The sequence below is a fragment of the Siphateles boraxobius genome, unplaced genomic scaffold (genome assembly GCF_051911475.1).
Source record: "Siphateles boraxobius isolate OS27281-9 unplaced genomic scaffold, OSU_SipBor_1 29, whole genome shotgun sequence".
In the NCBI taxonomy this organism is placed as follows: domain Eukaryota; kingdom Metazoa; phylum Chordata; class Actinopteri; order Cypriniformes; family Leuciscidae; genus Siphateles; species Siphateles boraxobius.
The window spans coordinates 3436725-3550000 of NW_027508908.1; the positions used below are offsets into that span (position 1 = coordinate 3436725).

The window sequence follows — 113276 nt, forward strand, 5'->3', positions numbered from 1 at the left end:
GACATGTTCAAACACACTGTTGATCCAGCACTTGCATGGAAAACTTTTGAATACATTCTCATAATATATTCTACAGTATATTTATAAAATTTGTATTTCTGTTCACTGAAAGAAATGCAATTAAATGCAGGGTCAATGTCTACACGATGTCTAAAGATCATGCCTTACTATTAATATTGACAGATATTTTACAAGTTTCATATACTGCAAGACAGACCCTGAGTAAGGTCAGAGTAAGCTCAAAATTAAACTTTTCCAGAAACACATTGAAATTTCCATATTTCTGTTTAATTTTTTTTTAAATTATTTATTTAGTGGGTAAGACCAATCAAATCTTCATAAAATGAAATTAGTAAATAAATAAAAATACATTCTAAGGTCAACACACAATGTAACATTTCTTATAATGCATAATATGATCCAATCTAAGATTTACTAATTAAATCAGTTTAATCTGAATATTTAATCTGTAAATTAACAACCATCAGTCACATCATCAGCATGTCAAATATGTAATGACAGATATGAGCGACTGATAAAATGACTCCATGGTGAATCACTGAGGTGTGTTGATTCATTCCTTCACACCTGTTCGAGAGAGAGAGAGAGAGAGAGAGAGAGAGAGAGAGAGAGAGAGAGAGAGAGAGAGAGAGAGAGAGAGAGAGAGAGAGAGAGAGAGAGAGAGAGAGAGAGAGAGAGACCCTCAGGGACAAGTTCAATATGTCTAATGCTGAACATCTTCTCCAGCATCAACATCCAATTGACCATCTAGTATCCGGCCAAAAATCATTTAAGCCACATATTCTTTTATGGTTTGACATATTTACTCCAGGTTTGAATTCCAGCTGCAGTGCAAATGGTCATCATTACTGCCAAGCGGTTGGATGCTCAGTGAGGAATTTGTAGGGACTTCATGATTTTACTATTGCAAGGGATAATTCCCATGACCCCAGCCAATACACTGTACACATCTCATATTCAGTGAAGTACCAATAGCTATGGAAAACAGTGGAAGCAAGACTCATATGGAAAAGGTTGCGATCTATCCTCAAGCCATAACTTTACCATCAAAATTCCACTTAAATAACTTTTTCCCATTTTTCTAATGATTTTGTTTTCTGTTTTTACAAATAAAAGTGCCTCAGGGGTCTCACGATGTGACAGCCCCCCTCGTCTTGTCAAAACTCGCCTGTAAGTGGCTGTAGGCCAGAAAAACTGATACAGTGGATTTAAAGGGGTAAAAAGCATGCATGCTGGGTTCTGGATTACTCATCACATCTGAACGTGCCAGCTCGTAAATATAATCGCTTTTTGGAGCACATCTTTACACAGAAGAACGGGCACAACAAGAACATTCCACTCATTTCTCCTAAATGAGAGTCAAGGTGAGTTTTAACATGTTTTTTTAAATGAAATGTTGTTGTTATGCTATTAAAGGGATGCCAGATCTGCATTGTTTAGATTTATAACTGAACCTGAATTGTTTTGAAGTGCAAGTTTAAAGTTATGTGTTCACGGATGGGAAAAGTCTGTCAGGTTGGTGTTCAGAGTTATTCAGCTGTTCTAGGAACAGACAAGCTGCTCAATCATTAATGCAAATCACTGGCAATGAAGGGGTGAAATCTTTGGCACATTGTCAGGCTTAAGACAGAAATATTCAAAGAGGAAAAATAAAATTATTATATAATCCATTTATAAGAATCTATTTCTAAGGTTTTATCTGTTTGTTTTGTATAAGAATGACTTATTTTCAGCTCAAATGAATCCTCTCAGAACCAAGTACTGTATGTAAATACTTTATTGGCGTCTTTAGTTCCATGAAGAACCAAAGATGGAACCATGGAATCTTTCCATTTCACAAAAGGTTCTTTATAGTGAAAGGGGTTCTTTAGATTATTAAAATGTCCTTTACACTAAAAAAAAGTTTACTTTAAGAACTTTTAGTTTTCACCGAAAGGTTCTTTCTGGAACCCAAAATCGTTCTTCTATGGCATCGTTGCGAAAACACCTTTTTGCAAACGTTATTTTTAAGAGTGTAGCATACTGTACATCATTAAACAAACACACAAAGTATCTTATCTGTAAAGAAAAAAAGCTCTTGTGTATTCATTCATGAGGTTATTGTGTTTAGATGTATAAATTTGATCAAACCATGACAGAAAAATATGTCAGGCAACCACAAATGCATTATAGAACAAACATAGACACACACATACACTAATTAACACAAGTTTATGTATGCAGCATGGGTTTAGTAGCTGTAATTTGGTTGTACAACAGATTTATAACTGCAGCTCAGTGTGTCTTTCACTGCCATTTATAAATGACTCATTGAAGTATCAGGATGTAGAGCAAATCATTACTGTTTCGCAGTTGTAATGATGACTATTACCATGGTGGTGATAAACATGGATGGATGGATGAACATATCAATGGATGGAATGGTATAGTATATGCTCACTTCCGGAAAATATGTCTTTCACATTCAAAATATTTATTTTGTATTTAATTCAAAGGTTTTAATTTTTATATTAGTACTTATATTATTTATATAATTATAATATTTTATTTATTTATCCATACAAACTAAAATATGCTGTTTGTTATGTGGTCTCATTTAACATGGCCATGTAGTCTGGATTCACCTATGAGTGATATATCATGGTATATGGTGTGGTGCGGGCGGAAGAACACAAAGAGTCAGAAGTTCCAATACAAACTTTTTTTTTTACAATATAAATCACTACGGTACACAGCAGACGGGCAGAAGACTGATTGGACAGAAGGGAACTAAATACAAACACAAATGAACATTAATTGACAGAACACAGGTGAAACAGATGAAGATGATGATTAACTAAACACAGGTGCTACAGATGAACTGATAATGATGACACTTGACATGAATATATATATATATATATATATATATATATATATATATATATATATATATACATATATACACCATACATCTATTTAATGTATTTTTTGTTCAATGAATCAATGAGTTTTATAATCCATCATTTTCATTATTTACTTTTTATTGAATAATAATATTTAAAAACGTACAAAAATGTCAATTTAAACTCACTTTACTAACAAAAAACGAACTGACTCTAAATTAATTCTCATTTTTTGTTGTTGCTGTTATTGAAAAGTTATTGGTATGCTCCAAAAGCTCTAAGCTAGAACTTAAGAAAACTGACTTTGTAACTTTGAAATATCCTCAAGACTTCTAATCTATTTAAGAAATTAAAGAGCTGATCATGAAGGTGACCTTTCACAGAAAATGCAGAAATAATTGAATTCAAACCCTACATACAGTATGCTATTATGTGTCAGATGTACATACAGTATAGCTGCTGCCTTCAGGAAAACTTCAGGTTTAAACTTGTTGGCTCCAGATGTTTTAAGAAGGCTTGAAATCCAAGCTGAGGGGTGCTGTGATTGAACTTGAACTGAAAATCATCAGTGTGTTGCTAGACTATTTGACATGAGATGGTAAATTATAACAATTGGTAAGTGTCATTTTGTTCTGAGCAGAAGTCTGATGTTTTCTGATTATTTTTTTGGTTTCACAAATGTGCTTTTGTACTATGTGTTATTTCAATACCAATTTGTGCATTTGAAGAGCAGCTTCGGTTCAACAAAAAACGTTGTGGCTGTAGGGTTGAGTTGAGTTGTTTGGTTTTTCTCTGGTTACCTTATAGGTTGTTAAATCAGTGTATAAGTGTCTGTGTTCTATTTCTTAAAGCCTAGAAGATAAAAGAAAAATAAATAATAGGCATTAAACTCTTTGTGGTTCTGAAGTGAAAGTGTTGCTTGTAAAAAGCCAGACCAGAACTTTAAAGGTTTAAATAAAGATATTTACTGGGAGGTAATATTATACTTGAATGGGATGTAAATCAATTTCCAAGGATATGCTTATGTCTGAAATCTTGATGAGTTGCATTTGGAATAACAGTCCTTCGTTGTTCATTTTTTTCTTTTACTTGTATTTTTCTTTTACTTTATATTTTTTGTGTTAGTAATGCAATAGCACCAACATGCTTAAAAAGTGAAAATCAAATGAAAAGATAGTAAGATATTAAAAGATAGTATAAAGCTAAATAAAAAATGTCTTATTTTATTGATAAGAGTCACTTTGCTTTACAGTAGTTAACATGGCATGGACAAGCTAACCACAACCAAGATTGTCAAAGTAGAGGGGGGATCTGGAGGATCTGCAAAAGGTAAGTGCATGGAAAACACTTTTATCATTCATAGGGCCCTATTTTAACGATCTAAGCGCATGGTCTAAAGCGCACGCCGCAAGTGCACTTAGGGTTGGTCCGAATCCACTTTTGCTAGTTTAACGACAGGATAAATGGTCGGCGTGCCCGGCGCATGGTCTAAAAGGGTTGTCCGTATTCTTTTAATGAGTAATGGGTGTGTTTTGGAAGTAACGTGCAATAAACCAATCAGAGTCTCATCTCCCATTCCCTGTAAAAGCCAGTTGCGCTCGCGCCATGGCGGATTCGCTATTTACATGGCAGAATTTTCAAGCAGAAAAACTGGAATTCCTCTCCAGAGAGGAAACGGATCTGCTTGTGCGCGAGGTGAAAGCGCACAAGCAGAACATCTATGGGAAAAGCCGGATTGCACCATATCTTTATGTTCACAATAATAATCTTTTTCATTGTAATAATTATATTTTTAATGTTTGACATGTTTGAGTGCTGCTGCGCGTCCCTGTGTGTGTAATAAGCAGAGTGTACGTGTGTTGTGTACCCGCCTATAGGCGCACATTACTAATACGCCCTTTAAATAACAAAAAAAAAACTGGCACAGTCTATTTCGCAACACGATAACAATGCGCCTGAACACACCTCATTTTCAGACCAGCACGCCCATGGGCGCACAAATGGGGTGATTAGGGGTGGGGTCAGGTAACGACTTCAACAAGGTGGGTAATAACTTGGCAGGCTGTTGAAATTTGGTAAAACACCGGCTCTGTTTCAATAAAAAAAATAAACATCGAAAATGACAGCAGTGAGAAAACTGCAGTTAAGAAAGCATCTAATCATAGCGATGTGGATATGTTTGCACCAGCTCTGCAATTCACCGTCATTATGTCGATAGATGAGGTAATTAAAATTTCACTGTTATAAAACTAAATATGAGTCTGTAGATTTTATAGATCTGGCTATGTGAGACTGAACAGTTTGAATGAATCCCTTTTCTTTGCATGACTCATTGACATTACAGAACAGAATGGCTCTCTTAATGGAAGTGGCTCTCGGGAGTGTAAACGTCACAAACTTGATTTTTCTCTGCAAAAACGTCCCGAGTCCTTCACATGAAAATCAGTGTACAGACTTTCATAGACAACCTAGGAAGTTGGGGAATGTCTAGTTTTTTTAAATTTCGTGATAAGCCCTTCACACATTGGCAATAAAATGCAATTAATACATGAAAATTCAGTATCGCTTTATTTTAAGGTGACGTAGTTACACTACATGTACTTACTCCAGTAATAACAGTAAAATATGCATAATTACAAGTAACTAAACCTAACCGCAACTAAGTACATGTAGTTAATTAATATTACTTAATTATGTTACCTTTAAATAAAGTGTAACCGAAAATTCTTACATATAGCATTCTTACATATAACATAAAGTAATTTGGCACAACCATTAAACTGGGAATATGATATACTGGCTATAATTTAAATTCAATTGTCCCTTAACTTGAATGATGTTAAACATTACAGAAATCCAGAAACATACCGAAACTGTGACAACCACAAGACTGACATCTCTACCCCCAAGTATGTTTTAACTGCAATTTGAAATTACGTCATATTAAAAACCATTGATTGCGCCGTTTTCTATATACTGTATTGTAGAACAGTTCAATCTCCTTCCCTGCTGAATGTTATTTGGTGTCTCTCTAACTAGAGGGAAACAGCAGCTCCCTGAGTAGCCAACAGCTAGTGCCCTCCATAGGGAACAGCTCCGGCTCTGGAGGAGCTTCCGGAGGAGCAGTTCTGCTGGAGAAGAAGATCATCTCCCAGACCAGTGCTGAAGGGGGCGCTTCCAGAAGTTATGTCATATCCTGTGAGTCCAGAAATCATCTACTTTCTACCATCTAGGCAGGAAATGTAAAGGAAATTGGTTAAATTAACACTAATTTTCAACAATAATTACTCAAAATTCTTGAAAGAAACATTAAAACAATACTTTTTTTATTATTCATTCACAAGGCTTCTAAAATATTTTGGGACTGACATATCAGTCACAATATTCTCCATTATTTGGTTTCTCCTCATATATATGAAATATCTGTGGTATTTATTAAGTTGTTCTTTCTTCTCTCCAGCCTCTTCGTCTGGAAGTTCAGCCAGTAGCAGTTCAAGAGCTGGGTCTGTGATTGGTGGATTTGACGGATTATCTCGTGAAATCAGTGTAACCGGTCCGATTAGTAGCTCAATGGTTAAAAGCTCTAGTTCTGTGGTTAAAAGCTCTAGCGGCGTCTCTACCTCCATCACAAGAGTTGGCAGTTCCTCAGCAACGGGTGGAGATCTTTCTTCTGGATTCGGGTCCACCTCGTCCTCTGAGTTTGTGTCTGGTTCTTCAGGCGGTTCTCTTAGTGCTTCTGGAGGCAGTATGAACATATCCAGAGGTGGAGGAGGTGGTGCTGGCTCCTCTGCAGTCATGTCTGCCGGAGGAGCTTCCAGCTCCATGACTGTCACCAAGTTCAGCTCCTCATCCCCTAGTGGAACAAGGAAAGGTTTGAGTTACAGCACAGTTCCTACTGAGAGGAAGACCAGTTTGCACCTTCACACTGGAGGATATGAGGGTAAGGGGGAGACCATGACCTCTGACCTTTGTGGGATATATTGATTTAAAATGAGAGGACCCTCACACAGTATGTTTAATTGTTGATATTAGTTGATATTGATATTAGTAAATATTATGGTCAACAGAATTAAAATGTTTTATGTACTGTATGTTATATTTACTCAGGGGGCTCCAGTGGCAATTCCTCCCCTGAATACACAAAGAAAGAGTACGGTACGTCCATTAAATATTTTGTTTTTGGGACTGGTGTGAATTTCAAGAGAAAAAAAAACATAATTTGTAATTTAAAATACAATATGAAAGAAATTCATGATTAATCAGCACAATAGGCTACCCCTAGACATTTTTTTTAAATCAAGCAAAACAAATGTTGATATGAATACTTAGATGTAAAAATCTACTTTTGAGACCATGCTACCATATCCGTTCGCCAAGTGTATACTGTTGTTTGTTTGTGTTTAGTTGTGTGTGTGCGTGCGTGTGTGTGTGTGTGTGTGTGTGTGTGTGTGTGTGTGTGTGTGTGTGTGTGTGTGTGTGTGTGTGTGTGTGTGTGTGTGTGTGTGTGTGTGTGTGTGTGTGTGTGTGTGTGTGTGTGAGTGTGTGTGTGTTTTAGTTCTTATCCATTGGGGTCTGAACCCTCCGAAATAATAAGAATCATATTATTATTATTAATTAATCTATGAAACTTGCGTTTCTCAACATTCTGCTTAAGTGTTTTGTTTGTTCCCCTTCGTCAGATCAATACAACGTGAGACAGAAGTGATTCTGACGAATGGGGATCGCTTGCGAGAGCCTATCTACTTCGAGTGAAATAAAATGAGTCAATGCATATTGTCATGCGATAATTGCAAGGTGCGTTCGCATCCTTGTCTTTCACTTGAAAGCCAGATGGTGTATGCTGTTCCTGTCTCCTGCAAAGATCTACTGAGTGTCTTCGAGTCTCTGTCAAGAAGAATCTCTGGTTCGTGGTGTTGGTGTGACGGCACTGACAGCGAGGGTTGCGATCTCTCTGCGTCTTCTCTTCAAAGCATAAACAGCTGTTTTCACAGCTTTGTTTCTTTTGGAGCTCCACCGGATGATCAAATGTCGGTCACTGCTTTGGAGGGTGAGCTAATTTCCTCTGGGGATGAAGACTCGGCTGCGCTGCCTCCTTCGGGTGCGCCAGCGTTGTCCGAGTCGGACCCAGAGCTCACGGCTATGCTTTCCTGGACCGTCGCAAGTGTCGGGCTCGAGTGGAACCCTCCACCGTGTGGTTCTCAGCGCCCCGCCCCAGTGCCTTTCTTTCTGGAAGTGCATGAAGAGGTTACCAAAACATGGACGGCACCTTTTTCTGCTCGAAACCGTTCTGGTGCCTCTTCCTCCCTCACTACGCTCCTGCAGGTCTACCAGGCCAAGGCGCTCAAGGAACTGCACGAGGGTAGTTCCGACCCAGGGGTTATGCAGGGACTGCGTACAGTGACGGACCTTGCCCTCCGGGCGACGAAAGTCACTGCACGCTCCCTGGGTCATGCAATGTCCACCTTAGTGGTCCAGGAGCGACACCTGTGGCTGAACCTGGCAGACATGCGTGTCCCCTGTCTGCCTGGAGCTCCCTGGAGTCCAGCGGTACCCACATTTTCTATAAAAGAGCAATTTCTTCCATCTCTGGGTCACAAGAGGGCGCGGATTGCAGTGAGCGATGCTTCCATGCCTTGCCACTCTTTTCCCCCTCTTCCATTGCCAGCGGGCAGCAGTGTGCGGTTCGAGGACGCCACCAAGCCTTCCCATGCACCCTCTGCCCCACCCTGGAACCAGGTAAGTGTGGCACAGCCGAGTCCCTGTGTTCCACCTCGCTGCCCCACCTCGCTGGTACGTCTGTGGTCCTGTTGGTTCCGCTTGCACGGTGTCTGGGAGCCTGGCTAGCGCTTCCCAACCTGTCTTGCTGGCTCATCCATACCATCAGACTTGGCTATGCGATTCAGTTTGCCCGGCATCCTCCCAAGTTCAGGGGCATCCATTTCACCTCTGTGCGGAGTTGCGATGCCCCTGTCTTGTGGGCAGAGATCGATGTCCTACTGGCGAAGGACGCGGTCGAGCCGGTTCCTCCAGCCGATATGAAGACAGGGTTCTACAGCCCCTACTTTATTGTACCCAAGAAAGGCAGTGGGTTACGGACGATCTTGGACCTGCGAACCTTGAATCGGGCCCTGCACAAGCTCCCGTTCAAAATGCTCACGCAGAAACACATTTTCGAATGCATCCATCCCCAAGCTTGGTTTGCAGTGATCGACCTGGAGGACGCGTACTTTCATGTCTCAATTCTTCCTCGACACAGACCGTTCCCTCGGTTTGTGTTCAAGGGACAGGCATATCAGTACAAAGTCCTGCCATTCGGGCTGTCCCTGTCACCCCGCGTCTTCACGAAAGTCACGGAGGCAGCCATTGTTCCACTCCGAGAACACGGCGTTCATATTCTCAACTATCTCGATGACTGGGTGATTCTGGCTCAGCCAGCTCCGTCACCTCAGCCTGTTGGGCCTGCGGGTCAACTGGGACAAGAGCGAACTCTCCCCTGTGCAGAGGATCTCTTATCTCGGTATGGAGTTGGACTCGGTCAACCAGACAGCGTGACTCACAGAGGAGCGCGTCTGGTCACTGTTGAACTGCTTGAGTACAATCAAGAGCAGGCTCCTGGGGCATATGGCATCCGCAGCTGCAGTAACGACGCTCGGGTTGCTTCATATGAGACCGTTCAGTACAGGCTTCACGGACGAGTCCCAAGATGGGCGTGGCAGTGCGGCACGTACCGGGCTCACGTCACCCCGCACTGCCTCCAAACCTTCAGCCCCTGGTCGGACCCTTTGTTTCTACGTGCAGGTGTTCCCCTAGAACATGTGTCCAGGCATGCTGTGGTCTTCATGGATGCCTCTGTTACCGGCTGGGGGGCCACGTACAACGGGCATGCAGTTTCAGGTCTGTGGACGGGGCCTCAACTGCATTGGCACATCAATTGCACGTACTGGTCCGTACGGACAACATTGCGACCGTTGCGTACATCAACTGTCAAGGTGGTCTATGCTCCCACCGCATTTCGCAACTCACCCGCCATCTCCTCCTATGGAGTCAGAAGCATCTGAAGTCACTTCATGCCATTCACATCCCTGGCGTGCTCAATCGTGCAGCCGACGAGCTCTCACGACAGTCTATGCCTATGGTAGAGTGGCGTCTCCATTCTCAGGTGGTCCAGCTGATATGGAACTTACTTGGAGCCGCTCAGATAGATCTGTTTGCTTCTCCGGACTCGACCCATTGCCAGATGTTTTATTCCCTGACCCTCGGCACGGATGCACTGGCGCACAGCTGGCCCCGGGGCCTACGCAAGTATGCGTTTCCCCCAGTGAGCCTTCTTGCACAGACACTGTGCCAAGTCAGGGAGGACGAGGAGCAGGTCTTGTAAGTTGCGCCGTGTTGGCCCAACCGGACCTGGTTCCCAGAACTCATGCTCCTCGTGACAGCTCCTCCTTGGCCCATTCCTCTGAAGAAGGACCTGCTTTCTCAGAGACGGGGCACTCTATGGCACCCACGTCCAGACCTGTGAAAACTCCATGTCTTGTCCCTGGATGGGACGCGGAGGTTCTAGGTGACCTACCCCAGGCGGTAGTAGACACCATCACTTCTGCTAGAGCCCCCTCAAAGAGGTGCGTCTATACTCTGAAGTGGAACCTGTTCGTTGAATGATGTTCTTCCCACAGGGAAGACCCGCGAAGATGTCCAATTAGAGTCATGCATTCTTTCGTGCAAGATGGGTTAGAGCGAAGGCTCCAGAACGTTGTCCTGAGACCCCGGCTTGGATATGTGCCCAAGGTTCTTACCACTCCCTTCAGGGACCAGGTAATGAACCTGCAAGCGCTGCCTTCTGAGGAGGCAGACCCAGCCCTGGCTTTTCTCTGTCCCGTCCGCTCCTTGCGGTTTTACGTGTACAGGACGCAAAGCTTTAGGACCTCAGATCAGCTCTTCGTCTGTTATGGAGGCCAGCAGAAGGGAAAGGCTGTCTCCAAGCAGAGGATGGCCCACTGGATAGTGGATGCCATCGCCTTGGCTTATGAAGCCCAAGGCGTGCCAACACTTGTATGCGTTGTAGAACCTCTGTTAGGCTGGGTGTCCATATGAAGCGGTCCCTGCGGCGACCCTATATGTGTATTCCTCCACGATCAGCTCCTCTGCGGGCAAGCCGGTGTCTTTCCCTCTACAGAGCCCACTCTGTCGTCTCTGCTGGTGTTCTCTCCCCCCTATAATTAAGCTTGAACCACCCCAGAGATTGCCATATGCTGTACTACCCTGCTTGGCTAGTCCATATGTGTATCCGTCACAGTGCCTCCCTCTGCTGTAGGATGTGGCATCCGCAGCTTTCCTTTCCCCAAGGGCACGGTTTCCCAGCGTTATCCAATTAGTCACACTGAGTGGGTTTTGTGGAACAGCAGTGACTGACCTTATCGTGCTTAGAGCTCCTCCTTCTGCCCAACACTGCGGTCAGGCCAGGTGGCTCAAGCAGAGCGCTGGAAGCGCCAGCAGCCGTGGCGTTTTGGTAGATATCCCCATTCGACAGAATCACTTCTGACTCACGTTGTAGTGATCTGATGAAGGGAAACGTCTCGGTTACATATGGTAACCCTCGTTCCCTGAAGAGGGAACTGAGACATGAGTTCCCTCGCCACAGTTGCTGAGCTTCCGCTGTACGGCCGAGTCACAGGTCCGGCTCCTCAGCGGAAAAACAAGGATGCGAACGCACCTGCTGCTTATTATATGCTCGCGCCGCGATGCACAGCAGCTAGTGCAATTATCACATGCCAATATGCATTGGCTCATTTTATTTCACTCGAAGTAGATAGGCTCTCGCAAGCGATCCCCATTTGTCAGAATCACTTTTGACTCACGTCTCCGTTCCCTCCTCGGGGAACGAGGGTTACCATACGTAACCGAGACATTTTTATTTGCAGTTTCGTCAAGCGTTGCCACCAGAGGGCGCACTCAGACACGAGGTATTTATGAAATAAAGCGTAGTTTCGTAAACTTCCCAATTCTTAAACGTGAACTTCAAATGTAAAACAAATAACTTATCTCGTAATGTAAGTCTCATTTTCTAAATCTTAATGTTATTGTTGTGATGCTGTCTTTTCCAGAGAGTGAGATAAGAGCAAGATTGCAGAGTGCTTCACCCTCCACTAGATGTCAGTATTGCTAATGTTCAATAGTGTACACAGGATCTGCTTCACAATGCAAATGCAAAATGTTTTCAGTTGCACCACATATGTACTGTACAATATATATTTTGAATTTCATCTTTCTTTTAAATTATATATTGATTATATATGAAAATATCATTAAACGTTCAATAGTTTGTGTTGCCTTAAGTTTCAGAAAATGAATGATAGTTTCATGTATTTAGGGACAGAGCTGGATGATGTAAAGAGATTACTGAAGGGAAGTCGGTCCGGGAGCATCAGTCCACCTCGTTCTCCCACCAACACTCTGCCTATCCCGAAAAAAGCCAGCGTGGACATGCGCCATGACAGCCAGTCAGGTAACACACTCACTCACACGCACAGATATTCATGTGATACACACACAGCACAGCCAGTCCTTTGAGACGAATACTTGACTTTCAGGTTTTGACGGCTCAGTCCTGGATGCTGGATTCAGCGGATATTACACCAGCCCAAACAATCTCAGTTACACCACACTGCAACAACCATCACCCACAGGTTAACGCAGAGAAACAAGAGTGTCTGTGTGCATGTATTTCTGTGTTAAAGTTGAAAGGATCAGTTCAATTAAAAGATAAATGAAAAACAATAGGAGGAAGAAAGAGAGAGATTGCCACTGTGTTGTTTGTTTCAGGTGGCATGCAGAATAATCTGACGCACGGCTCATCTGCCCTTGGTAGTGCAGGTCATTACATTAATCAATTCATGTACTAAAAACAAACTCCTATTTTGAGCTCTGGTTAAATGCACAAAAGCCTCATGAAAATGAAAAAGTACCTGACCCCGATGGCTTCCCTCTGTGTTTCTGTTCTTCTCAGTGTATGGGATGCAGAATAACCTGTCAACATCTGGCTGTGCTTTCATGGCTAATGGAATGAGTGTTGGCCATGGTAAACGAACCTTTCTAGCTGTTATGCACTGACGTAATGCATGCATACAAAATAACTACAGTAAGAGATTTATTATGCCTGTTTGTACTTCCAGTGTATGGGTCACCGAAGAATGTTGGCAGCACTGGATTGGCCACCAGTTTTACTGGTAATAATGATTTTAACAATGACTTAACAATGTTGAAGATTAAAACAATACAGTATTACCAAATTAAAATTCTTCTTTTTTTATATCACATTTACAGCTGTTCCCAGCAGCCCTATCACCTCTGATGATGTGTTTGTGAAAGATGGCAAGTTTATTGCGATTGGGAAAGAAAATGTTGCGGCTAAGAAAGAGCCTGAGAGACTGATCATGTCCAAAAATACTGGCAAACAGTTCGTCACTTCCACCACCAGTGCTGGAGCAGGTAGACAGCTCAGACTAGAAACAGTATTTTAACTCAGCTTAATTATAGTTATTAGATTAAATCAGTCATTTAATTAGTAAAAAGTGTAATTGTTCCAGTTGGATTGGGTAAAATAGTTAAATATATTATATATACAACCCTTCAAACATTTTTGAAAGAAATACTTTTAATCAGCAAGGACACATTACATTTACCAAAAGTGACTTAAAGACATTTATTATGTTACAAAATACATTATACTTACAAATGTCTCATGGTTTCCACAAAAATATTAAGCAGCACAACTAATTAACTTTTTTTTCGGTTGAAATTTATAACAAATGACAATAAATGTTTTTTTTTATATTTCAGATACATTTTCTGAAGATTCACTCAAGAGGGAGAAAAAGATGATCTCGAGCGCCATGGAAACCACCACTGGTACATTCAGATAAACTCCCATTCTGGATAATATTTAATTAATAAATGAATCCTCACTTAAATTACATCCAATAAAACCGACATCTATGTGCTTCCAGCTTCCAAAGCCTCAACAAAAGACAAGGCAACCTATGCAGGTTCAATAAAAAATCAATACTGTCACAAACACCGGCTCATTCAGCAATGAATAAGCAAACATTATGGATCTGGTTTTTGATCACAGACACATATTCTAATGTCACAACAGAGATCCGCAAAGATGATTCGGACGACACAGGACTGGGATTCTGTTCCTGCTGCTCGTGGTGGAAGTGGCTTCTGGCGTTGATTATTGGTCTTCTCCTTCTGCTGGGACTCCTCTGTGGTCTCATTGCACTGGGTGTGTTATGTCTCAAGACGTCTAGACCAACTGATTTAGCTTGTACTTGTAGATTTCCTTCATCATGAATGTTTCTCTGTGTAGGTGAGGAGGTCAGGAAGCTGAAGGCTCGTGTGGACGCTCTTGATGGTGGACAAAGCGTAGGCTCTGCTCGAACCAGTCGCTTGTCCTCCTCCTCGGCTGTCAATATCGTGGATCCACTGGAATCTTCATTCGTCGAGCGCACCTCCAGTGTCCGTGCCGATAACACTATAAACCTGGATTCAGCATCTGCTGCACAAGACCCTGTGGTCCTGCAGAGGACCATTCAACAGATCCTCAGATCTGAACTTCAGTCAGACACCGTTCGAGGTGTTTACCATACATCCACTCTGAACATATACAAAAGACGTACATTCAATCAGTTAACATTTATTAATCATTCATTTGTTTGCTATTCATTTTTAATGGTTTCATTATAGCTTCACTGGCAACTTCACTTAGGGGGGAGAGAGGAGAAACTGGCCCTAAAGGTAATTTTTACAGATTAATACATAGATAGTATACAGTGAAAAGTGAGAATGCAGATTTACTAATACGTATATTTAATGTACATTTAATTCTAGGAGACCAAGGACCTCCTGGAGTTAAAGGTATTCAAAACAAACAAAAAAACACACCAAACTGTCATTGTGACATTCTGAAGTAAAATTTCATAATTGCACATGCACACTATCACATGTATATCATAATAATATCATAAATGTATCACAGATATATAACAATAATGCCACATTATCACAACAGTATCACATAAAATCACAAATATATAACATATGACAAATATATCATATCAAAATATAAGAAATGTATCTTTCTGATTAAATATTTACGTCACACATTCTCACAACAGTTTCACATAACATCACAAATGTATCACAATTATAGCAAGATTATCAAAACAGCATCACAAAAAATATAAATATATAAATATCACAATTACATTACAATGTCATACATCACAACAATATCACATAACATCTTAAATGTATCACAGTTATATCACAATAATGACACATGACGTAGAATCAAGTATATCACCATATTATCACAACAATATCACATATCACACATATATCACATCAAATGTGTCACTCATTATCTCAAGTTTTATATAATATCAAAAAAAGCACAATTATATATCACATATTACAAATATAACAAGATTATTAAAACAGTATCACAAAAATATAACGAATATATCAATATCACAAATGTATCACAATTATATCACATCACAACAGTATCCCAGTAATTTCACATATTATCACAACAGTGTCACGTAATATCACAAATGTATCACAAATATAAATTACAGTTATATCACTTAATATTATGAAAATATCTAAATTATATCAAATAATTTTACAGGTGAAACAGGATTTCCCGGAATTCCAGGTAAGGTTTTTTTAAATACTTTTTTATATGACAAACATCACATCCTTTGCACTTTAACTTTAAAGTCTACAACTATGATATTTGATACACTTTAGGAAACAATATTTCTACTAGAAAAACAAATAAACAAGCCAAAAAGCTAAGAAACTGACTGTCTGGTCGTGGATCAGTTTCTCACATTTTAAACGTATTAAATAAATGTATATTGAAATATTGATTTGATAAGTACTTACCAGAAGAGCCTAAATAAATAAACTGAATTAATGAATGGTGCCCTTTCAGGTCCTCCTGGTCTCATTGGTCACCCCGGACAGGAAGGTCCTCGAGGGCCCAAAGGAAGTTCAGGTATGATGCAGAGCCAGAGACACTAATCCAGAAGGAACTTTTTCCAGTCAATCATTGCCATTACAACTTAAGAGTGATTTTGTGATGCTCACATGTGAAAAAGGTGATACGGACCTAAAACATCTCTTTTTACTGTTTACAGGTGAATCAGGAACTGATGGTTTACCAGGGCCGAGGGGACGGGAGGGGCCGGCGGGTCCCAGAGGAGAACCGGGACCTCCAGGAATTGGACAGAAAGGAGAGAAAGGTGATACCACTGACATTATTGCTACTGTTGTATTATAATCAATTAAACACGTTCTGCACAACCAGCTTAAAAAAATGACTTGGTAATTGTTTTGTGTTTGCTCCTATAAGGCTCTTCTGGCGATGTTGGTGCACCTGGGCTAGCAGGACCAGGAGGTCCCGTGGGACCCAAAGGTAAGACCATCTGTTCACAGACAAAGTGAGAAACAAGCAGAGAAATGGCAGTCCAGTACCAATGATTCCGGTTCAGCAGGCAGACAAATAATTCCTTCATATTAATCCTGCCTTTGCTAGACCTACATTTTGAGGGGAAAAACTTGTTTTGTCACTGCAGGGGATGCAGGTGCTCAAGGCATACCAGGCCTGACAGGAGCTCCTGGACCCCAAGGCTTCCGTGGAGATTCTGGTGATCCTGGACCCAAGGGTAAATCTACCTTTTCTTAACAGTTTCTCATTCAAGAATTTCATGTGAACAATTTGTTGTCATCATCTTTTATATTTATTAGGTGATAAAGGACCTGCTGGGCCATCTGGGGTCAAAGGTTGGTAGAAGCCAGAGATACGTATTGCAAATAGTAAAGCTCTGTTTAATATACTTATCAAGTTTTTATGCTGCAAATTATATTGAAATTATTTTTCTATTACTAAATTAGGTGATCAAGGAGAGAGAGGGCCACGTGGCACCACTGGTAAGTTCCAGTATCTTACAACATACAATTATATATATATTTGTTATTATTAGTATCTCAAAAAAAATGATAATATTTTTGACAGGTGAGCCAGGTCTGGTCGGACCAGCAGGGCCTCCTGGTGAGAAAGGTCTTAAAGGATCAGCAGGTTGGTCTCATCACAGAAAGAGAAACTTGAATAAAAGAAAACCTGTTTTACATGTAGAATATATGCAATTAAGATGTATTCTATTCTATAAGAAATAAAATATACATTAGGCTACTGTTCAAAAGTTAGTAATTTAAAAAAATAGAAATTAATACTTTTATTCAGCAAGGAAGCATTCACTTGATCAAAAGTGACAGTAAAGACATTTATAATGTACAAAAGATTTCTATTTCAAATATATGCTGAACGTTCTACTCATTGAAAAATCCTGAAAAGAATCCTAAATGTTTCATGGTTTCCACAAACATATTAAGCAGCACAGCTGTTTTCTACAGTGATAATAATCAGAAATGGTACTTGAGCAGCAAATCATCATTTTAGAATGATTTCTGAAGGATCATGTGACACTGAAGACTGGAGTAATGATGCTGAGAATTCAGCTTTACATCACAGGAATAAATGACATTTTACATAGAAATCAGCTATTTTAAGTTGTAAAAATATTTCACAATATTACTGTATTTTACTGTACGTTTTCATCAAATAAATGCGGCCTTGGTGAGCAGAAGAGACTTCTTTCAAAAACACTGAAAAATCGTACTGACCCTAAACTTTTGGATGGTAGTGTACAAGAACATCTGGATTGAAAATGACTGTACAGTATGTGATGTATCATATCAAGTCATTATTTTATATCATATCATATATCATATTTCATTTTCCACAGGTGCTCCTGGGCCAGATGGTGTCAAAGGAATTCGAGGTAATTTTGAAACTAAGCCTTGTTAAAACATTAGCATGTGTCTACAAAATACAAGCATGTTTTTTGTTTTTTTTATTTCTCTTTCCTTTAAATTCAAGGGGACCAAGGTCCGATTGGGATGCCTGGAGCTCGGGGACCACAGGGGCCTCCTGGAGACGCAGGAATACCAGGTATAAATGAAGAGAAAATCACACCACGGCTGAATAGATAATGCTTTTCATACTTTTTTAACACACGTCAATAATGCAAACCATGTAAAGGAGACGTTTTTCTGGTTTCCTGCACAGGTACACCAGGACTTCAAGGCCCACCAGGTTTGATTTCACTTTTTCTTTGCTGAATATATTAAACACAACAAATCTATTAGTATTTCTGAAAACACTGTCAAAAGTAATTGCAGACCCAAAACAGACATTTGTTTCTTAATGATATTTATTTTTATCTTATGTAAGGTTTGCCAGGTATCTCAGGTCAGCCAGGGCCCAAAGGTAATATTTATTGTGAGATGTTTTTAATTCAATTCTAACGGCCCATTCACACCAAGAATGATAACTAAAACGATATAGCTCTAAAATTAATGTAAAAAATCATTAATAATAGTCAATATAAAATAAATATAAAATAATAGCAGGTCCACACCACAACTATAATGGAAAAGAGAAGTGACATAGTTGGAATCACTTTCAGAACGATTTTTTTCGAGATGCTGAAGAATAACAACATTGACAGCCAATCAGAATCCGTCCTGCTTTAAAGAGCTCGAGCATTTAAAGCGGCAGAGGACAAAACTGCATTCTACATAGAATGATTCCCTCTGCTGAACGCTAATATATAGTTATCTTTATAGTAATCGTTCTTGGTGTGAACGGGCCTTAATACCATAATATTAATGACATTATGTATATACATTGTTCTACTTTTTAAAAATATATACACAGTAATACTTACCACATCTTACGTGCTGTTCTCTCTTTAGGTGAGCCGGGTGACCCTGGAAGAGTCATTTCTGCAGGTAATGGAACACATATGAAAATTAGTTAGTGGTGCTTGCTTAGTTAGCTTCTGGTCTATTAATCTGGCTCATTTGATGGTGACATCATCATCATCTGGTCACTCCTCGTAGGCGCTAATACGAACACTGTGGGTATACCTGGACCTCCTGGAACTCCTGGATCTCCAGGTCCTGCTGGACCACCTGGACTATCAGGTATCATGAAGTTCATCACGGATTATCTCAGATGCATTTAATACGAAATTAAAAGAATCAGTTAAACAGCGGTATGTTTGTGCTAATATTCAGTTGTTGTTGTTTTTATTTAAGGTCCTATTGGTCCTGCTGGTCTTCCTGGTTCACCTGGTAAGAGGACTTTTTTTCTATAAAACAAAAAAAGATTGAAATCAGAGACATTTTTTTTACTGACATTTGAGTCTCTACAGGTTCAAAGGGAGATAAAGGAGACAAAGGAGATGATGGGAAGCCTGGAGTCTCCGAGAGAGCAGGGAGTAAGTGTGCTCACTTTGAAAATGTACATTGTAAGTGCTTTTATATCATTCATTTGCTCTTAATCTAAATTGAACAGAGGAAGCTGCTGCTGAACCTGGTCCTCCTGGCCCACCTGGACCTCCTGGTAACGATGGGAAACCAGGTACATAGTCCCTAATTCAGTTTTGTTACATTTCTGTTATGTTACTATATAAATGTTTAATTTTGTTTTCCCACAGGTGTTGGTCAACCTGGTCCTCCTGGTGAAAAAGGTGAACCAGGAAGTTTCGTACCCACTTCAGGTATGCTAAGTTAATTTACACTTGGTTCTTTGAGACTTTGGGTCTCATTCACTAACAGCGCGTACACACAAATTTGTGTGTGCGTTGTGTGTATGTATAGAAGTTCTCGTGTGCATATACAGTAAATAAATCCACACAATTATTAGGATTATTAGTGAATGAGACTATTAAATTATGTTTTTAAAATGATCTGATTGTGGTTTTTGTGGTCAATCAGAAACATTCTTTGCTGGACCGCCTGGGCCTCCTGGACCTATTGGACCAAAGGGATCACAAGGTAGATTAAATGGACAAAGAGGCAATATACAACATCGGGTTTTCCTTAAGAACCTATGAATTTTAATGTTTGATTTTGTTTAGGTGACATTGGCCCTCAAGGATTCCCTGGTAAGGTTGACACATTCCCTCACACATATATAAATATGAAATTTTGACGTTTGTGGATTACGTGCATACTTCTGTTTCATCTTTTTTTTTCTAAAGGCCAACCTGGATTACCTGGAGAACCTGGAATCGGTTAGTGATTCAGATTTGTATAATACAGAACATACACGTTTCTAGATTCTACAATAGCTGCACAGTTCACATTATTTTACCACAAATCTAGGTTTTCCAGGACAGCCAGGGTCACCAGGACCACGTGGAGAACAAGGTATAGAGGGTCCACAAGGACCACAGGGACCTCAAGGACCAATGGGTTCCATGGGGCTAGAAGGTCCAAAAGGTACAATGGAACAAAATATTTCTATGTTAGGGCTTTTTAAACAGTTTTTACATAAAACATACACATACACAGGGCAGTTGTGGCTTAATGGTTAGAGAGGACACATTTTAAATGCAGAGGACATGCAATTAAATGCATTTTAGTATGGGTTGCCATATTTGGCCTTCAGTTCATATATCTATGTGAAAAAAAAGCCTCCAGTTACAGTAAAACCATTACAATGGATGTAAATATGTTTTTTTTTTTTTACATCTTTGCACCAACATTTTTATTTATTATTTAAATATAGGTGATGCTGGAGTCCCAGGGGCCCCTGGCATTCCAGGTTATTCCTACGGTAGGCAAATTGGTGTATTGCTCTAATATTTGCGTTGACGTGAAACGTTTTAAACCACATACCATGTTTCATACCGAGTTTCATGTGATTGTTTTTATAAGGTGGAGGATCCAGAAGCGCTCCAGGACCACCAGGTTCACCTGGACCCCCAGGGCCTCCTGGAGCACCTGGTTCCCCTAGTGGCGGCTCACCAGATGTTGCTCAGCAGATTTCGGACTACCTCAGAAGTATGTTTAAAAAGATATGAAAAACTTTTATGCAACATAGCAACTCCCTTAAAACTACCCCGAACTCCTTAAAGGGATTGTTGACCCAAGAATTTTTATAATTTAGAAAGAAAGACATTGACATGAAAGTTCATGTTGTTCCAAACCTGAATGACTTTCTTTCACAGAAGATATTATGAAGAATGTCGGTGTCCAAACAGTTTTGGTTCCCATTTACTTCCATTTAATTTTTTGTCCACACTATATATCTTGGTCAGGTTAGATGGCATATTATATTTAAAGCAGATAGAAATGAGGCTGATGAGACATTTACAGTATTTACAATGGCTTGCTAATGGTCCTAGATCAAATAGTTTTCACAACTGTTTTGCAGATTCTTTCTCTTCTGAAATTTTTTGTAAAGACGTTTCATCAGCTGAACAATCATTATTTTGATAAATAACAGCACAATCCATTGAACGGACTGTACTTCTATCCCTCACAGCCTAGTTTTCATTCCTGTCAAAAATGAAGTATCTGCCCTGACTAATGTCTATGGAAGTCAATGGGAACCTAAATAGTTTGGTTATATCACAATTCTTTAAAATATCTTCTCTTGTGTCCCACATAAGAAAGAAAGTGATACAGGTTTGGAATGAAATGAGGGTGAATAAATGATGACTGAATTTTAATTTTTGTTTGAACTATCCCTTTAACTACTGCATAGCAGCTACCAACATGCTAGCATTGTGAGGGCAACTTTTGGCAGGAAAAGCATCTTTAGAAGTCCCAGTTCGGATTGAAGCCACTACAAATTACACATTTAACTAATTATAGAGATACATGGGGAAATAAGCTCCATGACAGTAATATTTAATGTGTCTTTGGTAGGTGAACCCATCAGAGAATACCTGGCTGGACCTCCAGGCCCGCCTGGACCACCAGGACCTTCCGGATCAGCCTCTGATGATGCGCTGGTTAACCGTGTCATTGATTACCTTCAAAGTAAGTGTGAAATGTTCTACGACACAGGCGACACAACTTTTAAAGGCATTATTTTTTTGTCGCTAACACTTTCTTTCAATGGTCCACTTAAGATATTTTAATAACTATAAGTAACTTTGGCAACTGCATGTCAACTAGGAGTCATTAAATATTAGTAGACTGTCTAATGCTTAATATCTGCTAACACTTTATTTTGATGTCCCCCAGCAGACATTCTACTGAATATAAGTAACTTAGCAGCTACAAGTGAACTTACTCGGACCCTAACACCTAACCTAACAGTCTCCTAATACTCTAATGACTTGTAGTTGACATGAAGTTGCAGTTACTTATAGTTAGTAGAATGTCTAAAGTGGACCATCGAAATAAAGTGCAACCTTTCTGTTTTCTACTTTTCTATTTGTTTTCAATAAACATGTAACTCAAAACTAATGTGCTTTATGACACATTTTGATGGATCCAATCATCCTTTGGTGCATATATAGGAGATGAGGTGAGACAGTACCTGATTGGTCCTCCAGGGCCCCCAGGACCCCCAGGTGTGCCAGGTGGATATGGTTTTAACACTCAGGAAGTTGCTGGACGAGTGCTGAATCTGATCAACGGTAGGAAAAATATGCTGGATGTCCTGGATCATCCGCACCTGTGTCATAGGGCCTAGCCCTAGATCATTTTCAGAGTTACCTGTAATAAATACTACCATTCAAAAGTTTAAAAGATTTTCTACATGTTTTTGAAAGAAGTCTTTTATGCTCACCAAAGCTGCATTTATTTGATAATATTGTGAAACATTATTACAATTATTTTCTTTTCTCTTTTCTTTAAAATTATAATTTTTTCCTGTAATCAAAGCTGAATTTTCAGCATCATTACTCCAGTCTTCAGTGTCACATATGATGCGATGTGAATCAATATGATAATTTGCTGCTGAACAAACATTTCTGATTATCATGTTACGTGGTGCTAATAACAAAAGTCTTTACTTGGAAAATATGCAGGAGAATACAGGAATCAAACACACAAAACCACTTCCAACATAAACAAGACTGAAAATTAACAGAGGAAACGATACTCAGTTACTAAGCTAACCTCGGTTCTCTCTAGAGAGGGAACGAGTATTGCGTAAGTTTAGCTTACGCTACGGGAAAGATTCATCTTCTCGAGAAATTGAAGCCAAAAAATGATCCTTAATTTTGTATTCATTGTCAACGCAGTGCAGCAGCTAGCAGACCTAGAGCAGGCCATCTCGCGTGCTCATTGGCTGCCCTGCGGGCAACTGCTGCAGCCTACCAGTGAGCCCGGCGTGACGTCACGGCCAATGAAGGGCGCCCGCGCCTTCATAGCGTCACAGCCCGCCAGAATGGGCGTGGCTTAGCGTATAGAAGTAGGGGCTGTAGGCTGACTTCCCTGGTTTTTCGTCGACTGAAGCGAAGTCGCTCGTGGCGCGAGCACGGCCGGTTACGCAATACTCGTTCCCTCTCTAGAGAGAACCGAGGTTACGTTAGTAACCGAGTATCGTTCTCTTACGAGAGGTTCTCTCGTATTGCGTAAGTTTAGCTTACGCTACGGGAACACTTTGTCAACGCCGTGCGTGCCAAGCATCCACCATGAGACCCCGAACTTTCAGGGGAACCCCATAAGTGGAAAAAATAAGGTGGCCAGCCACGCGGGCCATCACTTGTGCATAAGCACACATAGGGAATACAGAGCAGCGCGCCGGTCTGTATAGGCACATGGCACATACCCTACTAGTGCAGCTCAACCAGGAGAGCTGAGTCACGTGAGAGTGATCTGAGCAGGAAGATCTGGGCAGAATACACTTCAAACTGACAAAAGTTTAGCATGCAAGGCAGGAACTTCTAGGTTATAAAACCTGACAAAGGTAGACGTAGAGATCCAGCCCGCCCGTACACATATGTCATGGATAGAAATCCCACTGGACCACGCCCACGACGAGGCCGCGCCTCTCGTGGAATGAGCCCTGATGCCCAGAGGGCATTGCAGACCTTTTGACGCGCAAGCAGCTGCTATAGCGTCCACTGTCCTTCTGGACAGGCTCTGTTTCGAGGAGGCGAGACCCTTGGTGCGCCCACCAAACAAAACAAAAAGCTGTTCTGAACGCTTGAAGGAGGCGGAGCGCGTAATGTAAAATCTCAGCACCCTGACAGGGCAGAGGAGATTCACCTCACTTTCGCTGTCAGATGCTGGCAGAGCTGACAGCGAAATAATTTGTGCTCTGAATGGAGTGCCCATCACTTTAGGAACATAGCCATGTCTAGGTCTGAGGATGACTTTAGAGTCATTCGGCCTGAACTCAAGACACGACGCGCTGACAGACAGCGCATGCAGGTCCCCCACACGTTTTACTGACGACAGTGCAGTCAGAAAGACGGTTTCCGGCGATAGATATTTCAACCCCACGGAGTCTAGTGGTTCAAATGGAAAGGCTTTCAGGGCCTCGAGGACCAATGAAAGATCCCACATAGGAACCGACGGGGGCGCGGCGGGTTCATCCTTCTAGCTCCTCTAAGGAAGCGGATGACCAACTCATGTCTTCCCAGTGACTGGCTGTGCGTCGATTCTGCGAACGCTGCCACGGCCGCCACGTATACTTTGAGCGTGGATAGGGACCTCCCCTTATCCAACAGCTCTTGTAGGAAGGTGAGCAGATCCACCACCCCGCATGTCCGTGGGTCCAGACCTCTGTCGGTGCGCCATCCGGAGAACACCGACCATTTAGATGCGTAGAGCCTTCTCGTGGAAGGAGCTCTAGGCTGCATGATCGTGTTCATCACTCCTTCTGGCAGGGCAACGAGTAACCGTTGATCAACCATGCGTGCAGAGACCAGCGCTCTGGATGGGGATGCCAGATCGCGCCGCGAGCCTGAGAGAGGAGATCTGCCCTCACCGGAATCGGCCACGGAGCTGTAAGTGACAGCTGTGCTAGTTCCGGGAACCAAATCTGATTCTCCCAACGCGGGGCTATGAGGAGCACCGAGTGGCGCGTTTCCCTGATTCTCTTGATCACCTGTGGTAACAGAGAGACCGGAGGGAAAGCATATAGCGGGAGGCTGGGCCAAACCTGGGAAGAGAAGAACGTCGGGAAAATAGGTCGACTTCCGCTCTGCCAAATAGGCGCCACAGCTTCTGGACCGTTTGGGGGTGCAGGGACCATTCCCCTGGGGGAACATTGTCCCTGGACAGTTTGTCTGGGCCGTGGTTCAAATGGCCAGGCGCAGGTGCATCTGAGACCAGATAAGGAGGCGTTCCGTCAGATTGTACAGATGTCTGGATCTGACACCGCCCTGACGGTTTACATAGGATACCACAGACATGTTGTCCGAGCGGACAAGAACATGTTGGTCCTGTATGAACGGGAGGAAGCGCTTCAGCGCGTTCTCGACCGCTATCATTTCCAGACAGTTTATGTGAAAACACTTCTCTTGGTCTGACCACTGGCCGAAGACCGGTGTGCCCTCGAACAGCGCGCCCCATCCCGAGTTGGACGCGTCTGTCGAAATGACTTTCCGATAAGAGATGGTTCCTATCATAACTCCCTGCTGGTACCAGTCGGCTACTAACCAGGGCTGCAGAGCCGCTATGCAGGTCTGAGTCACTCTGATTTTCTGGCCGCCAGAAACCCAGGCTCGGCGGGACGCGCGAGCATTCAACCAGCGTTGGAGCGGGTGCATGCGCTGTAGGCCCAGTTGAAGCACCGCTGCAGCTGATGCCATACAGCCCAACATCCTTTGAAATGTTTTCAAAGGGAGAAAGCTGCCCTTCTGGAAAGATGCGGCTGGGTGGCGAACACGGCGCGCGCGCTGTGTCGATAAACGAGCCGACATGGTCACCGAGTCCAGTTCTATTCCTAAAAAGGAAATTGACTGGCTGGGCAGTAATGAGCTCTTGGTCCAGTTGACCGTGAGACCCAAGCTTTCCAAGTGACTGAGAAGCACTGTTCTGTGAGATAGCAGTTCTGTCTCTGACTGTGCCAATATCAACCAATCGTCCAGATAGTTCATTATTCGCAGCCCCTGAGTTCTCAGGGGGGCGAGCGCCGCGTCCATGCACTTCGTAAATGTACAGGGTGCTAGGGACAGGCCGAACGGCAGGACGGTGTATTGATATACCTGACCGTCGAAGGCGAATCTCAAAAATTGCCTGTGACGGGGTATTATCTGAATCTGAAAATAGGCATCCTTCAGATCTAGAGAAATAAACCAGTCCCTTGGGCGAACATGCGCGAGGATTTTCCTGGTCGTAAGCATTTTGAACGGTCTTTTCGCAAGCACTTTGTTCAAATGTCTCAGTTCTAGGATAGGTCTGAAGGCTCCGTCCTTCTTGGGTACGAGAAAATATTGGCTGTAAAAACCTGACTCGCTCAGAGAAGGCGGTACCTTTTCTATAGCCCCTTTGCACAGCAGCTTTGCTATTTCTGCGTGAAGTAGGTGTGCTACTTCCGCATTCACTATCGTCGTGGTCCGGGCTTGGAAGCGCGGGGGACGGCGAATGAATTGAAGTGTATAGCCCTGCTTTATTGTGCTCAGCACCCATTCTGAAATCCCTGGGATAGTTTCTCACGCAGCTATGTGAGCCGCTAGGGGGCGAATGGTCTCCGGGTTCAGATCGCCGCCATTTGCGGTCTTGTGAAACTGAACCGGGGCCGAAAGCGCGGCGCGCGCATTCTCGGTTCTGCGCAATGGCTGCTCGCTGAAAGCCGAAACCGGCTGATTTATGTGAGATGTCCCAATCATAAGGGGTGGGGAACATTCTTTTTTCACTTTTTGACGCGCGAGCAGCGTTCCGGGCGGAAAAGCTTCCAGTAGGCGTGAGCGCGTGTGCACGGGCATGAGACTTACAAGTGTATTTGACGCCCCGATCATAATGGATGGGGAGCGTCTTATTAATGCCCTGCGTTTTGTGATAACACTTAAACGTGCGGGCGGAGCCCGGGGGGAGGTTTGTGTTAGCAAGCGTGAACGCTCTCTGGCGAGCACGAGACTTACATTCATAACCTGCTTTTTTGATCGTGTAACAGAGCGGGCAGATAGTGGGCACAGACCTGTGGACACATTTCTTACATTCAACACTCGAGCGGCTTTTCTGCGCTTTATGAGAGTGTGCTCTGTGAGTGACACGAGATTCGAAGTGCTTGTGTCTAGGGGTGAACACTGGGGCGTGGGCACATTTACTACACTTAAAACACCGATGGCGTGAGCCAGACCAGACATTATACTCTTTATGAGATTTCGCTGGGTCGCCGTGAAAACGGCGTTTGTGTGCAGGCGAGAGGGTGAACAAACCGGCTCGTTGGCTGCTAAATGAACCACCGCAGTAGCCTTATCTAAGGGGACTGACAGGGCGAGACATTTCGACGGCGGCGCACAAGCCCGTCCGGGTCGCGCGAACGGGGACGCGAGGGCTGGGTAATTCTCTTGTAACGTAAAGAGAGCTAGCCGCGTGCTCGTTGGTCGAGCAGAACTGGGAACAGTGTTTGTATGAGGGCGCGCGCACAAGTAGTGGGCACGGGACCTACATGTGACACAGATGATGCCCGTCCGGGTCATGCAGAGAGCTCGAGAGGGCTCTGCATGACGCGCGAACGGGGACACAAGGGCGGGGTAGCTCTCTTGTAACGAAAAGAGAGCTAGCCGCGTGCTCATTGGTCGAGCAGAACTGTATAAAAATTTCTGCTCTTACCACGCATCCAGTACGTCGCGTATGTTGATGCCCGTCCGGGTCATGCAGAGAGCTCGAGAGGGCTCTGCATGACGCGCGAATAGCGACGCGAGGGCAGGGTAGCTCTCTTGTAACGTAAAGAGAGCTAGCCGCGTGCTCGTTAGTCGAGCAGAACTGGGAACAGTGTTTGTATGAGGGCGCGCACACTAGTAGTGGGCACGGGACCTACATGTGACACAGATGATGCCCGTCCGGGTCATGCAGAGAGCTCTGCATGACGCGCGAAACAGGGGCGCGAGGGCGGGGAAACTCTCTTGTAACGTAAAGAGAGCTAGCCGCGCGGCGCTGTGGTTAAAGACTTTGATTCGAGCCCGCAGGGTCGACATCGGAAGTTCCTCGCAGTGCTCGCATCCTCCATCGAGAGGGCGAGGCTGCGTGTTCCTGGCCCAGGCAGAGAGCGCAGATGGGCGGTCTCCAACGCTGAGCGGCTCTGCACGAGCCATAGGAAGTGCGAGACATCTTGAAAAATCTCGTCTCGCTGCTCTTTTAGGAAGTGTAGAACACAGAATACAGAGATAAAAGGATATGTCGCCGAATAGCGTAGCTCGCACGGATGGCTGAAGGTGGCGAAGACGGCCGGCTTCCTCAGCGCTGTCCTAAACTGGCTGTTTCGCTTGTTCGACGGCGGCGGTGGCTTCTCTCAGATCCAGCGATGCGAAGAGCTCGCTGAAGAGACGAAAAATCAGGGAAGTCAGCCTACAGCCCCTACTTCTATACACTAAGCCACGCCCATTCTGGCGGGCTGTGACGCTATGAAGGCGCGGGCGCCCTTCATTGGGCGTGACGTCACGCCGGGCTCACTGGTAGGCTGCAGCAGTTGCCCGCAGGGCAGCCAATGAGCATGTGAGATGGCCTGCTCTAGGTCTGCTAGCTGCTGCACTGCATTGACAATGAATACAAAATTAAGGATAATTTTTTGGCTTCAATATCTCGAGAAGATGAATCTTTCCCGTAGGGTAAGCTAAACTTACGCAATACGAGAGAACCTCTCGTAAGAGAACTAAGGGCTTAAATACACAGAGTTAACAAAATGAAACAGGTGAACGTTTTCCAATCAGAAACCATAGAAACTAACTAGCAAACAAAACTCAGGCAAAGCAGAGCAGGAAACAGATTGAAAACTAAACCAAAACAGAACGAGATTACATATCAATGTTGCTTAATATTTTTGTTGAAACCATGATAAAAAAAAAGTTCAAGGACAGCATTTATTTGCAATAGATTTTTTGTAACAATTTAAATATCTTTACTGTCTCTTTTGATCAATGTAATTCACACACTGTATTCATTTCTTTTAGATTAATTTCTTTCTTTAAGACCCCAAATTTCTTTTCTTTTTAATTTCTTTACTTTAAGACCAAATGTAATAGTTTAGGGATTGGCCATTAAAAATATTTGTCAACTACTATTCTGGGGTACGTTTCCCCAAAAGCATCGTTAGCCAACTATGGTCGCAAGTTCCCTAGAACTCTATTAGTAAGGACAGATTTTGCAACCATAGCTAGCTTTTGGAAACAACTGCACACTGAAATATTATCAAGGCTATTTTTATATAGCTGCACGTATTAAAATTATATTATATCACATTAGCAGACGCTGGTTTCAGAGGTCTGCCAGGACCCCCGGGCCCCCCAGGACCTCAAGGACCACCAGGAAGCTCTGGAGGAATAGTGTCTTACGCGGTGAATGAAAACCAACAGCAAATCCGTGCAGAGCCTCAGGAGTTCATCAAGAGTAAGAACAGTGTTTATTAACTCCATTTCGTATTTAAGTCTTTTTTTTTTAGCAGTTTAATGGTAGTTTGTTTACTTATGCAGTGCACCCAAGTGGTAACGAGAATTTGGATTATCCAGCCATCGCTAAACAGGTTACAGATTACATTAAGTGTAAGTTACGCTACATGTGGCGACCTAAAATGCACTTACACACATACACATATCAAAAAACCTTCTTTGCATTTCTTCTCTTTTCTAGCTTGCTTCCTAATAGTAGTTTAATACATTTTGCATTGTATACTACAAATATTGTTGGCTCTTTGACAAATTGCTTTCGTTTGTCTTTTGTAAGTTGCTTTGTATAACAACGCTTGCTAAATGCATAAAGGTAAATGTGAACTATATTGGTGGTACCTTTTATAGATTTATTTTAGGAATTATTGAGTTTTATTTGTTTGCATTTTTCCACAGCTAATGGCCTGTTAGTTGGTTTGGCAGGGCCGATAGGGGCTCCAGGACCACGAGGAGCATCAGGACGACCTGGGCCTCCTGGACCTCAAGGATACACCCTAGAACTGACCAACATGAATGAAATCATGGACTATATTAGAGGCAAGAAGGAACTTGTTCAAAATAAAAAAAAATTGTATGCATTTAAAGGTACAATATGCAGGATTTTTGCAGTAAAATATCCAAAAATCAGTTGGCCAATGTTATATATTTTGTTTTGTTGATTACTTACAATATCCCAAATGATTCCAACTATTTCTAAATCGTGAGAAAATTGCGATTTTAACCAAGGAAACGGGGCGTGTGAGCAGGGGTGAGGAGTCGCCAGTCAATGGCGTCATATCCGTGTTAGCTTCGGTTTCCGCCAGGTTTGCGCTCGCACTGTGATAGTAACCATGGCGACAGACGTGGACAACCGGGTTATTGCCGTTATGCCTAGCAAGACGCTCACGCTGTTGTTGTTTTGTTTAAACATTATGGACCATGGGAAGCAGACTTTGAGACAAAAAGAGGACTAAAACGAAGATCAACATCTTTCGAGATGCCGAGAGCTCCACGTCCGCGACTAATTTCGACTTGACAGAGACGCGAGTGTTGCACTTGTTGTACTTTATTAGACAGGTGAGCAAATGTACATAAAACTAATCAATGTTATTTAGTTCAACATGATTAAATGTTAGAATGTGATCTGTATTTTATTCTAATGTTGATTTAGCTTAACGTACTTAGTCTCATACAGCCAACAAACAACCTAACTAACAACATTCAACACACTCAAATGCCGTTTAGTGTGATCGTGTAACTGTTAGAGAAAGTGAAACAGCGCTGCGTTACCTCAAGTTTAATTCGTCTAATAAACTGACCTGTGTGAGTATAGTTCAGTAGAATGAAATGTCCTTATTCCTTTATATCCGCGGGACTCGCGTTGCGTGTGGTGCTGGTATACGTCTAGCAATCGCGCTCTGCTTCATACCACAGTCAAGTTAAAAACATTAATGTATTCACTCATCCATAAAAGATCAATCAGCTTGACGACAAGATCCATACTTACGCTTAATGCGGAATACACGTCATCCTTATACGCCTTTGTTATTGTAAGAGGTTAGCGACCCCTGGTGGTGAAAATTCTTGCATATTGTACCTTTAATATGAATAATTAATTTACAAATATAATTACAAATGCATAATTTCTACAGAACACCGTATGATTGGACCACAAGGGCAGAAAGGGGAGATGGGACCTGCAGGTCCTCCAGGTATTAAAACATAATAAAATTTAAAACATATTAAAATTATTTTATGCAGAAAATTTCAAAGGCATCTGGGGACATATACACAATACCATTTTCAACAAAAAAATGGAAAACGTATGCGTTATGCGTTGTGGCTGTTCGTTTACACGACAAAAGTTTGCAAGTGCGTGTCTAAAAGCTGACTAGAACGCCTATATCCAGCCGGGTTCGTTACTTATTGGGGTCCCCTGGAAACATTTCCGTTGTGGTCTGTGCTATTTGCAGCGCGTTTCTGTATTTGTGTTGTGAACTTTTGCAGCGCGTTTCTGTATTTGTGTTGTGAACTTTTGCAGCGCGTTTCTGTATTTGTTTGTGTTGTGAACTTTTGCAGCGTGTTTCTGTATTTGTTTGTGTTGTGAACTTTTGCAGCGCGTTTCTGTATTTGTTTGTGTTGTGAACTTTTGCAGCGCGTTTCTGTATTTGTTTGTGTTGTGAACTTTTGCAGTGTGTTTCTGTACTTGGTTGTGTTGTGAACGATTTGGCCAAAAAACGCAAGCTTTTGAAAATGGGTTTCAAAGTGCAACGAAACTGTTATCATCTGTTTAATCAACAAAAATGTGAATCTGTGAAAACGTTGATGGCATGTGTATTACGTGTTTAGTCTATAGGCGTGCGCGTTTGGCGCAAGTGCTCCATAAAATATTGCGTATGTGTGCAGGCGGTTAGTCTTTCTTTACAAAGTGACATTTTAGCACAAGTAAAAAATCTCCACCTTCATGTCTCCACCTTTTTGCTGTGAAATATTTACTGATTTTTATAAAGTACATAAGAACAACTTTTATAGTGTTAGTAATATTTCAAGATGAACACTTAGTGGACTGAAGCAACCTAGGTTTGCTTGATCATTTTTAGAAAATGTGAGTATCAAATATGGTACATCATTATATCAGATCATTATTGTAATGCATTGCATTATGTTTTGCCCCACCCCAATAAAACCACAGAGCTTTGATAATGTAAATATCTTAAGACATATTAATGGGAGACATAAAGTGACAACTGATATTGATAAGTCGTCCGCTATGCTTTCATAAAGATCTCATTGATTTACTACACAAGCTATCTTTTAGGCCACATTAATATCAGTAAAAGCACCAAATTGCATATTTTTGCTCAGTGTTTTTTCCCCTCCTCTAAGCTCCATATTCTCACTATATCATACTATATGAGCCATAAAGTGCTGATGTACAGTATCAAATGTGATGCTCAACAAAACATATGCATTATATATATATATATATATATATATATATATTATATATATATTTTTTTCTTTTATTGTCAAAAGGGTTCAATTTACCAATCCATTTTTTTTACTCTTATTTAAAACAGTATGTCAGGCTTTACAGGGTTATTATTTTATCCAGAGTATTCTTTGAAATTGCCTGTTTGCATGGACAAGTGTTCAAATATAATTTATCAATATTTGTTTAAACTTGTAATTTTACTATTGTACAATCCAGGTTTTCCAGGCATCCAAGGACTAAACGGTATGAGACAGTTTACAAAATATGTAATTGATCATAAGATACTTTATTTCTTCATGATAATGTCATGACAAACCTTTTTCCCCCACAGGTGAGGCTTCATACGTCACTCTGAGGAGGAGGAGGAGCACAGGAATTTATACAGATGGCAATGTGTTTACCTTTAGCAGCTGAGCTAATGCTTTACATTTTAATTTAGACTTTAATATTTTTTTGACAATGATTTGTTACCAAAATATAAAAATATTCACACTAAATTTACAAGAATTAAAAGAACAAATTCAAATGTATTACTTCAGTTTTTAAAGAAAAAAGACTGTATTTTTTTTTTTTTTTTTTTTTTTTACAATTATTTAATACAGTATGTCAGGCTTTACAGGGTTAATCCAGAGTATTCTTTGAAATTGCCTGTTTGCATGGACAAGTGTTCAAATATCATTTATCAATATTTGTTTCAACTTGTAATTTTACTATTGTACATCCAGGCACCCCAGGCCTCCCAGGAGTTCCAGGCATAAAAGGACAAAAGGGTATGAGACAGTTTACAAAATATATAATTGATCATAAGATATTGTATTTCTTCATGATAATGTCATGACAAACCTTTTTCCCCCACAGGTGAGGCTTCATACGTCACTCGGAGGAGGAGGAGGAGCACAGGAATTTAGACAGATAGCACTGTGTTTACCTTTAGCAGCTAATGCTTTAAAAATTACATGTAAATATTTTAATTTAGACTTTTCTATTTTTTTTGACAATGATTTGTTACCAAAATATAAACATATTCACACTAAATTTACAACAACAAATTAAAATGTACTACTTCAGTTTTTAAAGAAAAAAGATTGTATTTTTTCCCTCGTCATTAATATGTGAGTGCATGACTGCAAAATGGGATTTAACATAATCTGGAGATATGGATGTTTAAAATTAGCTTTTTGTCATTTGATTTGCTAAAAATGTTTTCATTATTACAGACTTTCAATAGCATCAAATATGGCTTGACTTTTAAATTGAGAAATAAAGATTCTGTTTTTGTTTTTAAGCTGAGACTTCTGAAGACCTCATATTTAAGTCCCTTTAAGGCAAGTCATTTCTCTCGGCGGCCATCTTTGAAACATCAAATTTTCCAAAGCTGTTGACTAAACTGGGAAATCACCAAGGAAATCTGAAAACAACCATCTCACAAAACAGCATTTTTTAAGCATATGTGTGAGGTCATAACATGCATCTAAGACTTTCTCAGAGCCGTTTTTCTGAACTGGAGCTTCTAATGGCAGCTGTTACACCAATCAGAGAGTCAAAATGATCTTCTTAGCTCCGCCCACTCCCATGAAGCACTGCGAATGATGTAATCGGATCGATCTCCCTAGGCTCTCAAAATACTGAAATGTTTGTATATATACACATATTTTGGAATAAACTTTAAAAAATACATTATAAATGTAATCTGTAAATGAGTCGTTTTATTTCTCTATTGTTTTAAATTCTATTATGCTGTTTGCAATGCTTCATGGGATAGTTATTTCCTCCCCTAAAGTGCAGTCTTGTACCTTTGTATTTTTGTCAGATTTTCAAAAGCTTCAACACGCTTTAACAAAGACTATTTTAGAATCCCTATGGGAAAAATGAATTGAAAAAATACTTATAGAATCAGCGGCACTTAAAAAGATGTCAGGAACTGTTGCAATTAATTCATACTTTGCAGTCACGTGACTACCATGGATACCTGGCGGGCAACAAACGACAAAATGGCCAATACTACAATCAATTATATAGTAAGGCTATTTTTTGTTTCCATAGCACAATTACTAAATATGAATAATATCACTAAAATGGTATAGGCCTAAAAACAACCTTATGTTCACGAACAGCACGTATGAATTGGCGATAGGTTATATTACTTATTTCGCCATATTGCGCGTTGCACTTTCTCCCATTCATAGTAATGCGAGTGTGCGGTCTTTCTATACCTAAAGTATTTTTCTCATATTCATAAACACAGACACACTTGAATACAGAGACCCACTGAATTAACTATTCACCACAAATGCTTTTAATAACAGTAACTTCCTATAATCACAATGATTTCATATTTGACACAAACACAATACATCTTACAACTGTTATGCTGTGAATTTGACCTCATGAGAAAATGCGTACAAAAACAAAAATTCCAGCAAAAGTACTGATGCGACTACCTGCAGGAATGCCTGTATCTGAAGGCGAACAGCACTCTCTTTACAGTAAAACATGAACAATGCTCTCAGCTTTTATCAATGACAAGAACTTAATGTTTTCGGTCTTTTTTCTCCACAGATTTCACAGTCGTTTTGTGCGGTTTTTACAGACTACACCACAAATATAAATGCAGTAAACACATTTAGAACTGCATGTTGAAAGTGAACTTAGATGAAGAAAAAAATATTTTACTAAAAAATGCTAAAAAAAACAAAAAAAAAACTTATCTAATTAAATTAAATTGGTTTACAGGAAACATCCTCTATACTCTCACCGAAAAGTACACAAATGTAGTGTAGAGATGTCTGGGTGAATCTCCAGTTACGCATGTAATCGGGGGAAAAAATGCCATTTTTTTGGAGAATACACAGTATCGACAATATGAAAAGATTGAGCTCTTTTGCTTTAAAGTAGATGAATTGTAAAGTTGAGATGATTAATGCAGCTGCATGTTCACATTGCATAGCAGAGCAAGTGCAGATGCACTTCTTACCACAGTGATGTCAGAATATTTGCATACAGTGTGGTTGAGATGCTAAAATGCTTAAAAAAATTAATATGGCTGCTACTTAAAGTATAAATCCATTTTATGATAATAAACGCTCGCAAAAAGTGATGCGAGATAATGGAAATTCCAATAAATTTATATCCTGTAATTTTTCCATACAGGAAATAACCAATAAATCACGAATTAACATTTAACATTATGTCCTGAAAATGTATTTCTCTAAATAATGTGCAATTAAACTTCATTAGAATGGCAAAAAATGTTGCTTGGCAGAATCAATGGCTTTATTCTGACTGATTTTGATATTTAAATCATTCGCTTGGTTCTCATAACCACTGACATCAAGCATTGACTCTTTACTCAAAAAAATCAGCCCAAAGTTGAACTGTCATTCCATGTTAGCAAATAAAGTCCTAAAAATACCACAGTAAACCCCGATTAATACTTTGAGACCAAAAAAAAAAAAAGAGGTAAAATTATGACATTTTTTAAATAAATAAAAAGAGAAAATGGAAAAAAAGATTCATTAAGTGACATATAGAATTAAATCACATTATCTTTCATAAATCATCACTAAAATGTTTTGGAAAACCACTGAAAATCCACATTTAAAGCTTAAATAAAACTAAATAAAATGAAAGCAATAGAACAATTGGGCCGTCTGTTCTGACTGACAGCAGCGATCAGAGGGAAGGAGGCAGCAGAGGTTCAGTCACATTGCAGTTCAGCATCTCTGTGCTTTAAAACCCAGTGGAGTGGACGCTCGGGACGGGGTAGAACTTAGAGATTCGGCTCTGGTTGGAGGGGTTAAGGCATGCAGACTCCCCGGTCATTTTGAAGAACACTTCCTGCTCTTGTAGCTTACGGGCAAACTCATCTTCAAGGGCCTGGACAGAGAGATTTCATGTTCTTAGGAAATGCACTAATCAAACATGGTGGAAGTGTTCAATATTAAAGGTGCACTCAGTAATGTTTTGCTGACATCTAGTGGTGCGGATGAAGCATCACACAAAAGCTTTTCATAGACAGCCATGGTCAATTATTTCTGTGTGAGAAAGTCCTGTATGAGTAAATTTGCCTGGTCATGTGATCTCAACATGGCATCTTTAATATGGGAAAAATAAATGAGTGCACCTTTGAAAAGTCTCAGTAATTTACATGGAAAGTTCAAATTTCTTTGAATTATTATGATGAAGTTGAATTGCTTAACATTACAAAATATTGGTTTAATTAAGATAAAAATAACCAATAAATAAGTGAAAATTAAATACACAACTGTTTGGGGTCAGTAATAAATAAATTAATATCTTATTCAGCAAGGACACATTAAATTGCTAAAAAGTGACAGTCAATACATGTAATAATGTAGCAAAAGATTTCTATTTCAAATAAATGCTGTTCCTTTGAACTTTTCATTAACCAAAGATGAAAAAAGGTATTTTTTTTCCACAAAAATATTAAGCAGCACAACTGTTTTCAAAAGTGATAACAAAAAATGTTGTTTCTTCAGCATCAAATCTCCATATTAGAATGATTTCTAAAAAATCATGTGACACTGAAGACTGGAGTGATGATGCTGAAAACTCAGCATTAATCAAAGGAATAAATTACATTTTAAAATATAATAAAATAGATAAGTTATTTCAAATTGTAATAATATTTCAGTTTAGTGACTTCTTTCAAAAACATTTTAAAAAATCTTACCGACCCCAAACTTTCGAATGGTAGTCTACATAAATTAGCATTTCAGGTTTCATGTGCAGCATTGCTAAAAGAGTGATAGGCCCTTCAGAACTACGATCGAGGTTCAATACTAGTGCCGTACCTTCTTGCGGGGTCTGAGTTTCTCTCTCCAGTCCTTGAGCTCTGCGCTGTGCTCCTCATCCAGCTCCTTCAGCTTCTGAGTCTCATGCTCGATCAACAGATGACACTTCTCATTCTACAACACACACACAAGGCACGTTACCGTTCCGTTTTTATGACGGAGTAGCCGTTTTACAGAGCAATAAAACACATGCTGTATTGTTCGTCTGGTAGTGAATGCTCAGTGTACCTGCAGCTGCTGGAGTTCTCTGGCGTTGGCGTCGCACTGCGTCTGCAGGTCTCTCATCTGATTCTCATGTTTCTGGAGTTGATGGAGACGCTCGTTCTTTTGTCTCTTCTCCTCCTGTGCTGCAAACTGTTCCTCGGCCACACAAATATACAAGAATTACTACACAAACACTAACTACAAGAAGAAAAAATGATCTGTGCAATAAGTTTAAATATTTAGGGATGCACAATATATCTGTACCATATTGATATGAATTGGTATTCATCGATATTAGATCCATATCATATCCATATTTATTTAAGCATGCTAATTTCCACTATTTTTTTTTTTTTTTATAGATAACCTTAAAATGTAATTTTAGCACATCTCAAAATTGACAAGAATTTTAACATTGCTGCATGATTCTGCAGAAACAATTAACTTTGTAAGCTCATGTAGACTAGAACAAATGATTCCGTTAAAGGTGCAGTAAGTGATTTCTGAGAAACACCACTGATATTTGAAATCAACACAAAAAACACACCCTTCCCTTCATGTCTCTGCCCCAAAATGCACGAACACACAATGCAAGATACACTTTATGATAGTAGAAGCGGAGCAACATAATGCTTAACGAAAAATTCAGGAAATGAACAAACGACAAAGAAAAAAGACAAAAAGAACAAACGACAGTACACAATACACAATACATACAGTACACAAGAGTATATACAAGCTAGAGTTGGGTTTAGTCGCCAGCAGACAAACAATGACACTCTTGCATATAAAGCATATCTTGATTCTGTGAAACATGGCAAAACCAATGTTACTCGCGTATGGAGCAGAAACAACGCAACCTCTGCGTCCGTTTTCAGGCCTACCCGCTTAACTCTCTCCAACGCTGGAATGCTTTTCTGATATTGACGTGGGTCCTAAAGCTCATGCCTGATCATATTCCTTCTTTTTTCCAGTGTTATTCATCCGAACTTTTCTCTTTTGTAAAGTTGTTCAGCCATCTCTCTTTCAACAGTCTTACTTCAAATCTCACTCTCTTTCCTCCCCATCATGAGTGGACACGCCTCCTACTGCTGATTGGCTACAACCGTGTTGGTCCGATCCACTTTCAACAGCATGAATCAGAAATCGCTTACTGCACCTTTAAGCCTGAACCTGATACGACCTCTGACCTGTTTGACCCTCTCACGTTCCAGTTCCGGCGTGACCCCTGTGGTTGTGATGCGCAGACTCTTTTTGAACATGGCCATGCGGGTCTTAGCATCACTGCGCTGGATCTTAGGCAGTCTGGTTCTCTCTTGAGTCTGTTTGCTCTTCATCTCCTCCATCAGACGCTGGTTATACCTGTGCATCTGCTCCATTTCCTGTAGAAAAACACACTCAAAGTTTAAAATCACAACAATAGCAACCAGAAGTGCACATACTATATAAGGTTGATGTGGGGAGTAACCTTCTCATGTCTTTTGAGCAGCTGGTGTCTTTGCATGAAGTACTGGTCTTTCAGCTGCTGCTTGTGCAGCTGGTGTTTTTCCTGTAGGTGGCGCTCTTCCAGTTCCCACATGGCGGCTTCTCTGGCTGCAAGAATCAGGAAGAACCAAGTTAAATCAACTGAACTTTGTTTTCAAAGTTCAAATGGTACCCTGCGTGACAAAAGCTAGCCCAGTACCAGAGCACATGGTAAGGTAACTATAGCTAAAGTTCAGAGCTAAAGTAAGTAAGCTAAAGTAACTAAAGTTTCCACCCAAAGTTGTGAATTTAACAATGGTCAAAAGTTGATTATCGCATAAAACATTTGCCTCCAATGTGTTCAAGAGAACAAAATCATTCCTGGGAAATTCTAAATATCATAATGTAATAAAAATGGGGCTTTTTTCTAGCCTAGAAATCTAGACGCACCCTAGCGGCAGCAAAAATTATTTTGCAGCAAAGTGTGGTCTAGCAACTCTCCGTTGGCATTCGAGCTGGAAAAACCAAACTCTGGTCAGGCCAATCACATAGTGTATAGAGTTAGTGGGCGGGCTTAACATAATGACGGCAGAGTTGTGCAGTTCTGCGTGATTTCCATAGGTGATTTGAATTCCCTGCTACTTGCAAACAAAGAAGATGCTGCTGGCGAACAGCGGTCTTTCGAATCGGCTTTGGCCGCGACTCTGGTTGATTTGGAGTTAAGAGAATTCTTAACAGGATTCGGCAAAAGTTTAACTTATCAACTAGCTCCTGGTGGAAAAACGCATGGGACTCACTCAGCCACAGCCGTCCGTTGCTCTGGGGTGCGTTTTCCAAAGCCAACTATGGTCGCAAGTTCCGTCGTTACCAATAGAGTTCAATGGAAATTGCAATCATAGTTGGCCAACGATGCTTTTGGGAAACGCACCCCTGGTTGGTTGCAGCGCTAACCTATTGCGTGCAGAGGGAATTTGAAAGACAACTGTTTTTCCCGCCCCTCGGATTGAGGTATGCCAATTGGGAGTTCCCAGACCTAACATCTTGATGTAGGTCTGGCTTGCCAGGCTAGCTTTTTTCTCTATCATAAATTACTTTAAAAGCAACAAATGCTGTCATGATATCTTGCGTTCGGATGCCAGATGTTGGGAACACAATCATTTGAGGAAGTCATACCAAGTTATTTTGATGACAGGCTTTGGCTCAGGGATTTCAGAATAATTAAACCAACATTTGAGATGCTGTGCAATGAAATTGGTCCGTTGGTTAGTCCAGTTACCCAATCACATCCTCTGTTGAGGCAAAGTCACATGATTTATCTGTGGCGCATCAAGGAATTTATTTGGTAAATGTAGTTTATGCTCATGTCTTATCAAATAAAATTATATATCTCCCTCAATTGTACGCACAAGTTGTTTATGCACATCTTGGCAGTTGTATCCAGCATGTTTTTATGTGATATCCGAAAATTTGCATTAAAATAGGTGGATGGAAACAGCTTTTGCCGAGTTGGTATGTGTCAATATTAAAACTAACTACTTTAAATTATCGGATATGAGCCGATCATTATTTTCATGTTATGGCTGATATTAAAATTCTCTGACTGTCTAAAGTAAAAAAATAAATAAAAATAAAAGCAGTGCTTTACTTACTACAAGCGCTACAAATTTATGCATCACAACATTATTGATGAAAATGTAACTGTGTTATATAATAAACTTTAACATTAACTTTATATGAGAGTTCGATGATCTCTAATACTGTCTGACAACAAATATGGTACCGATATATACTAACGTTCAAAAGTTTGGGGTTGGTAAGATGTTTTGATGTTTGTGAAAGAAGACTCTTTTGCTCTCTTTGTCAGCATCATTACACCAGTCTTCAGCGTCACATGATACTTCAGAAATCATTCTAATATGATGATTTGATGCCCAATAAACATTTCTGGTTATTATCAAACAGTTGTGCTTATTAATATTTTTGTTATAGCAGTTATTAATATAGCAGTAATACTTTTTTTTCAGGATATGTTAATGAATAGAAAGTTCAAAAGAACAGAATTAGAAATTTTTTGTAACATTATACATGTATTTAACATCACTTTTGATCAATTTAATTCCTTGCTGAGTGTTGAGTGCAACTGTGTTGTGTTACAGTTTTTTCAAATTGCTTACAATTGCTGAAACTATGTCTCAATTTCTTAAAACTCTACACACAAAACACACACACACACACACACACACACACACACACACACACACACACACACACACACACACACACACACACACACACACACACACACACACACACACACACACACACACACACACAAAACATCAGACATCTCTTGCAAAAGCAAACACATCATTCAAAACTATTTAAAGGGATAGTTCACTCAAAATGAAAATTAGCCCATGATTGAGTAAATCATGGGCTAATTTTCATTTTTGGATGAACTATCCCTTTAACACTTCCAAAAATTGTGTTTTTACGTAGTAACTAGTCTACACACAAACATAAAATGATTAGCCACATACACACCAAACTACACACAAATGTGAAAAATGTAAAACACTACTATCTTGTGTCTTTTGCTTTTTCAGTGTGCAGTGGAGTGTACAGGAGTTTGTCACATATATGTATGTGCACAAATACACGGTATATACAGTATGCATGCACAACTGATGAATGTTACAGTTATTGAACTGAATCAACACTGACGTGACTTGAGCTGAATATTGACACTATTTGCTTCTTAGAGCTGCTTCTCAGGCTATTTTGAATTTGTTACTATTGTGAAGCTGCTGTGAAACAATCTATATTGTAGCTTGTATGTATATTCACACATATACTGAATATGCATACAAGCCAAGTCAGAAAGTCAACTTTATTTCTAAAGTGCTGTGTGTGCGTATATATGTATGTAGTATATACATACACACACATATATATATATATATATATATATACACACACACACACATAAATACATATATGTAAATATGTATACATATATATGTACACTATTAACAAAAATGCAAGGGGGTAAACAATTTCTTTCTCAAAACTTAGTTTTGATTTCTATGTGATCAATTTATGCATAAGTGTTTTCACACATGATCATTGGGTGTAGGCCATCAGTAAATGAGTGTGGCATGAAGAGAACTGTGTTTAAAATTTTGCAAAACGTTTGTTTTTCAATTCAAACTGAGTGTAAAGCGTATGTGCTTGCAGTTTTGCAGACTTGGTCTGAAGATTAGGTAGATGAGTGAATGGTTTCACTGAGTGGGCCTTAAGTTCCACTTTTAGTGTGCAAGCAATTTGAAAAAACTAATTTCTTTCAAAATGAATTAATAAAAAAACGGTAGTGTTCAGTTTATTATATCTCTAATGCTGTGGGCTGTTGTTGCTCACCGCACAAACAGCTGACTAGAGCCCTGTCTGAATATTCTGAACTGCTAACACAGCAAAAGCTGTAAACAATCCATTGGGGAGGATGAGAATGAGACTTAAGGATAATATTGAGTGAGATGTCCAGTCTGACCTCTCAGGAGCTGCTGCTTGTTGTTGAGACAGTCTCTCTCGATCGTGGCCAGCTCATGTTTGTGCTGCTGAATGATCTTCTTCAGAGCGCTGTCCAGATCCTGCTGCTGCTTCTGAAGAAACTCCTGCTCCTTTAAACACAAACAAACACAACATTAACAACTAGCAATAAAACAGCATATATACACATGTTCATTTTGAAAGGGGAGAGGGCACTTTTGACAGTGTATCCTACATAGAAAAAACTGTAATGAACAATTTTAGTCTACAAAAGAATCAAGATCTTCTCTGATGATGTGTTTACTGGTGTGAGGGCAGGGCAACCAGTCACTCACAGGAGATCCACCAATAGCAAACCACAACCATCCAATCAGTTCCCCATGACGAAACTCAAGTCCCGCCCTACATTTTTTCTTTTTTGAGAAGCCGTTTAACTTGGATAAACGTCACAATAGGGAATAAAAGACTATTGCAACTTCCATTCCATGCCGACATTACTGACAGAATGACAGTACTGTTGAAAAGAAGAATGAAACCACTTTAACCACCTGTATGGTTTAATACTGGCCAAACTCCTGCAGGTGAGACTAAACACTGATCGTAAAAAGGAAAGAAAGTAGAGGAAAGCAGATTTCATGATTCACAGCACACATTCAACACGCATGCCGATTACGTCCTGCAGGGCGGCGCTGGTGAGTCTATCATCACATGTGCAACATCCTGTGAGGTACAGTCAGTTCAATCAAAGTGTATAGAAGAACAAGAGGCGAAACTCAATAGAACGTTCCATTGCAACACCAGCGCCCAGCAGCAGCGCTACGCTTCCGCCATTGGGGTGAAAGCGACTCGGCAGTCCACTAGTGTTGATGTGTCGTTCGCGAACGAGCCACTCTAAAAGCCAATTCTTTGAAAAGAGCCGGACTTCCCATCACTATCCACTAGCTTTTTGCTATCGCTATGGCAATATCAGCTGCTTTGTAATTTTTTTTTTTAAAGTAGATTAAAGATCAAATCCAAACTGATGACAACACAGAATACAATCACTAGACTAGTGATCATCAAATCTCTTTTAACAGTTTATTTCACAGACTTAGACAAGTTTTCTACCTTTTCCCCACACAACCTTTAGTATTAGCATTACAAACACTGAATTAATACCAACATATAAAATGAAGTAAAGGACATGCTATATCAGATAATTGTAATGTTGGACAATAAATAGCTTTACAGTCAACAGTTTTTTTTTTCAGTACTATCTTATATTAATGACCGTTAAAGCAAGACTATGTAAACAAAAAACACAGCCACTGTCCATCATGTTCTATAAGATCATCATGTTTGTAGCATGATCCAGGAGATTAAAACGTACAAAATATATTTCAGGCCTAGTGGAGTTGGTAACTAATAATAGTAGTAAATGTGTAAAGTTGCATAAAATGGAAATACTCAATAAAGCAAGGAAAAATTACCTCAAAAAACTGTTATCTGTGCTCTTGACCAGTAACTCCAGTTGGAATTTTCACCCCAAAATGGCGGCCACGCTACCGAAGTGCCACCTAGTGGCTGTTACCAAAAAAGCATCAGAGTTTCACCTCTTGTTCTTCTATACTCTTTGGTTCAATCCCATGTAAACGGATTCATATTTAAACCATAAGAATACTTTAGTAAGTGAAAATAAAAAAATCTCCCAAAAACTTTTTCCCCAGACTGCTTCTTCTGGAAAGCAGGGATCCTAAACTCTTCCATACCTCTTTCTTGCGGTTCTTGAGCGTGCTCTGAAACTTGGAGAGCTCTTTTTCCTGCTCAGCTTTAATGCGCTTGGCTTCGTCTCGAAGGCGATCGGTGTGTTCCTGCTCCAGGCGCTCGATGGTCTGTTTCTGTTGCCGTTCCATATTCTCCACCTCCGTATCATACTGACGCTTCTTACTCTAGTGAGACAAGAAAACACAGAAATTATAAAGCAGATCTACATGAATCGCCTCTATAGACGCATTCAAAATACTGAGATAAATAGACATGCATAACAAATATATATATATATATATATATATATATATATATATATATATATATTAAACACCAGAAATGAAAAATAATTTGGCAAGAAAAAAGCAACAACATGAGAATCTAGAGATCTTTTCCAGATGACAACCAAAGTTTAGTTCAAGTTCATTTAGTTTTATTAACTAGAATAAAAATAATGAACAGGAAATATGATTATTGACCAGGTTAACTGGCACAATCTCAGGTGGTTTAAAATACTGACCTACGCTCAATAGTCAGACACGGATTACACACTCCAAAAATAAAGAAGCTGTTAAGTATGTGATGTAATTTGGTCAGAGTCCTGCCAGTGTTTCTGGGATTGGCATCGCCACTAGTCTCAGGAAAGCAAGGTTTAAGCACCTTACTAAGGCTATTAATGTAAAAACATGTAATAATCACATCAGCAGAGTATCTTGGTAGATTATGTGGTTTCAAGGTGACATTTTAAAGATGATCCCAGTAAAGAGTTGTCTGATTGTATGTATTTGTGCCCTGGAAATCAGGCACTATTTCAGCATGGAAGCAGACGCAGGCACTTTCCTTCTGTATCCTTAATTTGATTTATATTGGACCCTTGATATGATCCAGTTCTATCAATGAAACAGCGATTCTGATCTTTATGTCTTTGTTTGTTCTGGCTCACCGTGACTTCCTGTTCGAAGCGTCTGTAGATCTGCTCCCTCTGCTGCTGGAGTTTGTTGCTGAGCTGAGTTTGAGCTCTCTGCTCCTCTTTCTGCAGAAATCTCAGTTCCCTCAGCTCCTGACGCCTGAAACACACACATTTAACAATCATTTTACACTCCAACAACAAACCCACCTATGGCGTTTAAACAAATGTATGGAACTAAATAAAATGTTTATACAAAATATATATTTATTTACAAAATAATTTGGACTAGAAATTGCTAGAAAATCAAAGCCATATGTCTAAGTTGATTTCCCAAAATTTGAGCCTGCTAAAAAAGTTTTAAAGCACCATCTCTATGGTAAAGCAAAGTCCAATTTCTAAAAGGATTGCGTTCTGTCATAAATGTCGTTCCAAACCCGCAAGACTTTCGTTCATTTTCAGAAACACAAATGAAGATCTTTTTAATGAAATATGAGAGTTTTCTGTCCTTCCATTGACAGTCTACGCAACTACCACCTTCAAGCCAGATTTCTCTCAATTTCATTAAGATCTTCATTCGTGTTCTGAAGATGAACGAAAGGCGAGTAATTGATGACAAAATTTTCATTTTTGGGTGAATTAACCTTTTAATCTTTAAATCCACCAGCAAATGCCAATTTAGAAACATCACGGAGTAAAACGGTATTTTATTACTTATTCCAAAGTCAACATTAAACAGCATTCACAACCCATTTTAATTCTGAAATGTAACATTTTCAAGTATAAACTGGAATCATGCACAAGGATCGTGCATTAAGTAGGTAAATAGGATCGTTTTTATATCATTACTTAAAGACTATGACTGTATTTTAATTGTTTTCTTAGTCCCATTCTTCTTTATAAATGACAATAAGTTTAGGATAACCAAATGATAATAATTTATAAATTGTTTAAAATTTAAATAGAGGAAAAACTGTTTAAGGTTGAAAACTGCTGAGCTTTTCTGAAAAAAAAAAAAAAAAAAAAAAAAAAAATTGGCACAATCCAGTCCATCAGGAAGCTTTCCCAGACAGGAACAGGAAGTATTACTCAGCTTGTTTTCCCTTTCATACATCTGGTGTTGGAATATGGGGCTGTTATCTGTAAAACATACTAATAAACACCGCATGGGAAACTCTTTGTCGCTTTGTGGTATGAAAACAGCCCAACGCCGCTTTTATATCACCCAGCCGTGAAAGATGATTGGACACATAAACTACCAGTCTGTGTGCATTTACCAAAACAGGTGATGTTGCTATAAGAATGAGAAGAGGCAGAAGCTTGCACTAGAAAATTTCTGCCACAACATGAAACAGGCAGAACTAAAGTTTTACCAATGAATGCAAATATGATGCAAACATGAGGCAAACATGAGGCAAACATGCAAAGTGTCTCAGAGCAGTTAAACAGCTGATGGCTCACCGGAGGAATCTCATCTCCTCGCTTTTGGTGTCATTGTCTGTGATGATCTTTGATGTCGTCACGCTGACTTCCACACCATCCACAATGAACTTGCGAGTCTTTTTCAGAGTTTTTTTCTGCCTCTTGTTGTCCTAGAACAAAAACAACAAAACATTCTAGTTTTAATACTGGGGAAATACTGCAAAAAAATTAATAAAATCCTGATGTTTTTTGGCCTTTTAAATATAGCTCAATATTTATGATACTTTGTGGATTAAATGGCCTTCATTAATTTGTTCTTTAGTTAAAATAAGTCAGTCAAGAAAAAATACATATTTTTTTGACCAAACAGCCTCGTTGCCTAAACATTCAAAATGTTTAAATGTTAAAACTTAAACCCAGTAAGTAAATAAATAAAGAAAGAAAGAAAGAAAGAAAATCAAGGCATGTCATTTTTCACAAACTTTTGTTAAAATTAATAATTCACAATATATTTTTATAATTTTATAATTTATTTTAGCCTATAGATTTAAAATGTTTAAACTTAACTTAAATTCTGTATAAATAAATGAATAAATAAAATGAAGACAGGCCATTTTCCCACACAATATTCACTAATAATTCACAATATCTATTTTATTTGTAATATTTAAACATTTGAATTGCTTAATCAATCAATCAATCAATCAATCAATCTCTTTCCCTCATGCTTCCTCTCTCTCAAATAACAGCATAAGTCAACGTAAGTCAGCATATCTAAAATTAAGTTTTGGAATTGGCAACTGAGCCTTGGATGAGATGTGTAAGAAATTAGTCCCAAAGACAAGAGCGTTTTAGGGTGGGTTCACACTTGTAGTTCGGTTTGTTTGGTCCGGACCAAAATGTTTTATTTTAGCCTTTGTCGGTTTAGGGCATTGGCATTTTAACACCAAAAACTAAAGATACCAAACCTAAAGGCATACTAGGGATACATTCACAACCTGATTGGTCAGCTTTTATTAAGCATATTTTGCACAGAATTTGCCAGACATCCAAAACAATGCTGTGTTCTGGGATAAATGCGCTCGCTGTATGTGCGTAGCTACATATGATGGTATTTTGACCAGCTGAGTACAAGTGAAGAGCTCATCAAATGTGTAAAGGAGTCAAAACAGCGGCAGGAATTCCTCTGTCCCTCTCACACACACACACGCTTGTGAGGAGACGTGGTTCTGACACCTGTACTGAACTGTGATGAGAGAAAAAAACAGCTGTGCTTGAACATTCTGTCATGTTTAGAGTCACATCTTGTGACATCATGTCCCGGTTTTGGTTGGTTTACATGTCTTTGGTCCGTGTTGCGTTCATATATTTTTCAAACCGCACCAGAGTTGGTTTGGAGGCGGACAGAGACTCATCTTTTCAGCGTCTCGCATGCCAAGTATGAACACACCCTTAAGGACAAAAACCTGACAAATGTCATGAAATAGAATATCTGAACAATGTTCTGAGGTGTAGCAATCACAGAATAATTGACTCCGGGCCACTAAATTATTAGACACGATGTTTCGATTATTCCTTCCTTTAAAAACTGAACTTTAAATCAGAGACTATACTGACTCTACACTAATTCTGTGATCTTCTATTGTCTGGTGACTAACGAGTATAAAGTAATGGCAGCTTTTAGTAGGTGTATCTCACCTGATGAGAGATGGTTCCTGGCTCCTTGGACTTGCTAATAAAGCTGGAGATGGATAAGTTCAGGTCTATGCTGCTGCTGTCAGCTGTCGAACTTATTCCCGAGTCAGAGTCTTGCTTCTTCACATACCTAGGCTTCACTGGGCTTTGTTTCTCCACCATTGCGAGTTTGTCCTTTTCCTCAGCCTTCTCTACTTCTATCACTGGAGGTACTTCTGTCACTGGCTCCGCTTGTTTAGTGGGCTCAGTTGAAGTCTCCATTGAAGCCGTGTCAGAAGCAGGCACTTCCTTTATGAGCTCACCGTTGCCCACCACCTCCTTTTTCTCCTCCAGTTTCTCTCCATCAGGTTTGGCTGGTTGCTCCACCCTCTGGACTATCGTGTCAGCAGGAGTCTCTGGAAAAACAACCTCTGCTTCTACAGCCTTTTCTTCAGCTTCAGGTTCTTGAGACTCTTCCGCAGCTTGTTCCTTGGATCCAGGTACTGTTACATCCCGGATGTGGTTCTCGTCCACCTTCAGAGGTTCTTCTTCCTTCTTTTTTCCAGCTATAAGATTATCATCTGGTAGCTTAGGTGTGGCGAGGTCCTCGATCTTTTCAGGAACAGACTCCAAGGTGGACGGCGACTGGGGAAGCTTCTCGTCTTCAGAGCTGCCGACGCTAGCGTCAGATGGTGCGCGCTTGTGTCCGCGAAGCTGAGGGTAAGATCATTTTAAACAAGTTAATGGTTGATGATGCAGCAAAGATTTACAACTAATACAATTAATTTAGGTTTAATCTTTCTCTGAAAAGTGTTCTAAATTGGTTGTCAGTCCTTATAATCTCTCACCAGGTTTCCTTCATGATCTTCTTCCTCCTCTTCCTCCTTCAGCTCCTCTACCTCCTCTGTGACCTCCGCCTTGGCCTCGGCGATGAGCTCCCGCAGGGGTCGGCTGTCAGTTACACTACTCACGAACGGGTGCTGCACAGATGAAGATGAACTACTATTACTACAATATACATATTAAAATTACACATGCACATATTATTAAGATACTATTCATTTTAACATTCACAAAAAGCAGTCAGAATACTCTGTTCCAGATAAATTCTTGGAAAATTTAGCATCTTAAATCTGATTTCAGGAAAATAATATATATATATATATATATATATATTAATATTAATATATTAATTTTTATAATGTGTATATATGTATACACACACATACAAAATCATCTTTTGGAAAATGATCTTAATGCCTTAATTTAAAGAAACGAGGAAAAATCCAACCTTTAAGGACACCAATTTTCTTTGTGAATGAATAATGTATCATAAATAAATAAATGTTCTTCCTTAAAATACAGGGTGCATAAGTCAGGACACGGCAAGTCTATATTAAATTCCCATAGAGGCAGGCAGATTTTTATTTTTAAAGGCCAGTTATTTCATGGATCCAGGATACTATGCATCCTGATAAAGTTCCCTTGGCCTTTGGAATTAAAATATCCCCACATCATCACATTCCCTTCACCATACCTAGAGATTGGCATGGGGTATTTTCCATAAGATCATCTCTCAATGCAAATCAAACCAGCTATTAGTCTACATGAAAGTGCCCCATGCCAATCTCTAGGTATGGTGAAGGTTATGTGATGATGTGGGGATTTTTTAATTCCAAAGGCCAAGGTGAACTTTATCAGGATGCATATTATCCTGGATCCATGAAATAACTGGCCTTTAAAAATAAAAAAGCTTTCAAAATACCCTGTATTTTAAGGAAGAACATTTATTTATTTAAGGTTGGATTTTTCGTCATTTTTTTAATTAAGGCATTAAGATCAATTTCCAAAAGATGATTTTTTATTCCTCTTTTTAGTCAACTTTAGCATGGGTGTATTCACTTATGCTGAGCACTGTATACATGTACGTATAAGAAGTGTCTGTGTTATGTTAATGTCCCTCCCCCTAATATATTTTGAATTAGCATATTTCAATTTTGGCCAATACCGATAAGCTGACAACCAATATATGGTTGATATTAAAATTGTACTAATACTGCACTATACTGACTAAATAAATGTAACACAATATAAAAAATGATATCAAACACTGCAAATGCCACAAGTGAAATAACATAATTATATTGTACAGTATAAAAAATGGATATTAATGTGAGTTTTGCTTATAAGATTAAATTGAACAGTTTTATTAAATTATTAGTGCTTTCAAAAATCTCCAGAAACAAATTCAGTCAAGTATGTAAAATAAAATAAAACAATGAGAAAATACATAATTTTGTTTTGAAGGAATGAAGGAAGGAAGAAAACAGTGGTAAAAAGTAAATAACTAACACCAGATATACACAAATATATTTTACATAAATCAAACTTCATCTCATAACATTTTGAAACCTGTTAAAATAAAATAAATTACAATAAACAACAGCGCGATTAAATTATTAGTTTTCAAATATTAACTTAATAAAGGTAAAATATAAATGTTAACATAAGTGGAAATGAGCCTGCAAAACTAGATTTCCAATAAAATAATAAAATAAAATTTCTAATACTGACTGATAACTGATATGGTACTGTCTGATATTTTGTGCATCACTATTTGGCTAAGAGAAAATTAAGCATAATTTAAGTCCTTTAATATTTATTGCATTGCACACAAAAATTGCAGTAAGCCAACTGTTCGACAGAAAAGAGGAAAACGAGCACATCAATGCCCCATGAGGATGCCAGTCTCCAGTTCTTACCTTTCTTGGCTTTGAAACCTGCTGTAGACAGTCAATGGCAGGTCTGAGAATGTGCAGCCTCTTTGATATTATCAACTTAATTGGAGGAAAACTTGAATTCTGTATTTGCAACCCCATGTTGCCTCTTCAGAGAGCAGAATCTCTCCTGAAGTGTTTAGCACGTGTGCATATGTGCGCAGTCAGTGCTAGGCTGGCCTACTTAAAGCCTCGGAAACAAAATCTCCTTTGCTGACGTCAAAGGATGAAGGCTGGTGCAGAAAGTGCCTGACACAGACAAATGAATGAACAGCTGCTGATTCATGTGGCAAGAAAGGCACCTGGACCAGCTGGTGGCCGAGCAGCAGGATGATGGCAAGCGAGGGGCTTTTACACCGAGGGGCTGCAGCAATACTGCCTCAGGTTAGGGCCAGGTTGAGTGGATATGACCTTAGATTAGAAGTGTTGAAATAAAGGTAGGAAAAAAGTCAACTCACCTGAAGAAGTTGTGCTGTGTTCCACCTGTTGTCCACGTTCTTGTCCAGTGCGTGTTTCAGGAAGTCACTGAACTCAGGAGACCTGCAGACAGATAAAGAGAAGGTCATTAACTCGAAAATAAACACATTTATTGTGAACTTATAAACCAATAACCTGTTATATTGTAACAAAAAAGCAATAAGGAAATAAACAGTTAAACAGATAAATAAACATAAAATTTATAGAATTATATTTGTTTGCAAATCTAATTTCAGGTATTTAAGCAGAAGCCCTGATATAAAATCACGCGAAAAAAAATTCTGTTATGCATTTTCGATTTTGGCACTTTGAGAAATACACACACACACACGCACACACACACGCACACACACACGCACACACACACGCACACACACACGCACACACACACGCACACACACACGCACACACACACACACACACACACACACACACACACACAGTTTTTTTTTATTCATTATATATTAAAAATACATTTTAAAATGAATCTGTACCATATTGGTTATCTATCAATTAAAAAAAATATTTTTATTGTAATTTTAATTTAATGTATATTCAATTGTGGATGCTTTCCCCTATTTTTACATTTAGATTATTTTTGCCATAATTTAACGCTCCCTTTAAGTTATTCTTTGTAATAATTTAATATTCAAAAAAAATTTTTTTTACACAAGATTTTCTTTCCAATCGATTATTTAAATTATTTAGATTTACATTTAGATTAATTTAGCTGTTTTGCTGCTCAAGAAAAATGTATTATTATTATCAATGTTGAAAACAGTTGTGCACAATTTTTTTTTTCAGGATTCTTTGATGATTAGAAAGATAAATAACATTATAATGTATTTAGTGTCACTTTTGATCAATTTAATGCATCCTCGCTGAATAAAAATATCTTTCCAAAAATGTCTTACTGACCCCAAACTTTTGAAAAGTAGTGTAGAATATTACATTATATATTTCTATTTCAGATAAATGCAGTTCTTTTGAACTTTGTATTCATCAAAGAGTCCTGAAAAATAGTTTTCAACATTGATGTTTTCAATGTTTTCAACTGGGGTAATGATGCTGAAAATTCAGCTTTGAACACAGGAATAAATTACATTTTACAGTATATTTAAATAGAATTCAGTTATTTTAAACTGTAAAAATATTTCACAATATTATTGTTATTGCTGTATTTTGGATCAAATAAATGCAGCCTTGGTGAGCCGAAGACACTTCTTTTAAAACCATTAAAAATCTTACAGATCTAAACCTTTTGAAAAGTAGTGCATGTACATTATACATATATACAAATCACATTGTTTTGTACCATTTTGAAGGCTGCTGGAGAGTAGGAGGCTCAGCTTTGGCGATCTTGAGCAGAACTCTCATCGGGTTCATCTCGTGGTTGGGCGGTTCGATCTGCGCCAGCTCGATCAGAGTGATTCCTAGAGACCAAATATCGGCCTTATAGTCATACGGCCTGTCCTTAGACGTCTCGCACATCACAACCTCTGGAGCCATCCTGCATGAAAGAGAGGGTCAGCAATGCCAATGTGTGCAAGTACAAGTGGTTTCATTTTCTGAAACTCTAACTTGCCAGTAAGGGGTTCCAATGAAAGAGTCTCTTCGCTGGACCGTCTTTGTGTTCTTGGCAGACACTCCAAAATCCGCTGAAAGATACAGAAAATGTTCTTTTTGGGAAACGTTCTGCATAAAAAGATGGCTTGTGGAACCTTTCTTCACAATAAATACCACTTGCTTTGATATTGTGTGATCTAATGCCATAAAATTCATTGGCTTAAGTGTCCATATAGTTTTATACACCAACATCACAGAATAATTTACATCTGGTCAATGGTGTAATGTTTATAAAAGCTGCGGTTTAGTCTTGACATGTAAATGACCCTCCTCAGCTCCTCTCTGTCTCTTTACCATGTTATTACGTAACTGTGAATCTGCTCATCAGCACATGGCATCTGAAATCTCCCACTGCACTGGATTATATGCAGCTGATCAGCTACAAAAACTAAAAACACTCCACCGTCACTCCGATAATAAATTCAAGATTACACATGACCTGATTAATGGTCCCCGTGGGTCCTTAAAAAAGTCTTAAATTCAGTTTTATCAAATCTAAATCCATAAAAAGCCTCAAATATCTTGTTATAAGAAGTGTTTAAAAAACGTGTTGCTGTTGCGAGTTCTACAGGATCGCAGTTTCAAGGCTGTTTGCACTCAGTGAACGCCGCACATTTGTACCAAGGAGGAAAAGCACATTTGTACTTTTGATCTACTGTCAATTAACTATGACAATGTTTACCTTCAGGAGTAAAAATTTTCATAATTCAGCTGCTTTGTATACAGGGTTCACCGGGGTAACCGCTGTTCCATAAGCACTATAGAGTTTCATAGAGTGAGTTTGCATTTTCAATCAGCCCATTTTCTGTTTTTGTTCAAATTAACAGATTATAATATATATAGTCAAACCAAAAATGTATCAGACACCAGATATAATTTCTGATTTTTTTTACTAGTGGGTGCAGGACACTATAGTTCATTTATGTAAGTGAGGATATCAAAATAAATTAAACTGTGACATTATACCCGAAAATTCGCTGTACGGTGGACTACCGGTAAAATTTATAACAATTTGGGACCAAAAATTATTCAGACATTTTGACCTGACCATGTTTTGCTTAAGTTTTTTTTTTCTTTTATTGCTAATGCGACCTTTTTACACCACAGACTGAACAAAATCAAGCATTGCTTAGTAATTGGTTGACCTAAACTGGTATTATCTAATTGTGTACTTAATTTAACTGCTGACAGATATTCAACCTAATTCATTTGTGAAGGTGTCTGAATAAATTTTGGTTTGACTGTATAAACATTTTAAATGAATTTATATTTCATTTGCACAAATATTGACACGTTATTTTTCTTTGAAAATGGTTTAAAAAATGAAATGCGAGGTTTATCATTTAAAAAAACTTCTGTTTTTGTCATTGTTTTTACAGTCATTTTACAATTTAGGATGTTACCATAGACACTGCTCTACCCTGTCCATATGGTATTCATTTGATTTGAGAAGGTCTTAAAAAAGGTCATAAAAATCCTCTAAACCCTCTCCCACATCCACTCACCCAGTTTGACGTCTCCGTCCAGTGTGAGCAGGATGTTTCCAGCCTTCAGGTCTCTGTGGATGACCTTGTTTTCATGCAGATACACTAGAGCATCCAGAGTCTGTTTACAAACCACCCTGATCTGCGGCTCCGTCAGAGGCCTTTCCAACTCTACACACATATGAAGAGGGAAATGCTTATATCCACAAACACACTCATGTCATTTATAGAGAACCAGATCATTTCACTTATTACAATAATATCTCCTGCTTTCTAACATCTGAGTTTTGAGTTGGGTAAAATTAGTTAACTAGTTTGTCATATAAGCAGATTCTTGCAACAAATTCAAAAAGATTGAGAAGTTGCCATTTCGAATCAGTCTGATGAGTTATATACTGAATGAACGCACTGAATGAGAGTGGTTACTGAACTACAATTTCTTTTCAAGTCGGTTTCAGTCCCAATGAAGCAAATTTTGTGTGCTGGAGGTCCGTGAATTGATTGAATTTGTGATCCTCCGCTAAGTTCTGTTGTCACGTTTTTCCTGCCTGCGCTAAACATGGAGCGAGAAGCAATCACATTGAGGGAACTGCTATGTAAATGAATTAAATTGCAAATTACTATGCAATATCTGGATTAAACATGCATTTATGCATTGAGTAATTTTATATAGTGGCCAAAAAGGTGGTGGTGGGGGGTACTTTCCTAAAATGAGAAAAGCTTCATAGTTTAGGCTGAAAATATCTGCTAGTAAGAAAATATAATAGAAAAAAATCTGCATTGTTTATGGCTGAAAAACTTTATATATATATATATATATATTTCAATGTGACAGGTCTACCATTCTTTAAAAAATGTCCATATTAAGGGTCATTATATATAAATGGCGTTTCAATCAAATGTGTATATTGTGATGTACTGCACAAGCATTATCAATAAACACACTACTGTTCAATAATTTGGTGTAAGATTTAAAGTGTTTGAAAAAAGTCCTTACCAATGCTGCATTTCTTTGATAAAAAATACAGTAAAAAAACAGTACTATTGTGAAATATTTTTAAAGTTTCAAATAACTGATTTATATTTGAATATATTTGGAAATGTCATTTATTCCTGTAATTCAAAGCTGAATTTTCAGCCTCATTCCTCCAGTCTTCAGTGTCACATGATCCTTCAGAAATCATATTAACATGCTGATTTGATGCTCAAGAAACATTTCCATTTGTTATCGGTGTTAAAAACAGTTGTGCTGCCTAATATTTTTGTGGAAACCTTGATACATTTTTTTCAGGATTCTTCGATATATAGAAAGTTCAAATAAAAATCTTTTGTAACGTACGTGTCTTTAATGTCAATTTTAAACAATTTAATGCATCCTTGCTGAAAAAAAATATTAATTTCTTAAAAAAAAAAAAAAATTCTTACTGACCCTAAACATTGGAACACTAGTGTGTAAATGAAAACTCAACAGGCATAATGCTACAAAACGCCTTGTTGAAGAGACATTGAATAAATCTATATATTGTCGCTCATAACATGAACAATATTGATTTTCCGGTGAGAATAATCAAAGCACAGTTAAAGTTCACATTCGCCTTTAACAATGAAATGTGTTTTTGAGTAATGGAAAGCAACTGTCCGTCGTAAGTGACCTTTTCCTAATGCAGCCTTGCATGTCAAATGCTTTGTGTGAACTCACCGAGCATGACCGCATCGACGGCCCCACCGGCGCAGAACTCGATCAGGATCTGCACACAGAAACATGGTGAACATGAAACCGGGTGAACTTTACAAAAACACAATTACACCGTTTTACAAAAGCAGCCATTGATCGGCATATACTGCCTTTATTTCTCAATGTTCAGTCAGGCACAATGGCAGCATTATGTTCTGTAGACGAATCTGTTTATCCTTTTGTCATGAACACACCTACATGAACCTGCAGGCACTGGTTTAAAAAACAAACAAAAAAAAACAGACTGCACCCATTCATAAAACCATTGTTCATTCAACTCACTCAAAAGAAAAATCTAGAACACTCATTCAGTTTTAGTGACGGAACAACCTCCACAAACACAGTAGAATCTGTTGCACATCGATGGATAAAACCAGAATTACAGTACAACAACATCCAAACCAGGAAATACTTCTCACGTAATTAACTTTACGAAACAGTTCACTTGGCAGGGCCGTGATAAGTCAACAGCGCTGCGTTGCAGGGCCATGATTGGTCAAATACGCTCCTGAGTCTTGAGGGCTTTTCTTGCTCCTCAAAATGGTGACTGACATAAGAGGATCGAGCTAGAGAGGCCTGCATGAGCACGAGGAAGGATGAAGGCTTTCTACACATTAGCACAGTGTTGGAATTGAGTACTTCTGTGCTAATAGGATCAGCGTTTCCGTGAACACCAGGCGGATGGAGGGGTCACGGCTGGGGCTAGTCATCTGGGGAGGGTGGACATGTATTGGAAGAGACTGTTTACTTAGTCAATACTGAACGACAATAGTGTCTCCTGAAGTCAGGAGTGCCGCCACAAAAACGATATTATATTTTAGGCGAGAGAACTGGTGCTGAAATTTAATACACCACTGTTTAAATGTTTGGGGACAGTAAGATATTTTTTTTTGTTTGAATTTTTTTTATTATTTTAGTCAGCAAGGATGTTTTCTAAAGTGATCTAAAGTGAGAGTAAAGACATTGATAATACATAATATTTCCATTTCAAATAAATGCTGCTCATTCGTACAATCAAACTTTCTCAAATTATGCTGTCCTCACTGACAGCACAAAGTTCACTCAATCAGCGCAGTTCTTTTTAATGAATCACATGAATCATCAGCTTGTCATAGTTTAGCTGTCAGCTGTTAAATTTAAGTACACAATTAGATAATACCAATTTAGGTCAACCAATTACTAAGCAATGCTTAATTTTGTTCAGTCTGTGGTGTAAAAAGGTCGCTTAGCAATAAAAGAAAAAACACTTTAGCAAAACATGGTTAATTCAATGTGTCTGAATAATTTTTGGTCCCAATCTTAGTTTAAATCAGTCTAAAACTGCATGGTTTGCTTCCTCTCTGACCTCAGGTTATGATGTTAGACTCAAAATGAGCAAAACTATTTGGATAAAAGTGCCAATGGCTTCAAATAAGAAACACATGAAGCTTTAAAACGGTGTTGAGGCCCGTTCACAGCAAGAATGCGAACTATAAAGATAACTATAACGATCAGCATCCACACCAGCAGACAGTGTGATTCTGTGTATTATAAGCACACGCTTTAAATGCTCGTGTTCTTAAAGCAGGACGGATTCTGATTGGCTGTCAATGCTGTTATTGTTCCATCAGCTGAAAAAAAAAAATCATTCTGAAAGTGATTCCAATGATATTGTTTCTCAATTCCGTTATAGTTATAGTTGTGGTGTGAACTCTGCTAATCTTTTATATTTAGAATGATTTTTAGAACTATATCTCTATCGTTGTCGTCCTTGGTGTGAACAGGTCTTTAAAGTCCGAACCCTACGCTATTGTGTACACACAGATACAGCACTGAGAACAGTCACTGTTATTCGTGCTCTTGAACGCTGTTGTACTGTGGGTGAGATGTTGGTTTTGACCAGTGGCTATGATAACACAATAGCCCACACAGTGCTGTCATTCAGTCCCAGAACTACAATGGCCATACTCAACAACGCACAAGATGAGGCTTCCTTTCCAACTCTAAAGTGTAGGATTCTGTCTATTTCCATTGATTCCACAGTCTGGATAACAGAATGCACTATTAATCCTCATATATTCCATTTAGAAACCTTAATTAGTATTTTGGACAAACTTTAAAACTGTCTGAATTCAATGCATATCGCAATATATTAAATTGAGTGGCATCTGAAATTTAAGTTATCAAAGCTTTGCTTCAAATACATGGAGGAAACTACTTCACACAGACTACTAAATGGCATTGTTGATACCAATGTGTTATTTATCCTGTTTAAGCTGCAAATGGCTGATGAATAATCCAGTTCAAACATTCCATGAATCACAGCCGAATCAAAGCGCTCCTACATAAGGAAAAGGGTGAGGCCGATATCAGTCCATTTCCTGGTGTACGGCAGGATAAGAGTAAAATATGGACACCTCTTCCAGTACAGTACACAATGAGGCAGAAGAAGAACAGTAGAGGTAAAATAACAGTTAACACTCTCTGTGAGAAAATGCAACATTATTCTGATGAGAGGTTTTCTAGTAAATCTCAAAAAAAAACTTTCAAAGAACATGTTTAGGTCATATTCACTCCAAAATCTAGAGAGAAAAAAAATTATAAACCATATTTCGCCTAAAACGGGCTTGATATGACAGCCATTTTATTGCATTATGACATTGACAAATAAGCACTATTTTAATTATAGTTTAAGTACTTTACTGTTCAAAAGTTTGAGGTCAGTAAATAAACAAGTTTTTTATAAAAATTTATAATTTTATTAAGCAAGGATGCATTAAATGGATCAAATGTGACAGTAAAGACATGTGTGTAACAAAATGTTTCTTTTTCAAATAAATGCTGCTCATTTGAAATTTCTATAACTGTATTTTTGATGGAAAAAAAGTGGAGCATGAGACAAAAAAACACTTAAAATCTTGTCAACCCCAAACTATTGAATGGTAGTGTATACTTTCTGTACATCCTGGTAGTATTTTTGTACAGCCATACATTTATGAAGATTTAAATCACTGTATTAAAACATTTATAGTAATACAGTAAAAAAAAAATTGTACTCAAGCAATGAGAATCCCCTTTGAGAATAAATAGGGATTAATCCCTGAAAAATTATTAAAAAAAAAAAAAAATGTCCGGGCGCATTACTGGGATTTTTAAATTCCTTCTATTTGTTGTCTTTCTAATTTAGTGTGAAATATAAAAGAGCACATGTACTGTTTGATTTTCATAAAGCCTTTGAACCTCTGGTAAGTTTCTAATGTCCGTACTGAAGTGAAGCTGGACTGAAGTGACCTGGAAGCTGAGCCACCTCAACCTTGTGCAGGAAGGAAATGGTTTGAGTCAACGTAGTGAAAAATACATTGTGGAGCAAAGAGGACACTGACAACACGCCAACAGAGCAGGTTACTTTTGGTATGAAACTAAATTTCAAATGTTGACATTTTAAAAAAAACACATCAAACAATAAATACGGTTTTGTGACTCTTTAATGTGTTGTGACAGATCGCTGTAGTGCCACAGTTCGGCATGTGAACCGATCATCTCTTCCTACTCATTAGCACTAAATAAACACAAATGAACATCAGAAAGTATATTTCCACAGCGGAAAGACATCAATACACACCGTTTTTCAATTCCACCGACAAAATTGTGGATTCGGCGTTATGATTAGTCAGATAGCCTGTCAATTAAACTCCCAGCGAAGGGTGAATTATGAGGCATATTAACATTTAAACATGGGTCAATTATTGTTTTTTTTTAAGTTAGATTCCAAAATTGTGCCGTGGAAAAGAAATCAGGAATAAAATCTGTTAAAGTAAACATATAAAGTCATGAAAAATAAAACAAATCCACTCACCCACAGTTTGCTCTCATAGTAAAACGCGTCAAGCAGCTTGACGATATTGTGATGATCACATGATGCCAAAATGTCGATCTCCACCATGTAGTCCTCCAGCTCATCTTCAGTTTTGGTGTCAATCACTTTTGCAGCAGCACAAATGCCCGTCTGCTTGTTCTGAGCCTGAATAAAAAGGAAGTTAAAGTTAAAAAAAAAATGCATTTTCACACATCCCTCTAAATAAAATTAGTCTAATGAACCATTGCATGCTATAACTTAAAAAATTGGTTAAACTTTATTGTACACGTTGTGATGCTAAACTACTACTACTATGCCAAACTATTACAAATCAGACACGATGTTTGAGGGATGACATACATGAATACATGAGCAGACTACGAATGATTCAACACAATCTCTTTTAACAACCAGTAAATGGAGGTAAAAAGTATTAATTAGACCCATGGAGTCAGCGTGATCCAGTCCAGCATTCAACAGAAATCACATTCAGTGTCATTCATACTGAGTCTTTCTGCAGTGCAGAGCAATGAAGGTCACAGAACAAATCCACCCAACACACAGCTTTTGTAAACAGTGGTAATTACGGTATTTAGAATCCAGCGTGATTCAGAAGTGAAAAATTAACCAGGTCAAAGACTGCTGGTTTATTGCAAGACTATCTTGAATAATAAAATCTGCAGTGGTTTTTATTGTATTTGGTCACTAAGTGTGATGCAGTTCCAGTTGTATTTGACATTATAACTCACACTTTTCATTTTTAAACCTTTAGCTTAGATTTCAATGAGGAAATAAAATCATTAGGTTACACTTTATTTTATAAGACTATTTTACATTATTTTACACTGTCCTTGTTACATTACTGTAGTAATAACTATACATTACAAGTAACCAACCCCTATTCCTAACCCTATTGTAAGTACATGTAATTAATTAGTATTACTTGGTACCTAAATGTACAATTACACTGTGACGCGGACACCTTAAAGTGTAACCCTTTATTTTAATGTGACGTAGTTGCGTTGCATTTTAATATTAATTAACTACATGTAGCCTACTTACTTTAGAGCTACAGTTAGGGTTAGTTACATGCAAGTATGCATAATTTACTGTTGTAACTATAGTAAGTACATGTAGTAATGTTTAACTACGTCACCTTAAAATAAAGTGTTACCGATTAGCATTACAAATAAAAAAATACAATGTTAATTAATACAACTACACAAAAATAGTATAAAACTGAAAAGTATAAATTCTAATAAAAAGTGTTTATATTTTAAGCAAATATTATGTTAAGAAAAGTCAGACAGTTTTTAACAGTTCTCAAATGATTACAGCCACAGGAAACATGCTTGAAAACAGTCATACTTTCTAATTCTGTTCAGAAGCTCCCAACAGAACACAAAGCCACACTGATGAAAATCGACAAATACCAATGTCCTGAAAACCCCAGACCCTCCATCCAACAGATCATTAGACCATTACAAACCATCAAACTTGATGAAACCGTGAGAAAGTTCTAATGTCATTGTTTTGACTGTATAGACTAGAGGAAATGGCCTTAAACTTAATCTCCAAATCACCCTATCCCACTAACCAACTAAACAACATTAAGCCTTTAGACAGAGCAAAGAAGAGGAATAATCGAGCAGACTGGACACTACAGGCTGAGGTCATGTGAATGACAATGGCTGAATCCCAAATCACCCGCTATACCATCAAATAGGGCATTATTTGATGGGACAGCCATTTGTAGTGGTGTCCGAAACCATAGTGAACATTATTGAGTGCACTCATTCAATCCCACATTGCATTGCAACAATAAGTGTACAGCCGATGTACACTCAACAACAACAACGCCTGTCCGAATTCACTCACTCGTTTCCATGCACTCCTTCAAGTAAATTAGAGTTTACGTATTAATGGACTAACACTAGGAATAGTGATTGAGGGTTTGGGGACGATTTTGGATTCAGCCGATGACAGGGGTGTGTGCTTGATGATGTCATGTGCGTGGTGACCTTTAAGAGTTCAGAAACGTTTTGCATTTTCATATTAATTTGTGTACAAGATTGAACAGACAGATAGATAAACATACAGACAGATTTTAGACAGACATATATTAGACATACAGACATACAGATAGATATTAGACAGACAGACAGAAATTAGACATACAGACAGACAGATATTAGACAGACTGATCAGACATAGAGACATATAGATAGATATCATTATAAGAAAAGTACTAGGCAAATAATCCCATATATAAACTTTTGCAGCAAGACAAGATCAGATAATTTCAATGTGTTTATTTTACCTTGAACACCTTTCCAAAGGCTCCATCCCCCAGTTCTCCCACAATCTCCCATATTTCCTCCGGATTTGTGTCCCTGTGCACGTGCTCATATTGTTTTTTCTTCTTCTCTGCGCCCAATTTAAAGATTTTTCGCAAATTAAAGAAGGACATAGCCAGATCTCACACGCGCTTCTCTCTGGTTGGTTGACAAAGAAGGATTTCTTTCAATTAATGTCTTGACCGGCGTAAAGCAATGCAATTGTTATTGCATTCCCATTGTTCAATCTCTTGTCTAATCAGCAAATAGTCTGAGTGTTGACATGTTTGTCTTTGCACGGGATGATTGAAAAACTTGATATGTTAAACTAGAAGACATATAGGGATCATCATGTCAATGCAATAATGCTCAGACAAAGAAAAACTGAGTCTTGATTCTAGTTATTCTTGGAGGTCAAGTGAATCATATTTTCAAAATAAAAATAAAGCATTAAAATCTACAGTGTGCAAAAGTGCGAAGGCGATCTTGAGTTGAAGAATTCCTCCGTCTAGCTCTTTAGTCATGAGGTTGTTGTTCTTCCGAGTTTCAAACATCTGATCCGTAAAAACATCTAGTTTTTTCTTTTTCTCTTTAAATAAAGTCTGACAAGAGGCTTACAAAATGTTTATATATCCAGTTCTATAGATAGCACATCCTCCGGTCCTTGATTAAAAGCGAAACAGCTCCAAACGCATGATAAAGGGCACAATAGTTTTTGTTTGAAGAAACTATGCACCTCCTGCGTGTGCGTGATCCGCGCGCCTCCTCTAATCTAGCGGATTTGTTGTCGCTGTGCGCGTTCACGAGGAGAGGCTCGTTCTTCGCCTGATTCACGCGTTCTTCGCCTGCGCTTTACTGTCGCCTGCCGTCGTGGATGATGTAAACATTGATTTCTCAGCGTTAAATTACATACTATACGTCTGCAAATACATGATGTTACTATAATGTTCACGTTCTATGCCGAGTTTATCATTTTAAACACAATCCACAGAATGCAAAATATATATAAATATTTACAATGTATGTTTTTGTTCGTGAAACACTTGAAACATCATATTTTTATTTTATATTTACACGATATTTTTTGATTTTATATCTATTTTGCGTGGCTCCGCATCGTTGCTTCATATCAACTTCAAAACTACTGTGAGCGTTCACAACTTGTAGTCAAGGCAACGGACGCAAACGGAGGCAGATCTAGTGTTCTGATTGGTTGTCGCCCCTCTGTTGTCTTGACCGACAATTTAATGCTGTGTCGTGATTGGTCAGTGTGACTGTTTATCCCTCGGGGTAAAGAGCTTTAGCGTGTTGAGATTTAATTGAACTCGCTCGTTTTCATTTGCCAGAACCACTACAAGAGGTAATAACAGGAGCTCACTTACACAACTAAAACGTGGTCTTCTGCATTGTCTTTATTGAATGCAGACTCTATTTGCAGGTTTTATAGTGCGAGTTAAATATTTACTGTAACTTTTACGTGTGAATGATTTGTGTTTCAGTATAACATTGGTGTCAATGCCAAACATACTACTTTTAGTGCATGTTGTTGTTTGCAACTATTATCAGTAAATATTAAAATACTAAAATACACCAAACTTATGTTTTATTGTTGCACGAGACCCCTTTTCACGTTCACATTTTTTGACGTGCAGCCGTAGTATCTCAGTTGCCATGCCAACCTCGTTGTGGTTTAATTTGATCAATTTTGCTTGAGCAAACTTGCTTTTTTTTAGTAAGTTTGAATAAGATGATTTGGTATAAACAAGTCAATTTAGAGATGCTCTATTGAGATGTAATAGCTTTCAATCTCCATTGAAATGTTTGTGTATCTTTGTGAAGTATTAAGTAAATAAAATAGCCCTTGAGCATAAACGAATGACTGGAAAAACATTACATTTACTGAAAATCATTTGTGAGGCATAGGATTCTCCACGTGTGCTATTTTTACTTTGTTGTATTGGAATTTTAATGTTTATAGGTTGTAGTAACATTGTAGTCCAGCAGGTGATGCCAGAAAATAGTCAAAACTGGATCAGAGAGACTAAAGTGAACTAAGAACATGATGTTGAGATGTTGCATTAGGCCAGCAATGAAAGACTAATGTCTCCAAATGCACCTCTTCTGTTCCTCACATTTACTTGAACAGCTGAAATATGAATTCTTTGTTTCTCAATCTTCTGATCCAGCTAAGGAGGCCGAGGCACTGGGAAAGATGCTGAGGGCCCGTCGCTCTACCAGCCCCGTCAAAAGGGCATCTACCCATCGCAGTCCCACCAGACACTCACCTGTTAAAGTACTAATAATCCATCACTGCAGTAATATTATTGATTAGTTTCTTGTAATGCTAAAATAAACTCTCTCTCTCTCTCTCTCTCTCTCTCTCTCTCTCTCTCTCTCTCTCTCTCTCTCTCTCTCTCTCTCTCTCTCTCTCTCTCTCTCTCTCTCTCTTTTAAAGGGTGGCACATATGACTCAGAGCTAATGAGGGTGTTGCGGGAAAGAGATGAACTACAAAACATGTTGGAGAAACACGAGCGGCATCTTTCAGAGATCCAGGCCAATATTAAAGTGCTCACAGCCGAACGGGACAAGACCAGAATGCACTACCAGCAGGTACACAACTCCAAACTTCCCAGAATTCTTGAATCAGCTTGATGTGCTCAAATTGGCCATGACACACACACACAAATAGTATAAAACAACGAAAACCACACAGATGATTCTTAGTGGCTGATGTTTAACTTAAACTATGTAACTATGAGTATATTACTGAGTATAGACAGTAAAAGATTTTACATAATGTTACTTTTTCAGTATATTTATTATATATTTATTAGCATATAGTCGTTATTTGCATTATAATATTTTAATCAGTTGTTTTGGCTTCACTTACAATGACAATATACAGCAAAAACAATTATTTAATTGTATAATTTTTATACTGATTAAACTATTAAATTAATTAATTTAACAATATTCATACAGCGCTATACTTTTTAGCACATGCATCAAATTTGTTTTGATCAAATTATACACACACACACACACAAACACACACACACACACACACACACACACACACACACACACACACACACACACACACACACACACACACACACACACACACACACACACACACACACACACACACACACACACACTTACTATATATATATATAGTATATATTTTGTTTATAACTTATAAACTGTTCATTGTTCATAACTTGACGGATAATATTTTCATAATTTGTTTTGGCTTGACTACAGTGACAATATACAGTAAATATTTATTTATTTATTTTTAATAAATAAAATATAATATCGATTTAGCACAGTTTTTTTAGCAAATGCATCAAATTAGTTTTACAGTGTATATATATATATATATATATATATATATATATATATATATATATATATATATATATATATATATAATTTGCCAGATAATATATTATGATAATTTGTTTTGGCTTTACTACAATAACAGAATACTGTACAAACAATTATTTAATTTTATATTATTTATAATATTAAATTATTAAAACAATATTCATTTAAAATTTTAGAGCAATATTTTTAGCACATGCATCAAATTTAGTTACATTCAATTATTATAAAAAATTATATATATATATATATATATAATATAAATACACATTATATGTATAGTAGTAATATTGGGGATATTATTTGCCAGATATACAGTATATTTAACAATTTCTTTTGACTTTACTACAATGACAATATACAATAAAAAAATATATTTTGGAAACGACATATTTTCCCTCATAATATTCAGAAAGAAAGCACTCCCCAATTATATATCCAGTATCTCACTCATGATCTCACTAAACAATGTGCCCTAACTCCCCCCGCAGGCTCAAGAGGAGATAGCAGCTCTACGGCGGGAGGTGATGAAGTCGAAGGCAGCGCGAGGGCCCAAGAGCAGCGTGACCCCTCAGAGCATCCTGAAGCGAGTGGAGGCCGAACGGGACGAGGCCACAACGCACCTCAACCGCATGACCACAGAGAGAGACAGCCTGAGAGAGAGACTCAAGGTATGATCTCCAGCCTGGCGTATGTGCTGTGTATCACACTCATGTACATCCGCCTTATGAAGATGTTATTTAGGAGCACTAAAGGAAAATCACTTACGCACTAGAGTACAGTAATAAATTGAGTCATCTCACTGGGGATAATACCAGGAGAGGTGTGCTTTTTTTAGCCTGCTGAGTGTATGTGTGTTCCCTTTGAACTGCACGTGCCTCAGATCTCTCAGGAGACAGCCATCAGCGAGAGAGCTCACCTGGAGCAGAGGGTGGAGGACCTGCAGGCCGCTGTACTCACAGTAAGAGCTCTGTGCTAATGGACCCGTCACAACAGCTGCACATTCAGCATAATGTGCTTTCTATAGTTCAGAGGAAAGCATAAATCACCAACGAGATCTCAATTGTTTCTTTTAGACAGCAATAAGATTAAATGGAGAACAAATGGAGACCTGTTTTTGAACTTCACTTAGATTTGAACTCATCAAATTCTATCAAAACCAAACTATATGTCTGAACTGCTATCCACATTTGTTAATGGCTCTTTCTTTATTCTTTCTGTTGTCGCACTTAAAATAAGATTCCATTTGTAAATATTAGATAACTACATTAATTGGCACGAACTAACAGTGACAAATACTTCTTATCTCAGTTAATGTTAAGTTATACATTTATTAATACGTACTTAAAATCAAAAGCTGTACTGTTATTATTTGTAACACTTTACAATAAGGTTTCATTGGGTGACGTTAATAATGCATTAACTAACAATGAACAATACATTTGTTACAATGTTAACGTAAGTTAATAATACTACAACAATTAATTGTTAGTTCTTGTTAGCTCAAGTCCATTAAATAATATTAACAGATACAACTTTTGATATGACTAAAGTATTAGTAAATTATGAAATTAACATAAAAATTTACATGCGATTCATAAATGCTTTAGAAGTGTTTTCATTGTTAGTTCATGTTAACTAATGCAGTTAGCTAATGCCAACAAATAATAGACCTCAGTTAACATGAACTAACAATAAACAGTTGTATTTTTATTAACTTTTATACCCTAACCCTAACTAAGATCAATTCTGTAACTAATGTATTCATTGTTTAGTTAATGTTAACTAATTGGACCTAATTGTAAACTTTTACCCTTTCTGTCTGTCAACAATTGTCTCATTTGTTTCTATGTTTGTTTCTTTATTTCTAAGGCATTTTAGGAGTAATAGTGTCTCGAAATGGATACATGAATTCAAACCTACGTGCATTATGTGCATTATGAAAGCTCTAAGCAATATAATTTTCCTCTGGGCTATACCATACTACACAATATCAAAAAGTACCATAGTATAACACATTGTACAATACTGCACAGTCCTATATTGTTTCACTATACTATACTATACTATAAAGTGCATTTATTGTCATAAACAGTTATTGTTAAGGACTGGTGTCATTGTTCTGTGTGTGTCCTAGCTGGAGCAGGATCGGGGGGAACAGAGAAGCAGGCAAGCTCAGATGAGGGAGACCATGATGGGTCTGGAGGAGGAAGTTCACACGCTCGGGCGAAAACTCAGTGCCAGCGAGGACGAGCTCAGCCACTTCAGAAATGAGTGCAGCAGCCTCAGGTACAATCAAAAACAACTAGCTAGTAGATGTGTCCGTAGAAAGTAGACTTACAGGTTTTGTTAGTTTAGTACTTTGAATATTAATTCATTTGTGTGTGTGTGTGTGTGTGTGTGTGTGTGTGTGTGTGTGTGTGTGTGTGTGTGTGTGTGTGTGTGTGTGTGTGTGTGTGTGTGTGTGTGTGTGTGTGTGTGTGTGTGTGTGTGTGTGTGTGTGTGTGTGTGTGTGTGTGTGCGTGCGTGTGCGTGTGCGTGTGTGTGTGCGTGTGTTTGTGTGTTTGTGTGTTTGTGTGTGTGTGTGTGTGTGTGTGTGTGTGTACCAGATTGGAAAATACTCAGGTGGAAAGTTCTCTGAGTGAGAATCAGCGGAGACTGACCAGCAGGATTGGAGATCTACAAAATGCTCAGGAGAGAAATCAAATACTGGATGAGAAGAACAGTGAGAAAACCAGACGATACATTTAATCTGTGCTTTTATTAAACAGTTGTGTTTATTTATCAGTATATACAGTATAGATAGATAGATAGATAGATAGATAGATAGATAGATAGATAGATAGATAGATAGATAGATAGATAGATAGATAGATAGATAGATAGATAGATAGATAGATAAAATGCCAAAGTTATGGGAAGGATAGTTATATACTACTGTTCAAAAGTTTGAGGTCAATAAAATTCAATCAATCAATCAATCAATCAATCAATCAATCAATCAATCAATCAATTAATTAATCAATCAAACCTTTATTACAGACTCAGGGTCCAGTTTTAAAACACATAACCAACAAACAAAAAACAAAATGCGGTTGGTTTGAACTTTCTATTCGTCAAATAATCCGGGGGAAAAAAATTATTTCCAGTTTTACAAAAATGTTAATCATCAAAACTTTTTTTTTTTTTTTTTACATTGACACAGTTATAAGAAATGTTCCTTGAGCATCATATTAGAATGATTTCTGAAGGATCATGTGACACTGAAGACTGGAGTAATGATGCTGAAAATTCAGCTTTGATCACAGGAATAAATTACATTCTAAAAATATATTCACATAGAAAACAGTTATTTTAAGTTGAAATAATATTTCACAATGTTACAGTTTTTACCGTATTTTTAATTAAATAAACGCAGCCTTGTTTAGCATTAGAGACTCTTTTAAAAACATTAAGAAATCTTACTGACTCCACCTTTGAAAGGTGGTGCATCATTTATTTGGATGAATGTTTTGAATGAATCAGTTGGATACTTGCATAATATTAGTGTTGAAACAGTGTATGTGTGTCAGTGCATCATTCTTCCTCTTCCTGTGTGTTTCAGACTCTCTCCTGAGGCAGGTGACCGCTCTGCGAGAGGAAGTGAACACACTGAGATGTACGGTCTCAGAGCTGGACCAGCACAGAGACACACTACAGGAACAGCTGGAGAAAAAATCTGATCTGCTCAGCACAGCAAAAGACCAGCTAGATGACAAGGTACCATCCTACTTTCACACAGTTAAACACACATATTTTTGGTTGGTTTTAGGTTACTTGCTTTCCGCTTAGTTAGTACGTTTGTTGATATCGTTATTTATTTGCAGGAGAAAACCATTCGGACTTTGAAGCTGAGAATCGAGGATCTTGAGACAACTCTAATGTAAGTTCTCTATTCATTTTCACACATTAGCAGACAGTCATGTGTATTGATTTTGAGACATGATGCCAAAGTTCTGTATAACATATGCTTGCTTACTGTATTATTTTCTTTTAATTTCACAGTGTGCCATGTTCACCATCCATGTATAAGCTTAATGCTAATGTTGATGTATCATAATTAGACTATAGTCTATAGCCATAGATGTTCTTGACTGTGGCTCATGCTTATTATCACACAGCTCTCTGGAATACTTGATTCTGATTGGTCAGTTTCAACATTGAGTGGTTACCGATGCTAAATATTTAACATTCCATTGTCCATGGCAACATATCAATGCTACTTTATGATCAGTGGCTGTACATTATCCCTTACATAGTCACCTGGGTACAAAATGTATCATTTCCTAGAATGTTTTTGTGTAGTTTCTCCTTTACAGTACATTCAAATGTTTGGGGTTGGTAAGATTAACTTTTTTTAAAAGAAGTCTCTTATGCTCACCAAGGCTTTGTTTATTTGATGAAAAACACAGTAAACCCGTAATGTTATATTACTTGATTATTATATTATATTATTACAATAACAAATTGTTTTCCATTTTACTATATTTTAAAATGTAATGTGACTCAAAGCTGAATTTTCATCATCATTACTCCAGCAATGTCACATGATCCTATTTTCTTTCTTTTTATTATCAATGTTGAAAACCATTGTGCTGCTTAATATTTAAAATAGAAATGTCTTTAATGCAATTTAATGCATCCTTGCTAATTAATTCCTTTCAAAAGAAACCCAAAACTTTTGAACCGTAGTGTTGTTTCCTCTGTGGATATTTGGGCATATGAGTGTATGAATATGTGAATTTTAGTATAGGAAAAGATTTATGATTATGATGATATATGAATGACTGAAAAATGAGGATAATAATGTGACTTCCTGTCCGCAGATCTCTGAAGGAGACCGTAGCTGGCAGAGAAAGAGAGTTAGATGTTCTGAAGAGGAAGTTGTCAGACTCAGAAAAAGAGATGGGTGCAGTGATGAAAGTCAAACATGCCACGCTGCAAGAGAACGCTCAGCTGAAGGATGACCTTGACAAAGCACATCTGGAAAATCAGGTACCAAACTTTTACTCAAGGGCATTCCAATAAATGAGGTAACAAGACGTCCAACTTTCTTTCTTTCTTTCAGACTCTACAGCTCAAGCTGGATGAAGCTAATGAGGAATTAGAAGACTTGCAGAGAAAAGTACAAGATCACGTTTCTGACATTTCACGCACTGAAGACCTTTTGTCTGCTAAGGTAAAAGTCACTCAAACTAAAAAGCTAAATGGATGACAAGCATGTTCTATGGCTAAAGGTGAATTTCGAGTATTATGTGGTCATTGGCATAGTTATAATCTGTTTAGTTTGTTCTTGTTTTCTGCCCTTAAGGAGCGCGAGTGCAGGGAACTGCAAGAGTCTCGAAGGAAAGCGTCTCTTCAGGTAGAAAGCTGGGAGGAACAGGCCCGACATGCTGAAACCACGGTCATCGAACTCCGTCTTGAGCTTCACAACTCTAACTTAGAGATACTTCGACTCAAAGAAAGAGCAGATAGCCTGGAGAGCAGCTTGCAACAGGTCACTTGGTCATCATGATGTTGGTGGTTGAAAGGATAATTCACCCAAAAATGAAAATGTTGTCATCATTTACGCACACTCCTGTTGTTCAAAACCTGTATGAATTTCTTTCTTCTGCTGAACACAAAAGAAGATATTTTAAAGAATGTTGGTAGAAAAAAAAACACTGAAAATGTCGGTCTTTTTTTTTTTAAGTCAATGGGGCCCGTTAACTTTTTGGTTAACAACATTCTTGGTGAACAAGGGTGATCTCTCATAAATGGTGATTTGTTGCTGTGTCCAGGCACTGAGTGCAGAGCGAAGCTGTAATAGTCAGCTGTCTCAGCTGAACCGAAAGATGATTCACATGGAGGAAGACCTGCGTCAGGCCCAGACTGAGCGCACACAGTTACAGACTGACCTGGAAAAAACACGAGAGCTCTGCGTCAAACTGGATGCAGGCAAAGAGAACGTGAGTGCTCAGATTGGTTTATATCAGTCAGTCTGCCAGTAAAACAATTCTACCTACTTGATGCCAGGCCAACAACTGAAACACAAGCAGGATTAGAACAAATGTTATTCAGCATCTTAAGCCACTTTTCCGGTTCTAAGAATGGTAAGGAAAGGTTAAAGTTATGTTTCCCCTTGGGCTTGGTTATGCAAGTAAATGTGAAGCTCTTAAATTCTGCGAGGAACTTAATTTAAATTAGATATTTAAATTCTTAAATGTGTATCTATGTATTGTTTAAAGGCTACAACCAGATTGCCTTTGGGAAACAAAAGAGGGAAAAACTGAAATTGAAGTGAGATGTAAATAATGTGAATGTTCTCATCCACACAGGTGCAGCGTGAGCTGGAATCAAGCCGCTCTGAGGCGGAGCTTTTACAGAAGCAGCTGACCGGTGAACGTCTGTCTGTTCAGACTTTGGAGAGCCTGCTGGTGTCCTCGCGAGAAAAGGGGTTACAGAGGCAGCTCACCTCTCAGGAAAGACAGACAGATATACAAATTCTCAAGGACAAACTCAGCATGGCTGACAGCAAAGTGTGGGTGCACATACATTTCATAGAGCACAGCAGCTGTTTCTTGTCTCACTCTTTGTCTTCATGTCCACTTACTGTCTTTTTCGCTGTCTTTAGGAGTTCTCAGAGTAGGGAAATGGCTCAGCTGAGGACACGATCCGCTCAGCTGGAGGCAGATCTTGAGATGACGAAGAGACACCTGTCTACTGAGCGCTTTGAAAGGTGAGACGCACACCTAAAGGGGACCTATTGTGCCCTTGTCTTGACCATGCTTGAATGTTCAAAAAATACATTATCTTTCAGTGTGTGTGCTCAGTCTGGGCCTGACGCAGGTCTTCCTCCATGTGAATCATCTTTCGGTTCAGCTGAGACAGCTATTTGACATTGTTGCAGCACCTCTCTTCTCAGTCTGTCAGTAACGCTCTGTTTAGTTCCTGTCTCTATGAAGCCCCTCATTCTGAAAAGCACATTGTGCTCAGATTAGGGCGGCTGGATCAGTGTGTTGTGATTGGTCAACCATTTCGTGCGTGTTTGTGAAATGTCACGCTCCTTACCATAGCTACGAGTTTCAGCACACTATGCAACTCAACCAGGCTTCGCCACCTTTTTTGCGTATGCCTTTGGCGGGAATGATTTAAATGAGGAATATTGTGACGTGTGTTTTCTCTGAAGAAAACTTAAGACTACAATGGAGGCGTTTCATGGAGTTCAGAAACACTACGCACTGATATAGGGAATAACTCCCTTTGAAGCGACTTTGTGTTTTGTCACTTTGCAGACCTTTTTCATGCTCAAACAGCAACATTACACCCTAAAGCATAATAGGACCTCTTTATAGGGTCATTATTTACTCATCCTGTTTTTCCAGTTCCAGTATTGAATATATTTATTTCTTTGTGGTTTGAACAATGAAGACTAAGGATTTGAATGTCCAGTCTATGTTTGTCTCTCTCTCTCTCTCTCTATCAGGGAGCGAGCGGTACAGGAGCTGCGCAGGCAGGGTCTCTCGGCTGTTTCTCCCGTCCTCTCCTCCACCATGCGCTCCTCATCCACTTCCCGCCATCGGTCTCTGAGTCCTCAAAGATCATGGTCTCCAGAACGCACTCATCACGGCACAACTGACCCACTGTTTATGTCCCACTACCCTGACAGGTGCGCTCCAGTGGCAGATTTGTCATTCTAGGTTTAAGTAAATGAACAACTGGTTGTTATATTCAGTTAATTATGATATGTTTATGCTTTAACAGGAATCTGACTTTCAGGGACCTTTATGACTGAGAAGATCTGAATCCTTCAATCATCCATATTTTGGCTAGCATCACTAACTTCATCTGCTTATGTCTTGAATTCTCTATGAAGACAACCAACAGACTCTGATCTGATAAGATTTACTGTGATGTCATGTTTTGAATAAATCAGTGTTTTCTTACTATAATTTTTACTGTTTTGCTGAAACTGACATTGATGCACACAGAGTTATTGTTGTAAATAGTTTTGGAGTGGTTTGATGATAATGGTTTTTCCATATTTACACATAGCCTATTTCTACAAAAATGTGATTCTGCTTGATTGATTTTTAGTAGATTTTCTTTTATTTATTCATTGTTGCCAGACCTCTAAAAAAACGATCTAAAAAAGGTATATTATCTCTATTATTGTGTTATTTGTTAGGCTAGTCTTCGTCTTTATAATCCCTGCAGTTAAAACATAAATAAATAACAAGCAGAAAGAAAAGCTCATTAGAAGCAGCGCACCTGTACGCTTCAGTGCGTCATGGGTCGTCATCATGTGGGTGTGGCCAATCAAGTGATCTCACTAGTTTCGTTCAGTCTCGTGAGCTGCGCGAGTGTTTTTGATTATCTTAGCGCAGGTGCGCGCTTCTGCATCTCCATTCCACAGAGGTAAGACGTCCATTTATGCTGTGGTTATTTTTCATTTTTCTGTTCATATCCATTCTCTTCGCGGCTAATAGGCATGATAGTTTGGTGGGTTGTTTTAAAAAAATAAATAAACGAAGTCAAAACACCATTTCAAGAAAACATCTTTGCGACGTCGATTTTCAACCATGATTTCTATCATTTTCTAATCGATGCTGAACTTGAAAAGTAACAGACTATCTATCTATCTATCTATCTATCTATCTATCTATCTATCTATCTATCTATCTATCTATCTATCTATCTATCTATCTATCTATCTATCTATCTATCTATCTATCTATCTAAGGCATTAAGAACCGCATTGTTGTATGTATTGTAAAAACATTAGCAACTTTTATTTGTGCAAATGTTGTTCTCAAAGTAGTTGTCTTTCTCTAAGTAATGTAAAGGATAGGATAAAACCTTTTGGAGAATGTAAAGTCTAAGAAGGCCACCATCTAGGATAAAAATAATTTTTGAAGTAGGAGATCAGAGATTTCAAAAGCCTACAGATAAAGATGCCCAATTCTGATTCTGAGTGCACACTGTCCCTCAGCTGATTATTTGATTCTGAAAAAGAGGATTTGAATGAATAACTTTCTGTGCGTTAGACTCCTGTTCAAGTGAAGCACTTGTTATTATGGTAGTGTGTTCATTTAAGCATGGGTACATTAAATAGATCATTATACTGTAAGACACATGGTATGGCTTCATCTTTAGTGATTCCACTTTCTAATTATATATGTTAGTATTGTATATCACTTCATATCAGTATCATACAGATATTTATTTATCATTTCAGATGCTTTAATTGCTCCCGTACTGGTGTTTATCAAGGGATCATGTTGTGATTGACCTCCTACACTTGTATTAAACCAGGTGTGTGATGTTTGATAGGAAGTCTGTCAAGCTCACGTTAAAGTAATTATAATCCAAAGGTCAGTACGTTTAGGATGAATGCAGCGTTTAGGAGGGGTCAGGTATATCTTCAAAACACAGTTAATGTTCAAGTAGATTAGTCACTCTATCTGTTGAGAAGTTAATGTTTGCAGAACTGTCCTGAAAGGTAAAAACATGAATGCAGAGCTTCAAGAATAAAAGCGAGTGAATAAAGCATACAGATTTTACAGGTCTAGTATTATATTAGGCTATAAATAATAATAAATAATAAAAAAGTGCTGATATATAGTATAAAAAGCCATGAAAGCAGTAGTGCCCTACTTGTTACTTTTTTTTAACTTCTACAGGCAACCCAGGGAACATTCCCAGAACTGGCTTATGTTCTTAGCACAAAAACACGGAAAAGTTGAAGTTAGACATTTTGATCTATCTAACGTTTTGTAAAGTTGTCATGAAACAGAAGTTGTGATAGTCTTTTCTTTCCTATAGTGTGAAGTTTATCCGAGTGAAACAGCTTCTCAAACAAGAATAAATGTTGGGCGGGACTTGATTTTTTTGTCCATGGGGAATTGATTGGATGTTTGTGGTTTGCTATTGGTGGATCTCCTGTGAGTGACAGGTTGCTCCGCCCTCAAGACAGTAAACGCGTCATTAGAGAAGAGCTGTAAGAGGGAGGGGAAGTTATTTTGATTAAAGATTATGAGGGTCAAATTAATTTAAAATTATTGATGTGCTCAGAGAAATCATTCATAATAAATACTGCAATATTCCATAAAAAAAAAAAGAATTATCCAACTTGATTTCATGGTGAATTTAATCATTACTTACAGCTTGTTTCAGTTCAGAGACCATTCAAAAGTAAAATATAACATTTCCTTTACATAACAAAGGTTTAAATAAATTTAAAAAAAAACTGGACGTTTTGAATGTTCAGAGTATAAGAGTATGTTAGCAGAAAATTCTCATTTATATTTCTCATAGCCAACCTAAAAAAAAGCATAAGAAAAGTTTGTCAAGGGATTTAAATGAATTAACTGAATGTATCGCATGCTGTACAGTGTACAAAGATGGACTTGACTGCGTAGATTGCATTTCACCTGGGTAACGCAGTCCTTGAATTGATGCATTCATACCAAAAGAAAAGGAAAGGTCAAATCTGAAACCTAGAGAAAGTGCGCCAGAGTGAGAGAGATGACATTTCTGGTGGAGTCTCAGGGTGTTGGGTTACATTAGGTCAAAACAACCGGTTGCCAACTACATAATGTTGTCTCCTCCTTTGGTTCCTCTTAAAGGACTCATTTAACATCTTTATGAACAGGCTGAAAGGTCGATTAAAACTTGTTGACATTCAATTAATAGTGTAAGCTGTTGATTCAGAGCTTATTTTTGGAAAGGTCTTCTGGGAAACTCATCCGGTGGCACCTGCACTGTTTGAACGTAGGCCAACCTCTGGGAGACAAACAAGATGGAAAGGAAATTATATCACACAAAGCTAAACAGTCTCTATGTAAGCAATAATGTGCGAGAGGCTGTGTTGTATGGTGAATAAGTCACAGCTGAAGGGCGTTGTTAGACGCAACGCCTCATGGATCTGAGGATAAAGTTCATCTCTGTGAAAAAGAAAGCCTATAATACTCAAAATAGAATGTGTTTGTGTGTGTGTGTGTGCATCCACACATGCACAAGTCAGAGGCCTTTATCTTTGCAAGCACATATGTAAACATGAACATTATGAACATGGTCCTGAAGACTAAAAGATGGTCATTTTTGACCAATATAAGCTCAGATCATGAAGCCTACAATCAGTCAGTTTAAGAAATAAACACAAAACCTCTCCTAATTGAAAGAAAATAAGCTGACAAAAAAGAGTGAATCCAATATTTGGTGATAAAATAGCATAACGAGAGATTTATAAGCTATTTTTTTGTTGGCCGGTCAACACCACAAGTGTAACAAAGTGGGGGGAAAAATATCCAAAACATTTTGGGAAGTATTTATGCTTTGTGAGTAAAAAGTCCAATGCGATAACATTGACTAACATTTCCGGGGGAAAGAAAATCCTCTGACCCGAAAACAACATCAAGACTCATGCTGCCTTTACATGCTAGCAGAAATGTACTACTTCCCACTTATGAAGTCGTAATTATGAAATTCTCGCGGAAGGAATATGATTCATGGAGGGTGTAGGGTTCATTTTTGTCTATTCCTTAGGGAAATCTTATTAAAGCCAAAATATACTGAACATATTTAGTCAACATATGACAGGTTTTGAATAAAATGTAGCGCTCCATTTGTTGGCAACCATTTAAAACTTGCTTACGCTAGATCTAGGTTGCTGACGATTCCAGTGTTTAAGTCAAATAAATGCTATTTCCGATGTGTATAATACATCCAATTTACATCCAATGGTTATGTACATAAATAGGCTAACGCATGAGTTTACATGTTGAGGGAAAAACGAATAAAACTAAACTTTCCTCCAATATATTTAAAGCGTATAGCCCGCCCAACTCTGAAACTCGGGTAGCAAAATGATCTTTCCCAGTCATAAATAGGACTCGAGAGGCCAATTTTCAACCCGTATTTACGAAAATTCCAATAGCCAGCATTAGACTTGATATAAATGTGTTGAGTGCACTTTGTGGGACTTTACTCAAGCATCTCAGCCTTATGCTTAGTTTTAAATCAGTTGTAGTGCATAAAACATAGTTAGAGATATGCAAAACAGAGATATGCAACAGAGATATGCAAATACAGAAAAAAAAACCTGCCGTACTTAACCCAGCAGTTTTCAATGTCAACACAGAGCTAAGTGTGACAGGTCAAAGAACTAAATTACATTTTCAATCAAATGTACCGTGGCCAAGTCAGTGGTAATCACGAGTTGTTTATTTGCATGCATCTGAACATTGATACCAGCCTTTGCTTTTTAATGACAAGCTGAGAGCTTTTGACAACTTCATTCGGTTCACTGCTGATGGATCTGTAGCTGGAGTTTTCAAATCAGTGTAAAAGTGGGTTAAAATCTTGGGTGTGTGGTCTGTCACAGTCACGAGATGTAAAAGATGTACAGAATCTAGAATATATTCACTGTAAAAAAGTATATGCATAATACAGGATACCAACATTATAGCATAATAAACATACAGTATACACATTATAAAGTACTTTAGCAAATATGTAAATGAAATGGGCGATGCAAGCGTCCTTTATTTTTTCATTCTCTAAAACAAATTAAGTTTATCATGTGGTTTACCAGTGGTTAAAGATTCAGGTTTTTGTCTCCAGGAGACATTTGTTGCTGGGTAAAAAGTAATGGCCTATGGTTTTAATTCAACCTATTTGTATTATAAACCACTATGAATGTTTCCATGGTATTCAGATCAGAAAATTATATATATAAAATTATTTTTTTGCGGCAATTATTAAGCAAATGATCACTTTAATATTTTAGGGGAAAAGCCAGCTGTCTACTTATTAACTCCTGCAGAGGAAAAATATGCTTTAGTAAGGGCTTTTACTAATGATTGTTGAGGGACTTTCCTTGAGATCATTGCAATGCAAGAGTTGAGCAGGTCAAGAAGGTGAAAGCAAATATAGGGAAAGTGAAGAAAATAATTTACCAGTACATTGAAAGAATTGAATGACAATGGATCTCGTCAGGCTCCAAAAATGACACAAAAAAAAACACCATATAATAACCAATGAGAAGATGCCAGGCAGTTTTAAAACATCTAATTTATTGCCCTCACATCCTGTTACTACCAAACTCTTTGTTCCCACCTCTCTCTCTCTCTCTCTCTCTCTCTCTCTCTCTCTCTCTCTCTCTCTCTCTCTCTCTCTCTCTCTCTCTCTCTCTCTCTCTCTCTCTCTCTCTCTCTCTCTCTCTCTCTCCTCTCTCTCTCTCTCTCTCTCTCTCTCTCTCTCACTCTTTCCCTAACCTGGTCTTTCTGCCATGCCATAATCCCCTCTTCACTTCATTTGCAGATGTCAGTGATCTAAAACTAAGGACTGGAGACCACAGCGGAAAAAGCCACAGAAGAAAACAAAGGAATCTCTCAGACGAGGGTAAGTTTAGAAGAAGATACTATTTCATGCTTTTGTTCGTTTTCATTTTTACAACCAGTTCAGGTAGGTGCTTTACTACAAGAAAAATGATATGATCAATAAGTTATGACAACATGTTTTCCCATTACTTTAACTCTTAATAATTTAACCAATTCCATTTTTAAGTTATACAAAAAACTAGTTTCCAACTAGGAAAGATTGAATTGAAAAAAAAGAAGAGTTGAAATGACTTGCAGTAAGCGATTTCTGAGAAACGCTGTTGACATTAACACCTAATCAACACCTAAATCAACCAAATCAACACCTAAACAAATGTTTTGTGAATATTTTCTAGTCGCCTGAGTTTGCATAGCATGTTCATTCATTTGGCGGTGGGCAATGAAGGGATGGGTGTGTTTCTTTTAGGTGTCGATTTCAAATATCAAGTTCTTCTCAGAAACTGAGACTGAACTTAAGTTTTAGTGGTCCTCAATCAGTCATTTATTTGATCAAAAACACAGTAAAAATAGTAACATTTTGAAATATTATTACAATATATAATAAGTCTTTTTAAATATATATATTTTAAAATATAATTTATTCCTGTGATGCCAACTTTGAATTTTCAGCATTATTACTCAGCAGCCAATACAGCCGTATTTTGCCTCTTAAAATGCAAATGCAAAACACATTGATATTTATGAATACGACCTGCGGGAAGTAAGCCGACCCTTGATGTTCTAGCCTTCCTTCTATTATAACATAACATTGATTTTTGATCTTTTGGTTAAACAAGAGTCTATTATCTTCCATTGTGTTGATCCTAATCCTGACCACTATATTGCATAAAGTGAATGTACAGCACTTTTGTCATCCTCGGCACGCTCAGAAGCACATGGCATAAAGATTCTATATTAGACAGCAAGGACAACAGGGTTTATTGGTATTTCTGGCATTAGATTGTTTGGTTAAGGCCTGAGGACAGTAGTACCAGGTGTGTGTGCATATGTTGGGTTAAGGCCTGAGGACAGTAGTAGCAGGTGTGTGTGCATATGCTAACACAGACATTTACATTAATTGATTGCTTACGTTTTTTATAGAACCATCTCATGCTACGTTTCATACACACACCCCAGAGAGCACACCAGGATAAAGTTACAGTCATGATAACAAACTGATGATTGCTTTTATTAGCATGGTTATCATCACTATTATTATTCCTCATACTAAGTATTAGGGACCTATTTCAACAAAGCACTAATGCCAAGTATTCAAGTATTCAAATTTGGCATAATTATTCACATGCTTGTTGAGGAGAGATGTGCTATTAATTTTAAGAGATACAAGAGATACTTTTAATAGTGTGCCGAAAGGGCTGCCATTTTTGCATAGTTTGTGCTTGCCGTTTAATAATAATTTTAAACTTAGCAAATTTAGGCAGCTCCGGTAGTAAGATAAAAAGATTTATCTGGAACTCTGTTATGGAAACTATGAAGAAACCTAAAATAATCAACTAAAAAGGAGCTTGTACCTGCATGATATTACGCTGTAGCCACATTGGACCAGCGGTTTAGAAAATGGATGGAGGCGCCATCTTCTGGCGAAAGGCGGGAAATTCGTTCGGTGCGACCCTCACAGTCCATTATGGGAGCTGCCAACTCTCACGCATTGACCGTGAGACTCACTCAATTGACCCTTTTCACACGCTCTCTCCACACATCCATTTTCTCACGCAGAGAAAAATCGCGGACAAAGAGGACACTGACACCGACAGACAAGACAGAGAAGGTTACTTATGATATGGAACAAATTCTCAGCTGTCAGATTCTGGCAATATTTTACGAGATTCACACAATAAAACGTTTTGGCGCTTTTTAATGTGATAGATCGCTGTAGCGCGTCAGTTCAAACAGCATTTGATACAGTAGCCCACAATCCAGCCCCCCCCCCCACACACACACACACTTGTTATTGCAGTGCATTATGGGATAGCATGAGTGCACTCGATAACTTACACTTTGGTTTTGGACACCATTACAAATGGCTGTCCCCTCAAATAGTGTATTAGGGGCGAGTTGCGACTGCACAACAATGCACTAAATAACTACTTTGCTAGGACATACTGTATCAACACCTGATAAGTTTATTGATCTAATCTGTGAATGAAATACTGTAAGTGTTCTAGACACTCCAAAGAACAAATCTGAGGGCATGTGTGTTAGATAGTGTGTGAGAGTGTGTGGTTAATGAATGGTAAGAGCTTGGACAAGGGCTTGGTTTCCCAGGTTACAGGTAGTTACAATCCAGTATTTACTAAAAATTGCGTCACCCTTGTGCATCACTAAGCAGCTGGTGTCCTGGCCAAAGTGAACTGCTATTCTCTCCCCTTAGAAGTCACTGTATTACAAGTGGCCAGTGATTGTATCACAACACAAAGCCAATAGAAAGACAGGAGATGTTTGCACAAACTGTGGTTTGACATTAAGACACGTCAAAGAGGATGAAAGCAGATGCTGTGAGTCATCCTGTTTGCCAATATAAAAGCAAAGAGACCGGCACATGACTCTCTGGTTTTACATGTACGACATCAAACTTGTGAGCAATAAACTGGGTTATATGATGTAGTAGTGCACTACTGTAATGTGTAATTGTGTATAAAGAACTTTTAAACTGAAAAAAAAAGAGCAGCTCTTTCCTTATTAGGACATTGAGGATTCTAACAAATGCTTAGAACAGGGGTCATCACCTTTGTTTGAACACAGGAAATGATGTACTAAAGTGCAAACAGAGTGCATCAGTTAACTGTGATCAGCTGATCTTTACTGCTATAAAAAAGACATGCAGCAGACACTCTTTTACACAGTTTCTATTTAAAGTCTTGTTTGTAATTCCATTACTCCAGTCTGCACACGTGAGATGTATACTCTTTTCTTTTTTCAGAGTCGTTAAATGATTTTCTCTTCTATTGTGGATCAACAGATAAAAACATGGAATCCGGCCCTGGAGAAATGGACAAAAATGGAGAGGAACTCACAGGTTTGTGTTCAAATTCCTGATTTTAATACATTCACACATTTTCTTTTTAAGGATTTATTAACGTGAAATACATGCATTAGTGATTTTACTATGTTTAAGGGCTTTTTTTGACACAACGTTAAGAAAGAGTGTCTAAAACTCCCTTAACCATGGTTAAATCACTGTTGCCTAATGATATATAAGACACCAATATTGAATAAATAATTAATAATAAAAAAATAAACAGCTCTAGTAAAAAAAATCAGACAGAACCAAATCTGACCTTACTTTACAAACAGATCTTCTCATGACGTCATTAATCTCTAATTCTGGAGATCCATGCAAATCAATCTTTCTTATTCCTAGTCTCTTCAACAGGAAGGAAGAAGTCACGTTTTAAGCAGCTGAAGACGCGTCTCTTTGGGAAACTGAAGAAAAAGGAAAGCGAAGGGCTGATTAAGCAAAGCCAGTCCGCTAGTGACATCACTGCTCCAGAGGACATTAGGAAGGGCTACGACTCTGAAGACGAGTTTTCGTAAGTCGCTGATATGTCAATAAATTAAAGTGGCCCTATTATTATTCTTTCATGTCGTGTATAATATAGCTATTTGTGAATGTAAAAGGTCAGCAAAATTCACGATAAATATTAATGTGTAAGTTATTGCCTATATCGAGTCGTAAGTAATTTCAGTCTTATTTCCTACACAAACTTGCATAAGTTAAAAAAAATTTTTTTTGCATAATGTAAGCCTATGGTCTGTCTTGGCTGCCCTAGAACATCATCTACTTTGACCCTCAAACACTAGTTGTAGCTGTTAGACTGGAAAAACTGGAAGGACTTTAAGAGAGGGCCACTCTCTGAAAAAAACGAAGGAAATTAACATTTGAACTCCCCCTCATGCACTATTGAGACGAAGGTCTCACCTCCCTCATCCTAATCTACATTTCTCTCCCCCATTCTTCATCCTGGCAGAGATCTCCCAAACTCTCACAAGAATCTAAATGATTTAATGTGAATGATTATCATCAAGGTTTATACATATTTGGTATTATTTGAAATGTCTCGGTGCGACTGGTACAAATGTCTCATTCCCAAAGAAGTAAACCCAAAAGATAATAATGTTCTTAGGAAGTTTAGAAACATCTTCCACAATGGAGGGTGTGTCTTTGAGTTAACACCTTCTGACCATTTACTGACTGAATGCTAATTTTCCACTGCTAGCAAATGGTGACTTACCACTGTGGATGATGTTTAGATTTGAAATGAGGTCTGGGTATATAATGAAACGCAGCGAGAGCTCGGGGCCTTTTCTATATTTGAGATCGGCCCGTGAGGCTGAGAGTTGCGAGACTCTCAGCCTCACGCATTTCTTGTCGGGTAAACTTTTTCCTCTTTGTTCTAGAGCATTTGATGTTTTGCATTGATTATCCTTGAATTTATTATGAAATTATAATGATACATTTACCTGACATATTAAATTATGACATTTGATTATTCTAATTGACTTTGACATTATTTTCATTCAAGAGTTTAAAAGAATAGTAAAACATTCGCTCACATTTAATGATGCACAGATATCATTGAAAAACCTTTTCATTTTATGGAGTCAGATGAAACGAGTTAATACATAAGATAAAATGTATTGCATTTAATTAAAAATCCCTTTGCCATGGGAAGAGACGGAACACGCGTGAGACCTTCACCTCTAATCGAGTACCGCCATTGGATCGAATTAGATGGCCTTACATAGCTGAGTCTGGATAAGTTTGGTTCATGTTATTCACATGTCGAGAAGACACCGTTTTCTGTGCTGCCAAAGCAAATCCACTTTGCATGCACTTCCAAAGTATGCGGACTCGGACTGGAATTGATACAGTAGAACTGACGCAATCGTTACTGATCGTATCACAGCGTATCAAGTGCTGAGGAAGATCAGGAGCTAAAATTCAGATATGGTAATGGACGTTTCATGTTTGACATGTAGTAAGCAGTAGACCAATCACAACAGACTGGGCCATCTAACCAATCAGAGCAGAGTAGACCAATCACAACAGACTGAACCATCTGACCAATCAGAGCAAAGTAGACCTATCACAACAGACTGGGTCATCTGACCAATCAGAGCAGAGTAGACCAATCACAACAGACTGAACCATCTGACCAATCAGAGCAAAGTAGACCAATCACAACAGACTGGGTCATCTGACCAATCAGAGCAGAGTAGACCAATCACAACAGACTGGGTCATGGTAGTTTGACCATGGTAGTTTTGACTGAACCATCTGACCAATCAGAGCAAAGTAGACCAATCACAACAGACTGGGTCATCTGACCAATCAGAGCAGAGTAGACCAATTATAACATACTGGGTCATCTGACCAATCAGAGCAGAGTAAGCTTCAAACTAGTTTTTTTTTTCAACCTTGGATGCATGTAAATCTAGAAGACATTCAAAACAAAATTAGGAACCTTCAAAATAGCATAATAAGGGCACTTTAACATGAAAGAGCTGTCTGCTTGTTTACTAATCTGATATCAAATGAAATTGGTTATTTGTACACTATATTGCATTGTAGTGTGTGGAGGTGCATGCATATGTAAAACCTAAAATATATATAGTAAAACAATGGTACAATACATAGAATATATACTATTTCATATAACCAATACAAATATTTAGTACAATATCTATGTTATTATACAGATATTCTACTGAAACAAAAAACAAACCTATTGAATCTGATCCGCAGGTACCCGCAGGGTCTGAGCTCCAGGGCGCTGTCTCACGATAGCATCTTCTTTAGCGATCAGACCCAGTCCACAGAACCAACACGCGTTCTTTCACAAGAGAACGTTCATGGGAAAATTAAGGCCTTACAAGTAAGGCCTTCTTTGTGGAGAAACCAACAGCTTGCAAATGTTTTTGTTAGAAAAAGACAGCAGATGAACTACTACTATTTGAACTACTCTTATTATGCTACAGCATTGTGCTTTGTTCAACTTTAATTTGAGTAAGGGTCCATTAAATAGAAAGCGGTTTATATTGTGTTCCTGCAGCTGAAACTACAGCAACAGAACTTACATCTAGGTCCTCCTCCAATGTTGATTCCGGGCAAACGCACAGAGGACTCAGGAAACACTTCAGAGGATGATGGTTTACCATGCAGTCCACCTGAGACGTCCTTCCACGAGCGAGTGAAGCATAGAGCCGTTTACAAGGTAACAGAACAATAGAGATGGAAAGTTTAGGTACACTTAAAACATAACAGAGACATTTGCTACTACTTTAACTTTGACCTTATTGATGGAATCCAAATGCCATTTTTCTTACAGTATCCCGAATCTCAGAAACATCTGAGCTCTCTGAGTTTAGCAGGAACGGGAAGTGAAGAAGAAGAACAGGTAATAGTCATGTATAATAATAATGATAATAATAATAATAATATGTAATATTGACGACGCATTATAGACCCTTTTTGCACCGACGTCACGATTATGTCATAGCGTTAGCTGGAGGCAAAACAAAGGGAAAACTGGAGGCAGCCAATACAAACCAGCACAGATTCCAGCACAGCACAAGTCATCTTGTTGTGTGTTTGGGTGCAAGAATCGACGGACTACAGGCTTCAATTTTATCGCATTATGTTTTCTGAACTATTGTGATTTTTTGTGAATCATATGATCATTGTATAGGTTGTTGTGATTGATTGTGATGACTTTTTGAAGAACCTGGTAAGAAAGAATAATCAAATATATAAAGTAAAAAAATTAATTTGCTATATTTTTATTTCTAGAAAATGTTCACGTCATTAAAATTGCACTGTAATGTCACTCTTTCCATGGTCGTCTTCTGGCCTTGGAGCTAGGATCTGCTGATCGTGCCAAACAAGTCGTGTACATGACCATTCAGCAAATATAGTTATAGGCATCTAAAGAGTTATATGCCCTCAGTTTCTCTGTATGGTCGGTTTCTCTATCAGGTAGGTTTAGGTTCCAGGCCACTCAACCGGAGGTAAAGTTAATTCTGTCAGATCGTCCATCCATTGACTGAGCGTGTAGGCTATGGTTCGGCCAATCTGGTTCCGTACGTTAAAATTAACTTTTGCAAATAACAAATCGCGGTCCTGGACAGCGAGTGACCTTACACATTAAGATAAAATCAGATTTTCTCCAGTCATAGTTAAAAAAACAAGCTGACAAAACTTGCAAACTAACGATGGTGAAGTGGCCAGGGGAATCGTTTTGCCTCCACTTAAGCTCCGCCCACACAAAAATGTCACGTTTACTAACTAACTAAAGGGGTCTATTCAAAATAATCTTTGCGAATAATCATTTACAAAGAAAAACTTGGCATATATACATTACTTGATGGTAAATATTGTCTCACTCAGGGTGATCCTTTCCAGCCATCATCAAGGCCTTTATCCCCAGTCTCCAAACCGTCCCCTCAGCCAATCATCTCCCCCACCTCCGCCTCGAACACACCCACTTCAGGAGTTGACTTCAGTAGCCCTGCATGTTTCATGGCCAGTTTGGATAACTCGGCTGCCCGTCATCGCATGTCAGTCAAACCGAAGAAACAAAGAGCCAGCACAAGGGGAAACAGAGTGCCAACGGTAAGACAGTGAGAGTGAAAAAATGTATATGCCTCAGCTACTTCACATCAAGTTGTATGTATAAATAGATTTAAGGAGCATAAAGTAGTTTAAATAGAATTAGTGACAACTTTACAGTGGATGTGTTAAAAAACTAGATTTTTATCAGTGTAATCAATGGCATTGTGGACACTGGAATTGCTTATTTTATTAAATTTAGAATTATTTTATTTACAAATATGTTAATTTTTTCTTAATGTAACTAAACTAAAGTTATACAATTATTTTGCCATTTTAAAATAACTCATTTAAAGTCCCATTTAAAGTAGGATTTTATTTTCAAAGGATGTTAACTAAAACTACAAAAAAGTTTCCATTAATTGAAATATAATAAAAATAGTAAATGTTTAAAATTAATTTTTGTTTAAAATTAGTTTAAACAAATTTTTTTTAAGGCATTTTGATCTCTCTTTTCCAGGTATCTCTTTCTCCCAGGTATCGTTCAGAAAGCTTTAGTGATTTGGACAACGTTCTGTCTGAGGGGGATGATGATGATGATGATGATGATGATGGCACCATGACGTTCACAGAGACAGAGCAACATAGTTTGTCTTCCTCTCCGTCTTCGGACCTAAAAGAGGAGCCCATCTCTCCAGAACCTACAGTGACATCTCCTGCAAAGCCAGTGCAGAACCAGGAGGAGAACCCAAACATAACTGAAATTAATTTCCCATCTCTGGGTGTTGAAATCCTAAAGTCGGAAGCGTCTCCTGAATCTGAGGGCAAAGTCACCACAAATCCTCTTTATTTGCAGCCCATGTCCTTTGGCTTGACCTCAAGCTCCTCAGGTCCACCGTCACCATCAGGACTTCCAGAATCTACACAACCATCAAGAGCAATAGAGTCATTAAGAGCCCATTCACCTATTCAGAGACATGATCCAAATGATATCCAGATTCAGACGATTGAGAATCTTGTGTGTGGAACAAATACAAAGGAAAGCCCCCAGGAGGAAGCATCATTTAGACTATTTCCTGTACCTCTGCCTCGCATCAAAAATCCGAAAATGGAAATAAGGAGCCCTACGTGTCCAAAAGGAGCCATGGAGGCCTCAACAAAACCTTTCATTGCATCTGCAAAGCATCACTCCAAAACAACAAGTGAGACTGTGACAAAGCAGAGTGAGGGACATTTGAAAGGTACTCCAGGAATCAAGACTCAATCCAACAAACCCAACCTAGAGCCGCAGAAAGATGAAGCAAGAGAAACGAAACCAACAGAGTTTCAGAATCTCCTCGCTCAAACACAAGACACTAAGAGTTTTCGTATAGAAGTAAAGCCTCCTATTATGTCCAAACCAACAACAGGAACCAATCTTAAGACTGATATTGCTACAGAACCCATTGAAACACAGAAACTAGAGGAACCTGAAGACAGAAAACAGAAGAATACTTTTGGGGTGCAGCTCCGCACAACCTCTCTGTCGCTGAAATATCGCTCTGAGGTTTCCAAAATTAAAGATGAAACCAAACGGTACAGTTTAGAGTGTAATACAGTGCTATCTGACTCAGAAGAGCATGCTGGGAAAACAGAAACCTTCAGAAATGTGTGTGATGGCAATTCCAAGAGTAAACACAATGTTCCCAAAAAACAAGATTCACAGAGCCTGGAGTTTCAGCTTGCTGCCCAAGACAGTGAGTGTAAATTAATTTTTTCTTTCTGTTGAACTTCATAATATTTGGTATATGTTTGTTGAATTGGTTCAATCTGGGGTTTTTTTTTCTTCCAAGAAAATGGTCATAAAATTAAACTAAATATTTAAATCAGGGTTATTTATTGTAGTTAAAGTGCCCCATTATGTTTTTTTCAAATATTACCTTTCATGTTGTGTATAGTACAGTTGTTTGTGAATGTAAAATGTCTGTAAAGTTTTAAAGATCAAAGTGCACTCAAATAAAGTTGTCTCCTAAAATAAAATTGATTCTGAACTGCTGAAACAAGTCGTCAGCAATTCCAATCTCACTTCCTGTTAAATACCGAAGTAATAATGTAACAAATTTGAATAAGGTCCGCTTTATGGTCTTCATTGGCTGCCCGCGAACAATGTCTGAGGCACAATAGACTGGGCCATCTGACCAATCAGAGCAGAGTAGACCGATCACAACAGACTTGGCCATCTGACCAATCAAAGCAGAGTAGACCAATCACAAAAGACTGAACCATCTGACCAATCAGAGCAGACTAGGCCATCTGACCAATCAGAGCAGAGTAGACCAATCACACAACAGACTGGGGCATCTGACCAATCAGAGCAGAGTAGACCAATCACAACAGACTGGGCCATCTGACCAATCAGAGCAGAGTAGACCAATCACAACAGACCTGGTCATCTGACCAATCAGAGCAGAGTAGACCAATCACAACAGACTGGGCCATCTGACCAATCAGAGCAGAGTAGACCAATCACAAAAGACCGGGTCATCCGACCAATCAGAGCAGAGTAGATCAATCACAAAAGACCGGGTCATCTGACCAATCAGAGCAGAGTAGACCAATCACAACAGACCGGCCCATCTGACCAATCAGAGCAGAGTAGACCAATCACAACAGACCGGGTCATCCGACCAATCAGAGCAGAGTAGATCAATCACAACAGACCGGGTCATCTGACCAATCAGAGCAGAGTAGACCAATCACAACAGACTGGGCCATCTGACCAATCAGAGCAGAGTAGACCAATCACAACAGACCGGGTCATCCGACCAATCAGAGCAGAGTAGATCAATCACAAAAGACCGGGTCATCTGACCAATCAGAGCAGAGTAGACCAATCACAACAGACCGGGTCATCCGACCAATCAGAGCAGAGTAGATCAATCACAAAAGACCGGGCCAGCTGACCAATCAGAGCAGAGTAGGTTCTCAGGAAGGAGGGGTTTATAGAGACTAAATCCTAGAACAAACTGTTTTCAGACTCTTTGAGAAATTATTGTGTTTGGAATTATGTACCTTGGTTGCATGTAAGCCAATTGTAGGAAACCTCCTAAACAAAATTAGGAACCTTTAAAATAGCATAATAGTCCCACATTAAATAATACAATTAAAAAAAATTGACTTACAAAAATAAATGTTATAAAATATATACAAATGTTCAGCTAGTTGCCAAGGCAACATTTCTCATTTTCATTTAGTTTGACTTGATGTATTAAAATAACTAAAACAGACAGAAAATAACTACACAGAAATTACAACAACAAAAAATGGACAAAAATCAAAATTAAAACTAAATAAGAAGAATTATGTTATTTGTAATCTGAAAGTAACAAAATCACACAAAAGTGCAGTTTTTGCTGAGCTAATTATTAATCTTTTTTTTTTTTTTGCATCTTTGAAATGTTGCTCATACTTTTAACTAGTGGATATTCTGGGCAACAATGGCCGACTTACACAAGAAGAGTCTGACTGACATGTACAACAGCCAATCGCTGTTTGTTTTATTGAAATGTGCCCTTTTGCAGTGGGTTTATCTGAAATTATAGCAAAATATTACCAAAATAATAGATGTGGAAAAACAAAATATCTGCACAGCAGGGTCAATCAGAATTCGTCATCCAAAAGTAATAATTATTATTGTGTCATTTCATAACACAGAAAACAAAGTTAAATGTAAAATTCTTTCTACTTGACATGTCTGCCTTAATAAAGTTTTTTTTTCTTCTTTTTTTTCTTTTTTTTAGATGAAAGACCTTCTTTCCAGAATACATCAGGAGCAACAAAAGAATCTGTGTCTGAACCAGGCTGGAAGAGTCTAGCTAGAGAGAAGACCAGGGCTTACCAGCCATTCTTCAGCAGATTGGCCACAAATCCCTCACCAGTCCACCCTTCACCTCCAACAGCACCTCCTGCACAGCCTCCCAAACCATCCGTACAGCCACTGACCACCGCCGCGCTTCATCCTCTGAAAACACAGCACACACTGAACACACCAATTCAGCCGGCCTCACAGAGACCTACTACTAAACCAGCACCTAGTGGAACAAAAGACAAGCAGGTAACACGGCTGGAGAGGATATATATATATATATATATATACAAAAAAACATAGAAAAATTAAGTAAAAAAGGAAAAGGTATTGGTAATATTTTGATCGAGTTTCACTGATTTTACAAACAATTCCTTTAAACCTAGAACACAATGCAATGCACAAATAAAAAAAATATCTATTTATCCCTCATGAATGCTAACTGAAAGAAATTATATAGATTAACCGAGACTACACAGAATATTTAATATATTTTTTTCATATAAAATGTAGATATATATATTAAATATATATTATCTACACATCTATATAGATGCTGATATGTTAAGATATATATATATATATATATATATATATGATATGCATATAAATGAAAAATTATATTATTCTGTGTAGTCTCTAAATTAATCATTTAGATGCATCCAATATAATTTCATTATTTCTTTACTCTTTGCAGGACAATGGTAGGAACTGTACACCAGAGGATTACACAACAAAGAGAGCAGCAGCCTCCGACAAGATGGATGGGAATGCAAAACCCGTCCCAACTAACACAGAAAGTAAGCCACTGCTTTGACTGTCATTTCTCAAACGTTTGTTATTTTTTTTGCTGATATTTTAAGCTTCATCGTTTGATATAGACGTTGATGTGCATGTCCGTGTTCCTCTGCAATAGCACTTACCGTCACATCTGAGCTTCCAGCATCATCAGCATCACCATCGCCAGCAGACGTCTCTCAGCAGCAACAGCCACGGTCAGGTGGAGCTCAGCCGTCCTGGATGGAGCTTGCCAAGAGAAAGTCTTTAGCATGGAGTGACAAAACTTTAGAATGAAGACGAGACAATCGACCAGAGACATTCAGTGATGGACTTATGAAGTGGTGCAATACCCAATGTTACAGCGAATGAATGTAATGCTGTGTGTGTGAGATTGAGTGAGTGATAAATTGTTATCTCTTGTATGCGAATATTATAATTATAATTAATTTGCATTAGTAAGATGTTACTCAACAGATTTACACAAATGTTTGTAATTACTCAAGCATTGTTATTTACATAGTAATTATGAATGAAGAACATGTATATCTATAGTGTGTTAGTGTTTTTATAGTAGGCTATGTTACATTAAAACAGCTGATTCCCGATACAGTGATGATAAACTTAAACGGTGACTGCTATGCTTAGTAGATACAGTGAGTCAATGGTATTGCATTATATCACAATATATCAAAGTGGCATTTATAAAATGCAATATTAACTGAATATTACATCAATACAGACTTGCCTTACTCCATGAGAACATGATGGTTACACTGCCCTCTGGTGGATACATCATACACTGACTACAAAAGTGTAAAATATAAATCCATGGCATGTTCATATTCCATTCAAATTAGGATGACACGTGGAATGGCAGTTATAGTGAATATAGATAATTAGTGATTCTCAACATTCATTTCATCATTTTTCCACATCTCACCAACTCTTATTCTGACCTTTTTTAAAACATAGTGCTCTGGAAAAGCTCAGTAAGCAAAAAATGCGCAAGCATGCCACAAATAAGTTCTTTAAAGGGGTAGTAAAAGCTTTAATTGCCACCACTGCTGTATCTGAAATAGCATACTTCCCAACTGTATAGGCCTAGTAGGTGAAAAACAATATGTGACAAAATAAGTAGGCTATAGCCTACTCTCATTAAAAATAAAATAAAAAGTAGGCAAAAAGTACCCGGATTCACCTGTGCGTTTGCTCTCCAACATGCTGAACATACATCCAACACACGGTTTTTAGGCCTATGTATTATATAATCGTGTAAATGTCTAATAATCATGCTAATGACCAAGCACCATATGTGCCAGATCTTAAAACTGCACTACATATAGATACTATATTCACACTTTCATTCCAGTATGATTCAAGTAGGCTACTTTATTTTCCACAGAAATGTGTAATCATCTAATGATGGACACCAAAGAAAGCACTCGAACTGGGAGCAGGACTGGAAGAGAAAAAGTTGTAAAGACAGCTACGATTATGAATATACAAAAGGTGAAGGTGAGTTGAAAATAAGGAGTGGATGTGGATCCGTCAGGCTGTTTGAAGTCGGGCATTGTATTGAGGCGTTATTGTGTCTGACGGCGAGCGATATAATGAAGATAAAGAAAGAAAGTGAGGGCTGATGTTAATAATGCGTCGACCCCCCGTTGCTTCGACTCACCCTCTTCATCGTCTAATTGACCAGGCAGAATCCCCGGAGTCCTCTGTTATTATTTATTAACAATTCAAAGATAAATAATTCACAACTTTGAAAAAAAGCTCGCGGACAGCAGCTCTTTGGAAAGGAATGGTTTAGGCCCTTGTCCTGATTTTCACACCTTCCCTTATCTTATTTCTTTCTTTTTGTCTTAACGTTATATCACACTAATGCAGATCACTTATATCTAACTCGCGGTGCAGTCACATTTTCAGCGACCTACAGAAAGTTGCTTGGTTAGATAGTGACTTCCGTGAGCTGTAGGCCTACTTTATAAATCACTAGACTAGACAATGGCTTTTATGACAGGGAAATTTCGCCGAGACTATGCTAATGTGACCGCACCTTTAAGGGTATGTTTACACGACAATGTAGGCTACTAAAAATCGACGACAACATTGTAAAAATGATCCCGTTCACACCGATTTGCGAAAATGACTAAAAAGGCTGTATTATGCATGACAGGCCAGTAGTTGGCGATGTCACTTTGTCGAAACACCCCGCGAACCCGTCGACACATCAAAAGTGACAATTCTATTTTTTTTATATATTGCTGTTTGTTATAAATGACTTATGTGCACATATATATATTTTTAATTCATTTGCCTTAAAATTAATCTTTCCCTCCCTCTTGTAACGACTTCTCTGATGACGTGTTTACTGGCGCAAAGGCGGGGCAACCTGTCACTCACATGAGATCCATCAATAGCAAACCACATCCAACAAAACCAATACATTTCTGGACAAATGGACAAAATCAAGTCCTGTATGTTTTTCTGGTTCGAGATATTTTACTCGGATACGTTCACAATAGGTAAGAAAATAAGACTATACTTTTCTTTCAAAGCTTTGAGATCTGTAGCTGCAGTTATAAGATAATAAAATATTTTGGTAACACTTTACAATAAGGTTCCTTAGTTAAAATTAACGTATTCACTAACATGAACTAACCGTGAGCAATCCATTTGTTACTGTAATTGTTAATCTTTGTTAACGTTAGTTTATAAAAATACAACCGTTCTTTGTTTGTCCATGTTAGTTCAGAGAGCACTAAAGGGATACTCCACGTTTTTTGGAAATAGGCTAATTTTACAACTCCCCAATGATATGATGCAGCGCCTGAAAATAGGCTACCTTCCGTCAACTGCGCTGTGTCATATCATTGCGCCTGCTGCACTCATGGTACGGCAGTAAAGTTTCTTGATTATTACGCAGGAATGAGAGTATAGTTCCTAGCCATATCAGCCTAGAAAATCGCAACTTTACAATTTCCGTCGGTCTTAGTGCACGATGTAACTACAGAAGAGTCAAGTTTTAAATAGGAAAAATATCGAAACACTTTGGTCATTTTTTTTTGTTGAGAAATGCTAATGGTCTTGTAGTACACTTCAATGATGTATGCTAAACTATGCTAAAAGTGGTAACTTACCGCCAGAACGGGAGATCGGCTGAATGGATTCAAAAACGGTAAAACTCAACAGTTTAACTCCGGGGGAGTTGTAAAATGAGCCTATTTCCCAAAAAAGTGGAGTATCCCTTTAACACGATTTTAATAAAGTATTAGTAAATGTTGAAATTAACATTAATAAAGAATAATAAATGCTGTATACATGCAGTTCATTAATAGTTCATGTTAACTAATGTAGTTAACTAACAAACCTTTTTGTAAAGTGTTGCCAATATTTTAAACTTAGTCATAATTGCAAATAATTGACCAATTTTAAAATATAAAACACAGCATTGCTAAAAACCACTATGAAAACACTTAGCAATCTTAGACTGCATCTACACAGTTGCACAGCTAGAAGCTGTCTACACTAGAAGCAACACAGTGACCATTGCAAATCCATTTGTCCTTCCTATGTTAAGTGTTGCGAGTGCTTGGAGTATGACATAAATAGAACGAGGGATCGGTTTACTGTCGGGGATTTATCATGTCGCGCCACATCCATTGTAAACAACATCACTGATTATAATGGGTTCTATTGTCTTTTGTCGCATCGCGCCACTTTTGTCCAGTGTAGACACCGTGTTAGCATCTATTCAACAGCACACTAGCATTGTGGCACCACTAAATTCTTCCAGAATAACATTTGATTAACTTTTAAAACATTTTGCACTTTACTTTTTTTGTTGTTGTCGATAAATTCAACACTGTTAATTGTTTGTTTTAAATTATTTTATTGTAATGTACAGTGAACAGGGATCCGGCGGGATTAGCCTTCCTCTGATATTGACAAGACAAGAAAAGCTTGAAAATTCTGCCACAGGATTTTGAAATGATCTTATTTTTAGTTTTCTTTTTTAAATGTCTCATGCTTATACAGCATGCCAAGTTTGATCAACATGGTTCTTCGGGGCTTTAGATCATTAATAAACCAATCTTGATTCAAGGCAGCTAATGTTTAAAGTTTGCTTTTCACTGAAGTACAGTTTCTGCTGGGATATAAGAAGTCAGAAACATCCCTCTGAAGGTCTTCTTTAGCTTGCTTCTCATCGGGGAATGGTTCATCAGAAGTTTTCAACAAGGTCCATACAAATCTCCAGTTGCCACAGTACTACACACAGTGCCTTTAATGATCGCTGCTCTGGGGGAGAGTGCAGATGGGAAGATAGTTTAACTTTGCTCCCTTTATATTTGTATTTTTGAAGACATCACTGTAGACTTCGCTAAATCTAAAAGTACATCAAAGCTTCTAATGCAGCTTCTGCTAAACATTTATCTGGTCCTTATTACCCATGTATCTAATGCCCGTGGGACACTGAAGAGTCTAAAAGGAAAAACAAACATGTGCCTTTAGCTAACAAATAACTATTTATGCTGGTACAAATGAGCATTCAGGATAAACAAATACTCTCGAATGCTAATATAAATTTTTTGGTGCCTTGTGACTGTGTAAAATAAATGATCAATAACATTGGTTTATGTCAGATCAAAAGATTTTAGTCAGGTGTAACGATGAACTTTTTATTAATAAATGAATGCGACCAGTTTCTGACTTGTTAATGGCGCTCTGCTTTTATGAGCACAGAACTCCACTGCTTTGCGAGTGGGTCCCGGTCCAAGGTGGAAACAGCTCTCCAGAGATGCTGCAATTTGCTTGCTTGATCTATCAGAGTATATTCCGATCCATCTCTCGCATGGTGTAAAAGCAGATCTCCAAACCCGCTGAGAACCGGGTGAGTTTTGAAGCCCGGGCTGGTGAATAATAGAACAAAGAGAGAATGAGCCTTCTGAGGTTCCACTGCTCTTCAGGACCCCTCTGTTGCACGCAGGGGGAAGAGTGTGGAAAGAGATCTGCCTTTTCATAATAGAATGAGCTGATGGGTGGAAAACAAATGCAAAAAAGACATATTATTGTATTATGTTGGGTTTAGTTTACAGAAGCCCACACATGCACCTCGGGGATGATGGGTAAAACTTCATCTGAGAGGATGCTGTACGTTTTCTTGTATTGCAACAAAAGCCGTCTAGGGTTCAGTGAGATGTTCAGTGTATGCTCGTCAACATTTCGCTGTCGAAAGTGCTTTTTATGTGGCCAGGTTTCCAAAAGATGTGTCATTTTTTTGGTGACTTATAGTAAGACGTAGATGCTTTCGTAGCATCTCTAATTTCAAACTCAAAATGGCGTTAGGGTTGATAAGTTCAATTCGTTTCTGTGAATTTGTTCAAACTTTTTTTTTTACATTACAATAAATTTGATTAATAACTCTGATTTGTTTGTTTTTGAATGTTACCATTCAGAAGCTTGGGGTAGGACAGAAGTCTCTTTTGCTCACCAAGGCTACGTTTATTTGTTAAAAAATATACATTTACATTTAGCTGACGCTTTTATCCAAAGCGACTTACAATTGCTATATTTCAGAGGTCGCACGCCTCTGGAGCAACTAGGGGTTAAGTTTCTTGCTCAGGGACACATTGGTGTCTCACAGTGGATTCGAACCCAGGTCTCTCACACCAGAGGCATGTGTCTTATCCACTGCGCCATCACCACCCCGTAAAAACATATAATAGTAAAAACAGTAATATTTTGAAATATTATTACAATTAATAATAACTGGTTTCTATTTTAATATACATTAAAATGTAATTTATTCCTGTGATGCAAAGCTCAATTTTCAGCATCATTACTCCAGTTTTCAGTGTCACATGATCCTTCAGAAATCAATCTAATATGAAAATTTGATGCTCAAGAAAAATTTTCCTTTCATTCACAATGTTAAAAACTGTGGAGCTGCTTAATATTTTTTTAGAAATCGTGATACTTTTTTATGGAAATCACAATACATTGCTGTAAATATTGTGAATTACATAATTCAAATTATTAAATTATTAAATTTTTTTCATTTAGTTTTTATTTTTACTGTATTTTACTTCTTGCTTTAAGCATTTTGAATCTGACTGTCGACAATGGTTGTTTGGTTGAAACGTTGTTCCTCTGATTTAAAAGAAATCACAATTTCAGACAAATACATAAATATCGATATATATATTTTTTAAGCTATTTTAAGGTTTACAAAAACACCAAGACATAATTTTTTTACAAACTATATCACCCAGTCTAAATGCCATCTGATCATAGGGTTTTGCACCAAACGGCCACATGAATAATGTTCCAAGATGGGACAGAGCCGTGTGGTCCCGCGGGGCACCCACTTACTTTGAGCAGAAGAGCGAACAGACTCTTTGGTCATCACGTAGAGCGATTGAAGTCTTGGCAGCTTTGACGCTTCTTCTGCCCCATGATTATACACTTCATTAGAGCTGTCAGTCATTTGGCTCCTGTGACGGATCAGCACTAGAGGGCCCCCTCAGGGCCTAATCAATGTAGCGTCCCAAGGAACATGCCATTGAACCGATAACAGGGAGAGACACACGCTGTACGCCCTACCCAAATGTGCCCAGATGGCTGTCATTGATCACAACACTTCTCTATCTTTGAGTATTGCATAGCAAGCTATTGCTTAATTTGGTTTTATTGAAAAACAACAATTCAACTCCAGGGCCTTACAGGGATAGTTTGCAAAAAATGTTTTTTTTTGTTGTAAAAAACACTGTTTGCCCAAATGTGTGCTTTTAATTTATTCACCGTTGCCACTGAAACTGCATATTAACGCACCAGTGGGGCTCGACAGCCTTAGTCAAACGGGTTGGCGCGTATGGTTGGGTTGCGGAGAGATTGTGAGATTGTGGTTCGGTCTCAGCAGCAACTGTTGATTTATTTGTATAGGTTGTATAGTATTTACAGTCATTACGTTCCTGTGTATATTGCGTGAATGACGGGTGGTTGGGCAGATATTGTGTTTTGCGGTAGGTGGTATGCCATACGGAACCGTTGCCACTGAAACTGCATATTAACGCACCAGTGGGGCTCGACAGCCTTAGTCAAACGGGTTGGCGCGTATGGTTGAGTTGCGGAGAGATTGTGAGATTTTGGTTAGGTCTCAGCAGCAAGAGGGAAGTAGAGGTCAGTAAGCTGGGCTGAGTTTGTGACTGATATGTTCTGAGTCACATGATGTTCTGAGTCACATGATGTTCTGAGTCACATGATGTTCTGAGTCACATGATGTGTGGAGCACCTGGCTTAAGAGAGTTTGAAGATGGCAGTTGAGCAATGCCTTGTGCAGTGGAAAGATGTGGGAAGTTAATCCCTGCATATGTCCTAAACAACCTGTGAGGTAAAAGGAACATTTCATTGATTTGCCTTGGGATATATGGATCTTTTGGAAGTTGGTGGATGTTCAGAGAAACTACCTATGGTCCAAACGACAATGGAGGACAGATCATTTCTCTGACTGACTGGGACAGATCCTCAACTGACTGACTGGGCAAAAAACCAAACAAGTATTGTTTTTTTTCTTATATTTTCATGTTGGGTTTTCAGTTGAGACTTTTGACCATGATACTCTCTAAGTATTATTTAAAGTGCTGAGAAAGCTCTTTTTGAACTGCACAGTGGACTGGTTGCTCAGTGCTGGTCTGAATGGACTTAAAGGTCTAAGTGCATGTACCAGCACCTATGCTGGATTGAAAACTCAGTCAAGAACTGTTAATGTGGACTTGTGACACTGGGGGTTTGCACTCTAAATGAGTTGAAAAGGAATGAACTGAATTTGAATGAATTTAACTTTTGAATGAACTGATTTGTTTGTGTTGAAAGATTTTGTCATGTTAAATGAGCCCCATTGAGTATTTGACTTTCTGGGCTATTTTTCTTCAAAATTGAATAATTTTTTGGTTTCTGGTTTTGTAGGGTTTTTGTTTGCATTTGTGAACCATGAATGTTTTCCCCTGACTGAATATTATATTGCTCAAAAAAACTAATAACAGTCTATATGAATTGAGCCTGTTGCTGGTTGTGTAGTAATTCTTCATCCACATATTAAGGGTACCAACTTTTTTTTATGTTTGAATCCTTTATATGGTTGACTGACTTTAAAGAAATTTAGTAGGTTGAAACCCCTGCTTGGCACCCCAATTAATTAGGTCAATCCGTTACAAGTTGAGTGGGGGACGGAGGGGGGTGACTCCGGGACGCCAGAGTCACTGTCGAGCCCTCTTGAGGTGTCGTGGGCTAGTCGACGAAACACTGAGGACGGAAGGTGCCCACTTGAAGACCCTAGAGATGTTCCCTACTCAGCTCAATCCAGATGGTTGTTATGGGGGGACCGCACAGTGGTTGCAGCCGTTGTGTGTGCTGACGTGCAATACACTGCAGCTATTAACACCAGACAGAAGGAGATTCACGTCACCAGATGGAAAGAAGCGTAAATGGATGGAGAAGCATAGGTTACTGTAAAGCTACGTCTTAGTTGGTGCTTATCTTGGCGAAAGCCGAGTACAAATCAGCATGAAGTTTTAACATCTACTCCCGTGTGATGGAAATCACCCTCAGGCCATCCGAGATGTAAGTGACTTTTTTTCTTCAGTTGAACAGTAAAGAAGTTTTTAGCTGAAAATGTGGTTACTTACTTGGTGATTTTATGCAAGTCAATGGCTGCCGTCACTTTGAGAGTCAAAAAACATAGGCTAAAGAAGATCAATACCCGTGGCTCATGACGATATATTGAGGTATTATGAAGCGATATGATCGGTCTGTGCAAGAAACTGAACATTATTTACAACATTACCTGTAATCCACAGCCTGGGCAAACGGTCTTGAGCGCGTTCATGGCAGTCTACAGCGCGAGCTTCCTGTCTCATGATGGCGTTTGCGCGGGACTCCGGGAGGTCAAACGTTGATCATTTGCGAAAAGTCATTCCTCCTGATTGAGATCACGCATATATATGTTTCTGCACCCAATAAGCACAAGTAAGTACAATTTTGAGGAACGCGTCCTCCCTCTCTGTTGTAAACAAACACATCATCAGCTCACGTGTGTGTTTGCTCCCGCGCATACGTCATTATGCGACAGGAAGTTCGCGCTGCAGACTATTGTGAACGCGCTCTGAACCGTTTGCCGAGGCTGTGGATTATAAGTGATAATGGTGTAAATAGTGTTCAGTTTCTTGAACAGACCGATCGTTTCGCTTCATAAGACCTCAAAGAATCGTCAGAAGCCACGGGTATTAACGTTAGTTTGTGATTTGCCATATGTTTTTTTGCGTGATGGTAGCAATTGACTTGCATTATATGAATCAGCAAGGACCACGATTTCACCTAAAAACCTTCTTTACTGTTCAACTGAAGAAAAAAAAAAGTCACCATCTTGGATGGACTTTAATTTTTGTTCAAAATGTCTACTTTTGTGTTTCACTTTCACAGAAGAAAAAGTACAACAGGTTTGGAATGACACGAGGCAGATAAATGATGACAGAATTAAAATGTTTGGGTGAACTGTCCTTTTATTAAGATTAAGTAGCAAACCTTCTCAAATGTTAATAATTCATTACGATATAACAAATGTGTGTGGGTTTTTTATGTTATTCAATCACCTAACCTAGTTTAACCTAATCTCCTTTTTTTGTCTCAGCATGTACAAATCATGAGATGCATGAAAAAAAAAATAGACAGATGGCCACCAATCTCCAACCTGAGTCCCTGGAACAATGAGATATCCTCCATATTGTGTTTCGCAATGCAAATACATCAGGAGAAAAAAAAATAAGGCTAAATATAACAAAACAAAATAGACTTTGAAGAAAAGTTCTGCAGACAGAGTTCCTTTCAACAATATACAGAGTGAGTGTTTCTCAGTACTTTGTGTTATTCAGAGCATTCCTCTAAATATTTTGAGAGAGTGAGTGGAGATGAAAAGAGCAGAAAACAATGAGTCCTCACCGTTGTTGTGGCGTCGGTAAACCCTGGCTCGTCTTGCCTTTGTGTCTGCTCCAGGGGTCCCGAAGACACCCGCACTGGACCCAGCAAAGACCAGACACATGTTCCCAAATATTTTTCCGACCTCAGGTGGCATTTGTTATACATTAAAATATTTTAGTAGAACTACACTACCGTTCAAAAGAAGTTTCTTCTGCTCACCACGGCTGCTGGTATTTGATTAAAAATATAGTAAAACCGGTAATTTGTGAAATATTAATACAATTTAATTTTGAAAATAATTTAAAATGTAATTTATTCCAGTGATGCAAAGCTGAATTTTCAGCATCATTACTCCAGTCTTCAGAGTCACATGATCCTTCAGAAATCATTCTAATATGCTGATTTGCTGCTCAAGAAACATTTCTTATTAATGTTGAAAACAGTTGTGCTGCTTAATATTTTGGTTATTCTTTGATGACGAATAAAGTTAAAAAGAACAGCATTTATTTGATATAGAAATCTTCTGCAACATTGTAAATGTCTTTACTGTCACTTTGGATCCGTTTATTAAATCCATTCTGAATAAAAGTATTAATTTCTTTCAAAAGCTAAAAATAATTTTAAAAAATCAATAAAAACGGATCCCAAACTTTTGAATAGTGTATGTAGGCAAATATTTCTGTTTTTTTTTTGTTGAAATTATTATTATTTTTTTATACAATGCATTATTATATTGATGGGTATAAATGAAAATTAGTAAACATCATTCTTCTTTGTTTATTTAGTGTTAGTGTTTAGCGTTGATTATTTTTGACTAAGTTATTGCTCTTTTACTTTTTGCTCCATAAACATTCGTGAACAGTAAAACCAGTCACATGGGTGAATACATAAGCTTTCCATTGATGTATGGTGTGTTAGGATAGGACTATATTTGGCAGAGATAAAACTATTTGAAAATCTGAAGGTGCAAAAAAAAAAATGAAATATTGAGAAAATTGCCTTTAAAGTTGTCCATTAATGTTTCGTGATTGTGCTGCATTCACTCACAAAAAGAAATGTTATAGCCTCTATATATACAAAATATCTTCATGGAACATAATCTTTACTTGATATCCTAATGATTTTTGGCATAAAAGAAAAATTGATAATTTTGACCCATACAATGTGTTGTTGGCTGTTGGCTACAATGTATTGTATACCCGTGCGACTTGTGACAATTGTGTAATTGCCTATAATGACTGTTTTGTTGAAGTGATGGTTATTCTAATTGGAAAAAAGACACAATTTGAAGCTATTTTAAAAGCAACTACATAATTAAAATACAAGTTGTTAACAAGATCACAAAATTATATTTTATCTAAGTGGGACCTAGTAAAAAACTTTGACTAGGTTGTTATGATGCAACTTACCTTTTAATTATTATTTTTTTATTCACATAACACAGTGTAATATTGTTCCAAAGCAGAACCCACCTGTAAGCAAACTAGACCCTGGCACAGGAAAAACTCTTTAAGATGTTTGAACCTTTGACCCGATATCTATTCACAGATACAGGTTGAAAGTAATGCATCATCCCTTGGATATGTTTGAAGCTGATGCCGCAGTAGCTTTCAGAGAGGGAGGTGAGATCTGATAGGAGTTCACGGCTTTGCCTGTGGGATGATATTCATCTCTTATTCATAGATGATAGATCATATAGGCATCATTAATTGATTGAGCTCAGGTGATATGGTCAGCCATGGGAGGAAGGAAATATCACTTAAGTGCCAACTTTCACAAGTCGTTTGGACAAATATTTTGATCATGCTGAAAACCATTCAGTGGTTTTGATTGGCTTAGATGTTGGGGTGAATATCAGATCAAATATGACTTGTAGTGTTGATAAAATGAACTTTTCTGTTGGATTTTATAGGGATATTCCACCCGAAAAAGAAAATCCTATAATCAGTTACTCACCCTCATGTCATTCCAAACCTTTATGATTTTCTTTGTTTTGTGGAACATTAAAGCAGATATTTTGAATAATGTCAGTAACCAAGCAGTTTTGGTTCCCATTGACTTCCAGTATTTATAGACCAAAGAGATGCAGGTTTGGGACAAAATAAAGGTGATTAATTGATGACAATTTTCATTTTTGGGTGGACTATCCCTTTAAAGCAACGAGACACATTAAAATACCTATTTTGTGAGGTCAACAAGACATTTTATTTGATTAATTCAGCTAAAACAGTCAGAACTTTTTTTTAAGTTGATGCTTGTAAATGGTGAATTCAATCTTTGTGGAGACTACAAACATATGTTCATGTAAGTACAGTAGTTCAAGAAGTTTATTTGGCATTTGCTCATTTTACACAGGGAAACAAATGCTTAAGTCAAGGCTCAAGGCACAGAAAGAAGTGCAGGACAATTAAGCATTTTATAGACTTTTTCAAAAGATCAGATTCTTTACACCACGATTCATTTATCCGTTTTAGGTGCTACTCTACAGTCTTCCACTTGAGGGCGCTGTGCATTGAAATGGAACAGGCAACAAAGAACGGTGAGTCAGAACCCTCTTGATTTTATTGTATTTCAGGTCATATTTCCCTCAGAGAATTATTATGAAGCTCTATAGATTTACAAAGATAATTAACTAAAATAAGTTACAATGTCAACTTTAGATGAGAAAAGGCCAAAACAACACACAATATGACTTCCCAAACATCACATGCTCACATCTCCTGGCCTGGATTATGAGGTAAAGACCTTAGTGAATGTTCACTGTGTGGCCGAGATTATACTCCCTCATAATGGAGTTAAATACTGCAGTCAGCAGATGACACCGCGTAGGGCTCAGTATGTTGTACACAGTGGCTTTGGAGCGGCAAGTGTGAATAGAGGGACAGATTTAATGCCCCAGCTCGGGGTGGATTACCCCTCTAAACTGCAGCCTTCGTCCTGTAGTCTCAGCAAACTCTTGGGGGGGTGATAACCACGGACGGCGCAGACGGTGAAAAAGGGTCTCGCATACATCCCATACGAAATAGGATTATCTCCCCTCTTCCACCACCAACCCTGCGCCTCGGTCTCATTCTATATTCCTCTTTCCTTTCTTTTGTCCTGTAGTTTGATGCAAGAGAGGAAGCATCTACATTTGCCTTTTAAAAATCGCACACGTGTGTCGGATAGATGGAAATGTCGGCCTGGTTCATGGTCAGTGTCGGGGGCTTGATGATGTGGTGAAAGTAATCCAGGGTGATCTGCTCTAATCTGTCACAGATACACAGCTGAATGGCGGTGACCACCGAGTTGGAGTCTGAAAAAGGAAGAGGAGCTGAAAACTGGATTATGGCGGTACATTGGCGTAAATCGGCTGGGTTTATCTCTTAAATGCTCCCAAAAGCCCAGTTTTGGCCTCTGTGCAGGCAGGACAGTCTGTGTGTATGTGAAGCAAAAGGCACTGGGGAGCGAGATGGAAAGTTTCGGGCATCCGAGATAATCTTTTGAGGCCAATACGACAACATTGCACTTCAATTTGTGCTATGAAAACAAATTATGGTATCATTCAGGGAGGGATTATTCTCCATGGATAGTTTCCTCTCGAGCAGTGAGTGACTATTTGAGTGTGGCTAGTAATGCGCTTCCACCGCACTTGATGCCTAAACCCAATTATGGTGATTTTGTACATGATTAGCGAATAGTGAGCTAGACATGAAAATATGACTAATTGACGGTTATTTTCAGAATATGAATGTCTGTCTCTGGCTAATCTGAGCACAGTCATAAACCTGTAGCTACAGGCCTTCACGTCTGCACGCCAGTACAATGAACCCCTTGAACACTGCAAAAATAATATTCTTCATGAGTAACTGTCCAGTTAAAATATCTAAAAATCCTTATAAGATACATTTATTTGAGAAGCAACACGGCAGAAGATGTTAAGTCTTTAATATAGATGTTTTTGTCACTTTACCATTCAAAAGTTTTGAGTAAGAGTGCTTAATGTTTTTGAAAGAAGTCTCTTCTGCTCACCAAGGCTGCATTTATTTGATCAAAAATACAAAATGACAATATTATTACAATTTAAAATAACTGTTTTCTATTTGAATATAATTTAAAATGTAATGTATTCCTGTGATGTAAAGCTAAATTTTACAGCATCATTATTCAAGACTTCAGTGTCACATGGTCCTTCAGATATCATTCTGATATGATGATTTGCTGCTGAAGAAACATTTCTGATTATTATTATCAATGTTGAAAACTATTGTGCTGCTTCATATTTTTGTGGAAACCATGATACATTTTTTTCAGGATTCTTTGATTCAAAACGAAAAATGTTTTCTGTCACTTTTAATACATTTTTCGGAATAAATAATGAAAAAGATTTCTTGACCCCAAACTTTTGAATAGTTTTGTATATATGCAATGAAACAGCAGTGTTGCTTTTCAAGTTAATTCTTGTTTTAAGGATTTAGGATATTTTTTCCTGAAAACAATCCAAAAAAAGATTCAATAAAATCTATATATTTTTTTTTTTTGCAGTGTCAGTTCACATTTAAAAACCACACATGGGCAGATACACACACAAACTCATAGAAAAGAAGAATTACCGACAAGATCTCCTTAATATCTCAAAAGTTTGTCCTAGACAAGTTAGATTTGTTAAAACTTTCTTCTCCTGAGAAAAAAGGCCCAATAATCTCATGTTCCCCAAGTGTTTCAAATCTCAATAATCACTCAAACTTGCCAAGATACCAAAGTCTGTGATCAAAAGAGACTTCAATGTGAATTTAAAATTCATATTGAAATCGCAATTGTGTCTTTTTTTTCCCTAAATAATTTTAGGTGACAAAATTCATACCCAAAGGGTGAAGCATGTAGCTTTCAGCACCAAATGGATTTGTTTGGTAAAGTCAATGTTCGTTGGTGTGCCTAGATGACCATAACCACATTGACTCAGCCAATATAGTGTGAGGTTTTTTGTTTGTTTTTTACAGATGTTTCAGCCAAATTTAGAATTTTGCATTGGATTATATTGTGTCTCAGAGTTAAAGGAAATGTTCGTAAACCTAACGAATAATAACTGTTAATGATGTTGACTGGCAAATCAGAGGCATTTAAATAAGTCTATAAGTCCTTCAATAATGATAATCATTCTTAAGAACTGAGATTTATCAAGCCTAATCCTTTTCTGATTTTCTACTGATTTTTTTTTACTTCCAGTGAGGGAAAATATTTGGAAACAGTCATTATTTGGCACATCATTTTTTTCACTCAAGAACTTGATTATTTCGCCCAATCGAATTCTGAGCAATGAAATGTTCTTCGAGAACACAAATACAAAGAACCACATTCAGTGACAACAAGCGTTCTTTGCACTTTGCGTTCCACGACTCCCAAACTCCCGACAATTCCTCACATCTCCTTCCTCCAATCTGGCCTCGAGACCTAGCGGATTTCGATCTGTGCACTTACAATGACTCTGGCAAGCATAAACAAACAATCGGAGCTACGCACGCACACTTACAAGCACAGGCTCCCACATCCCTAACCACAATCCACAGGGTGGAGGACCCGAAACACACAGAGAAAGATTCACAGACTGTGTGGATGCTCTAATGTTTATGTTTTGCAGATTAGCAATGATGAAAGAATTCCTTTTCATGTCTGGACTCGAAGAACCCTCGTACACACACCCCGCCCGAGCGCCACACACACACACACACGCACACTCCCGACTCCCTTCGCCAAGCGAGACCTCCCCGATGAACGCGGATCTCCTCTTCTGCCATGATGGACTATCGGTACTGGTGGTCATGTTCTTTGATATGTCACCCTCATCCTTTGTGGCATCTTCTCATCAATGCTTATACAAGTTATTGTGAAAGGCTTCTATTGTTCCCCGGCAGCGTGACTGTGGTCTATCTTGCTCTCGTTCTCTCCCTTTGAGCCATATGTTTGGCCTGATTTTCCCTTTCCCCATTTTTTCTTTTCTTTGTGGTGACTGGGATTATGATGTGATTTATTCATGTTGGGGTTCCCATGCCAGGAGCCTCTGCTATCTCCACTTCCCTTATAAAAAACCATCACCTGCATATGTTGTGTTTTGGGTGCTGGTGTGCCCACCAAGCTTTTTAACTTGCTTAACCAGCTAAACTTCCTTGGTCAACCAACTTCACCACAAACACCATGCTGGTCAACCATCTGAAGTCTCTCGGATGAATAGCATGGCTATGACCAGCTAAACCAGCACTGAATAGTAGGTCTGCACAATTAATCAGAAACATAATTGCTCCCGCAATTAAATTAATTGTTAACGGTGTTGACAGTGGCAAATCAGAGGCATTTAAAATAGTCTCTTAATAATGATAATCATTCTTAAGACCTGAGATTTAACCAGCCTAATTTGCCGATGTTTGTTTTATGTTTCATGGTGGCAATTGAAAAGAACCTTAATATGAACATTCTGTCATTATTTACTAGCCCTCATGTTGTTCAGAATCTGGATGAATTTCTTTCTTCTGTGGAACACAAAGGAAGATATTTTGAAGAATGTTTGTGTCCATCCATATAATAAAAGTCAATGGGGTCCAAAAAAAACATTATTATTATTATTATTTACTATTTATTAATAAATAATAATTAGATTTTATTTGTAATATTTCTAATATCATTTAATTCATTTACATTTTAGTTTAAGTAATATTGTGACATGTATTTGTCATTTTTATTAGTGTTTGTTATTTAAAATGTGTCTGTTTAGTTTTTGTTTTTGTTTTAGTTCTTCAACTTAAATGATTTATTTCAGTACTTGCTGAAGCACATTTCCCCTAAAGAGACATGGTAAAGGAAAAAAATATGAGATGGAGGAAAAAATATTTGTCAATGATTTGCGTTCTCTCGCAAACAGGAAACTGTGTTTGCTCGCAGAGAGCTCTAAAGGTTTCTCAGAGGAAAAAAGGTTTTATTTGTCCTCCCGTCTCATATTATTTTTCCAACACCATGTCCGTTTTTAAAGTTTTCATGTAATTTTTATATTTTGAATTATTTCAGCTTTATTTCATTAGCAAACCCTTGAAAGTACCGGGTTGGACCCCCTTTTGCCTTCAGAACTGCTTTAATTCTTCATGGCACAGATTCAACAAGGTGCTGGAAACATTCCTCTTTGATTTTGGTCCATATTGTCATGATATCATCACGCAGTTGCTGCAAATTCGTCTTCTGCACATCCATGATGTGAATCTCCCGTTCCAGCGCATCCCAAAGCTGAGATCTGGTGACTGTGGAGGCCATTTGAGGACAGTGAACTCGTTGAAATGTTCAAGAAACCAGTTTGAGATTATTTGAACTCTGTGGCCTCCACAGTCACCAGATCTCAATCCAATAGAGCACTGGCTAATTGCATTGAATTAATTCTTATTAATATTATGATTAGAATCTGATTCATAATAATATATAATTATTAATATGAATAATAATTTTACATATGACGGTAAAATTCGTATTTTGTGTGGGAAAACTTTCTGCCGTATTCTTTACGTAAGCTACACACCCTAAACAATGTGTTGCTGAATTTATTTATCACTGTTTTATGCATCAGTAAATCAAGACACTGACAAACTTCACATTAGTCCTCTTGGCAGCATGAAAAACAAAACTGTTATTCAAAGTTTGAATAAATTACACACAGAAATCGAGCAATGCGACAATACTAAACCACTTCAATCCCGTTTTAATCAACAAAGCGGTCTCGTAGCATAAATCTGGTATTTACACAGCGTCTACACCTTGTTCTAGTTTTGCAGCGCCACTCTCTTGCAGTGTATATTGGGTGTTGCGCTGTCTACATTGCGAATGATTGGCGCCACATCTATCGAATCTAACATCCTTCTGAATTACAGCCAAAGTGTCCAGTGAACTTTTCGATCCTAAGTTGAGGTTCTGTATTGCTTTATGGAGACTGAAGCCAGTTATGTGATTCACTCTTTCCCTCGTTCTCTCCACGATGGTGGATATGGATTAGGGAATCCCGTGGTTAAAAGACAGACATGCTCAGGCAATTTGTTTCCCGATATTTTAATATAAGGGCGACTTCTTCCAAACAAAACAGGATTGCTGGCAGCTCAGCGGGCCTCTGGTCGGTTCCTGCAAAGTGAAGATCTGAAGACTCCTCTCTCAAACTCTGAGTCATTTTTAAACAGAAAGATAAGTTATGGAAGACACTGAACATTAATCATTAAACGTTAGATCCTTAGGGCATCTATAAATCACTCAGAGCCCTTTCACCTCCTGTTAAGTAGCGTGAGGATCTAGGCAAGTTGTAATTTCTACATTCATCAGATATTATTGTTTTCTTTGAATGCAGTGTAATGAGGCAATAACAAAATCATACAAGCATAATGCAGGGGTGCATGAGTTTGTTCCTCTGGATATGTTTTGTTGGATGAGCCATACTTCTTTTGAATAAGTGTTAATATTCAGAATTTTTGAGTAAGGCTTGTATTCTAAGCCAGAGCGACTTCCTGAAGTTATTTTTTATATATTTGATAATGATACAATAATAAACTTTTTGTATAACTTTCATACCTTTCAATAACCATGTGGTAATGTATATTTTTGAATAGTCTAGTGAATAAAATACAAATTGAAATCTCATTATTGTCTCTTTATATGTTGTATAATGGTTTACACGAAAATATCTTTAACATTGATATTAATAAAAAAAAAATCCTGAGCATCATATCAGAATGTTTTCTGCAGGATCATGAGACACTGAAGTCTGGAGTAATGATGCTGAAAATTCAGCTTTGATCACAAGAATAAAAGAGAGTTTACAATATATTCAAATAGATACCAGTTATTTTAAATTGCAATAATATTTCCCACTATTTCTGTTTTTATTTTTGATCAAATAAATGCTGCTTTGGTCAGCGTGAGACTTTGAAAAACATTTTAAAGATCTTATTGGTAGTCTGTTATCATAGCAAAAACAGCTTTAGATTTGATAACACTTGACTTAAAAGTCAAAAAATGATTAAATATGTATTATGACAGCTAAACTTCTCTTTGTGTTAATCCCCTGAATATCAAGTTTTTCCTCATCATGATGATATAATACGTTCATACTGCCCAGGCCAGGGGTCATATGAGACTGTTGCTGCCAGACTCCATGTCATTTTCTTGAGTATAATCTGTCTGTGTTCATCTTTGTAGTGGGCGCCTCACGTCTTTGTCAGTAGGTGTATTGAGTGAGGCTTGTTTCCAGAGAAAATCATCTTACCATTTACTCTTAGACTCTACCTGCCAGAAGCTTTCCAAGCGGGACGAGAAGCCCACCTCCCTCACGCATGTGATGCGAGTTGTTATCTCTTGATATAGGCTGTGATGGAAGCCTTACTCCAGCCAGTGCAGGAGGGATGATCTCCATACTCCTGCGACCGTTCGGCAGTGGTCTGTGATATATGAGCTCCACCAGGTGCTGACACTGCCTGAAGCAGAAGTGCAGGGGTTATTTACACACAGTGACACTTTTGAGCGCCGCGATTCACACCCGCGGAATGACATCATTGGATTAAGCCTCTGTGAATCTCTGTCTGCTTGTGTAAGAACGAAAGGCAGAAAGTCTGTCTGTCGATAGATTTTCTGTGCCTATCTACTGTCTGTCTGTCTATCTAGTATCTATCTATCATCTACCTATATCTATCTGTTTCATTCTATCTATCTGCCTGTCTGTCTGTTTAATTATATCTATCTGTCTGTCATTATATCTGTCTGCCTCATTCTGTCAATCGGTCTGTCTGTGTCTGTCTATCTATCTATATTTCTGTCTGTCTGTCTTTCTATCTATTTCTGTCTGTCTATCTGTCTGCCTGCCTCATTCACTATCTGTCTGTCTGCCTCTGTCTGCCTGCCTCATTCACTATCTATCTGTCTGTCTAATTCACTGTCTGTCTCATTCACTATCTGTCTGTCTGTCTCATTCACTATCTGTCTGTCTGCCTCATTCACTTTCTGTCTGTCTGTCTCTATATTTCTGCCTGCCTCATTCACTATCTGTCTGTCTGTCTGTCTGTCTAATTCACTATCTGTCTTGTCTGTCTCATTCACTATCTGTCTGTTTGTCTGTCTGTCTAATTCACTATCTGTCTTGTCTGTCTCATTCACTATCTGTCTGTCTAATTCACTGTCTGTCTGTCTCATTCACTATCTGTCTGTCTGTCTCATTCACTATCTGTCTGTCTGTCTCATTCACTTTCTGTCTGTCTGTCTCTATATTTCTGCCTGCCTCATTCACTATCTGTCTGTCTGTCTGTCTGTCTAATTCACTATCTGTCTTGTCTGTCTCATTCACTATCTGTCTGTCTGTCTGTCTGTCTGTCTGTCTGTCTCATTCACTATCTGTCTGTCTCATTCACTATCTGTCTGTCTGTCTGTCTCTATCTGTCTGTCTCTATCTGTCTGCCTCTGTCTGTCTGCCTCTGTCTCTGTCTGTCTGCCTGCCTCATTCACTATCTGTCTGTCTGTCTCATTCACTATCTGTCTGTCTGCCTGTCTCTGTCTGTCTGCCTCTGCCTGCCTCATTCACTATCTGTCTGTCTGTCTCATTCACTGTCTGTCTGTCTGTCTGTCTCTATCTGTCTGCCTCTGTATATCTGCCTCTGTCTGTCTGTCTATCTGCCTCTGTCTGTCTGTCTATATCTGTCTGTCTCTATCTGCCTGTCTCTGTCTGTCTGTCTGTCTGTCTGTCTGTCTGCCTCTGTCTGTCTGTCTGCCTCTGTCTGTCTGTCTGTCTATATCTGTCTGTCTGTCTCTATCTGCCTGTCTGTCTGTCTGTCTCTGTCTGTCTGTCTGCCTCTGTCTCTGTCTGTCTGTCTCTCTGTCTCTATCTGTCTGTCTCTGTCTGTCTGCCTCTATCTCTGTCTGTCTGCCTCTGTCTGTCTGTCTCTATCTGTCTGCCTCTGTCTGTCTCTGTCTGTCTGCCTCTATCTCTGTCTGTCTGTCTCTATCTCTGTCTGTCTCTGTCTGTCTGTCTCTATCTCTCTCTGTCTGCCTCTGTCTGTTTGTCTCTATCTGTCTGCCTCTGTCTGTCTCTCTGTCTGTCTGCCTCTGTCTGTCTCTCTGTCTGTCTGCCTCTGTCTGTCTGTTTGTCTCCATCTGTTTGTCTGTCTGTCTGTCTGTTTCTATCTGTTTGTCTCTGTCTGTCTGCCTCTGTCTGTCTGTCTCTATCTGTCTGTCTGTCTGCCTCTGTGTCTGTCTGCCTCTGTCTGTCTGTTTGTCTCTATCTGTTTGTTTGTTTGTCTCTATCTGTTTGTTTGTCTGTCTGTCTGTTTCTATCTGTCTGTCTCTGTCTGTCTGTTTGTCTCTATCTGTTTATTTGTCTGTCTGCCTGTCTGTCTCTATCTGTCTGTCTGTCTCATTCTATCTGTCTGTCGATCTGGTCTTACACTATCTATGGAAAATGACAAAAAGTCCGCTTTGGCATCAGTGTGAATATTTTGAAGCCAAAAAAATATTTTTGTTTTTTGTATTCTTGTATTTGTCTAGAAAGGGTGTTACCTTTTTGCTCTCATCAGCAATTTCATTAAAAATTAGAATAAATTGCGTGCCATACACTCAATATTATACATATATTAAACACTTTGTCTTTGAGAAAAAGCGAATTCCACACAATGATAGCTGTGGCTTGGATCAGTAGAAAGAGACTCAGACTGCTCAAACATTGGCAAGCGAATCTGTTCTTCTTACAGTGTCGTCCCTGATGTCTTTCTGTGCGTAAGGGCCCTCATGGTCCTGCCGTTGACCCCTCTGTGTGTTCCTGTCCAGGAGCTGAACCGTGGCCTGAGTGCCCTTATCTGGTCAAACTGGGCGGCGGGGGAGTCTTTGAAGCCACACTCATGTAGCGATGTAAT

General features: G+C 38.5%; 4 protein-coding genes and 1 long non-coding RNA gene across 38 annotated transcripts; 3 read left to right on the plus strand and 2 right to left on the minus strand.

The window, feature by feature from the left end:
* The first annotated feature begins 1007 nt into the window (after window positions 1–1007).
* Window positions 1008–33663, plus strand: col17a1a (collagen, type XVII, alpha 1a). Of its 33 annotated transcripts, XM_077246123.1 has the most exons (54): window positions 1008–1034; window positions 1138–1385; window positions 4159–4235; window positions 5759–5815; window positions 5946–6104; window positions 6367–6846; window positions 7014–7061; window positions 11825–11866; window positions 12008–12055; window positions 12274–12408; window positions 12494–12589; window positions 12726–12776; window positions 12910–12981; window positions 13076–13129; window positions 13227–13391; window positions 13743–13811; window positions 13910–13948; window positions 14059–14190; window positions 14275–14541; window positions 14652–14702; window positions 14796–14822; window positions 15601–15627; window positions 15910–15972; window positions 16115–16219; window positions 16330–16392; window positions 16553–16642; window positions 16725–16760; window positions 16872–16907; window positions 16993–17055; window positions 17783–17818; window positions 17917–17988; window positions 18106–18132; window positions 18271–18306; window positions 18795–18830; window positions 18942–19025; window positions 19140–19175; window positions 19256–19321; window positions 19399–19464; window positions 19541–19603; window positions 19821–19880; window positions 19964–19990; window positions 20087–20119; window positions 20211–20327; window positions 20617–20664; window positions 20766–20891; window positions 21762–21875; window positions 22361–22480; window positions 29205–29348; window positions 29432–29500; window positions 29801–29941; window positions 31036–31095; window positions 32595–32621; window positions 33104–33148; window positions 33237–33663. In XM_077246123.1, the coding sequence occupies exons 3-54, from the start codon at window positions 4172–4174 to the stop codon at window positions 33284–33286; spliced, it is 4242 nt and encodes a 1413-aa protein (XP_077102238.1). In that variant the 5' UTR covers window positions 1008–1034; window positions 1138–1385; window positions 4159–4171; the 3' UTR covers window positions 33287–33663. The 33 variants fall into 33 exon arrangements, 27 of the variants coding, with proteins under 27 accessions (XP_077102238.1, XP_077102239.1, XP_077102254.1 ...); XR_013207775.1 differs by having other exon boundaries at window positions 1018–1385; window positions 32710–33148; XM_077246124.1 differs by having other exon boundaries at window positions 1018–1385.
* LOC143753611 (uncharacterized) lies at window positions 18069–22454 on the minus strand. Its single transcript, XR_013207781.1, has 3 exons — window positions 22381–22454; window positions 18767–18824; window positions 18069–18154 (listed from the first exon to the last, which is right to left on the minus strand). It is a non-coding gene; the product is annotated as an uncharacterized LOC143753611 (long non-coding RNA).
* Window positions 33664–34651: 988 nt separating the features above from the next.
* Window positions 34652–63252, minus strand: slkb (STE20-like kinase b). Its single transcript, XM_077246153.1, has 18 exons — window positions 62410–63252; window positions 60090–60254; window positions 56219–56267; window positions 54541–54690; window positions 52995–53067; window positions 52725–52919; window positions 51391–51472; window positions 49004–49135; window positions 48180–48869; window positions 46521–46651; window positions 45096–45219; window positions 44155–44334; window positions 42408–42537; window positions 38865–38989; window positions 38587–38778; window positions 37421–37546; window positions 37193–37306; window positions 34652–36254 (listed from the first exon to the last, which is right to left on the minus strand). Exons 1-18 carry the CDS (start codon window positions 62557–62559, stop codon window positions 36108–36110), a joined length of 2955 nt encoding a protein of 984 aa, XP_077102268.1. The 5' UTR covers window positions 62560–63252; the 3' UTR covers window positions 34652–36107.
* Window positions 63253–63651: 399 nt separating this feature from the next.
* tsga10 (testis specific, 10) lies at window positions 63652–73786 on the plus strand. Of its 2 annotated transcripts, none has more exons than XM_077246155.1 (17): window positions 63652–63785; window positions 64612–64718; window positions 64881–65036; window positions 66308–66487; window positions 66700–66777; window positions 67954–68105; window positions 68426–68541; window positions 69421–69575; window positions 69683–69738; window positions 70682–70850; window positions 70924–71034; window positions 71167–71352; window positions 71636–71803; window positions 72173–72375; window positions 72469–72573; window positions 73321–73503; window positions 73599–73786. In XM_077246155.1, the coding sequence occupies exons 2-17, from the start codon at window positions 64638–64640 to the stop codon at window positions 73627–73629; spliced, it is 2130 nt and encodes a 709-aa protein (XP_077102270.1). In that variant the 5' UTR covers window positions 63652–63785; window positions 64612–64637; the 3' UTR covers window positions 73630–73786. The 2 variants fall into 2 exon arrangements, with proteins under 2 accessions (XP_077102270.1, XP_077102271.1); XM_077246156.1 differs by having other exon boundaries at window positions 73614–73786.
* A 5301-nt stretch (window positions 73787–79087) lies between these two features.
* Window positions 79088–92594, plus strand: cracdlb (cracd like b). Its single transcript, XM_077246154.1, has 11 exons — window positions 79088–79238; window positions 82158–82253; window positions 82611–82767; window positions 84984–85113; window positions 85291–85452; window positions 85567–85635; window positions 86625–86849; window positions 87307–88522; window positions 90566–90879; window positions 91328–91430; window positions 91547–92594. Exons 2-11 carry the CDS (start codon window positions 82205–82207, stop codon window positions 91702–91704), a joined length of 2583 nt encoding a protein of 860 aa, XP_077102269.1. The 5' UTR covers window positions 79088–79238; window positions 82158–82204; the 3' UTR covers window positions 91705–92594.
* The last annotated feature ends 20682 nt before the right edge of the window (window positions 92595–113276 follow it).

Bases quoted from the DNA above. Each gene is read 5' to 3' on its own strand.
- col17a1a (XM_077246123.1), top strand. From the start codon at position 4,172: ATGGACAAGCTAACCACAACCAAGATTGTCAAAGTAGAGGGGGGATCT. The intron at 16,908-16,992 runs GTAAGTTCCAGT...TATTTTTGACAG, and splicing joins AGGGCCACGTGGCACCACTG to GTGAGCCAGGTCTGGTCGGA. The intron at 17,056-17,782 runs GTTGGTCTCATC...CATTTTCCACAG, and splicing joins AGGTCTTAAAGGATCAGCAG to GTGCTCCTGGGCCAGATGGT.
- slkb (XM_077246153.1), bottom strand. From the start codon at position 62,559: ATGTCCTTCTTTAATTTGCGAAAAATCTTTAAATTGGGCGCAGAGAAG. The intron at 54,691-56,218 runs GTGAGTTCACAC...ATATGTGTGTAG, and splicing joins CGTCGATGCGGTCATGCTCG to AGTTGGAAAGGCCTCTGACG. The intron at 37,307-37,420 runs GTACACTGAGCA...TGTGTGTTGTAG, and splicing joins GAGAACTCCAGCAGCTGCAG to AATGAGAAGTGTCATCTGTT.
- tsga10 (XM_077246155.1), top strand. From the start codon at position 64,638: ATGCTGAGGGCCCGTCGCTCTACCAGCCCCGTCAAAAGGGCATCTACC. The intron at 68,106-68,425 runs GTACAATCAAAA...TGTGTGTACCAG, and splicing joins AATGAGTGCAGCAGCCTCAG to ATTGGAAAATACTCAGGTGG. The intron at 71,035-71,166 runs GTAAAAGTCACT...TCTGCCCTTAAG, and splicing joins AAGACCTTTTGTCTGCTAAG to GAGCGCGAGTGCAGGGAACT.
- cracdlb (XM_077246154.1), top strand. From the start codon at position 82,205: ATGGAATCCGGCCCTGGAGAAATGGACAAAAATGGAGAGGAACTCACA. The intron at 82,254-82,610 runs GTTTGTGTTCAA...TCTCTTCAACAG, and splicing joins AAATGGAGAGGAACTCACAG to GAAGGAAGAAGTCACGTTTT. The intron at 85,453-85,566 runs GTAACAGAACAA...TTTTTCTTACAG, and splicing joins AGCATAGAGCCGTTTACAAG to TATCCCGAATCTCAGAAACA.